The 139433-nt window shown below is 51.9% G+C and overlaps 6 protein-coding genes and 1 non-coding gene across 15 annotated transcripts; 3 read left to right on the top strand and 4 right to left on the bottom strand.

Annotated features, from left to right (window-relative positions):
- Positions 1-7435: 7435 nt before the first annotated feature.
- Positions 7436-14641, bottom strand: LOC140902673 (coxsackievirus and adenovirus receptor homolog). The gene is made up of 4 exons (XM_073323005.1): positions 14456-14641; positions 11961-12052; positions 10047-10409; positions 7436-8927 (listed from the first exon to the last, which is right to left on the bottom strand). The coding sequence occupies exons 2-4, from the start codon at positions 12013-12015 to the stop codon at positions 8824-8826; spliced, it is 522 nt and encodes a 173-aa protein (XP_073179106.1). The 5' UTR covers positions 12016-12052; positions 14456-14641; the 3' UTR covers positions 7436-8823.
- A 20540-nt stretch (positions 14642-35181) lies between these two features.
- LOC140902720 (V-type proton ATPase catalytic subunit A-like) lies at positions 35182-57234 on the bottom strand. 2 transcript variants are annotated; one of them, XM_073323096.1, is made up of 15 exons: positions 57105-57234; positions 53993-54117; positions 51128-51256; positions 50543-50757; positions 47452-47526; positions 46382-46533; positions 45042-45204; positions 43407-43515; positions 42914-43036; positions 41991-42105; positions 40958-41021; positions 40658-40861; positions 40444-40538; positions 38773-38944; positions 35182-35369 (listed from the first exon to the last, which is right to left on the bottom strand). In XM_073323096.1, exons 2-15 carry the CDS (start codon positions 54072-54074, stop codon positions 35277-35279), a joined length of 1791 nt encoding a protein of 596 aa, XP_073179197.1. In that variant the 5' UTR covers positions 54075-54117; positions 57105-57234; the 3' UTR covers positions 35182-35276. The 2 variants fall into 2 exon arrangements, with proteins under 2 accessions (XP_073179197.1, XP_073179196.1); XM_073323095.1 differs by having other exon boundaries at positions 47389-47526; positions 57105-57233.
- A 6297-nt stretch (positions 57235-63531) lies between these two features.
- Positions 63532-74928, top strand: KLHDC9 (kelch domain containing 9). 4 transcript variants are annotated; one of them, XM_073322640.1, is made up of 5 exons: positions 63532-63658; positions 65044-65607; positions 66114-66264; positions 66491-66689; positions 73779-74927. In XM_073322640.1, exons 2-5 carry the CDS (start codon positions 65102-65104, stop codon positions 73940-73942), a joined length of 1020 nt encoding a protein of 339 aa, XP_073178741.1. In that variant the 5' UTR covers positions 63532-63658; positions 65044-65101; the 3' UTR covers positions 73943-74927. The 4 variants fall into 4 exon arrangements, with proteins under 4 accessions (XP_073178741.1, XP_073178740.1, XP_073178743.1 ...); XM_073322639.1 differs by lacking the exon at positions 63532-63658 and adding an exon at positions 63743-63813 and having other exon boundaries at positions 73779-74928; XM_073322642.1 differs by lacking the exon at positions 63532-63658 and adding an exon at positions 63774-63790.
- Positions 74929-81790: 6862 nt separating this feature from the next.
- Positions 81791-87055, bottom strand: PFDN2 (prefoldin subunit 2). The gene is made up of 4 exons (XM_073323245.1): positions 86680-87055; positions 84670-84758; positions 83824-83947; positions 81791-82114 (listed from the first exon to the last, which is right to left on the bottom strand). The coding sequence occupies exons 1-4, from the start codon at positions 87034-87036 to the stop codon at positions 81935-81937; spliced, it is 750 nt and encodes a 249-aa protein (XP_073179346.1). The 5' UTR covers positions 87037-87055; the 3' UTR covers positions 81791-81934.
- On the top strand, positions 86949-97507 carry NIT1 (nitrilase 1). 3 transcript variants are annotated; one of them, XM_073323239.1, is made up of 7 exons: positions 86949-87036; positions 88597-88701; positions 88959-89234; positions 90203-90306; positions 91831-91964; positions 93373-93498; positions 94591-97507. In XM_073323239.1, coding segments are annotated over exons 1-7 (1026 nt in total). In that variant the 5' UTR covers positions 86949-87034; the 3' UTR covers positions 94870-97507. The 3 variants fall into 3 exon arrangements, with proteins under 3 accessions (XP_073179340.1, XP_073179342.1, XP_073179341.1); XM_073323241.1 differs by lacking the exon at positions 86949-87036 and adding an exon at positions 87156-87507; XM_073323240.1 differs by lacking the exon at positions 86949-87036 and adding an exon at positions 87156-87668.
- Positions 97409-137078, bottom strand: DEDD (death effector domain containing). 3 transcript variants are annotated; one of them, XM_073323243.1, is made up of 5 exons: positions 136890-137078; positions 120083-120481; positions 107447-107554; positions 104294-104440; positions 97409-100641 (listed from the first exon to the last, which is right to left on the bottom strand). In XM_073323243.1, the coding sequence occupies exons 2-5, from the start codon at positions 120405-120407 to the stop codon at positions 100265-100267; spliced, it is 957 nt and encodes a 318-aa protein (XP_073179344.1). In that variant the 5' UTR covers positions 120408-120481; positions 136890-137078; the 3' UTR covers positions 97409-100264. The 3 variants fall into 3 exon arrangements, with proteins under 3 accessions (XP_073179344.1, XP_073179343.1, XP_073179345.1); XM_073323242.1 differs by having other exon boundaries at positions 135108-137077; XM_073323244.1 differs by lacking the exon at positions 107447-107554 and having other exon boundaries at positions 135108-137078.
- LOC140903014 (5S ribosomal RNA) lies at positions 110870-110988 on the top strand. Its single transcript, XR_012156141.1, has one exon. It is a non-coding gene; the product is annotated as a 5S ribosomal RNA (ribosomal RNA).
- Positions 137079-139433: the final 2355 nt, after the last annotated feature.

Below are 139433 nucleotides of genomic sequence, written 5' to 3'. Positions count from 1 at the left end.
GAGAATTGGAGGTCCTGGCACAGTCAGGGAATTATGATGTGATCGGAATAACAGAGACTTGGTGGGATAACTCACATGACTGGAGTACTGTCATGGATGGGTATAAACTGTTCAGGAAGGACAGGGAGACCAGAAAAGGTGGGGAAGTTGCACTGTATGTAAGGGAGCAGTATCACTGCTCAAGTATGAAACTGCAGAAAAACCTGAGAGTCTCTGGATTAAGTTTAGAAGTGTGAGCAGTAAGGGTGATGTCGTGGTGGGAGGCTGCTATAGACCACCGGACCAGGGGGATGAGGTGGATAAGGCTTTCTTCTGGCAACTCACGGAAGCTACTAGATCGCAGGCCCTGGTTCTCATGGGCGACTTCAATCATCCTGATATGTGCTGGGAGAGCAATACAGCGGTGCACAGACAATCCAGGAAGTTTTTGGAAAGTGTAGGGGACAATTTCCTGGAGCAAGTGCTGGAGGAACCAACTCAGGGCAGAGCTCTTCTTGACCTGCTGCTCACAAACCGGGAAGAATTAGTAGGGGAAGCAAAAGTGGATGGGAACCTGGGAGGCAGTGACCATGAGATGGTCGAGTTCAGAATCCTGACACAAGGAAGAAAGGAAAGCAGCAGAATATGGACCCTGGACTTCAGAAAAGCAGACTTTGACTCCCTCAGGAACTGTTGGGCAGGATCCCCTAGGAGAATAACATGAGGGGGAAAGGAGTCCAGGAGAGCTGGCTGTATTTTAAAGAATCCTTATTGAGGTTACAGGGACGACCCATCCCGATGTGTAGAAAGAATAGTAAATATGGCAGGTGACCAGCTTGGCTTAACAGTGAAATCCTTGCTGATCTTAAACACAAAAAAGAGGCTTACAAGAAGTGGAAGATTGGACAAATGACCAGGAATGAATATATAAATATTGCTCGGGCACGTAAGAATGAAATCAGGAAGGCTAAATCACACCTGGAGTTGCAGCTAGTGAGGGATGTTAAGAGTAACAAGAAGGGTTTCTTCAGGTATGTTGGCAATAAGAAGAAAGCCAAGGAAAGTGTGGGCCCCTTACTGAATGAGGGAGGCAACCTAGTGACAGAGGATGTGGAAAAAGCTAATGTACTCAATGCTTTTTTTGCCTCTGTCTTCACGAACAAGGTCAGCTCCCAGACTACTGCACTGGGCAGCACAGCATGGGGAGGAGGTGGCCAGCCCTCTGTGGAGGAAGAAGTGGTTCGGGACTATTTAGAAAAACTGGACGTGCACAAGTCTATGGGGCCGGATGCGTTGCATCCGAGAGTGCTAAAGGAGTTGGCGATGTGATTGCAGAGCCATTGGCCATTATCTTTGAAAACTCATGGCAATCAGGGGAAGACCCGGATGACTGGAAAAAGGCTAATGTAGTGCCCATCTTTCAAAAAGGGAAGAAGGAGGATCCTGGGAACTATAGGCCAGTCAGCCTCACCTCCGTCCCTGGAAAAATCATGGAGCATGTCCTCAAGGACTCACTAAGTCTCACTTAGACGAGAGGAAAGTGATCAGGAACAATCAGCATGGATTCACCAAGGGAAAGTCATGCCTAACTAATCTAATTGCCTTCTATGATGAGATAACTGGTTCTGTGGATGAAGGGAAAGCAGTGGACGTGTTATTCCTCGACTTTAGCAAAGCTTTTGACACGGTCTCCCACAGTATTCTTGTCAGCAAGTTAAAGAAGTATGGGCGGGATGGATGCACTACAAGATGGGTAGAAAGTTGGCTAGATTGTCGGGCTCAACAGGTAGTGATCAAAGGCTCCAAGTCTAGTTGGCAGCTGGTATCTAGTGGAGTGCCCCAAGGGTCGGTCCTGGGGCCGGTTTTGTTCAATATCTTCATTAATGATCTGGAGGATGGTGTGGATTGCACCCTCAGCAAGTTTGCAGATGACACTAAACTGGGAGGAGTGGTAGATATGCTGGAGGGTAGGGATAGGATACAGAGGGACCTAGACAGATTGGAGGATTGGGCCAAAAGAAATCTGATGAGGTTCAACAAGGACAAGTGCAGAGTCCTGCACTTAGGATGGAAGAATCCAATGCACCGCTACAGACTAGGGACCGAATGGCTCGGCAGCAGTTCTGCAGAGAAGGACCATGGGGTGACAGTGGACAAGAAGCTGGATATGAGTCAACAGTGTGCCCTTGTTGCCAAGAAGGCCAATGGCATTTTGGGATGTATAAGTAGGGGCATTGCCAGCAGATCGAGGGACGTGATCGTTCCCCTCTATTCAACGCTGGTGAGGCCTCATCTGGAGTACTGTGTCCAGTTTTGGGCCCCACTCTACAAGAAGGATGTGGAGAAATTGGAGAGAGTCCAGCGAAGGGCAACAAAAATGATTAGGGGTCTGGAACACATGACTTATGAGGAGAGGCTGAGGGAACTGGGATTGTTTAGTCTACGGAAGAGAAGAATGAGGGGGGATTTGATAGCTGCTTTTAACTACCTGAAAGGTGGATCCAAAGAGGATGGATCTAGACTATTCTCAGTGATAGCAGATGACAGGACAAGGAGTAATGGTCTCAAGTTGCAGTGGGGGAGATTTAGGTTGGATATTAGGAAAAACTTTTTCACTAGGAGGGTGGTGAAGCACTGGAATGCGTTACCTAGAGAGGTGGTGGAATCCCCTTCCTTAGAAGTTTTTAAGGTCAGGCTTGACGAAGCCCTGGCTGGGATGATTTAGTTGGGGATTGGTCCTGCTCTGGGCAGGGGGTTGGACTAGATGCCTCCAGAGGTCCCTTCCAACTCTGTTATTCTATGATTCTATGATTGCCTGCTCTGTCCATTCCTTCTGGGGCACCTGGCATTGGTCACTGTCGGAAGACAGGATACTGGGCTAGATGGACCTTTGGTCTAACCCAGGATGGCCGTTCTTATGCATCCCTTTCCTAATGGTTCCTAACATTTGCATGGGGATAGATAGATAGCTCAATCTGAATTCTACCAACACAAACACATATACGCATGCACATACATTCACGTGTGTGTGCACACATCCACACACACAACTACACCCACCCACCTAACAACACATGCGTGTACACACACCCACACACATGTGCACACATAGACCTACACACCCACACAAGAACACACGTATACACATGCATATACACTCACAGACACACATACGCACACACATCCACACGTGTGCACACATGCAAACACACATACGTGTGTCAGAGGGCTTTCCCTCAACCCTACCACTTCCCCGCTTCTTGTCACACAGACAGCAAGCAGCAAAAGACCAGAAGTCCGAAGTGCAGACAATGTGATGTTTATTGGGGTTAGTTTCCCAGCAAGCATATTCACACCAGTCGGGCTTATCTCTATACGGGGATAGAGCCTGTTCCCCAGTGTTCCCTTCCCAGCTCCAACGCCGCAAAGAATTTACCTATTTCCCTTCTTCTTCCTGTTTGACCCCAGTTTGTACAGTAATATTCTCAGCTATACCTTAACCAATTATTTCACTGAAATTCAACTAACTAATCCTATTATATTGTAACATAATTCTCTAACCAATTATATCCCACTATCCTAAATAACTTACACCTAGCCAAATTAATTATATGGCAGACAGAAACAATTAGAGAACCAGACAGATTGACAATAGAAATGTGGGGGCCATAAGGATAAAACATGCAGAAATGAGGGTTTCACAACCACAACTATTGAGAAGTGATTTCTTGCCAGACAGGATGCTATCAAACTAAGTTTTCTTTAACCATCTTAAGACCTGTTTCTTTATCTGGTGGTGATGGGCACTATCAGGACAGGATCGTCTTCCTAACAGCCCAGTACCACCTTATTTCAGTGTGACTGGTTTGGGATGTGAGGACGTGACCGTTCGCTTCCCAGCTCATGGCTGCCTCTGCTGCTTAGCCAAAGGCCAAAGGCCTTAGCCTAAGAACAAGGCCTCAGACTAGCCTAGTGAGAGAAGGCCCGTACGCAAGCGGACTGTGATTTTGATTCTTTGTTTTATATAAGTGATAAAAACATACAAGTTCTTAAAGTATAGGCTTTACAGGCAGCCCTGAATATCTATATTCTAACAATGTGCACACGTCTACACACAGAACTACACACACCCACATAACAACACACACATACACCTGCATATACACTCACACACATCCATACGCACACACATCCACATGTATATGCTGTGATGAAGTGGGACTGTTCTTAACGTTTCCTCTGAATAGTGTGGGGGTGCCTCAGTTTCCCCTATACAGTTCTTAAGTATCTAGGTGGTGGGGTAAGGGTGTATGATCATTGCAGAGCCCTAGAGGGCAGGTGTGTGCAGGGGTCTGGACACAGAGAATGGCCAGCACCCTGTTTCCTGGCAACTGATGGCCTGGGCCCTTCCGCCCTGCAAGGTGAGAGCTAAAGTGTTGGAGAACAAGGGGATCAGGTGACCTCCTGGCCTGGGAAAGGAACAAAGCCCAGAGGAGGAGGGGCTGGAGGGCGTTTCAGTTTGGGGCTGGCTGGCTCATGGAGTGAAGTGCAGACGTGGTTGTCTGGCTCGCTGCCCCCCAAAATGGACCCAGCTGAGGGGTCCTGTTCTCTGCACCTGCAAACTCTGTTTTAGACCATGTCCCTGTCATCTAATAAACTTTCTGTTTTACTGGCTGTCTGAGAGTCACGTCTCACTGCGAAGTCGGGGTGCAGGACCCTCTGGCTTCCCCAGGAGCCCTCCTGGGCGGACTCGCTGGGGGAAGTGCACAGAGGGGCAGAGGATGCTGAATGCTCCGAGGTCAGACCCAGGAAGGTGGAAGCTGTGTGAGCTGTGTGTCCTGAAGACAGTCTGCTCTGTCAAAGTCAGATTCAGGACTCACATAATTTGTCATACCACTCTGTTTATTAGCAAAGCGCTTTGCTAATGCACCCAGATGTGAGCCCCCCTCTGAGGCTCAAGATAACTTATTTATACAGCTAAGCCAAAGCCAATTTAACATAAGAGACAAAAGAAAGCAGAAACTGACAAACATACATACATATCTTATTTGCATACTAACGTTTACCAATCTCCTAGCTCAGTAGGAGCTCTAAGTTAATTAGTTTCAGGACCCATTGTCTCACACTCCTTAACGTTTCTCTTCCTGACAACTATATTTCAACAAACCCTTCAAATAGCATTTCTTTAATGAATTATAATTTCAATATAATTCATTCTACTTTCACAGCTCACAGAAAGGAGACTTCCCCAGAGTCCTGACTGGCTATGTAGGGAGCAGTTCCAGAGCATCGCCCAGAGACTCGGTGACATATGCATATACATATATAGAATCATAGGACTGGAAGGGACCTCGAGAGGTCATCTAGTCCAGTGCCCTGCACTCATGGCAGGACTAAGTATGATCTAGACTATTCCTCACAGGTGATTGTCCAACCCGCTCTTAAAAATCTCCAATGATGGAGATTCCACAACCTGCCTGGGCAATTTATTCCAGTGCTTAACCCGCCTGACAGATAGGAAGTTTTTCCTAATGTCCAACCTAAACCTCCCTTGCAGCAATTTAAGCCCATTGCTTTTTGTCCTAGCCTCAGAGGTTAAGAAAAACAATTTTCCTCCCTCCTCCCTGTAACGAGCCTTTATGCTTTTGAAAACTCCTCTCATGTCCCCTCTCAGTCTTCTCTTTTCCAGACTAAACAAATCCAGTTTTTTTCATTCTTCCCTCCTAGGTCATGTTTTCTAGACCTTTCATCATTGTTGGCGCTTTTCTCTGGACTCTTTCCAATTTGTCCACATCCTTCCAGACATGTGGCGCCCAGAACTGGACACAATACTCCGGTTGAGGCCTAAGCAGCGCGGAGTAGAGCGGAAGAATTGCTCCTTGTGTCTGGCTTACAACGCTCCTGCTAATACAGCCCAGAATGATGTTCGCTTTTTTTGCAACATGCATTTACATGCACATACACCAATGCACATGCACACACATCTACACGCAAACGCCAGGCGTGACATAGAACTAGTTGGGAAATTGATTTATTTCCCGCCCCCACCCCCAAAGGAATTCTATTAAAACAAGACATTTTTTCCACTTTTGTCCCCCCAAAAATCCTTTTTTTATTTTTGACAATATTTTTGACAAAAGTGGAAATCTGGGGGTGACATTTCCATTTTGTAAACACAAAGAAACTTTCAGCCTGCCTGGGCACCACACCATGGTGAGGGCCTCTGCCCACCCAGGGAGCGCACATGGCAGGGGGTGGGGTGGAGCTGGCATGTGTCCCCCTCACCCTGACGCTGTTGCCAAGAGGCTGAACCATTCCTGGTTTGGCCGGTTCTTTCATGAGGTTTCCTGCTCCGACTGTCTCAGTTTGTCTGTCTGGTGTCGTTCTCAACTACAGACCGCAGGGGGTGACACTCCGATCTCAGCACATGGCTCCTCACTCCTGGGGTGTTATGGCAGTGGGACCAAGTCAATCATTTCAACCCTGCCGTCCATCCCCTCGTGGGACCGAGCAGACAGGCTGAGCTGGTCCCTTTAGATCCCAGGATATAGGAGACAGCCAGAATGAGTGGGTTCTTGGGATCCCGCTGGTAGATAGAGCAAAAGCCAGGGAGACTGAGTTTCCCCCATTACATCTCCCCCTCAGTAGCAGAGTGGGGGGCAGTGGAGAGCTAGTGAATCCTTTTAGATCCCTCTATCTCACCCCCCTGGCATGGAGCAGAGAGGAAGCGGACGGTCCCCCGCTGTACGGATCCACAGCACAGAAAGCAGAGGAATTCGCAGGTTAGTGTTCCCGTGGCACGGACAGCAGCTCCCAAGAGCAGCAAAGAGACAACCCGGCCTGCTTCATCATGCAACGTCCCGCTGTCCCAAGAACGTCTCTGGGGACAGCTGGAATATCCCAGGTTTCCCCCTCGCCCATCGGAACGCCTGGTAACTACAGACGAGCTGCTGCCTTGGCACAAACCCCCATCCCTGGCACACTCTCAGCACGCAACGTGCAGACAGCACATTTCCAAACTCCAGAAGGTCCTGCGGGGGGTGAGCTGGATGGAGGGTGTCAAGGCTGATTCCCCACTCTGGCACTGCGAGTGCAGAAGGTGGGGGCTGCAAGGACTCTAAAAATTAATACTGGCCACTCCAAGCGTTAAACTCCCAAGGTTACATCTTCTCTCTGACCTTGGATGGGTAGATGCTGCTGCTCCCCAAGTGCAGAACCCCTTTGAGAGCCCAGGAAGATTCACTTGGGTGTTCCTTCCTGTGGGATACCCTCAAGCCCTTTCACGCCCCCTCCGGGGAAAAGCTGAGAAAGAAAAAAAAAGGGGGGGAAATCAGCTGTTGCCACCTGCTAATTTAAACAACATGGGCACAAACCTCTTAGGACACAAAAAATTCAATTCTGTTCTTAAAAAAGGTAAATTTTATTAATAAAAAAAAAGAAACAAAATACATCTGGGAACTCAGGCATTTGCTAGATTAAAAAACAACAACCCTAGAAGGATTAACCTCAAGAATAGCTCTCTTGAGGTCCAGCTGAAAGGTTACAAGCAAAACAAAAAGCACCTGGGGTTAGCACAGAGGAATCCACAAGCCATAACAAAATAAAAGGGATAAACCTAATCGCGTCTTCCTGGACATTTCCTGGTCTACTTACATACCTGAGGTTTTTAAATGAGTAATTTCTAGGTATGATACTGATGGTTTTTTTCATACCTGGCCCAAGCTCTTACAGCACAGCTCTGCCCTGTCCACCTCTCCCCAGGGAACAACCCCAGACAGACAAAAGGGGAGCCTTGTTTCAATTTTCAAACGTTCTAGCCTTCCCATTGGCTCTTTTGGACAGGTGCCCACTCACTTCCTTTTACCTACTCATAACACTGAGACTTTTTAACCCTTTAGAGGTAGAGCAATTAGAGAACAGCTCCTAAGAGGAATTTTATATCTACTGGCTGGCTGAGTGTCCATAAAAGGGAGCTTCATTTATCACAGAAGGGCACTCTCTGATAAAGCCAGCTGAGTGAAGTCTGTCTGAGAGAGAATAAATGAGTGACAAGGGACCAGTAAATCTCGGGGCATGCCCTTTAACAGCTTGGATTTGGAGACGGGGCTTGTGGGAATACTGTGGGATTCGAGTTCGCTCTGTGTTTACAAGGAAGAAATGGTCCTGTGGGACAAGCACTCAGTTTCTGGCTGGAAGAGAAGCTGGAAGAGAACCGCCACCCTCCGAGTTCTTCGGGGCAACGTGACCCTCAATGCCGCTTGTCCAGTTTTGCATTATAATAAACTCATTGAGGCACAGAGTCATCTGCAAAAAAATCCTTCATGCCGGGAAATACTGGACACTGGTAAGCTGGCTTCCTCTGTGCCTTGCTAGGAGCAATGCAGGACCCTAAGGCCTGGTCTAAAAAAGAAATTTAGGTTGTCATAATTACGTTGCCCAGCTATGTGAAAAATCCACAGCCCTGAGCGGCACAGTTAAGCCAACCTAACTCCCCGTGTAGACAGCACTAGGCCAACAGGAGACTTCTTCCATCAACCTGGCTACCATCACTCGGGAAGGTGGATTATCCGCAGCGATGGGACAACCCCTCCCGTCGGCACAGGTGGTGCCTACACTGAAGCATAGCGGCACCAGGGTAGAGTTTCAGTGTAGACAAGCGTTCAGTGTCCCAGCTGTGTATGTTTCATGTACCAGCCTGTCTTGGAGGGCCCCATGCCATCTGCAGCGCTGAGATGTGAGAGAGGCTGGCGTGTTCAAGGAGGTGGCTGTCCCCTTTGATCACACGGAGGCTTCCGAGTGTTTCACAGCCATGCCCCAGTTGGGGCCTAGCCCCCGTCCCTGCGCTCACACGCACAGGGTAACTGCTGCAGCAAGGGAAAGCAACAGGCCAGAGAAGCAGATGGCAGCGAGCCCGCAGTTTAGTTCCAACCTAGACTCTTGATGATGTTCTGCAAAGAAGAAGGAAAAGGTTTGATCCACTCGAGGCTTCCCAGATTGGTGGGGAGCAAACTGGTCTGCTGGCTCATGGGGAGTCCCCGAACCCAGAATCTACGCCAGCAAAGCTCCTGTTTAGCAGACGTCTTATGCCAGCCAGCTTGCTCTTCAGCCGCTGGGGCTTCACTGCCAGAGCCCCTGGCAGACGTTCTGCAGGCACATGCAGAGGGCTGTTTGCACAGGGTGGTGGCCTCTGGGACTTTGCCTCCTCCCCAAGTCATTGCATCTGGGGGCTCTGTGTCTGCACTGCCATGCCATGTTGCGCTGGCATCGCACAGAGCTGCCCCTCGCCAGGCCCTGGGGATTTGTCTGATGGGATGTCACACTATTGGCATGTCATCAGCCCGCACGTCAACCGGGCATCATGGTGCGTCGGTGCCATGTCATAGCATGGGGCCCGTGCGGCCACGGACCCACCACGAGCAGGACGAGAGGCAGGGTGCCCCACTGTTCGGACACTAGCCAGAGACTTGGGAGATCAAGGTTCAATTCCCTGTTCTGCCACAGACCCCCTAGGGTAGGGCTGTCCTGCCATCAGGGGGCAGAACTGCAGCACATGTTGACAAACCCAAGGGAGCTGACTCTAGCTAGTTCACATCCTGGCAGCATGGGCTCACCACCCAAGTTGACCTGCAGGGTCCCAGCTTATACAGCCCTGGCTGCCATTGCTTCCCCACTAGTGCGGGGATGTCTCCAGGGGCTGCAATTCCGCATGCTGCGTGCAATGCAGACATCCCTTGCGTAGCTCTGTGCCTCAGTTTCCCAGCTGTGCAATGGGGGAGACAGCCCGGCCCACCCTCACAAGGGGGCTGGGATTAAGGATGGGGAGCAACTCAGATACTCTGGGAAGCAGGGGCCGTGTTTGTACATAGAAAGGGCCTGGCTCCCTGCTACACACATGCTGCCAGGTTCAGTCAGGCCGTATGACGCCCACTGGGGGTGGGGATGAGCCCAAATGGACACTCAGCTCTCAGATTCTCATTCTCTTCTCCCCAAGGCTGAATCCAAAAGCCGAGGTGGCCCAGAGGCCTCTCCGCCCAACACGTGCCTCCTCGCCCCTCCCTCCTACTTACCGCTGACCCAGAGCTGCACCTCCACAGACACGCAGTCGTAGCCCAGGCCCACATAGCAGGAGAAGTTCCCTTGGTCGGACGCTGTGACTCCGGCAAGGTGCAGGGTGGCGTCGCCATGGGCCAGCCCTGTGGCGTTAACCCACGTCCTGCCCTCGAAGCGTGGCCTGTAGTGTGAGCAATTCTCGCTCCCATTGCTGCTCATGTAGAGGTTGGTTTCATTGGTCTGGCTCCGATAGTTCCACATGACCGTTGAGACCTTTCTGGGATCGTAGACTGAGAAGGGGCAACTCATGGAGATGTTCTCCCCGACCTGGGCCTGCAGCTGGGTGTGGGAGGTGTTCCCACATGGCTCAGCCGGGCAGGCTAGGGAATAGCAGAGCAAAGTCACAACCCTGGTGAGCAGGAGCCATGTCTAATGCTGTCGGTACCCACCTGAAGCTGATCCTGACCCGGGCCTCTGGCTACTACTGAGCCTGTCCTACGGCCTTGTCACCACCACCACCATGGCACCAGAACTGCAACATCCCAGTAAGCCAGTCAGCCCAGGGCTGTGCCCCTCTCCCCTCATCAAATAACTCCATGGAGAAGACACACATGAAGGGATTGAATTAACGGCCAGAGGATTTAATGGAACAATGCAAGCAGAACAGAGCTTACTGAAGCACTCCCGTTTCACCCGAAGGAGCCCTCCGTGCTTTACCAACCATGCACTCAGCCTGAGAGTCACTCCAACCACCCCAGACAGGCAGCCACCCCTGGGTGGGAGATGATCGCTGCTCATCTGTGCACAACACCACCGAGCAAAACGAAGTGTAGAAGAAACCTGGGTCCAAATGGAGATGGGGGTGGGGGAAGGAGGCTGAGCTGGGAATCAGGGCACTGACGTGAAGAGCCTGGCCTGGAGGAAAGGCACAAGGGGATCTGCAATGACCAGGGCCCACGTTCCTTGTCTCAAACCAGATAAAAAACGCTAAGAGAGCTTAGGAACACGTATACAACAGACCTCGCTCAGTTAGAGAACTGCCAGGTCTAGAACCTGGTGACCATATTCATGCCAAATCGGATGGAGAAAAAGGATGCACAACGCCAGCTGTCCTAAAGAAAAAGAATTCTGTGCCTAGATCATATGTGATCAAGACAGACGGTGGAGAGTTCAGCAGAAACCATCAACACCCACACTTTGTTCCTCAGCAGGAACAATCAACAGAGTAAACTCTACAGGTGGCAGATGCAGAACACGAAGAAGGCTCAAGGATTCCAAACCGACCAGAGCCAGTCGTAACTAACGGACAGCCAGATGACCCAGTTGTTCCATGTTCAGGTTCTGTAATTAGGAAACCAGCACGATTCAGAGACACTCAACGGCCTGATCCGTACTGAACTTCAAAGAGAGCGTGGCCGGGAAACTATGGTAAATGATGGGAATGTAGAACTTAGAAGGGGGAGACGTAATGGAACGTTAAACCGTATTGTAGTGTTCAGCCATTAGGTGGCGCAGTGTATAAAACACCTTATTTCAACTAGCCCCAGCCATACCTGGCAGAGAATTAAAAGATCTTATGCTGACGAGCACAGCTGGGGTGGGTAAGTGAGCTCTGTGACTAGGCCAGGTCTGGTAGAGAAGAACGTGACCAGGCTGGTTTTGGACAACAGCAGAAAAATTCTGTTTCAAAATGTCAACCAACTCTAATATTAAGCTGCCTCCCAGGGAGGTTGTGAGTTGATCAGGTACCATGGTGATGGGCACGAACCTGAATAGAATAGAATAGAATAGAGGCGTTGTTAACTACTGTCTGCAGAGCACTCTGAGGTCCCTGCGTGCTGGGCTCTAGAGAAGGACCCCAACCCATTTGAGACCCCCATCCCAATCCCACACAGACAGAACAGCCGTGCGGTGACACTCCCAGTATTTACCTAGCTGCTGGACAACTGTGATGAGGAAACCCAGGTGCAACAGATCACGCCCCATCTCCACCGGCTGTTATGGCAGCTCTGCTCCCCCTGACCTGAGAGAGGGAAAAGAAAGGCAGAAGGGGTCACTACATGCAAACAGGAGGGGAACCTGGCTGAGCCAGCAAAACCCCAAGCAAACTACACCAGGGAGTAGTCCTGGTCTCGATGGGTGAGCCCCTCCCTCCAAGATCAGAGACCAGGGACAGCTGCAAAGCTCAGATGCAGCCCGGGGAAGGACATATCTGGATCCTAAGAAGAATCTGGAAATAGCAGTGGGAGTTTTTTCCATACCGCCCACCATCATTCACTCCCTCCCACCACACTCTCCAATAGGGCAGTGATTCCTCTCCGGCCCCTACCAACTTCCCTCCCCTCTCAACGCAGCAGAGGCTGACTGGGGGCAAATTCTTCTTGCTTCCTTCCTACCTGGCAAAGCGAGATAAGCCAGTTTCCAGCATGGCTACATAGAGAAATTCCATCCAGCTGGCATCTGTCTCAATAGCTTATCAGTGATTTTCATCCTCTCTGAATAGGTTACAGATCATATGAGTAGGCTTGGAAAGTTTTTACTGTTATCAGTAAATGTCAGCAAATGCTGATTTCACTAGATACTCACAAACCACTGCAAAAACATTTTCACCGATATTAACAGAGAAGCAAAATAAGAAAAATACTGCTTGAGAATGTATTGGCCACGTTCATGTAAATCACGATGTTTGCTGGCATTACCAGAGTTGGAGCAGGGCCTGTTTAGATGGGGGGGGGGGAGCTGGCCTCCGCCCATGCTCCCTATAACGTGTTCATTTTGGGAGCACGGAGGTGCTGAGGCGAGGACCCTGCGACTTCAAATCACTGCAGTTTCCTGCAACTGTGACCATCTAAATCAATAAACCTAAAAATTGCTTTAAAATAACCATCAATATTATCCACAGAAATGGCCAAAAAATGAAAATCGAATAGTGCCAAGCCTCCATAGCAAATATTCAATTACGCTAATCCATGGCGAACACCTGGTTCAAATCCAGCAACAGGTAAACCAATGCAAAAAAGGTTCTCCCCTCCATGAAAAGGCAGATACCAACCTGGAGCTGCCCCCGTGACCCAGCCTGAAAATGCCGCTAGGAACAAGCTAAACTCAGTGTCAACATTTAAAGAAAGCAAAGGGAAGCTGAGAGCATGAAGCCACAGGCTAATCTGTTTGCATTTCTGGAGAACCAACAAGGCTACAACTACTGGCTGCGTTCCTGTGGGACAGCTGGTCTTGCCCACTGGGCAGGGGGACAGGGGAGGACGAGTTGGTTTGAGGATTTCTCTCGAAAAATAAGTCAAGAATGCTTTTGTATTTTTTAAATAAAAATCATGCCAGAATAAAGCAAGCAGCACAGAAAATGCATTGGGATTCCTGATGGATATCGACTTCCTGGGGACGCACTGAGATACTGCAGTGACGATAGATAGATTTAAGAATATAAGAACATAAGAACAGCCATACTGGGTCAGACCAATGGTCCATCAAGCCCAGTATCGTGTCTTCTGACAATGGCAATGCCAGGTGCTTCAGAAGGAATGAACAGATCAGGCAATCATTGAGTGAACCATCCCCCCTTGTCCACTCCCAGCTTCTGGCAAACAGAGGCTAGGGAGGATGGGGTTGCATCCCTGTCCATCCTGGACCTATCATCCAGAAACGTATCGAGTTCTTTTTTGAACGCTGTTATAGTTTTGGCCTTCACAACGTCCCGGGGCAAGGAGTTCCACAGGTTGACTGTGCATTGTGTGAAAAATGCCTTTCTTTTGTTTGTTTTAAACCTGCTGCCTGTTAATTTCATTGAGTGACCCCTGTTCTTGTGCTATGAGAAGGAGTAAATAACCCTTCCTTATTCACTTTCTCCACACCAGTCAAGATTATATAAACCTCTATCATATCGCCCCTTAGTCGTCACTTTTCCAAGCTGAAAAGTCCCCATACTTTTAACCTCTTCTCATACAGAAGCTGTTCTATACCCCTAATAATTTTTTTTTTTACCTTTTCTGTACGTATTCCAATTCCAATATATCTTTTTTGAGATGGGACAACCAGATCACCACACAGTATTCAAGATGTGGGTGTACGATGGATTTATATAAAGGTAATATGATATTTTCTGTCTTATTATCTAGCTTTTGTTTGCCAGAAGCTGGGAATGGGCAACAGGGGATGGATTACTTGTTCTGTCCATTCCCTCTGGGGCACCTGGCACTGGCCACTGTTGGAAGACAGGATACTGGGCTGGATGGATCTTTGCTCTGACCCAGTGTGGCCGTTCTTATGTATCCCTTTCCTAATGGTTCCTAACATTTGCATGGGGATAGATAGATAGATAGATAGATAGATAGATAGATAGATAGATAGATAGATAGATAGATAGAGTGTATGGGGATAGATAGATAGATAGATTAGATTAGATCTATCTCACCTGCAGGATGTTGTTCTCCGTTTCTCACAGATCAGCAATCTCCACTGTGCAATGTAAGTTTCTCTTCTTTCTCTCCATATCACACAGCCCATTCACCTCCTTGCCTCTCCTGGCATGCAAGTTGGCAAGTGAGTCCAGCTTGGCATGATTATACTGGGCGGGCATCCTGAGTCACACCACCCATAGCCCCTCCTCACATCCCAAGTGTCAAATCCATCATATGGGTTATCTGAAGTGCCGACAGTTGTGTCCCACAGCCCAGCTGCTGGAGCAAATGCAGCTCAGGCTGTTAGGAACAGAGAGCTGTTCCCACCCGATGGCAGCTGACCAGATCACTTGAAATGAGCTGCTGGTTCTCAGCCCAGTGCCTTGTGAACCCAGGGACCTCCTGCCCCTGCACAGAAAAGGGTCATGAGTCAGACACATCATGGGTACGGCTCAGCTTGGCCTCATCTGATTTCAGCAGAGTGGAAGTTGCCCCTTTGTGCGCCTGGTTAAGCAGACGTGGAATTTATCATAGTCAGTAACTGGCTGTTTTGCAGTAGAGGCTCCTGCCTGAGACCAGGGCCCAATTGTTCTGGCCCTGCACAGACCCCCAACCAAGATCAGGCACTCATTGTGCCAGGTGAGACCAGACCCTGGCTGAGATCAGGGCCCCATTGTGCCAGGTGCTGCACAGACCTTGTGCAAGATCAGGGCCCCCATTGTGCCAGGTGCAGGACAGACCATGACCAAGATTGGGGTCCCCCATTTTGCACAGACCCTGAGTGAGATCAGGGCCCTGTTGTGCTGCATGTTGCACACAAACCATGGAAATCCAGGCTGCAAGGTGCTTCCAGTCTATAAGAGGAGACAGCAATCTGCTGGGGCAGACCACATGGAGGCAGTGTAGCTAGAACATACTCAGGATGAACTTTACCCGATGTAGATCCAGACGGACCCCTAAGGGTGTCAGGAGAGAGGGTGGGTTTTTTTGAGGGAACGGGGCTTGGAGATCAACGTCCCCGTAAACAGCAAAATGACGCAGGGAGCCTTGAACAGCTGCGAAGGCAGCCCCCAAGCATGTGACTCCCAGGTGTTTGGGATCACAACCCAGTGGAGAACCCAAGAACAATTCCATGGCTGACGGATCAAGCAGAGATCAAGGCTGTCCACCTGCCCGCCCACCCACCGGCCTCGTGTCACTTTCGTGCTAAGGTTGGCTTGTGGGAGGAAGGAATCTGAGCCGAATCCACTTTCCTTTCATCTGGTTCCGCAGCAGGACTCTGGAGTTGATTAGCCGATTTCACAGTGAAACCACTCTGCTCGCTCAGTGGACAGCCTGGGATCAGAACTCTCCGGACTGCAGCAGGCTCTTGCAAGTGACGCTGAGCAGGCGAGGGCCTAGAGGCCGTGGAAGAGTGTCCTCTGAACCACAGAACTTGGACAATGTGACCTCTAAGCTGTCGCCCGAGGCGAGGGCTAGAGGGAACGGATGATCGCAAGGGAAGTCGAGGTGCCCAGACAAAAGGGAGACGTGTGTCCATCTGCGATCCAGAAGGCAGGTTCTCTAAACCAGTGCTACTCAAAGTGGCGGTCCGCGGACCAGTGCCGATCCGCGAGCCATCGGCTGCTGGTCTGAGTGCACATTGGGAAAACAAATTGCTGACCCCTCACATCAGAGAGCTCGAGAAGCACAATGAGCGTTCACAACCACCACAGCAGCGTTAGAGCTCCGCCGGGTGCCTCTGGGGTAGCTCAGGTAGGATTTCCACCTGGGGCGGCCGGCACCATTCCAGCAGGCCAAGAAGCCCAATCCAAAGCAGCTGTGCTGTGCCAGCTAGTGCCACACCACGGCTAGGCTGGGATTTGTGAAGGGGCTGGTGGAAATTTGGGCACCTAAAGTTCTTGGGCCCCTTTGAATGCCAGTGTCAAGGTTCCTTCCCCACTCTGAACTCTAGGGTACAGATGTGGGGACCTGCATGAAAACCCCCTAAGCTTATTCTTACCAGCTTAGGTTAAAACTTCCCCAAAGTACAAACTATTTTACCTTTTGCCCTTGGACTTTATTGCTGCCACCACCAAATGTCTAACAGATATATAACTGGGAAAGAGCCCGCTTGGCAACATCTTTCCCCCCAAACTCCTCCCAAACCTTACACCCCCTTTCTTGGGGAAGGCTTGATAAAAATCCTCACCAATTTGCATAGGTGACCACAGACCCAAACCCTTGGATCTTAAGAACAATGAAAAAGCAATCAGGTTCTTAAAAGAAGAATTTTAATTGAAGAAAAAATAAAAGAATCACCTCTGTAAAATCAGGATGGTAAATACCTTACAGGGTAATTAGATTCAAAACATAGAGAATCCCACTAGGCAAAAGCTTAAGTTACAAAAAGACTCAAAAACAGGAATATCCATTCCATTCAGCACAGCTTATTTTATCAGCCGTTTAAACAAAACAGAATCTAATGCATATCTCGCTAGATGACTTACTAAGTTCTAAGACTCCATTCCTTTCTGTTCCCAGCAAAAGCATCACACAGACAGAGAGAACCTTTGTTTCTCTCCCCCCTCCCCCCGCAGCTTTGAAAGTATCTTGTCTCCTTATTGGTCATTTTGGTCCGGTGCCAGCGAGGTCATCCTAGCTTCTTAACCCTTTACAGGTGAAAGGGTTTTTCCTCTGGCCAGGAGGGATTTTAAAGGTGTTTACCCTTCCCTTTATATTTATGACAGCCAGCCTGAAGAACTGGGGCATAGCAGAGTCAGAGCTGCTCCCGCCCGACTGGAGCCAGGGCCTGGGGCTCAGTGGAGACAAGGGGCACAATCCATTGCAGGTGGGGAGAGAGGCAAGGGCAAAAGCATGACGGAGTTAAGGGGCGAGAGCCAAGGGGCAGGAAGGAAGCCTGTGGATGCAAACATCTTTCAGCCTGGTGCACTGAGCCCATGTCTCCCTGCCCCTTGCACCATTCACTCACCCAGCGCAGCGTGCGGCCGCCTACACCCACGAACGATATGGCGCATGCAAGTGTCCCCCGCACCTTACAATCCAAAGCATAGGCTGCTTCCACCCGTGCGCCCTACGACATGTGGTGTCGTCCCTTTTTTCACAAGAGCCAGGCAGATTCCCGGCTGCTCTGCCTGTCTTATCCCCTCCCATCTGGCCCCCAGGCTCCCCTAATGCCACGTTGCTGTATTTTACTAGATGGGCCAGGTCCAGCGCGGAGCCCTCCCTCCCTCCCCCACCCCTTCCCTCCCCACCCCGTGTCTCTGTGCGGATCTCTGGCTCTGGCGAGAAAGCGGCTGCCCAACCCCGGCTGTGTCTGGGTGTTCTCTTGGCTCACTGCCTGCTCCTGAGGCCCAGCTGCTCACATTAATGCAGCCAGGGGACCCATGCAGCCCAGATAAACCTTAGCTAGTGCCCTCCGGGGACACAGCCCAAACCACGCAGCCCCTTCAGAGCCCTGCCCCATGGCCAGGCACCAGGGTGAGACAGGCACAGGGCAGTCGCAGCTCCGAGTGCCGACGTTTCTTGGGGAGACTGGTCACTGGTGTGAACCCAGCCTCGGCTGGTGCCATGGGGCTGCTTGGCAGCTGTCTGTGTGATGAGTTTGGTGGGTCTCAGTCTGCGTCTCAATGGATGAATGCCCCTCTTGCTAGAAGTATACCCTGCCCCCCCCCAGTGGGCACTAGCTGGCAGAGAGCCCAAGGCCTGAGCAGGCTTCGGAGCCCGAGCCCCATTCTCTACTCCAGGGACTGTGTCCAGGGCACATCCAGGCTGGCCCGGCCCCTTTCCATAGAGCTATTCAACCCCCCCGCACCACCACGTAAGGCCTGCCCCGGGGGGTGGCTGGGCCAGAGCAGACGGGGCCGGGGGGCAGGGCCTGTCCTGCGGCGGGGCCTGGCTGGAACATTCATGGGGGCCAGTGCCTGTCCTGGGGGAGCTGGACCGGAGCAGACTGAGGGGGGGCAGTGCCTATCCTGGGGGGGCAATGCCTGTGCTGGTGGGGGGCAGTGCCGGAGCAGGCTGATGGGGCAGTCCCTGTCCTGTGGGCTGGAGCAGGCTGGGGGAGCAGGGCCTGTCCTGCAGAGGGGCCTGGCTGGAACATTCAGGGGGGGCAGGTGCCTGTGCTGGGGGGGCTAGGCTGCAGTGGGGGGGGGGAAGTGGCTGTCTAGAAGGGGGCAGTGCTGGAGCAGACTGGGGGGTAGTGCCTGTCCCAGGGGGGCAAGGACAGAGGAGGCCTGGGGGGGAATGCCTGGATTGGGCGGGCTGAGCTGGAACAGGAGGGAGCAGTTCCTGCCTGGGAGGGGGCTGGACTGAAGCAGGCTGGGTGCGGGGAGTGCCAGAACCTCCCCTTCCCCCTGAGCCCCTGCCCCACCTTGTCCCCCCACCGCCCAGGCTCCACCCTGTCCCAGCCCTTCCTCCAGGCCTCACCCCTGCCCTGCCTCTTCCTCCTGAGGCCCCCCCCCAGTTCGCTCCTCTTTCACCTTCCCCCGTCACTCGCTGCTCTTCCCCTCTTTCCCACTCCTAGGGTTGCCAGGTGCCCAGTTTCCGGCCAGAATGCCCGGTCAAAAAGGGACCCGCTGATCATTAAAAAATCTGGTCTGCGGCGCAGCAGGGCTAAAAAGGGCTCCCTGCCTCTTGTGGCTCCACGCAGCTCCTGGAAGCAGCAGCATGTCCCCCCTCCAGCTCCTAGATGTAGGGGCAGGTAGGGGGCTCCGCACGCTGCCCCCGCTCCAAGCACTGGTTCCGCAGCTCCTATTGGCCGGGGTTCCCGACCAATGGGAGCTGGGGGGTGGCACCTGCAGACGGGGCAGCGCACGGAGCCGCCTGACTGTGTCTCCACGTATAGAGGATTTCCTGAGATAGGGCTGCAATGCATTGGTGGGAAAAAGTGGGAAAACTTGCCTTGCTTCCGATCATGCCACAGCTTTTGTAACTAAACAGAGAACTTCAGTTTCTAGGACCGTCAGTCTAGCACTTTAAGCAGCACTTCACTTACTTAGTGGTTAAGAAAAGTTATACCCATTTGTTCTGAAAAATGGAAACAGCAAACCCATTTACTATGAGTAAAATACACTTGAAAAGTGAATTGCAGTTGAGATTTGAGCTTATTGTTCTTTCTGAAGTGGCATGTGTGAGACTGGACATATGGACAGACAGTATCAGAATAGATAATCTGTTTTAAAGCAGGACAAATTTAATATCAATGTTTAAATTTATACATTAAGGGTCCAATCATAGCCCTGGTCTACACTAGGACTTTAGGTCAAATTTAGCAGCGTTAAATCGATGTTAACCTGCACCCGTCCACACGATGAAGCCCTGTATTTCGACTTAAAGGGCTCTTAAAATCGATTTCCTTACTCCACCCCGACAAGTGGATTAGCGCTTAAATTGGCCTTGCTGGCTCGAATTTGGGGTATTGTGGACACAATTCGACGGTATTGGCCTCCGGGAGCTATCCCAGAGTGCTCCATTGTGACCGCTCTGGACAGCACTCTCAATTCAGATGCACTGGCCAGGTAGACAGGAAAAGAACCGCGAACTTTTGAATCTCATTTCCTGTTTGGCCAGCGTGGCAAGCTGCAGGTGACCATGCAGAGCTCATCAGCAGAGGTGACCATGACGGAGTCCCAGAATCGCAAAAGAGCTCCAGCATGGACCGAACGGGAGGTACGGGATCTGATCGCTGTATGGGGAGAGGAATCCGTGCTATCAGAACTCCATTCCAGTTTTCGAAATGCCAAAACCTCTGTCAAAATCTCCCAGGGCATGAAGGACAGAGGCCATAACAGGGACCCGAAGCAGTGCCGTGTGAAACTGAAGGAGCTGAGGCAAGCCTACCAGAAAACCAGAGAGGCGAACGGCCGCTCCGGGTCAGAGCCCCAAACATGCCGCTTCTATGATGAGCTGCATGCCATTTTAGGGGGTTCAGCCACCACTACCCCAGCCGTGTTGTTTGACTCCTTCAATGGAGATGGAGGCAACACGGAAGCAGGTTTTGGGGACGAAGAAGGTGATGATGATGATGAGCTTGTAGATAGCTCACAGCAAGCAAGCGGAGAAACTGGTTTTCCCGACAGCCAGGAACGGTTTCTCACCCTGGACCTGGAGCCAGTACCCCCGAACCCACCCAAGGCTGCCTCCTGGACCCAGCAGGCAGAGAAGGGACCTCTGGTGAGTGTACCTTTTAAAATACTATACATGGTTTAAAAGCAAGCATGTGAAAGGATTACTTTGCCCTGGCATTCGCGGCTCTCCTGGATGTACTCCCAAAGCCTTTGCAAAAGGTTTCTGGGGAGGGCAGCCTTATTGCGTCCTCCATTGTAGGACACTTTACCACTCCAGGCCAGTAACACGTACTCAGGAATCATTGTACAACAAAGCATTGCAGTGTATGTTTGCTGGCATTCAAACAACATCCATTCTTTATCTCTCTGTGTTATCCTCAGGAGAGTGAGATATAATTCATGGTCACCTGGTTGAAATAGAGTGCTTTTCTTCAGGGGACACTCAGAGGAGCCCATTCCTGCTGGGCTGTTTGCCTGTGGCTAAACAGAAATGTTCCCCGCTGTTAGCCACGGGGAGGGGGGAGGGTTCAGGGGGTAGCCACGCGATGGGGGGAGGCAAAATGCGACCTTGTAACGAAAGCACATGTGCTATATATGTAATGTTAACAGCAAGGTTTACCCTGAAAGAGTGTAGCCACTGTTTTATAAAATGTGTCTTTTTAAATACCGCTGTCCCTTTTTTTTTCTCCACCAGCTGCATGTGTTTCAATGATCACAGGATCTTCTCCTTCCCAGAGGCTAGTGAAGATGAGAAAGAAAAAACGCACTCGAGATGAAATGTTCTCTGAGCTCATGCTGTCCTCCCACACTGACAGAGCACAGACGAATGTGTGGAGGCAAATAATGTCAGAGTGCAGAAAAGCACAAAATGTCCGGGAGGAGAGGTGGCGGGCTGAAGAGAGTAAGTGGCGGGCTGAAGACAGGGCTGAAGCTCAAATGTGGCAGCAGGGTGATGAGAGGAGGCAGGATTCAATGCTGAGGCTGCTGGAGGATCAAACCAATATGCTCCAATGTATGGTTGAGCTGCAGCAAAGGCAGCTGGAGCACAGACTGCCACTACAGCCCCTGTGTAACCAACCGCCCTCCTCCCCAAGTTCCATAGCCTCCACACCCAGACGCCCAAGAACGCGGTGGGGGGGCCACCGGCCAACCAGCCACTCCGCCACAGAGGATTGCCCAAAAAAAAAAAGATGGCTGGCATTCAATAAATTTTAAAGTTGTAAACTTTTAAAGTGCTGTGTGGCATTTTCCTTCCCTCCTCCACCACCCCTCCTGGGCTACCTTGGTAGTCATCCCCCTATTTGTGTGATGAACGAATAAAGAATGCATGAATGTGAAGCAACAATGACTTTATTGCCTCTACAAGCGGTGATCGAAGGGAGGAGAGGAGGGTGGTTAGCTTACAGGGAAGTAGAGTGAACCAAGAGGCGGGGGGTTTTATCAAGGAGAAACAAACTGAACTTTCACACCGTAGCCTGGCCAGTCATGAAACTGGTTTTCAAAGCTTCTCTGATGCGTACCACACCCTCCTGAGCTCTTCTAACCGCCCTGGTGTCTGGCTGCACGTAACCAGCAGCCAGGCGATTTGCCTCAACCTCCCACCCCGCCATAAACGTCTCCCCCTTACTCTCACAGATATTGTGGAGCACACAGCAAGCAGTAATAACAGTGGGAATATTGGTTTTGCTGAGGTCTAAGCGAGTCAGTAAACTGTGCCAGCGCGCCTTTAACGTCCAAAAGCACATTCTACCACCATTCTGCACTTGCTCAGCCTGTAGTTGAACAGCTCCTGACTACTGTCCAGGCTGCCTGTGTACGGCTTCATGAGCCATGGCATTAAGGGGTAGGGTGGGTCCCCAAGGATACATATAGGCATTTCAACATCCCCAACAGTTATTTTCTGGTCTGGGAATAAAGTCCCTTCCTGCAGCTTTTGAAACAGACCAGAGTTCCTGAAGATGCGAGCGTCATGTACCTTTCCCTGCTATCCCACGTTGATGTTGGTGAAACGTCCCTTGTGATCCACCAGAGCTTGCAGCACTATTGAAAAGTACCCCTTGCGGTTTATGTACTCGGCGGCTTGGTGCTCCGGTGCCACGATAGGGATATGGGTTCCGTCTATGGCCCCACCACAGTTAGGGAATCCCATTGCAGCAAAGCCATCCACTATGACCTGCACATTTCCCGGGGTCACTACCCTTGATATCAGCAGATCTTTGATTGCGTTGGCTACTTGCATCACAGCAGCCCCAACAGTAGATTTGCCCACTCCAAATTGATTCCCAACTGACCGGTAGCTGTCTGGCGTTGCAAGCTTCCACAGGGCTATCGCCACTCGCTTCTCAACTGTGAGGGCTGCTCTCATCTTGGTATTCATGCACCTCAAGGCAGGGGAAAGCAAGTCACAAAGTTCCATGAAAGTGCCCTTACGCATGTGAAAGTTTTGCAGCCACTGGGAATCGTCCCAGACCTGCAACACTATGCGATCCCACCAGTCTGTGCTTGTTTCCTGAGCCCAGAATCGGCGTTCCACAGCATGAACCTGCCCCATTAGCACCATGATGCATGCATTGGCAGGGCCCATGCTTTCAGAGAAATCTGTGTCCATGTCCTGATCACTCACGTGATCGTGCTGACGTCGCCTGCTTGCCTGGTATCGCTCTGCCAGGTTCTGGTGCTGCATATACTGCTGGATAATGCGTGTGGTGTTGAATGTGCTCCTAATTGCCAAAGTGAGCTGAGCGGCCTCCATGCTTGCCTTGGTATGGCATCCACACAGAAAAAAGGCGCGGAACGATTGTCTGCTGTTTCTCTGACGGAGGGAGGGGCGACTGACGACACGGCTTACAGGGTTGGCTTCAGGGAGCTAAAATCAACAAAGGGGGTAGCTTTACATCAACGAGTATTTCAGGCAGGACTTCACGGAGGGTTCCAATAAGAAATGGTGCACCTAAGTTATTGTTCTTATTGGAACAAGGAGGTTAGTCTGGCCTCTGATTGATACATGGCTAGATTTACCTAGCTGCACCTTCTCTGTGAGTGACTGCAGTGTGACCTAGAGGAATGAGTCCCCTAGACAGGGGAGGAGGCAAATGAGTACAAAACAAATCTGGTCTATTTCTTGTTTTGATCCTCTCCATCTATCTTTTACATCTTTGGCTGGTAGCAGACGGTGCAGAAGGACTGCACGCCATCCACATCTCATGACTGCTCGGCAGAAGATGGTACAGTACGACTGCTAGCCATCCTCATCTCTTGCCTGCCCGGCAGAAGATGGTACAATACGACTGCTAGCAATCCGTACCGCCTGCCTGCTCACCATAAGACGGTTCAATAGGACTGACTGCAGGACTAAAGAGAATGACCTGGTCAAGTCACTCCAAATTTAGTCCCTGCGCCCATGTCTGCCCAGGCGCTCCCAGTTGACGTGGCCAGGAGCACCTCGGACACGACGAGGACGGCTACCAGTCGTATTGCACCGTCTGTTGCCAGAAGGCAATGGGTTGCTGCTACTGTGTAGCAATGCCGTACCGCGTCTGCCAGCACCCAGGAGACATACGGTGATGGTTACCTGAGCGGGCTCCATGCTTGCCGTGATATGGCATCTGCACAGGTAACTCAGGAAAAAAGGCGCGAAACGATTGTCTGCCCTTGCTTTCACGGAGGGAGGGAGGGAACGGGGGCCTGACAATATGTACCCAGAACCACCCGCGACAATGTTTTAGTCCCATCAGGCATTGGGATCTCAACCCAGAATTCCAATGGGCAGCAGAGACTGTGGGAACTGTGGGATAGCTACCCACAGTGCAACGCTCCGGAAGTCGACTCTAGCCTCGGTACTGTGGAAGCGCTCTGCCGAGTTAATGCACTTAATGCACGTAGAGCATTTTCTGTGGGGACACACACACTCGAATATATAAAACCGATTTCTAAAAAAATGACTTCTATAAATTCAACCTTATTCTGTAGTGTAGACATACAATTGCTTCCTTACTTTAAGTAGCCCCCTTGGCTAATCATGTGAGCAAGAATTGTGAAGTTCCCATCCTAAATACTGTCTCACCATAAAACACTGATTTTAAAAAGAAATCTACTAGAGAAGTATGAAACCTGCTTTCATAAAGTTTAATATAGTTACTACCAATTCCAAAGTGTGACTTTTCACCAGGATGATTTAGGCATCAGGCAATCAGGCATCACAGAAATGCTACCTTTAAACATAGTTCAAAAAAGTTTTATAGCGAAAAGTACTTCTGACTTTTTGAACTTTTAGACTGCTGAGCCAAGGAAAATGTAAGTGTTCCTTTTAATAAATGGTTTGTATATATTGTAAAGTTTCTGATTGCAGTGTTTCATCTTCTCAAGAATGTAGGTAAATCTAGTCTCAAATATATCATATCGGAATTACATTCTCAAATGAAATCTCATCTGATATTCTGCTTCTGACAGAGGCCAATACAAATGCTTCAGAGGAAGGTACAAGAAACTCCATAATGGACAGATATTGAACTGCCCATGAGGCTACTTTCCCCTTAAACACTTGCAGAAAGTGACTGCCTGAAGAATGAGGAGTTATAGCCTTCATTTTTTATTCTAACGAATGTAACCAAGAATATTTTCATTATCCATTTTTAATCCTTTTTATTCTGCAAAGCTCTTGGACTCTGACATATTGTGACAATGAGTTCCTGTGATAAATGAAGGGGGGCAAAGGGATAGCTCCCTTTTATGGACACCCAGCCAGTAGCTATAAAAATCCCTCTTAGGAGCTGTTCTCTAATTGCTCTACCTCTAAAGGGTTAAAAAGTCTCAGTGCTATGGGTAGGTAAAAGAAAGTGAGTGGACACCTGGCCAAAAGAGCCAATGGGAAAGCTAGAACTTTTGAAAATTGAACAAAGACTCCCCTTTTGTCTGTCTGTGGTTGTTCCCTGGGGAGAGGTGGACAGGGCAAAGCTGTGCTGTAAGAGCTTGGGCCAGGTATGAAGAAATCATCAGTAGCATACCTAGAAACTACTCATCTAAAACCCCAGATATGTAAGTAGATCAGGAAATGTCTAGAAAGATGCAATTAGGTTTATCCCTTTTATTTCTTTATGGCTTGTGCATTCCTCTGTGCTAACCCCAGGTGCTTTTGTTTTGCTTGTAACCTTTAAGATGGACCTCAAGAGAGCTATTCTTACTCTGCATTCCAAACTTCCATCTTGCTTGGATTGAGAACTTTGTGGCTCAGAGATAGGGTGACCAGACAGCAAGTGTGAAAAATCGAGACAGGGGACGGAGGGTAATAGGAGCCTATATAACGGAGGGTAATAGGAGCCTATATAAGAGAAGACCCAAAAACTGGGACTGTCCCTATAAAATTGGGACATCTGGTCACCCTACTCAGAGAGCCATCGGCAGAATTCGCTGCATCAGAAGATCTGTTTGAGTCCTGCAGTGGCTGTCTTCATTGTATATGGTTTAGTGTAAAACCTTCCTCTTCAGATCAGTTTATCCTTGAATTATTTTAAGCTTCCTCTCCTGATCTGCCTGAGCAAATTTTATTCGACAGATATTTTTGTTCATGGCAAGAACAGCTGCATCACCACAATGGGAGTATTTTTATTGTCTGTGTAATAACCCTGATGTTTTTGTGATTTAAAAAAAAAATGTATTAGCTTCTATAATGACCCATAAGCTATTTTCCAGTAGGCATGACCCAACCCCAAAGGATTTACTGTATCACACCTACAAGTTTTTAAAGGAAGAATTTGCATTTGGGTCTAACTTCCATACTAAATATAAAGAAAACCTGAGCGCGTCACCGAGTCCTGCTTCGCCCTGCTTCCTCCCAGCGCTTGCACCGCGAAACAGCTGTTTCGCACGGCAAGTGCTGGGAGGGAGGGGGGAGGAGGAGCAACATGGAGCACTCGGGAAAGAGGCGGGGCCGGGGGGGATTTGGGGAGAGGTCCAATAGGGGCAGGGAGGGGGTGGAGTTGGGGTGGGGGCGGGGGGGTGCGAGCAGCCACCGGCGCCAAGGAAAGTTGCGCCTGTGATCCCACTAAAGCTACCACCAGGACAGTCCCACTGATGATGATAGACATGTTAATGTACACAAGGATCTAGACCGGGGTGGTCAACCTGTGGCTTCGGAGCCACATGCGGCTCTTCCGAAGTTAATATATCTAGGCACCGACGCCGGAGCTGGAGTCCAGGCTCCAACTTTCCAGTGTGCTGGGGGGTGCTCACTGCCCGACCCCTGGCTCTGCCACAGGCCCTGCTCCCACTCCACCCCTGCCCACCCCCTCCTGTGATGTTATTGACTTGAACTGGGACCGTATAGAACATTGTTGCAACCAAGGTCCTGTAGTGGCACCAAATCTTGTATAAAGGGGGTCAAATAAGGTATCTAAGACAAGGTTATGGTTTGCTGGTTAGGATTGTACTATCTGTTTGCATGTATCATTTTTGCATTTAAAGATATAAGTATTGGCTCTATACTGTCTGTATTGCAAACTTATGCTCTGCTTCTGGGTGACACCCCAGCCAAGTTGGGGTCAGCTCTGCCTAGCCTGCTTGATGGCCCATTAAGGACCATCAGCCATACAAGTGACCCACTGAGAGAAGGCACACATCTCGTGACTCAGCAAGGTATGCAGGGACCTGCCTGTGGACAGAACTCTGAGGTTTTTCCAGGCCACGTGAGGGACAGCTTGTCCTTGGGATAAAGAAAGACCACATGGCAAGAGAGTATAAAGAGCTGCTGAAGCTCCTCCATCTGGTCTTCAATCCTGCTTCTTACCTCTGGAGGAACTTTGCTACACTGAAGCTTTGAACCAAGGACTGAATGACCCATCCCAGCTGGGGATGTTTTCAAGAGACTTGATTTGAACATGCAGTCTATTCCATCACTGCTGCAAGCCTGAACCAAGAACTTTGCCATCACTGTATGTCATTGACTCCATTGAACCAATTCCAGCTCTCATCTCTATCATTTTCCTTTTATGAATAAACCTTTAGATTTTAGATTCTAAAGGATTGACAAGAGCGTGATTTGTTGTTAAGATCTGATTTGTATCTTGACCTGGGTCTGGGGCTTGGTCCTTTGGGATCGAGAGAACCGTTTTTCTTTTACTGGGGCATTGGTTTTCATAAACATTTGTCCCCATAACGAGTGGCACTGGTGGGGATACTGGGAAACTGGGGCGTCGAAGGGAATTGCTTGTGTGACTTGTGGTTAGCCAGTGGGGTAAAACCAAAGTCTTCGCTGTTTGGCTGGTTTGGTTTGCCTTGGTGGGCACAGAAACCCCAGCCTTGGGCTGTAACTGCCCTGGTTTAAGCAATTTGTCCTGAATTGGCACTCGCAGTTGGGTCCCGCCAGAACCAGCCTCGTTACACCTCCCCTGAGCCTGCCATGCCCTCGCTCCTCCCAGAGCCTCCTGCACACCACGAAACAGCTGATCGGGAGGTGCGGGGAGGCGCTGATTGGCAGGACTGCCAGTGGGCGGGAGGCTCTGGGAGCAGGGGCGGGGGAGGGAGCCGCTGGGGGGCTGCTGACGTGTTACTGGGGCTCTTTGACAATGTACATTGGTAAATTCTGGCTCCTTCTCAGGCTTAGGTTGGTCACCCCTGCTCTAGGCTGCTGCCGCATTTAAAGCACCATATTGGCTAACCTGCTCAGAACAGATACCCTTTAAGTCTGTTGTGTGTATGTCTACAGTGCAATTAAAAAACAGTGTCTGGCCTGTGCCAGCTGACTTAGACTCATGGGGCTTGGGCTAAGGCGTTGTTTAATTGTGGTGTAGATGTTCGGGCTCAGGCTGGAGCCCCGGCTGTAGAACCCTGCAAGGTGGGAAGGTTTCAGAGCTCGGGCTGCAGTCCAAGCCCGAACTTCTCCACCGCAATTAAAGAGCCCCTTACCCTGAGCCCAAGTCAGCTGGCACAGGCCAGCTGCGGGTTTTTAACTGTAGCATAAGCATATCATATAAGGCCAACACAGCATTCCCATCAAGTCTGGTGGCCGCATTGGGCAGTTCAATTAGTGCCTGCTGTACGGGCTAGCTGGTCAGAGCCAGTGCACCGCCCAGACAGAACAAACACGCAGCCAACGACTAACTACACAGGTCCCCCCCCCAAGGGGCTGGGTAGCCACAGCCCTGGGCCAGTAGCTCTGACACCAACAGCCTGTCAGCACACACCAGCCACTCTCTGGTCGCTCCTTTTGGGGTGACCCCAGCACACTCCCGCTCCTGTTCGTTCCCGTGTGTTCTGTGCTGCACAGCTGTCTCCTGGACAGTTCAGAGTTATCAGGTCTGTTGCCCCTCTCAGGGGACCAACATACAACAAACAGTCTGATGCCTTAAACGGAGTCACCCAAACAATTCACAATTTATTTGAAGAATAAAACACGTTTATTTCACGACAAAGAGCGCGGTTGGAATTGCCTGAAGGTAGAAGGCCTTGAAGGCCAAACTGGTTAGGAGAGAAATGACGATAAAACACTTCATCCCTCACCACACATTTCTAGCATGTGGCTGACCAAACCCTCAGGCCAGGATCTGCTTCCAACGGCGGTTACTTTTGTCTTAGGTGAAAAGAGCGAGAGAGGGCTGGAAAGAACGAACGCGGGGTGTCTTTGTCCCTCACTTTTATAGTCCAGTCCCCCTTTGAAATGCATTTGCCTGATGGTTACCCCTAGATAAAGTTCATTCCCGCTGTGAGGTTGGAGTCAAGGAGTTTCATAGTGAAAGATGTTCTGTACTCTTGTTTGCAAAGCCAAAGAATGGCCACTCAGTGGGTGATGGCCCATCAGCTTTGATGACACCTGGCCAGAGACATCAGCTTTGTCCTTGAGAAACAGGTTGAGCTCCTCCCCAGATGTGTCTGGTAAACACACTTCAGCCAGGATTTCAGCTGATGTTCATAACTTTCCAGTGATGTTGCTACCCACATTTCACAGTGGTATCACTGACCAGCAAGTTATTCGCTTTCAAATGATGCCTCAAAAGGCAGATTTTGTACAAAGATTATTACAATGGGGTGGAGGGTGTGAATGCAGGGGTGCATTCCGTCACAGGCACCCAGACATGAATTGCAACTGGCTTGCCCTGCTCCAGCGTACCCCAATTCGTTCGTGTCACAAACCATATCTGAGCAGTGTCGGGCGCGATGCCAGGGACAGCTCCTGGTGTTCTGGTGATTAATATCATCCCAAGTGGCAGGCGCGTGCAGCCGCTGCAGAGTTATAGCCATAAATCGCCAGGAAAATCTTCAGCTGTGTGCGTCAGCTGATCAGGACTGACCCTGCCTGAGGAACGGGAAGGGGTTTCGCCACCCGGGAGTGACTGCCCATGAACCTGGAAAAACAACGAGAATGGATTTCTGTATCATGGCAACAGACCCCTTGAGCTAACAAGGGGGGAGGCAAAAACCTCTCAGGACCAGAGCGGAGGAGGAGATGGATGGTCAGATGTCTAATGTATTCAGCTTCACCCGCATTGTAGCAGCCACAAATCCAGCATCCTTGGAGACAGACCCCACCTTGCCTGGGCTCTGAGCTGGGAATAGGCTTGTCTCTGGAGGTCTCCTTCAGACAAATCCCTATCAAAGACTCGATGCCTTAGAAAAGACAGAGCCAAGAAACCCCAGGGGATCACCTAAGACAACTAAAGTACCAGCTCTTTGACTTTGGGAGACCGATCCTGGCCCAGGGGTACAAGGTCACCCATCTGGGTGAGGATTTTCCCTTGACCCAAGTCCAGCTTGTGAACTTGGAGTGACTAGACAGCGTTTTCTCTCTGCTATTCTTGCAACCGTTTCTGACTCGAATCCTTGCACTTGTACTCACCTGCAATCTCCCTCTTTGCAGTTAAGCGGTGTTGTATTTTCAATCTAGCTCAGCCCAGTGCTGCGAACTGTTGGGTGACTCCAGTGACACTGCTGGATAGTTCCATGGGCCCACGTGGCTTCCACATGGCCTCTTTGCTGCCACAGAGGCAGCCCTGGCATCTCCGTCAGATGCCACAATCAGCAGCCTGCGCTTGCGGGATGAGGCCCCAGACCTGGCTTGAAGGGCAGTGCAGAAGGTTGAGGAGTGCAGGGCAGGACTGGCAGACCCTGCAGAGATGGCCGGGGCAACCACCAGGGCCTCTGACCCAGGGGGCACCAGCAGCGAGCAAGTTGGGGGTCCCAACACCAGTGATGGGGCCAGGGAGAGGATCTGACCCCAGGGAGAGGACCCCTCAGTGGGGTCAGGCTCCGTGGGGGAGGGAAGGGAGATGGCAGAGGGAGGGGAAGGAGCCAGTGCCATGGGGAGGGGCCCAAAGGGAGCTGAGCTTCCTCCAGTTGCCCTGTGCGGGGCCATTTCCCCCCCCCCCAGGAGAAATGGGCAAGGAGGGTGCTGGCCAGAGGGGTCACCTGGGCCAAGGGCACCCCAGGGATCAAAGCAGCTTTGGGGTCAGCGCTCACCACCGCCTGCAACAGGATGAGCTGTTCCCAGTCCCAGTGGAGACGGCTTCTGCCAGCACCAGCAAGCCCTGTTGGGGACAGGTCTAGCCAAGGGTGGTGCTGAGGCCAGCTGGAGGGCGGAGCGGGTTCCCTGCCCAGGGCTATGGCTGGGGCAGGTGAGCTGGGACTTGCCCGCCAAAAGGGGGAGTTTTCTGCTAACAGAGCCTCGTGTAGACTGGGCCTGGGAATTTTGCCACTGAACAAGGGCAGGAGCAGGCTCTGCGTCTGCATGCCTCTGTGTGCACATGTGCACGCCTGTTTGTGTGTGTACGTGTGTATGTTTGTGCGTGTGTGTCAGCCCCACAGGGTCCCTGCAAGGAGCAGGCCACACTCCTTCAGCAGGGCCTGGACAAGCAGCTCAGACACGAAACTGCTGGCTCCTCCCACGACAGCCGGGTCTCCAGCCTGGTTTCCATGACAGAAGAGCCATCTGGGCCCTTTTGCCATTACTTCCCTTCCCCTCCCCTCCCTGTCCCCCTCCTCCCCGCTACGTGGGAATTTCTGCCCTGCACTAGTGTGTGTGGGGGGGGGAATCATCTCTGATTGGCTGCCTTCCCCATCTCTCCGGTCTCCTGGGGAAGAGCAGCCAATCAGCCCTGCTGCCAGTCAGCAGGCAGCACTCCCCCTCCCCTGGCCACGCAGGAGCCGGAGGAGTTTTGGGGAGAGAGTGGGGACAGAAAGAGCCGGGCAGCTCTGCTCCCCCCACCCCTCCTCTGAGCAATGGGTCACTCTGCTCCCCTCAACCCGCAGCGTCAGGCTGGGGAGGGGTGGGGTTAAAGAATCCCTGGAGCTGCAGGAGGAGCAGGGGTGGGGGGCACTGAAGGAACAAGTCGAAGTGTAAGGGAGAAACTGGAAACTCGGCACCATCAGGGTCAGAATCCCACCACTCAGTGCATGGGCGGGAGCCAGCCCAGTTCAACCATCAAAGCAGAGACACAGACTCAGACACTTCTTTTTTGAAGCAAATGTCTCATGGTTTGGGGCCAAGCTCGAGCGGTTTGGGGCTGACTCACGATTCCTGACCATGCCAGAGACGGGTGCGCCTCAGGGGCCTGCCTGTGCGGCTGATGAACCAGCAGAGACCCTGGGCCACACTCCTTCTGCTCATCTCCCTGCATCCTCCTCTTCTAGGGAGGTTGGGTCAATCCCAGGAGCAACCTTGTCCAGATGGGGAAACTGAGGCACAGAACAGCACGGGGACTTGCCCACAGTCACACAGTTAGTGGAAGAAACAGCACAGAACTCAGGAGTCTTGGCTCCCAGTCCCCTGTGCTCACCATAAGGGGATGCTACCCCACCAGAGCTGAGAACAGGAGTCCTGGCTCCCAGTCACCTGCTCTAATTATTAGGGATGTGTCTACCCAAGAGCCCTACCTCTGCTGAACCTATCCCAAGTGACCCTGCTCAATGCAAGCTGCCCTGTGACAGTTTCTGGGCCGGTTTCTGGGCGGTTTCTGGGCCGCCCCCGCCCCCAGAGCTGCACCAGTGCCAGATGCAGCGATTTATGGGTTGTGACACACTGTGTCCAAGTTCACACGGCATTCAGATCAAATTCGCCTGCCCCTTGGCCCGTCTCCAAGATTCCCAGGGCACTAGTCCAGAATCCCGCACTGCTTCTGGGAATGACCTTCCTGGAGCCTAGGCTGTTAACAGTGGCAACTGTTTGCACAGCCCAGATACAGCCAGGGCCGGCAGCTTCCCTTCACACATGGGGCACTTGCCTTTGCAAAGAAAACTGAGACCCTCTGATAGCGAGTCCCAGCCATAAGGGCGATCCAGACCAGAAAATGCACCACTGGGTTTATACTGCCCACCACTGTTACCAGCTTTGCCCGTTACTTTGGGATACGGTCATTTATTAGGGTGACTCTTCCGGGGCAGGGCGGGGTCTGTAATTCTATCCGCGTACTGCTTGTATCACTTGTGTTCTCATAGGGAGCTCTACTTCTCCCTGCTGCAAGTTCCCTCCCCGTGGAGCCTGCGGGACCTCGGTTTCCCAGGGCTGGGTGCTTCCCACCCCAGAATCAGCCGAATACACACATTAACAGAGCGCGTCTGAGAGGACCGGGTCAATCAGCACTCCCAAGCTGACCCCTTATATGTCCCTGGATCCAGCAGGCTGAGTCGAACAGCACCTCCAATCTGCCACCCTCATATGCCATGGGCACTGCACCAGTCGCCTTCCTCTGTAGCATGGGGCACGGGTCACTTGCTGGAGGATTCTCTGCTCCTTGAGGTCTTCAAACTACAATTTGAGGACTTCAATAGCACAGATATAGGTGTGAGGTCTTTTTTAGGAGTGGTGGGTGAAATTCTGTGGCCTGCATTGTGCAGGAGGTCAGACTAGATGATCATAATGGTCCCTTCTGACCTAAATATCTATGAATCTATGAATAAAGCCCGCCGGAGCAGGCTGGGTCGAGCAGCATTTCCAAGCTGCCACCCTCATATGCCCCAGGTTCAGCTCGTCCCTATCCCCACTTTCACGTTCCAATTGTTCTGGGCGTAACCCCCTTGCTAAGCAAACCCCACAGGATTTTTGGCCGCTGCAGGGATCTTTAGCTCAGGTACGAGGAGCGTTGCTGCAGAGCGAATGGGGAAGCCAAAAAACACCCACGAGGGGGAGAGAGAGAGAGAAGCAATCAGCTTAACCATGAAAGTTATTTATTGCCAGGTAATAACCATCCAAGGGGAGCCAAACAAACGAAACAGTTATAATATTAAATCTAACTTACAGTTGATTATACAAGTCAGGTTTAGAAAACTATAACTGATCACACACGTCAGGGTCAGAAGGCTACACCTAAGAGAGAGCGAGAGAGAGAGAGCTGGGTTCTCACCACTCCGTGAAGCTTGAATCAATCGGGGGTCCCAGGTGGTGGGGGTAGCTGAGGGTCCAGAGTGCTGGAGACAGGCAGAGCCCCCAGCACGATCAGTCAGGAGCAGGGGCAGCATGTTTGTAGAAATTTTGGTGGTGCCCAGAACACCCAGAGCCCGCCCCCCGAAACTCTGCCTTCCACCTGCCTAAGGCTCTGGGAGGGAGTTTAGGTTGGGGGAGGAGGTCTGGAGTGCAGGCTCTGGGATGGAGTTTGGGTGCTGGGTGCAGGCTCTAGGCTGGGGGTGCAGGAGGGGATGAGGGGTACAGGCTCTGGGACAGAGTTTGGGTGCAGGATCTGGGCTGGGGGTGGGGGTGCAGGCTCTGGGAGGGAGTATGGGGGAGGAGGGGGTGTGTGGGAAAGGGGTGGGGGTGCAGACTCTGGGAGGGGGTGGGAGGAATGCAGCGCTTACCTAGGGCTCCTAGGCAGGGCGGGCCAGGGGGCCTCCGTGCGCTGCTACCCCCAGGCACTGCCCCTGCATTTCCTATTGGCCACAGGGGCGCTTGAGCTGAGACATAGACCCACCCTGCCCAGGGGCCGCAGGGATGGGCCGGCAGCCACGTGGAGCGAGCAGGCAGGAAGCCGCCCAGGCACCACGGGCCCATATAACTCGCCACCCATGGTCAGGAGAAGATGAAGTCCCAGTGGAACTGACACAGATTTTGGACGCAGGTGTCAGAACGCTTACCTGAGCGTGGGTCGCGGGTTTTTATACGGAAACAACAATGGTTCAAGGGAGACCACTCGATTTGTTTATGGGTAAACTGATGGCTCAAGGGAGGATACCAAAGTTGTTTTGTTCAGGCTAGACAATAGGAACTGCTCCTTACTGGCTATGGGCGGTGTTTCTTCGCGGGACCTCACAATACAATTATGTAGCTTCAGTATTTTGGATACCAATAAAGGATTTATTACTAGAATTGGTCTGATAACTGCTGAGCTGGGTGTGTGCGGGCGTGGGTTCGTTAACACCTGGAGCAGAGATCCCCCAGAGTTCAGTGCGGTTCTTGCCTTGGAATCTCTGTATGCTAATGCGGATGCCTCCCTGTCCCATCCTTGATGCAAATGAGATTAGGGGAGTAGCCTTAATCCTGTCACCCTTTTCCAGAGGGGTTTAGGGGTGTCTCCCACGGCCTTTTCATTGCTCTTTGTAAGTCTTTCTTCTGATCGGTTTTGGTTCAGGCAGAGGCTGGGGTGGGGAAGGGCTTTCGTGAGTCAGACAGGCTGGGTACTGCGCCCTGGTTCCCCAAAGCACAGAGCTGACAGGTAACACCACAGCGGACACATAACGAGGGAATTTGGGAGTAAACAGACCATTTAAAAAAAATTTTATAAATAGAGACATTCCTGATAAAGACCCAGGTCACCAGCCAGCCAGTCCCGAGCGAGGCCCTGGTTGCTGACTCTCAGTCCTCCAGGCCGCGGAAAGAGTTCTGCATTTCCTCATTCAGCTGGGCGTAATCAGCCTTAATCTTTGCTTCGCCGTCTTTTACCGGATCCTTGGAAAGGAGAGAGGTGGAGAGACGAGCATAGTTTGTTAGAAAACCCCTTCGACTCAGGCCAGGCCGGAAAGGCCAGAGAAGGAGCAAAGGGGACTTGGGGCCCAGCTGCTGGGTCTCCATTTACTGTTAGGTTTCAGAGTAACAGCCGTGTTAGTCTGTATTCGCAAAAAGAAAAGGAGGACTTGTGGCACCCTAGAGACTAACCAATTTATTTGAGCATAAGCTTTCGTGAGCTACAGCTCACTTTACTGTTAGTATTATAGATGATATGTATTACCGAAGAGAGCAGGACCTCGTTGTGTTAGGTGCGGTACAAATTTAAGGCCAACTTTTGCCAAACTGTCCTCTGATTTAGGGAGCCCGACGTGAGACTCTCAGGACAGAAATGGCTCTGCCGGGTGCTGGCTCTGGGCAGGAGTCTAGTGGGAGTGAAGCATCTGCTCCCCATGCCACCCGCCAACACAGAGCGGCTGGTCAATGCCCCCATGGCACCGAGGCTTTGAGTGTCACGGTGAGAGCTGCTGCTGACAGGCCAGCCCTGCTTGTGGCGCCCTAAGGAATCCAGCCCTGAGCAATCAGGGACCTGTCCCCACATGATGGGAGTGGGATTGGCCCCTCTGGGAGCCCAGCCCCATCAGGAAGCATCTTGAGTCGGGCTCCCGAAAAACCCAGGCAGACGAATCAGCAGCTATGTCTTGGGGGAGGGATAGCTCAGTGGTTTAAGCATTGGCCTGCTAAACCCAGGGTTGTGAGTTCAATCTTTGAGGGGGCCATTTAGGGATCTGGGGCAAAAATTGGGGATCGGCCCTGCATTGAGCAGGGGGTTGGACTAGATGACCTCCTGAGGTCCCTTCCAACCCTGATGTTCTATGATTATATGATGCAGCTGAGTTGCCTGGGGGGGGGTGGCACACAGTGACACTAAGGCTGGTGCCAATGAGCCCAACCCCTGGAGCCAGCAAGGGGCGCCCACCCAGGAGAGGGCCTAGTGCAAACCCAGCAGGGTCCCCAGAGTTTGGCTGAGTGACGATCCCCCCTGTTCCAGCCATGCTCCCCAGCCAGTGCTCCCCAGCCAGTGCAGCTCTAGGGGAGCGATCCAGCAAGGCTCAGGACCAAGGGCCTGGCCCCATGGAGTCAGGGACCAAACTCCCATGGGGAGCAGGCTCAGACCCTGAGCATTGCAGCAGCAGATGTGCTTAGCGTGACTGCGACCGAAGGCCCCATGCCTGTCCAGGATATCACCGCTGCAACCACCACCAGGGAATTGGGTGCTGGATGTGACAGTGAGCCTGTCCGGCCAGGACAATGGGCCTTGGTCTTCAACAGAAGCAGGATCAAGCCCTGAAATTGCCGCACAAAGCAACCTAAGCCTTGTAGAGGGAGGACAGTGAGTTCCTCCACAGTGCAAGGACAGCCCCCAGCCCTTGGTCTGAGGCCTAGTGAGTGGAGCATTGCCTGGGCTTCAGGGCACCTGGCTTCTATTTCCAGCTCTGCCACGGGCCTGCTGGGTGACCTTGGCCAAGTCTCTTCCCCTCCCTGCACCTCAGTTTCCCCCTCTGTACAATGGGGATAATAATACGTCTCCTTTGCAAAGCGCTTTGAGATGAACTAGATGGTTGGTATCATTGCAGGGCCCTGCAGACTGCAGGGCTGGACGAAGGCACAGGTGTGACCGACCCCTTGCTACATGTTGGTGACGGGCTCTCAGCCCTCATGGATGACCTGAGTGTAACCACAGCAGCGACATCTGCCTGAGTCTGCAGAGAGCCTGAGACAACCATCCGCTGTGCCCCACAGTGCTCCAGCAGAGGGATCGGGGAAAAGGGGGACTCCCAGACACTCTTTCATCATGGTTCTGCTGGGGAGGTGCTGACAGGCCCCCTCCCTGCACTCTGCTCAGGTGGGTGCAGGGTGGGGTCCTCCCTTCTCTGGGACAGACCCAGCCTTGGCTTCCCAAACAGGTGAAGGGAGGAAACCCCGAGTCCAGCATGTGGCTCTTGTACATGTGCTGCCCCTCCCCAAACTTCTTAAAGCAGGGCCAGGCCGTGGCTGGGTGGGGGCCATAGCAAAGGGGCGGGGCCAAAGGGAACCCCCCCACATGGGGGCGTGACCAAGGCCTTGGATGGCATCTCTGTCCTGGGAGGTGACGGTCTGGTCACGCAGCAGTGGACTCAGTGACCCCAGCATGTCAGCAGGGAAGCGAGTCTCCTGGTAGCGAGTGATCTGGAGTCGCAGCCAGACCTCACAGCGCTCAGACAGCAAGGGGACAGCTAAGTACAGAAACTGCAGGTGGAAGGAGGTGGGGTGCATGCAAGGGGAGCGGGGGGTGGAAGGGTTGGTAGGTGGAGAGCTGGATGGACGGATGGGTGGGTAGATGGTTGAATGGATGGGTGGAAGAATGGATGGACAGGTCAGTGGCTGGATAGGATGGTGGATAGCTGGATGGATTGATGGAGTGTAGGTGGATGGACGGATTGATGGAGGATGGATGAATGGAGGGTGGGTGGATGGTTGGATGGATGGGTGGAAGAATGGATGGACAGGTCAGTGGCTGGATAGGATGGTGGATAGCTGGATGGATTGATGGAGTGTAGGTGGATGGACGGATTGATGGAGGATGGATGAATGGAGGGTGGGTGGATGGTTGGATGGATGGGTGGAAGAATGGATGGACAGGTCAGTGGCTGGATAGGATGGTGGATAGCTGGATGGATTGATGGAGTGTAGGTGGATGGACGGATTGATGGAGGATGGATGAATGGAGGGTGGGTGGATGGTTGGATGGATGGGTGGAAGAATGGATGGACAGGTCAGTGGCTGGATAGGATGGTGGATAGCTGGATGGATTGATGGAGTGTAGGTGGATGGACGGATTGATGGAGGATGGATGAATGGAGGGTGGGTGGATGGTTGGATGGATGGGTGGAAGAATGGATGGACAGGTCAGTGGCTGGATAGGATGGTGGATAGCTGGATGGATTGATGGAGTGTAGGTGGATGGACGGATTGATGGAGGATGGATGAATGGAGGGTGGGTGGATGGTTGGATGGATGGGTGGAAGAATGGATGGACAGGTCAGTGGCTGGATAGGATGGTGGATAGCTGGATGGATTGATGGAGTGTGGGTGGATGGATGGATTGATGAAGGATGGATGAATGGAGGGTGGGTGGATGGAAGGATGAGCTAGTCGGTGAATGGATGAATCGATGAAGTGTGGGTGGATGGGTGGATGGGAGGATGGATGGATGGAGCGTGGCGGGATGGATCTGAAAGCCATGCAGCACCAGCCGCTCTGGAGCAGTTTAATTAGCTAACACACTGTTAACCGCTTCAGTCCCAGAGCCAACTGCCCATGCAATACCATGCCCGCACAGAGCTAGGGCTGCCCAGCGCCTCACCTTGAACTTCATGGAGCTCAGCTTGTACATGATGTCCCCGAGGCTCTCGCGGATTATGGCCCAGGTGATCTTGTTCTCAGACTGGGCCGTGGACTCCACCGTGTGCCGGGCCATGTCATAGAAGGCAATCATGTTCTGCAGCATCCCCACCGTCTTGTAGAAGGGGCAGAACCTGCCACGGCAGAGACAGGAAAGGCCTTGGGGTGTCACGGAGCCTCTGGAGCAGCCCCCATGGACACAGCACCAGAGCTGCTCCCTGACGTCAGCCTTGTCCCAGAGCACGGCCGGCCTGGAGCTGCGAGCAGCTCGTGCGGTGGGCAGAGGTCAATCAACAACAGAGAGTGCTCAGGGTGGGAAAGGAACTAGAGAAGGAGGCTCCCATCTGCAGTGATGGACCCCATGGGGATCTTGGGGGGCACCTCTGCCAGCCTGGGCTCCAGGGCTACCACAGCTGGGCCATACTCAACCCCCAGTTCCTCCCCCAGGTCAGAGCTCTCCCCGGTCAACATGAGCCCATCACGGCCTCTTTCATCACCCCAGTGGGTCCCTTGGCCCCAGTCCCTGCTTCACCCCAAACACACATTTCCACCCCATCTGCACCAGCGGAAGTGAGAGGAAAGTTTCTCCCCCTCTGCTAAATCCAGGGTGTGGCATGTCAACACCCGGCAGTCATTTAGGACAGGAAGTGAAGAATGACTTCTTCAGTTGGAACTGCTGGGCCACCTGAGGTAGGGCGAAGGGAGTGAGCTCTAGAGATAACCCAGTGGGCCAGTGCCCAGGTGCTACTGCGACAGATGGAGGGAGGGTATGGGAGGAGAGCAAGAGATGGGGGGATACAAGGACGGAGAGCAATGGAGGTGTATGGGGATGGACGGAGCGCGATGGGGATGGACGGGACGGACAAAGCGCGATGGGATTGGATGGGAAGGGACGGAGCGCAATGGGGTGGATGGGAATGGACAGAGCACGATGCGGGTGGACGGGAACGGACGGAGCACAAAGGGGGTGGACAGGGATGGACGGAACATGATGGGGACGGACGGAGCGCGATGGGGGTGGACGGGGATGGACAGAGCGCGAAGGGGGTGGACGGGGATGGACGGAGCGCGATGGGGGTGGACAGGGATGGACGGAGCACGATGGGGATGGACGGGGACAGGCGGAGCAGGATGCGGGTGGACGGGGAGGGACGGAGCGTGAAGGGGGTGGATGGGGGATGGACAGAGAGCGATGGGATTGGACGGGGGACGGACGGAGAGCGATGGGATTGGACGGGGATGGACAGAGCACGATGGGGATGGATGGGGACGGGCATATCACGATGCAGGTGGACAGGGACGGACGGAGCATGAAGGGGGTGGACGGGGGATGGACAGAGAGCAATGGGGGTGGACGGGGAGGGACAAAGCGCAATGCTGGCGGATGGGGAGGGACAGAGTGTGTTGGGGGTGGATGGGGATGGACAGAGCGCGATGGAGGTGGATGGGGAGGGACGGAGCATGTTGGGGGTGGACTGGACGGACGGAGCGCGAAGGGGATGGACAGGGGATGGACAGAGAGCGATGGGGGTGGACGGGGCCAGGCGGAGCACGATGGGGGTAAACGGGGAGGGATGTAGAGTGGCCAGGGGCTGTGGCTGTGGGGCTGGCCGGCGGCCGAGGTGGCTGGTACCTGTCGTAGGAGGAGTAGCCGTTCTGCTGCAGGAAGTCATCCTTAATCAGCTTGGCCACCTCCAGCGTGATCTTGTCAGCCTCAGCCAGGGAGGCCTGTGGGGAGAGCACGGGGACATGAGGGGCACAGCTTGGCCCTCCCACCATTTCCCTCCCCCATCCCTTCCCCTCTCCTCCCGCCTTTGCTTCCCTTCCCCTAGCCCGTGGCCCCTCACCTTGCCCACCAGCTGCACGATCTCGGCCAGGTCCTCCTCCTCCTGCAGGATCTCCTTGGCCTTGGTGCGCAGGGCGGTGAACTCGGGGTGGTGGAGCTCGTAGTGCTCGTCCAGCGCCCGCATGTACTTGCTGTAGCTGATGAGCCAGTTCACCGAGGGGAAGTGCTTCCGCTGGGCCAGCTTCTTGTCCAGCCCCCAGAAGACCTGGGTGGGGCAGGAGAAATGCCGCAGGGGGTGAGAAGGGGACAGGACCGGGGGGGCGGGATTCCCAAGGGGGTCGAAGGCCCCAGGGAGACTCACCTGGACAATCCCCAGGGTCGCAGAGGTCACAGGGTCGGAAAAGTCACCTCCCGGCGGGGACACCCTGGGATGACATAGAGAGGGGCTTAGTCTGAGCAACTGGCCGGTATGGACTCTAATCCACAGCCGGATCATGCTGGCGTTAAGAGTGGGGCTAATGTACCACAGCAATGAGTGGGGGACAGACACGGGGATGGATGGATGGGTGGACGGATGCTCGGGTGGGGGGATGCAGGGATAGATGGACAGATAGACATATGGAGGGATGGGTGGATAGATGCAGGGGTGGGTGGATGGAGGGATCGGTGGATAGGCGGATGGACAGATGCAGGGATAGGCAGACAGATGGATGTAGGCATGGATGGAGAGATGCAGAGTGGATGGATGGATGTGGGTGTTGGGGCTCAGGGGACTTGGGGGTGTTGGGCAGCATTGGGGTGTTGCGGGGTTGTTGGGGGTTATGGGTATGTCATGGGTCATAGGCTGGCATGCGGGTGTCGAAGGTTGTGGGGGTGTTGGGATGTTGGGGATGTCAGGGGGTTGTGGGGGTGTCAGGAGTGGTGGGGGTTGTCAACTGGAGTGGGGGTGTTGGGGGTTGTGGGGGTGTCAGGGTGTCAGGGGGTTGTGGGAGTGTCAGGAGTGATGGGGGATGTCAGCTGGTGTGGTGGTGTCGGGAGTCCTGGGAAGAGTCGGCTGGTGTGAGGGTGTTGGGGTTTGTGGGTGGTGTCAGGATCTTGGGGGTATCGGGGGGTTGTGGGGGTGTCGGGAGTCCTGGGGGGGTGTCAGCTGGTGTGGGGCTGTTGGGGTTTGTGGGCGGTGTCAGGATCTTGGGGGTATCGGGGGGTTGTGGGGGTGTCGGGAGTCCTGGGGGGGTGTCGGCTGGTGTGGGGGTGTCAGGGGTTGTGGGGGTGTCAGGATGTTTGTGGTGTCAGGAGTTCTGGGGGGTGTCAGGGGCCTTTCCCCGTATCAGCTCCGACTCCCCCACCTCGTTGGCATCAAGGCTGGATGCTCGGGGAAGGCAGGAAGAACTCACGCGCCAACGATGCTCACGCTCCCCTCCCGCTCCGGGCTGCCCAGGCACTTGACCCGTCCTGCACGCTCGTAGAAGGACGCCAGGCGGGCGCCGAGGTAGGCCGGGTACCCGCTGTCTGGAAAGCAAAGCCACCGTGTGCCTGGGGGTGCTCGGAGCAGGGCGGGTCCCAGCGGCACCAGCAGGGGGAGCCCTCTGGTCTTGCCTGAGTCAGGGGGCAGGAGATGGGGGATCCCAAGCCAATGGGCAGACGGCATGGGGGGCTGCACAGCACCCTGGCCAGCGATGTGCCTGGGGTCCCTCTCACGAGGGGAAGGGGGGCTCCATCTCGGCACAGCCTCGCCCCTCGCAGTGCACTCGGCCCCCCACAGCCCAGGGCTATAAACTCACTGGTCCACACACCAGAGCTGGGAGCCTCTTTGCCCACCACAGCCTGAGCACACTGGGATCAGGGGGCACCCCGGGGACAGAATGACACCGATCGGGGGCTGCCTGGGGATGCCCCTAAGGATGGCACCAATCGGGGCAGCAGGGGGTGGGTATGTGTGACCATTGAAAAGGGTCAGAGCCAATCACAGGCAGTGAAGGGGGGAAGCCACATCAGAACACCCATCAAGGCAGCACCCTTGGGGGCAGGGTGGCACCAGCTATGGTCAGTGAAGGGGGCAGAGGAGACAGTGTCACAAGCCCTGGCAATGGAGCGGGAACATGCCCGGCCCCATGCCCCAGTGACCAGCCCCATGCCCCAGTGCTGGGAACCAGCTGCCCCAGGGAACATGGCTGGATTCGGGGGGACACAGACTCGCCAGGCCCCGTTCTGCTTTCCAAGAGGGGTTCAGAGTTGGGGTTAATCCTGCCCTGCCCCCCTGCGGGCCCCCAGCCACCCTCGGTGCAAGGCCTCAGCTGTACAGCGGGCAGAGCATCACCTGCAGGCATCTCTGCCAGCCGGCCGGAGATCTCACGCAGCGCCTCAGCCCAGCGGGAGGTGGAGTCGGCCATCATGCTGACGTGGTAGCCCATGTCGCGGAAATACTCCGAGAGTGTGATCCCTGCGGGGATGCGAGCATCGGAAATATGAATCCCACAGATCCCTTCCAGCTCCCCGCAGCTCTGCCGGTGACCCAACCCGCAGCCCCCTGCTATGCCAGTTCTGGGCTTCCCCTTCCACAGCTCTGCCGGTGCCCCTCAATCCCGACCCGCAGCCCTCTGCTAGCCCAGCCATGGGCAAACTGTGAGTCAGACTGAATTTTGTGATGCTTGTCCCATAGGGGTGATTGGCTGGAGACTGGGAGGCTGAGCCCTTCCCACTCTGTCCACTCATCATGGAGTCCCTCCTGCGAGCACCATGCTGGGGGATGCATGGCAGAAAGCAGGAGCAGAGCAATGCCCGCCAGCCCCAAGGGCAGGGCAGGTGCTCACCTGTGTAGATGGAGGCCTCCCGGGCAGCCACGGGCATGTTGGACGTGTTGGCCACCAGCGCAGTGCGCTTCATGATGGTCTCTGTCTTCCCATCCACCTCCATGGTGAGCTGGGGACAGAACGCAGCAGGGTCAGTCCCAGGGAGGGGCTCTTGGCACAGATGCAACCCGGGCCCAGGAGACTTGGAGAAGCCCTGGGAGATGTTCCCATCCAGGGATGAGTGGGATAGGCAGAAACGGACGCTTGGCTCAGCCCGGCCCTGACTCCCCCAGCCAGGGGGCTCCCAGCTGGGATAGGCCCAGTACACCCCTACCGAACCGACCAGGGGGCTCCCAGCAAGGACCGGCCCAGTAAACCCCTACTGAACCGGCCAGGGGGCTCCCAGCTGAGACAGGTCCAGTACACCCGTACCGAACCGGCCAGGGGGCTCCCATCCGGGACTGGCCCAGTACACCCCTACTGAACCGGCCAGGGGGCTCCCAGCTGAGACAGGTCCAGTACACCCTACTGAACAAGCCAGGGGGCTCCCAGCAACGACTGGCCCAGTACACCTGTACTGAACCAGCCAGGGGCTCCCAGCAAGGACCAGCCCAGTACACCTGTATTGAACCAGCCAGGGGGCTCCCAGCTGGGATAGGCCCAGTACACCCATACTGAACCAGCCAGGGGGCTCCCAGCTAAGACAGGTCCAGTACACTCCTACCAAATTGGCCAGGAGCTCCCATCTGGGACTGGCCCGGTACACCCCTACTGAATCGTCCAGGGGCTCCCAGCTGGGACTGGCCCAGGATGGCTCTTGTAGGAATGTAGGCCTGCCTGATGTACATAATTAAACATGGGGAGACCTCATCTCTTGGAAGACAGGAGCAGGGAGGGAAATTGCTCAGCAAATTGGAAACAGAATGTTTGTGCTAACTAGGATACAGTGCGTGGGTGCGGGAATGGAGAGAAAGAATGTCTGAGCCAGCCAAGATAAGAGGAAGAACACCCAGAGACTCATTTACTGGCAACAAGATAACAATAGACAAGATACGTGGGGGATGTAGAGGTGAGGTGACGAGCAGGTCGAGCGTAGACGGAGCCTGGTGCACAGGGAATGGCTCTTACATGGTGACCAAGCCAGGCCCCAAACATCCAGTAAAGGCACCGGACGGGAGAGGTCTAGTGTGTGACTCTGGCTGTGTGGGGCGCCCTGTGCCCACTCCCGGCGCTTTGCCTGAGTGACAAGATGAGTCAGACTGAGCTCTGGGGACCCAAGTGGAAGAGGTCTCTGGGGACCTCACAGCTGAGATCAGCCCAGATCCAGGAGAGTCATGACTTCGCCCCGAGGGAGCCGCAGGTGCTGGTGACAGGAGGGAAACGGCTCCTGAGCCCCAAGCTTCATTGGAGAAGCCCAGACAACCCATGATCCCCTCCAAACCCACAGCACCCCCCGGCTCATGAGCTGCCCCCTGCATAAGAAGAGGCCTCCCCTATGGCCCAGAGCTCCCACCCCACTCCCACATCGTCCATGGCTCACAACCCCATCAGTGAAATATCTCCCATGTTCCTTTGCTCTCGCTCCCCCAACTGGGTTCAACCCCATGGCTCCCGCCACCCCAGCTGGGTTCACCCCCCACGGCCTCCCCAGCTCACCTCAGGGAAGTCCCGCAGCACCTCCGACATCTCGTTGCCGCGCTCACCACAGCCCACGTAGATGATGACGTCGCTGTTGGAGTACTTGGACAGCGACTGCGAGATGACAGTCTTGCCGCAGCCAAAGGCCCCCGGGATGGCCGTGGTCCCGCCCTGAACGCACCTGGGGGGCAAAGGGGCCCTGAGTCAGCAGCACAGGAGGTGCCTTGGGGCACAGCCCCCGCCCCGCCCGGGGAGCTCAGGGCTTCAGCAGCTTGCCCGCAGGCAAGCTCCCTGTGGTCAGCGGGAGCGCAGCGGGAGCGCAGCCCCACGCTGGCTCGGGGGGAGGTGACCAGGGTGCCCACTGGTGGCCAGTGATTATAACAGCCTCCTCTTTACCCCCCATGGCTGGTCTTGTAGCTCAAACGGCCCAGAGCTGCGCCCTGGGTGCCCGCAGGTCCAGGCTCAATCCCTGCTGACAGCCACTGTGGGTTCAGGCTGTTACGCTGATTCTGGGCTGGGGGACGTGAGAAGAGGCTGCAAATACCCTAAGTACCAAAGTGGGTGGGGGGCTATAGATGCCAAGGCAGCCCTCTTAGCAACCTAGCTTCTAGTTGCATCTCGATTGCTACCCTAGCCGGGACTCCTCTGATGCTGGCCGGGGGCACATCAGGCTCACAGCTGTCTGCTTGGCCCCATGAGCTCTCCAGCTGCAGCAGGGTCACTGGCCCCGGGGGCAAAGGGCGTGTGAAACGCTGTGTGAAGGCCAAGAGCGGGGCAGGAGGAGTCAGGCCTGTGGGGCGGGGCATGGGGCTAGAAGCGGGAGCAACGAGGGGGGAGTGAAGGAAGGGAAAGGTTTGCCATGCTGGCAAGAAGATTAATTGGCATCGCCCCAAAATACTGAAGAGTGGGTGGCAAGTGATCGGTATTCTCCCAGACTCCCTGTGGCATGGGGAGGAGGGAGCTGCCGGCCCTGGGGCGGGGGTGTCAAGGCATCAGAGAAAACCAAAGCTGGGTAAAGACATCCCGCGCTTTTATCAGTTATTGAGATTCCAACTCTCCGGCTGACCGAGGCAGGGCCAGGAGCTCCCCCCACAGCCAGCGCTCCTGCCCCACTCCCTAGAAAGGCTGGGCCAGGAGCTGGGAGCTCCCCACATAACCAGCACTCCTGCCCCACTCCCCACAGCGCCCCCTGCTGCTGGACACTGGCAGACACCCACTTCCCATTGTTCTCCCTTGTCTTTGCCTTCGGTGCCAGGGGAGGTGGTGGAAGAGCCCCAACCCCACCATCTGCCTGAGGTCTCCCCCCCACTCCCACCCCCACCTCAGGGCTGAGAGTGGGGCCAGGGGGCGTCACTCACGGGAAGAGGGCATCCAGGACCCTCTGGCCGGTCAGTAGCGGGTAGTTGGCGGGGAGCTTCTCCGTCACAGGCCGGATCTGCCGCACAGGCCACACCTGTAGCATGGTGAGCCGCTCTGCCACGCCCTCGAAGTCCAGCTCCAGCACCACGTCCTGGGGGCAGGCAGACACTGCTAAGCGGGGCCCAGAGCCAGCCACCACAGGGGGGTGGGAGACCCCAGGGCTGATTCTCAGCTACCCCATCCCTGCACTGGGGGGAGGGGGCTAAGGGGTTTTAATCATCTTTGTGCTCCCCATATTCTGAGCCCTGCCCAGCCGCTGGTGTCTCACTGTGCCTGCTCTATGCCTCAGTTTCTCTATCTGTAAGTGGGGGAAAATACTGCCCATGAGCTGCCAGTGGGATTGTGTGGGCAAGGCGGGCACAGGCCATGAGCTGCCTGCAGAAGGTTCCCTTTGAGAGAGGGACCTTAGACCGTCGGGTGAGAGAATCAAGGGCTACAACTGATTGGAAGAGCCAATTGCTGGGAGAGGAATGCAAATGGCTCATTAAATATAGGGCTCATTAATAAGCAAACGGGAAGTGACCATCTGATGACGTCGTTTGAGACACAGGAAGGAACTCTGGACTAACGAAAAAAATCTAAAAATAAAACCAAAATACAACTGGCTGGAGATGAGCCCGAGCCAGACTCCTGGGTCCTCCAAACCCCCTCAAAACTTGACCCAGAGCCAAACTTCACAGCTCAGGACAACTGGATCAGAACTCACATCCCCCTTGAGCTCTGGGGCAGCTCAGGTCCAGAAGCCCCATTTGTATGGTGCTGGCCAGTCAGGCTGCCCTTTGGACCAGTGCTAAAGCCACAGTTCTGGCCTCAGCAGCACCCAGCGCAATGGGAGAGCGCTCACGGCCCCGGTGCCCGGCAGCTGCTGTATAAATAATGGGGAATACTCATTGCTCTTGACCAGTCGCTGTCCACACCGGCCCCTGCCCACCCCCAATGGCACTACCGAGATGTCATAGAGCCCCGGCGGGGCGACGTAGGTCACGGTGCCCCGGCTCCGGGGTGGTACCATGATCTTGTGCTTGATGAGAGAGTTCTCGGCCACCAGGGCATAGATGTCCCCGCCGGTCACATGACTCCCAACCTGGAAAGGGGGAAGAGAAGTGTCAGATACAGGACAGTGCCTACTGGTGAAGCTGCAGGGCCAAGACAGCCCAGTCACCATAGAATCATAGGACTGGAGGGGACCTCGAGAGGTTATCTAGTCCAGTCCCCTGCACTCATGGCAGGACTAAGTATTATCTAGACCATCCCTGACAAGGGTTTGTCCAACCTGCTCTTAAAAATCTCCAATGATGGAGATTCCACAACCTCCCTAGGCAATTTATTCCAGGGCCTAACCACCCTGACAGGAAGTTTTTCCAGATGTCCAACCTAAACCGCCCTTGCTGCAATTTAAGCCTGTTGCTTCTTGTCTTATCCTCAGAGGTTAAGGAGAACAATGTTTCTCCCTCCTCCTTGTAACAACCCTTTATGCATTTGAAAACTCTTCTCATGTCGCCTCTCAATCTTCTCTTCTCCAGACTAAACGTACCCAGTTTTCTCAATCATCCCTCACGGGTCATGTTTTGTGGCCCTTTCATCATTTTTGTTGCTCTTCTCTGGACTTTCTCTAATTTGTCCGCATCTTTCCTGAAACATGGAGCCCAGAACTGGACACAATACTCCAGTTGAGGCCTAATCAGCGCGGAGTAGAGTGGAAGAATTGCTCCTCATGTCTGGCTTACAACACTCCTGCTAATGCAGCCCAGAATGATGTCTGCTTTTTTTTTTTTTTTGCAAGTGTTAACTCATTTAGCTTGTGATCCACTATGACCCCCAGATCCCTTTCCGCAGTACTCCTTCCTAGGCAGTCGTTTCCCTTTCTGTATGTGTGCAACTGATTGTTCCTTCCTAAATGGAGTACTTTGCATTTGTCTTTATTGAATTTCATCCTATTTACTTCAGACCATTTCTCCAGTTTGTTCAGATCATTTGAATTTTAATCCTATCCTCCAAAGCACTTGCAACCCCTGCCAGCTTGGTATTGTCCGCAGACTTTATAAGTGTACTCTCTATGCCATTATCTAAACCATTGATGAAGATACTGAACAGAACCGGACCCAGAACTGATCCCTGAGGGACCCCACTCGTTATGCCCTTCCAGCTTGACTGTGAACCACTGATAACTACTTTCTGGGAACGGTTTTCCAATCAGTTATGCATCTACCTTATAGTAGCTCCATCTAGGTTGTATTTCCCTCGTTTGTGTATGAGACGTTCATGCAAGACAGTATCAAAAGCCTTACTAAAGTCAAGATATAGCACATCTACCGCCTCCCCCGTCTCCACAAGGCTTGTTACCCTGTCAAAGAAAGCTATCAGGTTGGTTTGACGTGATTTGTACTTGCACACGTATGGCCTGCAGGGGGTGCTGCTTGGCACAGACCCTCACAAGATTCCCCAAGAGCTGCCTGCCTCCTAAGGGGAGCATCCTCAACCACAAGCAGTTCTGCTGCCAAGGCCGGACTCCCTGTGTCTCTCCTTGCCGCTCTTCGCTCCTTTCCATCCCCCGGTCCTGGCTTATCCTCAGGGATTCGTCTGCCCCTGCAGCCCCTTCCCCCCAGGTGGTCTCTGGTTGGGGTGTCACAGTGACAAACCCCAGTCGTGATGAGCTGGGGGGTGGGAAGGAGCAGTAGGAGCAGACGAATAATTCCAGGAACAAAAGTGCTGGTTTCCTTGTGTCCCAGAGGCAGAGGAGTTTAGGAAACGCCGGAGCCAAATTTCAAGTTTTTCAAAGTTTTCACTAGTAGGCGCTGGCCTCAGGCAGTCGGGGCTGAGCCCAACATCCCAGAGCAGCATTGGACATGCTGTGCTACTGGGAGTGAGGGGGTCACTAGGGGGCACTCTCCCCTTGCAGTCAGGGTTGGCCCCAATGCCCCAGTGCAGCACTAGGGGGCGCTGTGCTGCTGGGAAAGAGGTGGGAGCTCAGTAGGGGGCGCTGTGCTGCAGGGGGCGGGGTGAGGGCTCAGTAGGGGCGCTGTGCTGCAGGGAGAAAGGTGGGGGTGTAGTAGGGGGCGCTGTGCTGCAGAGGGCAGGGTGAGGGCTCAGTAGGGGGCGCTGTGCTGCAGAGGGCAGGGTGAGGGCTCAGTAGGGGGCACTGTGCTGCGGGGGGGGTGAGGGCTCAGTAGGGGGCGCTGTGCTGCAGGGAGAAAGGTGGGGGTGTAGTAGGGGGCGCTGTGCTGCAGGGAACGGGGCAGGGGCTCAGTAGGGGGCGCTGTGCTGCAGGGGGGGTGAGGGCTCAGTAAGGGGCGCTGTGCTGCAGGGAGAAAGGTGGGGGTGTAGTAGGGGGCACTGTGCTGCAGGGGGCGGGGTGAGGGCTCAGTAGGGGCGCTGTGCTGCGGGGGGGTGAGGGCTCAGTAAGGGGCGCAGTGCTGCAGGGAGAAAGGTGGGGGTGTAGTAGGGGGGCACTGTGCTGCAGAGGGCAGGGTGAGGGCTCAGTAGGGGGCGCTGTGCTGCAGAGAGAAAGGTGGGGGTGTAGTAGGGGACACTGTGCTGCAGGGGGCGGGGTGAGGGCTCAGTAGGGGGTGCTGTGCTGCGGGGGGGGTGAGGGCTCAGTAGGGGGCGCTGTGCTGAAGGAAGAAACGTGGGGGCTCAGTAGGGGGCACTGTGCTGCGGGGGGGTGAGGGCTCAGTAGGGGGCGCTGTGCTGCAGGGAGTGAGGGTGTCACTAAGGGTTGCTCTCCCTAGCAGGCAGGGGTGACCCTGATGGCCCCACACAGCATCAGGGGGCGCTGTGCAGCTGGAGGTGCCAGCCTGTGCCTGAGTCCCCAGGGCACGGTCCCCGGGAGCTGGTGCATGAGTCCCGTTGCCCTGCCTGTTGCCATGCCCTGCATGAGTCCTGTTGCATCTGCTGCCTCTGCACGTCTACACAAGGCCAGACCCTCCTGATCTCCTGGGTTCTCTCCTCCACCGGGGGTGCCGGCCGCAGCCCGTGCCTGGAGCTGCAGAGACCCCTGCGGGAGGCTCCGGCCAGGTGCCTGGGAACCGGCTCGGGGAGGGCGAGACTCCTGCTGGCAAAGCCTCCCCCACACCAGGCGCTGCCCCACGCCAGGCCCCTACCCGGATGCTCTGGCTCGGGGCAAAGTCCCACTTGACGTCCTGAGACAGGGCGGGGATGTTGATGCCGCGGGGGATGTAGATGCTCTGGGTCAGCTCGGTGATGTCCTTCAAGGGGCGCTGGATGCCGTCAAAGATGGAGCCCATGATGCCCGGGCCCAGCTCCACCGAGAGCGGCTTCCCCGTCCGCAGCACTGGGTCCCCCACGCAGACCCCCGCTGCCACCAGTGTTCAGGAGAGGGCTCCGGGCCCAGAGACATGCATAGGGGCAGGTGGGGTGGGTGGGAACGGGCTCAAACATATTCAGGGTCCCCCCATGATAGATAGATAGAGGGGGTGCAGATAGGTAGGCATGGCCAGGTGATGAGGGAGATCAGGGGGCATGAGGTGCAGGCCTGGCAGCGGGCACAGCCTGGGGGGGGGGAATTCAGGGGCCACGGCCCGGGGTGGGGTTCAGGGGGCACGGCCTGGCGGGGGGAAATTCAGGGTACATGGCCTGGGCGGGAGGGCAGGGAACGTGGCCTGGTGGGTGGGTTCAGAGGACAGGGCCTGGGGGGCTCAGGGGGCACAGCCTGGCAGGAAGGATACAGGTCTCTTCGTACACCTGGATGGTGGCCAGGTCTCCCTCGAGACGGATGATTTCGCCCACCAGCTCGGCATGCCCCACGCGCACCAGCTCATACATGGCGGCCCCGGCCATGCTGCTGGCGGTGACCACTGGGGGGAGAGACGGGAGGTTAGACCCCGGGATGGTGCCCAGGGCTGGGCTAGGGGAGGGGCGACGCCTCTGACCCGGGAGCCTGCATGGCCCCTAGCACCCAGTCTTCACAGCGGAGCTCCCCTCGCCCACCCCTCTCCCCCGCCCCCACTATCCCATGCACCCCCCCATATCTACCCACTCTCTGTATCTCCCTACCCCACCCCTCTCCCCCACCCCCTGTAACCCCTGCACCTAACCCCTGTATCTACCCACCCTCTGTATCCCCCTCCCCCTCCCCCCTGCCCCCTCCCCTGTATCCCCTCCCACACCCCCTGTATCTCCCTACCCCCACCCCTCTCCCCCACCCCCAGTATCCCCTGCACCCCCCCGTATCTACCCACCCCTGTATCTCCCTACCCCTACCCCTCTCCCCCGCCCCCTGTAACCCCTGCACCCAACCCCTGTATCTACCCACCCTCTGTATCCCCCTCCCCCTCCCCCGCCCCCTCCCCCATCCCCTGTATCCCCTCCCACACCCCCTGTATCTCCCTACCCCCACCCCTCTCCCCCACCCCCAGTATCCCCTGCACCCCCCCCGTATCTACCCCCCCGTATTGCCCTACCCCTACCCCTCTCCCCCGCCCCCTGTAACCCCTGCACCCAACCCCCATGTAAGCAGTGTCAGGACGAGCTCCACCCTGACATCTGGTGGTGAGGTGTGGCAAGTTGTGGAAAAGAACTTCAGGGGCCGATCTCATTTGCATAGGCACACCCACCCCGCCTAGAATGAGGCCATAGCTGCCCAAATGGTCACTTTGGCTGCTGTGGGATCCCCAGTGTCTCTGTTATTGGGGCAGGAAGAATAAACTGTTATTACCCTGATTATGAGAACTGTGCTTGGAACTGTACTTGGCCTTTTGTTATGATGGAGGGACTCACCATCAACTAAGTGGCACTCGCTAGGCAAGAGTCATGGGTTCCAAAAGTCTGTGAATGGAGAGAGGGTGGGGATAGGTATTAATACTTGGTGGTGTGGGTCCCTTGGTGAGGGCCTTATGTGTTAATTGCACTTTCGCCACTTCATTAGAAGTCTAGTTGCAAGCTGCTGAGCTCACTTTGGGCTAATGGTGCACCAGCAATGAGGCTTCCCTACTACAAGATGAATTCACCAATGAGCGTTGTGTTAAGTAGTGGGGGAGCCTGAAGATCTATTGTGGAGCAGTTTGTGGGATGGCTGGAGTGCCTTGTGGACAGGCTGGTAGAGCAGTTCGTAGGATGGCAGGAGCTGCTGGTGGGACGCGGAGCGAAGGAGTTCGTGGGGCGGCTGGCGGAGCGGAGCGAAGGCCTATGGAGCTGTGGAGTGCTCAGCTTCAGGTCATGTAAGGTGCCTCTTACCCCCGTCCCATCCCCACCCAGGTTGGGAGGTAAAGCTCCGCAGATAAACTTTTGAACTCTGGGGCTGCCCTGACCAGGGACAGAGACTTTTGGGTCATTGGACTTTTGGGACTTTGGGTGATTTGGGGTTCCTGGACTCAAGAACCAAAGGGAAAGGGGCATGCCCCAATTTGCTTGGGGTGGGTTTTTTTTTTGATCATGGGCTGTGTTCTGAATCCTGTTGGTGGTGTTTCCCCAACATAATGCCACATTGTTTCTCTGTTATTAAAAGGCTTTTTGCTACACTCAGACTATGTGCTTGCGAGAGGGGGAGTATTGCCTCTTGGAGGCGCCCAGCGGGGGTGGTATATATTTGTCCCAAGTCACTGGGTGGGGGCTCGAGCCGGTTTGCATTGTGTTATTGGAATGGATCCCCTAGATATTGAACCCGGCCCTTGTTGCTGCCAACTCTGATGGGCAGAAGGGTTACACCTGTATCTACCCACCCTCTGTATCCCCCTCCCCCTCTCCCCCAGCCCCTGCACCCACCCCCTGTATCCCCTGCACCCACCCCTTGTATCCCCCTCCCTTCACCCCCCCACTCTCTGTATCCCCTGCACCAACCCCCTGTATCTACCCACCCCCTGTATCTCCCTATCCCACCCCTCTCCCCTGCCCCTTATATCCCCTACTCCCACTCATCTCCCTTCCCCCACCCCCTGTATCGTCTGCACCCACCCCCTGTATCCCCCACCCCCACTCCTCTCCCCTGCCCCCACCCCTCTCACCTGCCCACTGTAGTCCCTACAGGGACAGGTATGTGTAGCTTGTGGTGTGGGCCTTGTTTAAGGAGGGTCTTAGACACCATTTGACTTTTCCTCTTTCCACTGTGTAATAACAGAGCTAATTTAGACTCCGTTGAGAGGCTGGTTAGATACTGCAGAGCTGAAATCACTGCTATCTAGGTTTTAAGTATCAGACCCACTTCGGGACAGTGTCAATTGCTGTGCACCAGCCGTGAGGCTCCCCCATAAACAGCTGACTTCACTGAGTGCTGTGTTAAATAGGGGGCCCTGAAGACATCTTGGTGAGCCGCTGGCTGGTGGAGAGGTGGGGTGAGGGGCTAGCAGGGTGGCTGGTGGAAAGGGCCAGCGCAGAGCCCCACAGAGGCCTCTTGTTTTGTGGCCAGACATGCTTCTTCCCCAGTGAGCCCAGGGAATGAGTTAGCAGCCAGGCCTCGTGGCTGGCATCCCAAACTGTCAGGTTGATTGTCCCCAGATTGTCCCAGCTGGGCCTGCCAGGCCTGGATTGCTAGCACCGCACGGGCCGTGGCTGCACCCTGCCAACATCTACCTTGGAGCTGCATCCCCATCACCTACCTGGCCCGGAGACGCCGTGGACAAACCCCAGCACGCTCTCCTTCTCCACATCCTCTATCCTGGGCAGCTTGGAGAACTCCATGGCTCTGGTGAGGCAGGGAACCAGCTCTGGGTTTTGGTGGCGGCTGAGTTTCCAAAGAGAAACACATTTAAACTAAACCAGTCGCTAGCTCTGCTGGTGCCCTGCAGACCTAACCAGCTGCCCACACGGGCACCAGGACCTATGTCCATATCAAGACTTGTTGCCACAAAACACAGCATGGGTGGTTTAGAACTCAAGTGCTTTTGGGCAAGAGGACAGAGCAGGCCCCATAATGCAGAGAGGAAGGCTGGGCAGCCAGGGCTTGAACAGGTTTTAAATCCCTGCTCCTGAGCTGGGCAACCCAGAGGCAAACAGCCAAGGATTCTGGGTATGTAGCGCCCAAAGGGATGGGCACCCCCCTAACATCAGTACTGCCAATCCAGACCGGCTGCCCCTTTGGCTGATTCAAACCCCTTGAGAAACGTGCTGAGCCCTCAACTCCTGTCCAGGAAGAAAGAATGGTGGGGGGGCGGGGCGGCTGAAAAAGTGCTCCATTTTAGTGGGACCCACTAGAGACAGACATGTGAGTGCCCCCTGCTGGTTCGGCAGCAGATTACTGAATCCTGCTCAAGGCCAAACGGAACCATGATGATCATCCATTCCCAGGGCTCAGCTCTTCATTCTTGTTCTCCAGGGAATTCACCTCTCTGGGGAGGGAGGGGGAAATCTCACGGAGAGGGGATTCTCCAGCCCCAACTGCCAGAGCCGCCTAACAACGAGGAGACAGCACTTAGGTGACTATGCTGGCAAGTCTCTTTGCTCCAACCACTAGACCCCACTCCCCTCTTGGAGCTGGGGACAGAACCCAGGAGCCCTGACTCCCAGGATAGGAAAGGGGGGTGGCAATGGGGGCATGTCACTGAATGAAGTCAGTGTCTGGGGACTGTAAAGGAACCCAAAGGAAAGGCCGTTTCTGCCCGTGCATCCTGGGGAGCTCCCTGCTGCGGGTGCCTGAGTCACACTCCGTGACCAGGACTGGGAAATTGGGTGATGTTTACAGCTGTGCTAATGCAGACAGGGCCAGAGATGCTGGAACTAGGGGTGCTGGGGATGCTTCCGCACCCTCGGCTTGAAGTGGTTTCCATCATATACAGGGTTTACAGTTTGGTTCAATGGCTCTCAGCACCCACACTGTACACACTGCTCCAGCATGCCTGGACGAGGCTGATCAACCCTCAGGCTTCAGGGCACGATTACACCAGTCAGGTCAGGAAGGGGACACGGAGTATTGCACAACTGATCCGTGATGTGCTGTAGAACCAGGGTCACCTTCCCCTGAAGCACCAGCTGTGGCCCGCTGCCAGGGGCACCAGTCTGGGGTTGACAGGCTAGCTGCCTGGTTTTCACAAACTTTGCCTGCCTTCACACTGCCCTGCATGGACCCCCTAGGTGTGAGGAGCTCAGTCTCCATGGCCCATCCACTCCTTGGCCATCCAGGGCAGGACCAACAATGCCAAGGTGCTTCGGGACCCAAGGACACCCTGTTGCTGCACTGAGAACCCACCAGCTCGTTTCACACAAACCCCATTGCCCCCTGCACTATGCAGCAGGGGCGGGGGGGGGGGGGCGGCTCAGGGCACTTTGCTGGCAGCCCAGGCAGGCAGGGCCATGCCCTGAGCGGATTGTGTTGAACCTGCACTGTGGCTGGGGCACACACACAGAGGGTGGGGAGAGCCTGGGCTAACAGAAGGGAGTGTTTTTAGCCTCAGGTGTTTCACATCAATGGGCCCCGGTTCTGCTCTCATTGTCAGCGATGCACAGGCAGCCCCAGCTGGCAGGGACCTGTCAAGGGCAGACGCAGCAAAGGGCATGTTTGGGTTTCATTCACCTGCTGCAGGGGAGGGAGGAACCAACCTCTGTGCCAGCCCCTCTGGGGAGCCCTGCCCTGCAGGGAGGGGAGCGGCAGCTGCCAAAACCCCTGTAAAGCGCAAACCTTGCTAATTAGAGAATGTGCAGAGCTAGGAGCCAGCCCAGGCAGCTGGTGAGAAGGAGGCTGACCGGCTGTGCCGGAAATCTGCTAGCCAAGCTCTGGGGTGGCTCAGTGGGCTTGCACCGCCCCTGCTTCCCAATAGTGCAGCTTCAGGTCCCATGCCCTGATGCCAGCCTGAGCCGGTGGCGTTATCCAGGACCCCAGAGACAGCGAACGAGCAGTCAGAGCACCTGGGTTCTACCCCGAAGAGGAAGAGCAGAGGTCAGGCAATCGGGATGCCCGGGCTCTATTCCTGGCTGGGTAAGGGCAGGTGTTTGAGCAGACTTAGGCCAGCCGCTCCCAGTCAAAGACCTATCACCCAGAGGAGAAGTGCAGGGAGGGCGGGAAATGACCGGCCCTTTCCCACAGGGCAGACAGAGGAGACTGGCCAAGTGCCATCACTGAGTGGGTGACTCCCAGGCGTGGGGGAGGAGAGCCTGAAGTGCCCCTTGAATCCACAGCCTGCGGTGGGTTCAGAGGAAAGGACCCGGCATTCCAGGGCTGCTGCAGAGCCTCCAGCTCTGGGCCCGCCCTGGGCTAAATCAGCAGCGCCCATGGACACCAGTTAGCCAGGCTGGAAAACTCCAGGGTAATAAATGAGTCTCAGTGCTAGGGAGGGGGCAAACATGGGGCTCAGAGAGATGAAAAATGGGACCACAAAACTGTGCTTCAGGGAAACAACCTCTCTGGGTGGGAGGGGGAAATCTCCCTGAGAGGGGATTTTCTGTGTCCTCCTGCCAGAGTCTGAGTAACAGCAAGGGACTGGCATGTAAGTATGTTTGCAAGTCCTCTGTGCCCTAAATCACACTCCCCTCCCAGAGCTGGGGATAGAACCCAGGAGTCCTGACTCCCAGCACCCCCATCCCCAGCTCTAACCACTAGCCCCACTCCCCTCCCAGAGCTGGGGATAGAATCCAGGAATCTTGACGCCCATCCCTCTCTGCTCCAACTACTAGACACCACTCCCCTCCCAGAGATAGAAGCCAGGAGTCTTGATTCCGACTCCCCTGCTCTTAAAGAGCCGGATAGTGAGTGGTGTTACAGATGAGAGTTCTTCCTACCTGCTGTTCTCCAGCTCTGTCTGTCCCTCTGCCCCGTGGCTGGCAGGCTGTGAGCAGCCACCCGGACTGTGCCTTGCCTTCTCCTGGGTTTATACAGCAGGGAGGCAGAGAGGACAGGGCCAGGTCTGGCTCCCTCCTGCCTTGAAACCAGTTCCAGCCCGAGCAGGTTCTAGGGAGCTGGGGACGGGCGTGGAGGTCACTGGAAGGGGAGTCAGGAAACGGAGAACTCAGCTCCAGCAACAGTAAACAGTCCCCACAGCTCCATGTCCTGCTGCCCTCCCTGTCTGTCCCTGTCCAGCTGCTCCCTCCTGCCACCATCCCACTGAAGCTTACCCACCCACTGTCAGTCCCCTAAGCTCACCCCAGGCCGGGCGGCCTGAACAGCCCTCGACGTCCTTTCCCATCTGTTGGCACAATCACTGCAGCCTGCTCTGGGGTGGGACGCAGCATCTGTTAATACTTCTGGGGGCTCAAGACACTTACACACCAGGCTGGCCCCAGGGCTCATTTTCCCGGTCGGGATTCCCCTGGGACTGTCCTTCCTCCACTATCCCCCAAGCAAGGGGCTCCCCTTGTGCCACTTCCTCCTAACTCCTGGCACACCACGGCCCGGGATCACTGCCCTCCCTGAAATGTGTTCACCCCAGGACAGTCCCCAAAGGAATTCCTCAGTCCCAGGTCCATTCATCTCAGGAGCCCCATCACTTGAGCTATTGACAACTAGGCTAGACCAAGCCCTGGAGCCTGGACCGCAGGGATCAATCTCGCATCAGACAAGAGGACGGGCTGTGAGAACACTAACCATTTCTCTGGCCCTTTGTGAAATCCTCCTCTATGTGGGGATGCAGCTGCTTCTGGGGTGGAGTGCAACGGGGGCACAAAGGATGCTGCACAGTGGAGGGGAAGGGGCAGTGTCAGCAAGGAGACCAAGGCAAATTCTTCCTCTCCCAAAAATGGTCTTTAATGGTCTGCCAGGGCATCTATTGAGACAGGAACTCACCTCTATGCATTTAGAGGCCAGGGTGATGGTGACTTGCGAAATGGCACCGACAGGCAGTAAAGTATTTCATAAACCTCCAGGGATAGATCCTCACAAACCCCCTGAGACGTGGGTTTGTTACACCCATTGTACAGCTGGGGAAACTGAGGCACGGGGCAAGGAAAAAACTCACACAAAGTCATGGAGCCAGAGGAAGCCAGGAGTCCTGACTACTATACCCCACAACTCAAAGCTGAGAGCAGAACCCAGGAGTCCTGGCTCCCAGCCCCCTGCTCTAACCACTAGCCTCCCACAGATGGGCATAGAATCCAGCAGCCCCGACTCGCAGCTCTAACCACTCATCCCCCACGCCACCGCCTGTGGATGGGGACTGAACTCAAGAGCCCTGGTTCCCCAGCTACCTGCTTTAACCACTAGATCCCTACTCCCCAGGGAACCTTCCCATTGAAAGGGGTAGAACCCAGGAGTCCTGGCTCCCAGCCCCCCTGCTGTAAGCACTTGCCACTTCCCATGAATGGTGACAGAACCCAGGAGTCCTGGCTCCCAGCCCCCCTGCTGTAAGAGCTAGACACTTCCCTTGAATGGTGACGGAACCCAGGAGTCCTGGCTCCCAGCCCCCCTGCTGTAAGCGCTAGACACTTCCCTTGAATGGTGACGGAACCCAGGAGTCCTGGCTCCCAGCTCTGTATCCCCCCTCCTCCACCCAGCCATTCCCCCACAGTTGCTAGGCAGCCGCCCCACATGCCCGGCACTGCCCCTCTCCTGGGTCCTCTAGGACACATGGGTGCAAACGGGTCTCGGGCTCGCAACCTGCGTCGCCCTCCCCCCGCCAGGCCTCTGGGCGGCTTGTTCCCAGGCACCAGGCAGGGCTGGTTTCGTGTCAGAACCTGCTGCCAGCCCGGTGTGTTACTCCAGCACGTACCAACATCTAGGGGTCCTCTTTGGCTGACCTGTCCGGACTGCTAGTCCGGGGGATCAAATTCTGATGGATGGGGACAATTCCCATCGCAACGTGTTACCTCTCCTCGTTCCCCATCCTCTACCTTTCCCCCTCTCCCTGTCCAGGGGTAGCACGTTGTGACAGATGGGGGCACTCCCATCACAATTTGGTACCCCTGTGAAATCTCTAGTTTCAAGCTGGACACAAGTAAGGAAAAGCATCCCACAGCATTACACCGCAGGGCGATTGTATGTAAAACCTGGAAGGAAGGTCTTGCTCTTGCTTATTAGTCTCGTTCTGTTGTAGGCCCCAGAGTTTCTACAGTAAACACACCGTCCATGCGCACAAAACACTGGCGATGTGGAAAGCCGTGTAAACAGTGTTACCTCACCCACTTTGTCTCGCTACTATCCTGGGATCGACAGGGCTACAGCTACACTGCGGAAAAAGAAAAGGAGGACGTGTGGCACCTTAGCGACTAACCAACTTATTTGAGCATGAGCTTTCGTGAGCTACAACTCACTTCATCGGATGCATGCCGTGGAAACTGCAGCAGACTTTATATATACACAGAGAATATGAAACAATACCTCCTCCCGCCCCACTGTCCTGCTGGTAATAGCTTATCTAAAGTGATCATCAGGTTGGGCCATTTCCAGCACAAATCCAGGTTTTCTCACCCTCCACCCCCCCCCCCCCAATTCACTCTCCTGCTGGTGATAGCCCATCCAAAGTGACAACTCTTTACACAATGTGCATGATAATCTAGTTGGGCTATTTCCTGCACAAATCCAGGTTTTCTCACATCCCCCCCACCCCCACACACACACAAACTCACTCTCCTGCTGGTAATAGCTCATCCAAACTGACCACTCTTCAAGTTTAAATCCAAGTTAAACCAGAACATCTGGGGGGGGGGAGGAAAAAACAAGAGGAAACAGGCTACCTTGCACTTGAAATCGTTATGAATGCCTTTGAAACACAAGCGATTCGGCAGGACATCTGCCATTCTTCCTTACAGTGGCGGATTAGCCACTGGGCCAACAGGGCCCGTGCCCAGGGACCCCGGCCAATTGGGGGTCTCTGGAAAGGGCCCTGACCTGCTCTACCTGCCCAGCGCTGCTGCCGGGGAGCGGGACAAGCCTCCCCGCCCTGACCCCATTTCCCCAGCAGGAGCGCCGCGCCGGGCAGGGTAGGGGGACTGCAGGCGGAAGGCGTGGGAAGGGACCCCCATGTGCTCTGGCTCAGGGCCCCACAAACCCCTAATCCGCCTCCGGTTCCGTGTACAGACTCCCCCTGCCCCATCACTGTTACACATATTGTACAAGTTTTCAACACAACCTTTGCACTCCTGCCCGTAATCGTCTCCTCTGCGGGGATCGTCTGTGGAAACATTTGCTCAGGCTCCTGCGAAACCCCTAGCGGGTCTGAACCCCAAAATGTGACAGAGGGGTGTGTCCAAAGCCCTGCCCCTCTCACAGAGCTTGGCACTTAAGTCTAGCCTGCAAGTAGCTTTGCCTAGCGATCCACAGATGGGAACCCCTCTACTGGAGTTTTTTTCCCGTGGGAGTTTCTTGTGGGAAAGAGCTAGGCAAATGCCTAACCCCAGGCAGAACTGCCAACATCTATTGATTTAAATCAAATCCTGACAAACCTAGTTATTATATTTCCCCCCTTGAGCTCTGACGGGCTCAGCTATCAGGTGAGTAAACAGAAAGTTCCCGGCCAGGTGCTTTGCCTACAATGAAAACACCCTATACAGCTTCAGAAATAAATACAGAGCCGGTCTAGTTAAACGCCACACCGTTTCTGGATGTTTCAGGGCCAGATGATCGGCCCTGCGCTCTGCACGGGTGCTGAGGCAGAACGTCACAATGTCTTAGGTGAGCTGAAAATATTTTTCTGGCTCCGATCAGACTGTGTCTTCACACCTTTGTGGCTACGGCAGTGGTGGACTCCTTAATATTGCCATCAGAATGGAAGAGAGGCGTAACAGACAATGCTGTGTTTGTTGTAACTTACATTCTCCTGGGAGCACCTACTTAGGAAAAGACAGTTTATATCAGGAGTGTTTAGTGGGCAGGTAGAGGCTGAGATCGAAGAGGAAACTTTACAGTTAAAGCACCAAAAATGTGGATCAATGGGTTAATTCTAATGGGACAAGAATGCCCCCACTTTGTATGGCTTATAGAGAGGATTCCTGTACAGCTAGACCAACATCCACTGAGTGCACAGCAAAATCTATCAGGACCCTCTCAGGCCTTCATTCTCCTGCTCATCAAAGATGCCTTGGCCTGCACCAGGCAGAGAGAAGGAGCGAGATGACTTTCAATTTTAACCTTACCGCATTTATTGACATTTTGTCAGGCCAAAATTGATACCTGTGAAATATTGTCAAGACTTTTCTAACAGGGCCACACTCCGGGAAGTTCAATCAAGCTTCAATCAAGCAGGTGGGTGCATGGCAAGGAAGCAAGCACGGTAGTGCATATTACATATTTTGCATATGCAAAACTGGTATTTGCATATTTTAGGCATATACAACCATTTTAGTTACTCTGGGAGAAGTAACAACAGAAGTATGGAGCTCTTGTACCCTAAGACTCAGAAATAAAAAGGCAAATTAAAAGAACCCCACGCGTATTTATTTATTTATTTATTTTCATGACTTTTGGGTGCATTGCTCAAGACTTTTTAATCCTTATGGTTAAGAACATAAGAATGGCTGTCCTGGGTCAGACCAAAGGTCCATCTAGCCCAGTATCCTGTCTTCTGACAATGGTCAATGCCAGGTGCCCCAGAGGGAATGAACAGAACAGGTAATCATCCAGTGATCCATCTCCAGCTGTAACCCATTCCCAGCTTCCAGCAAACAGAGGCTAGGGACATATATCTTGGGGTTGTATATGTATATGAAGTAAACATTGCACTAGAAATTTGAAGATTGTCATACAAGTATAGTGACCTCTGGTCCAGATTTTTTAAAGGTATTTGGGCAACTAGCTGGATTTTCAAAAGTATCTAAGTGCTTTCAACCTTTAAAAATCTAGCCTTTAATGCCTATTTGGGCAACAAGTTCTACAGAACAGTGGTAACATGGGAAAGAGCATGTAGGTACCAGATAGGGAGGCTAAATAACAGTTGATAAAGGCCATCCCTGTTGGCGGATTAAAGGAAATTGAGGACATTTTCACACCAACCCAGGAAATCAATCAGCCTCAAAGCCATATGATCCCAAAGAATAAACTTTTGAATATAAAAAAAAGAAAAAAGTTGGAATTTAAAACTAATCTTGCACTAGAAACAGGCAACATAATGCCACAGCGAGATGCAACTGCCGAAGCTTCTCGCAACTTCATATTTTCAATAAATAGTTGCCCTTAAAAACCTGCACAATGGTGCGCGGTGACAGCCATCTGCACAATGCGAATGAAGGCAAATGATAATGTGCTAAGAGTAATAAAAATAACATTTTAAGAAGTAAATGACTTAAAAGGGTGAAACTCCATTGGAGTGGATGAGGAGGAAGAGGCCATCCAGTCAGGCAACCAGATGGCACAGTGACACTCAGACCTCAGTGTTCAGGAACCAAATTAGCACTCAGCATTATATACATATAATTCTCCCAGCAGAATGATTGACCAATTGGTTAATAACATAGCAAACGCATCCTGATTGGCTAATAACTTAGGCTGGTTAATAATTAAATCAGGCCGTGTTAAATCATGTGCTGCAAAGAGCCAGGGGGAGCAACATTAACGGGCCACTCCCCAGGCTCAGTCGCAGTTAAGACCAATTGTTTGGACCGCAATGAGGTTTTCTGCACACCGATAAAGTCGCATCAGGGTAACAGCCATGTTAGTCTGTATTCGCAGAAAGAAAAGGAGGACTCGTGCCACCTTAGAGACTAACCAATTTATCTGAGCACAAGCTTTCGTGAGCGAGAGCTCACGCCACCAGATGCATTCAGTAAACTCGTAGGGATTCTTTTAAACACCAGCAACATTTCGAACCGTTACGATGTTTGGAGGCTGGGGTCGGTAAAAGGGGTCACGGACCCCGGTTGCCTTGGGCAGCTCAGTGTGTGGGATCAGCCAGGAAGAGGTGCCTTGTCTGGCACGGGGACGCCCTGAGCCCGGGAAGTGGGCGCGAGACTCGCCTCTCTGCCCCCCCCCCCATTTTTGCATTCACTGCAGGGGGGCTCCCCTCAGCTGGGTCAGGGTCCCTTCCCCCGCACTCTGCGGACAGCGAGTGGCCCAACCGCAGGGTCTCCCCTGGGTGCAGGAGGATTTTGTCCAAGGCCTTAGGCCGGATTTTGAAAGCTAGATAGGCCACGTGTGGGATTTTCAAAGGCTTCTCGGGGCCCCCGCCCCGTTTGCGCCCCGGGGGATCCCTCCTGCGCTCGGCGCTGTCCCCACGGCCTGGAGCGCCGGCCCCCGCCCCCGGCAGCTGCAGCAGCCGCGGGGCGGGCGGAGGCGCAGCCTGAGCTGGCCCTGGCCGTTGCCAAGCCGCGCGGCGGGTTGCGAGGGGCGCGCCCCGGGTTCCCGCAGCGGGGGCGGCCTGGGAAAGCGACAGCGGTTCGGTCCCGAGCTGCCGCTGAGCCCTCCACTGCGCGTGCGTATGGGGGTGTGTTTGGGGTGGGAGTGTGCATGGTGGGGGGTGCGTGTGGGGGTGCATGGGGGGCGGCGCGGGTCCCTGGCTCATCCGATGCACTGAGCTGCCCAAGGCAACTGCAGTCCGTGAACCGTGGGTGCAGGGGGGATGGGCAGGTGTGCAAGCGGGGCAATGGCGGTGAGGGGCGGGGGCGGTGCGGGGGGATGGGGAGGTGTGCAAGCGGGTGCATGGCGGTGGGGAGCTGGGGGGGTGGGTGCATGGGGGATGGGCAGGTGTGCAAGCGGGGAAATGGCGGTGAGGGGCGGGGGCGGTGCGGGGGGATGGGGAGGTGTGCAAGCGGGTGCATGGTGGTGGGGGGCTGGGGGGGGTGCATGGGGGATGGGGAGGTGTGCAAGCGGGGAAATGGCGGTGAGGGGCGGGGGCGGTGCGGGGGGATGGGGAGGTGTGCAAGCGGGTGCATGGTGGTGGGGGGCTGGGGGGGGTGCATGGGGGATGGGGAGGTGTGCATTTGGGGGTAGGGGGTGTGGGGGTGGGGAGCTGTGCAGTGGTGAAGGGAGGTGTGTAGGTGGGTGCATGGGGGACGTGTGCATACAGGTGCAGGGAGGTTGGGTGGGGAGATGGGTACATGTGGGTGGGGTGCAATTAGGGTGACCAGATGTCCCAGTTTTATAGGGACAGTCCCGATATTTGGGGCTTTGTCTTATGTAGGCACCTATTACCCCCCACCCCCATCCCGATTTTTCACACTTGCTGTCTGGTCGCCCTAGGTGAGATGGTGAAGGGAGGTGTGTATGTAGGTGCAGGGTGGGGAGATGTGCGTGTTTGGGAGGGACCTGTGTGTGTAGGTGCATGGGGTTGGGTGGGGAGGTGTGCGTGTGGGTGCATGGAGGGTGGGGTGATGCACAAGTGTGTCTGGTAGGGTGGAGCTGTGACTGCAGGGGCAGGTGCAATCTGGGTCAGGACAGTTCTCCAGAATTGTCCTTCCAAGCGGCAACCATTGCAACAAGCGCGATTTTAGGTGTCTCATAGGGACTCACAGGGCAAAACCCATCCACACCAGAGGGAGAGTTTAAAACCTGCCTCCAAATTCCTATAGTGTGAGGAAGCCTTTATCTGAGATACTGCAGGGATGGGCGAGAGAGAATCGCCATGAGCTCTTAGCAACATAGTGCCTATGACACACAGTTGACCCATTGTGATTCCATCCAGCAGAGGGTGATGCTGAACACATACAATAGACAACACAGTACAGTACTGATAGCCCCTCTGTAGAGATGGGAGGTGACTTGCCTGACATTACCCAGCAGGCAAGGGCAGAGCTGGGAACAGGACTCAGGAGTCCTGACTGTCAGGCCCACTCACTAACCCCATTGCTTCCCTTACAGGCGGGTGGTGCGTCCTTTGGCTGGTGGCACTTTGCCCCTGCAGGTGGGAGCCGGCACGATGGCTACGGGCAGCAGCTGGGCATGGAAGCCCATCGCACGGGACGCCCTGCTTGCACGTGGCTACCACTCGTGCGATGTGGTGCAAGGGAAGCTGCTGCTCTTCGGGGGGCTGAAGTCGGGTGAACTCAAGGAGCCCCCACTGGGGGACGTGGTGGCCTTCGACCCCACCCTGCTGACGGCTGCCACAGTGGCCCCCAACAGCGGGTACCAGCGCAGCCGCCATGACACGGCGGTGCTGGCCGACCGCTGGCTGTGCGTGGTGGGGGGCTGGGACGGCGCCCACAGGGTCTCGGCCGTGTGCTGCTGGGACACCGAGCAGGGACAGTGGGAGCGCTGGGCCGAGGGGCCCTCCAACGACCCCCCAGTGGGGCTCAGCAGCCATACCTGCACAAAGGTGTCGGAGCATGAGCTGCGGGTGGTGGGCAGGGAGGGTGGGCTTCGCACCCAGCGGCGCTTCGCCAGCATCTACACCCTCCGTGTCAACCCTGCCACCAAGACCTACTGGTAGGTCCCTGTGTCCCCGAGGGGGCTCTGGGGCTGGGTCCCCTCCCCCCCCAAACTGAGAGAGGTGCACATTGACATGGGGACAGCTGGGCCGAGTTGCCCACCCCCTGCAGGGTGGGATCTGATTAAAACTGGGCAGCAGGTTCGAATTTGGATGCACCCCTTAGAGAGATTCACCTATGGTCATGTGGTCCCCCGGAGATCCAGGCTGTGGGAGGAGGGGCCGTCAGGTCTGTTCCCAGCACTGGGGAGGCCTGTGCCCTAGAAATGGCCATTGCAGTGCCCACTGGGCATGAGATCTGGATTATCAGCTCCCCGATGCCCAGGAGAGTTGGGATCCAGGATTTTGGTTTCCGCCCATGTGGATTCCACACCCCCAAAGTTTAAGGGTGCTCAGGTCCTAGGGCCCCATATATTGGGATGCTCCCCTAAATTAACATCCCTGGGCATTGTGGGTGGGCCTGGTGGCCCATGCCAAGCACCCGCAACGCCTCCCTGTTGTCTAGGTACAAGGAGGAGGAATCGCGGACAGCCTCTCGGGCTGGACATTCGGCCATGCTGCTCCGCAATGCAGGTGGCTACCAGCTGATGGTGTTTGGGGGCCGTGACTCCTCCGACTGCGAGGTGGCCGGGCGCTGGGGCAAGGGAAAAATCCACGTGAGTGTCTAATGGCTCTGGACTGTCACTGCCCCAGAATGAGCCCTTTGCTCCTGCCCCACTCCCCACAGCGCCCCCTGGTGGGAGAGACTGGGACTGGAGTAGCTGGGATCTCCCACAGCCAGTGCTTCTGCCCCACTCTCCACAGCGCCCACTGGTGGGAGAGGCCAGGGCTGGAGTAGAGTAGCAGGCAAATCCACAAACTGACCCTCCTCCTTCCTCCTAGGTAGAGTCCATCCACGCTCCCAAGCTAACAGAGCAGCTCTCCCGTCTGGTTGGCTCCGAGAATGGCTCACGGCAGGCTCCAAAAGGCCTGAGGCACCAATCCTGCACGGTGGTGGGTCCCTTCGTGGTGGCTTTTGGTGGGGAGACCCTAACGAAGGGGCGAGACACCGTCTGTAACGATCTCTATGTCTACGATACAAGTAAGAGAGGAGACAACGGGCGCACATGTGTTTATGTATTACTGCCCTCCACTGGGTGGAATCAGAACTGCTGAGTCCATGCATCACAGCCCCCGTACTGCACAGACCTAATGGGGAGTCTCCTTTAGCTCAGGTGTCAGGTGTTCATACTGGAGACAGGAATCCTAGAGTCACATCCCTACACCCATGGGGGCAACCTTTACGTCCCCGCAGAGCTCCCCGCCCATGCAGCCTCCCTCTAGCCACTTTCCTCTTGATCCTGAAGTGCAACCGCTACAAACTACAGTTTCCAACATGCGTCACTCCATCCTGCTCGCCATTGTGCATTGTCTCTTGGGAGCTGTAGTTTCCACTGGTTGCCCCTGGGGAGTGAAGATGAATGTGACCTCTCAGGCTTTCCTCGCCTGTCAGTCAGGTGGATCTTGCAATCCAGTCGAGCTGGCAATCCAGACCTGGGCTGGGTATAGTTTGCAGCCCTCTTCTCCGCCGGCCTTTCCCAGGCAGGGTACAACAAGAGGGGAGGATTTCAGAGCTGGGCATTCAGAGATTCGGGTCTGGATTCCAGTGTTGCCATCTCTCACGATGTTCCTGCACGTCTTGCAAGATCTGGTGCTTTTCTCAAAGCCCCGGCTCCTGGAATCATGCAGTTAGAGGCAAAACACAGCTCTTATCTCGTAAAAAACTCAGGCTCTAGCCCTCCCATCCCAGCTGCAGAGACAAGCATGCAAACGTGTGAGCCCCGAAGCCTGACGGTGAATAGGAGGAACCCAAATTGTATTAGTTTGTTTTTTATTTTTTTAATGTCCTGATTTTGGAGGCCTGGCTTGTGATTTTTGAATGGTTAGGGCTGGCGATATTATGACTCTCCTTTAGGCTAACACCCTTTGCACCACCCACTACCAGGGCCCGAGTGGGACTGAGAATTGTGGTCTTCCTGTGTGAACCACAAACTCCAAGCTGGTTATCCGGCTAGCTGGGCTCCATCACCTCAGATGTCACAAACCCAGCAAAGAGAGGAAGAATAGCCTGGAAGGAAGGATGGCCCAATGGCTAGTGGGCTAGCCGGGGCACTAGGAAACCTTGAATCAACCCCCACTTCTGCCACAGATGCCCTGGGGGACCTTGAGCAAGTCACGGGAGCCTAGTTTCACAGAGGCACTTTTAGGCACGTAGAGAAGCCCACTGGTACACGCTGCGATTCCCAAAGCCACCGCTTGCCCCCAGGCTCCCTACGTGCCCATGGGGAGAGGCATCTTGGACTGTCATCTGCAAAAGCCAGCCAGCTAGGAGTTAGGCAACGGGAGATCCTGACAAGAGGACTGTGTCTTAACCCCCACACCGCGATCCACAACCAGGATTCCTCTTTGGAAGTCAGTACCTCCGGCTCCTTGTGGCAAGGGGATGTGGGAGACCCCTCCCTTATACCTTTCAGCCCTGCAGTCAGGTGATGTGTGAGACCCCAGTTCTCGTCCCCCTCTGCCCGATATGGGAAGGGACTGGAAGAGCAGTCTTGCACCTCTCAGATTTGCACCCCAAACCGTTGGGTTATGAGTTATTCTGATGGGGGGACTCCCTCCACCTCTCTTGTTGGACCTGTTCATTGTGAGTTGGTGTAGTGATTCTGGCTTTGGTGAGACACTTCTGAGAGTGTCAATTCAGGACAAATAGCTCAAAGCAGGGCAGTCACAGCCCAAGGCTGGGGTTCCTTTGCACACCAAGGCAAACCAAACCAGCCAGACAGAGAAGACTTTGGTTTTACCCCACTGGCTAACCATAAGTCATACAAACAATTTCCTTAGATGCTCCAGTTTCCTAGTATCCCCACCAGTGCCATTCGTTATGGGGAGAAATGGTTATGAAAACCAATAACCCAGTAAAAGAAAAAAAGTTCTCCTGGTTCCAAAGGACCAAGCCCCAGATCAAGATACAAATCAGATCTTACCCACAAATCACGCTGTTGCCAATCCTTTAGAATCTAAAATCTAAAGGTTTATTCATAAAAGGAAAAAGATAGAGATGAGAGCTAGAATCGGTTCAATGGAAACAATGACATACAGTAATGGCAAAGTTCTTGGTTCAGGCTTGTAGCAGTGATGGAATAAACTGCAGGTTCAAATCATGTCTCTGGAGAACATTTCCAGCTGGGATGGGTCATTGGAAAGCGTAAGGGACAATTTCCTGGTGCAAGTGCTGGAGGAACCAACTCAGGGCAGAGCTCTTCTTGACCTGCTGCTCACAAACCGGGAAGAATTAGTAGGGGAAGCAAAAGTGGATGGGAACCTGGGAGGCAGTGACCATGAGATGGTCGAGTTGAGGATCCTGACACAGGGAAGAAAGGAGAGCAGCAGAATACGGACCCTGAACTTCAGAAAAGCAGACTTTGACTCCCTCAGGGAACTGATGGGCAGGATCCCCTGGGAGAATAACATGAGGGGGAAAGGAGTCCAGGAGAGCTGGCTGTATTTTAAAGAATCCTTATTGAGGGCGCAGGAACAAACCATCCCAATGTGTAGAAAGAATAGTAAATATGGCAGGCGACCAGCTTGGCTTAACAGTGAAATCCTTGCTGATCTTCAACACAAAAAAGAAGCTTACAAGAAGTGGAAGATTGGACAAATGACCAGGGAAGAGTATAAAAATATTGCTCAGCCATGCAGGAGTGAAATCAGGAAGGCCAAATCACACTTGGAGTTGCAGCTGGCAAGGGATGTTAAGAGTAACAAGAAGGATTTTTTCAGGTATGTTAACAACAAGAAGAAAGTAAAGGAAAGTGTGGGCCCCTCACTGAATGAGGGAGGCAACCTAGTGACAGAGGATGTGGAAAAAGCTAATGTACTCATTACTCTTTTTGCCTCTGTCTTCACGAACAAAGGTCAGCTCCCAGATTCCTGCACTGGGCAGCACAGCATAGGGAGGAGGTGACCAGCCCTCTGTGGAGAAAAAAGTGGTCCGGGACTATTTAGAAAAGCTGGACGAGCACAAGTCCATGGGGCTGGATGCGCTGTATCCGAGAGTGCTAAAGGAGTTGGGGGATGTGATTGCAGAGCCATTGGCCATTATCTCTGAAAACTCATGGCGATCAGGGGAAGTGCCGGACGACTGGAAAAAGGCTAATGTAGTGCCCATCTTTAAAAAAGGGAAGGAGGATAATCCTGGGGACTGCAGGCCAGTCAGCCTCACCTCAGTCCCTGGAAAAATCATGGAGCAGGTCCTCAAGGAATCAATTTTGAAGCACTTTGAGGAGAGGAAAGTGATCAGGAACAGTCAGCATGGATTCACCAAGGGCAAGTCATGCCTGACTAATCTAATTGCCTTTTATGACGAGATAACTGGCTCTGTGGATGAGGGGAAAGCAGTGGACGTGTTATTCCTTAACTTTAGCAAAGCTTTTGATACCGTCTCCCACATTACTCTTGCCATCAAGTTAAAGAAGTATGAGCTGGATGAATGGACTATAAGGTGGATAGAAAGCCGGCTAGATCATCGGGCTCAAAGGGTAGTGATCAATGGCTCCATGTCTAGTTGGCAGCTGGTATCAAACGGAGTGCCCCAAGGGTCGGTCCTGGGGCCGGTTTTGTTCAATATCTTCATTAACGATCCGGAGGATGGAGTGGACTGCACCCTCAGCAAGTCTGCGGATGACACTAAACTGGGAGGAGAGGTGGATACGCTGGAGGGCAGGGATAGGATACAGAGGGACCTAGACAAATTGGAGGATTGGGCCAAAAGAAATCTGATGTGGTTCAACAAGGACAAGTGCAGAGTCCTGCACTTAGGACGGAAGAACCCCATGCACCACTACAGACTAGGGACCGAATGGCTCGGCAGCAGTTCTGCAGAGAAGGACCTAGGGGTGACAGTGGACGAGAAGCTGGATATGAATCAGCAGTGTGCCCTTGTTGCCAAGAAGGCCAGGGGCATTTTGGGTTGTATAAGTAGGGGCATTGCCAGCAGATCAAGGGATGTGATCATTCCCCTCTATTCGACATTGGTGAGGCCTCATCTGGAGTACTGTGTCCAGTTTTGGGCCCCACACTACAAGAAGGATGTGGAAAAATTGGAAAGCATCCAGCGAAGGACAACAAAAAGGTTACGGGACTGGAACACATGACTTATGAGGAGAGGCTGAGGGAACTGGGATTATTTAGTCTGCAGAAGAGAAGAGTGAGGGGGGATTTGATAGCTGCTTTTAACTACCTGAAAGGGGGTTCCAAAGAGGATGGATCTAGACTGTTCTCCTTGGTAGCAGATGACAGAACAAGGAGTAATGGTCTCAAGTTGCAGTGGGGGAGGTTTAGGTTGGATATTAGAAAAAACTTTTCACTAGGAGGGTGGTGAAGCACTGGAATGCGTTACATAGGGAGGTGGTGGAATCCCCTTCCTTTGAAGTTTTTAAGGTCAGGCTTGACAAAGCCCTGGCTGGGATGATTTAGTTGGGGTTGGTCCTGCTTTGAGCAGGTGGTTGGACTAGATGACCTCCTGAGGTCCCTTCCAACCCTGATATTCTATGATTCAGTCCATTGTTCAGAGCTTCAGTTTGTAGCAAAGTCCCTCCAGAGGTCAGAAGCAGGATTGAAGACTAGATGGAGATAAGGCAGCTGCCTTTTATAGTGTCTTCCAGGTGTAAGGACACCTCTTTGTTCTTACTGTGGAAAATTACAGCAAAATGGAGTTTGGAGTCATATGGGCAAGTCACATGTCCATGTGTGACTCAATTCTTTACAGGCGGCAGCCACTGCTCACATGCTATCTTGAACATGCTATCTCAGGAAGACTTCTTATGTGGATTGGAGTCTCCCAAGGTTCATTGTCCGTTAAGTGTTTCTTGATTGGGCACTTAATTTGCAAATTCCTTTCTCAAGAAGCTGACCAAATGCTTTACTAAGGCTACTTCATAGACTAGACTATCTGGGTTGGAAGGGACCTCAGGAGGTCATCTAGTCCAACCCCCTGCTCAAAGCAGGACCAATCCCCAATTTTTGGCCCAGATCCCTGAATGGCCCCCTCAAGGATTGAACTCACAACCCTGGGTTTAGCAGGCAAATGCTCAAACCACTGAGCTATCCTTCCCCCCAAATCAAAACACATTGATATACAAGTACATAGCCAATATTCATAACTTCAAATACAAAAATGATACACACATACAGACAGCATAATCATAATTAGCAAATCATAACCTTTCCACAGACACCTTACACGACAACCTTTGTACAATATTTGCTGCAAATATATAACAGTGGTTGCACCAATGATCTATACGGTCACAGGTTATATTAATAACGTCTCAGTTGGACTACAGAGAGAAAGCAGAAGCATGAGAATGGCTTTGTAGCCTGGTGGTTCAAGCACTCACCCAGGACGTGGGGGATCCAGTCCCCTGCTCCACTGACAATTTAGTTATCTGAAGTGCACCAGCCACACCAGGAGAGATTGATGAGCCCCATCTCAGAATGTCCCATAGCTAAATGGTTAAGGTACTTTCCTGAGAGGTGGCAGATCCCTGTTCAAATCCTTTACTGGGGGAGGAGGGACTTGAACCAGGGGTCACTCACGCTCCAGGTGAACATCCTAACCACTGGGCTAAGTGGCGGGGAGGGGTGTCTCACTCTTCCAACCCCCCCTCAGCTGCTGTGTGTGAACTCACTTCCAGGGCCCCCTCTGGTAGGCAGCCTCTGAGCACGCCTGCCGGCTCAGATCCTGGCTGCAAGGTAGGTGGCTCGATGTCTGTCTTCCCTGGTTCATGAATTCCTGCGGGGCTCAGGTGGGAGACGGGCTTCCAGGCACCTACTGGGGGCAGCAATGTATGTGCCCAGAGGCAGGAACGTAGGCGCCGAGTGAAATTTTGCCTGCAAACATGTTGGTGCCAAGTGTAGTCACCTTTGGGGCCAGTGGGAATTTGGTGATTTGCAGTGGAGCCTTAAACTGGGATTTAGGTGCCTAAATACAGATTTAGGTGCCTAAGCCTGGGATTTAGGCACTTTTGTGAATCTCAAGGCCATAGTCTCTCCATTCCTCTCCTGTACAATGGGAGTAAATGCCCTGCCCTATCTCCTGGGGCTGTTGTGACAATAAATACATCAAACGTTGGGGGGTGCTTAGACATCCCTGGCCCAGGGCCAGATAAGGACTTCAGAGTTCTAGAGCAGAGCCAAACGTGCCCTCAAAACGTATACAGTTAAATAAAATGTTAATATTTCATGTAGGGTTTCAATAAGAGCCAATTTCTCTAATGACCAATGACAGTTTCCCCTGCCCTCCTTGGAAGCTGCTGCTGATCATTTTCATAAGGCAGCGTCTTTAAAAGGGAGTGGGGAAACATCTTTAAAAGAGAAAAAAAATTTCCATTGCAATGTTATCATTCCCCTGTGGAACTCACTGCTGCAGGATACAGTGGAGGCAAGTTGTTTAATGAGGATTACAAAGAAGGGATTGTAACACTGATACAGCTGAAGACAGCCCCTGCGGTCACAGTAGCCAGGAGAAACTTCTAAGGGTTTTCAGTCCTCATGCTTCAGGGCATGAGCTGGTCGGAGGTCAGGAAGGAATGTATTGCATGGCACAGGTGTGGTACATTTGGCAAGGGGAGGGTCCTGGTCATTAATATCTGCCTCTGTAGCTTTTGACACTGGTTGCTGTCTGCGACAGGAAGCGGGACAAGATGGGCTATCTGGAGGAAGCAGGGTACCAATCCCTGCAGCATGGTGCCTCTGATCGTTTGAATTGTAACAGATCTCCTGTGAAAAGAGATATTATCCCCATTTCACTGATGGAGAAACTGAGGCACAGTAAGGGTTTGTGATTGCCCAAGGTCACCCAGGGACAGGGCTGGGGTTAGAAGCCAGGAGTCCTGGTTTCCAGTGCTCCCTAAATCCCATTCTCCCCCTGTTTTTTTTTTTTATTTAAATCCTGGAGGAGTCCCAAGCCCATATCTGTTTGGTATCAGCTGTCATCTTTGATGTGCAATAGCTCTGACCTGGAGAGCGGCCTGGGAACTGACACAGCAAGAGGGGCGGAGGGCACTGAGCATCAATTTTGGCCCAGCTGTCTGAGAGCCTCAAGCTGCTCCTTTCCTATTGTGTTTTCCAGGATGCTCGCCACCGAGCTGGTTCCGCTTCCCCTGCTCAGATCGGGGCCAGAAGAGAGTCGGGCACCGCACATGCCTTTGGAACGACAAGCTCTATCTTGTGGGGGGCTTTGGCCCAGATGGGAAGACCCCCTGCCCTGAGATCTGCGTCTTAGAGATCCCCTAGTGAGGAAGAGGAGAGAGAGGAGGACGTCCCCCTCCTCTCCGGCACCCTCCCCACTCATTCCCTGGCAATCGTGCGGCTCCTGCAAGCGACCCTGAGAGCCAGCTCTGTTTATGTGTAATAAAAGTGCCCCTTGTTGGCCCAGCTCCCCCTCCTCTCCACAGGGAGCTGCACGCTGGCACCAGGGATTTAACTCAAACAAGAGAGAGAATGGGGAGAAAAAGTTTCTTTGCTAAAGAGTCAGTCCCCCCCGCCGGTCTCTAGGAACACACAGTCGGCTCTCTGCGGCCTCCCGCACAGCCAGGAGAGGCCAGGTGTGGTGGTGCTGACATGTCTCGGGGGAAAAGAAACCAAACATGGCGGAATGGGGCAGGTCTGTGTGGTCTGCTGAGAGCAGGGGAAGGGCAGGGAGCTGTTCTCTTCCTCCACGGATCACCGTTAAAATAAAGCCTTCCACCCTCTCGAGAATTCATCAGCGGAAACGACTGGCTGGCCCGTCCCTTGTCCTGAGGCAGGGCCGGGAAGCAGCCTGGTGCTAGTGTTCCCAGCCGTTCCCTAGTTTGCGTGTGAAATGACTTGAGGGGGCGAACGGGGGGGTGCCTGCACCACCAGCCCCCAGGAAGGAGGCTGTGCCCCCCAGCACACAGACTGGTTTCCCCGAAGTTCCAAGCCGCGCTGTCGGCGGATCGCTTAGTACGGCCAGCCTGGCCCTCAGCTCATGCCAGGAGAAGGGACCTTGGCTTCCGTACAGCTCTCACGACATCACAGCCAGAAACTTTCCCACATTCGTATGCCAACTGAGCGCTTGTAAATGAAAGAGGCCTCAGCTGGGACAAGTCCCCAGCCAAAGGACTTGGCGTTAATCACCTCCTAAAAATAACTTGGGCCCGTGCTTGCTTCCCCATTCAGAGCATGATATGGTGGGACATCACGCCCTCTCACACTCTTCTGCCAGCCACGTGGTCCTGCAGATGTACCCCACCCTACAGTGGGACCATATGTGCCCACCACTTCCCTTGGGGGGCACACTCAGCAAAGGGCCAGGGACGGATCCCAGGACGAGGGCTGGTCTCCTTTCTGCCCCCCAGCCCTGAAGGTCACAGCTGAGGCACGGGGGTTGCGGAGCGAAGGGTGGCTTGCATGCTCTGGACGCTGTAGAGGAGCAAAGACAACCACCCTTGCTGGGGAGGGGAGGGGGAAGAGGGTGGGGAAGGCCTGCTCCAACATGTGCATGCCCACGCCTAGCTGTGCTCACCCTCCGTATGTTCCAGCCCTTTCCACCAGGCTTGTCTAGTTAGGCTGTAAACTCTTTGATATGAGGACTGGTCCCCCAGTGTGTTGTGCGTGCAGCATCCAGCACAGGGGCCCCGATCTCAGTTGGGGGTCCCCTTAGCACTACTGGACTACATGCACTGACTGTTTCAGACTCTCTGCAAACTCAGGCGGGCATCTCTGCAGCCAAGGTGGGTTTTCTTTGCACTCATAACACCTAGAGATTGAGTTATTAAAAATGTCTTCTGCTGAGACGGTGGAGAACAAGGTCTGTGCATGCCCCAGCCCCTCCCTCGGGTTCTGGAATTAAGCCCCAAAACACTGGGCTGAACTGCCAGTTATCTCCCAGCAACCACTGGGGTCACAGCTCCAAAGTCCTGGCCTGGAATCCAGAGGGATTAGCGCAGATTGGGTCCAGGTTGCTTCTACCCAGCAGGTCACAGAGAGTTTGTCTCCGACTCCTGGTTTAGCTCCAGCCAGCCATTCCCCACCGCTGGTGCAGGAGAGTTTTATTTCAGGCCCAGGGTTGCAGTTTCAGCAGGGAGCGGGGATGGACAGTGAACCTCAACCACCACGCGCAAGCTGGGTTTTGCCCTGGAAAAGCCAAGCCCTCTGACAGCCAGCACCTGAATGGGCTGGGAGGGTAGGAACAGAAGGATGGATCCTCTGCTGATTTAAAGGGTGCAGCACCATGCATCCATCAGCTAAGGGGCAGGACTTAGAATATGTAGCGCCCCTGGTTTTGTTTCACCAAAAACTGTACCACAATTAACTTTGTTCTGAGGCGGAGCTGGATGGACTGTCAAGCAGTGGCTTTCAAGCTTTTTTTTTCTGGCCACCGAGTTGAAGAAAATTGTTGATGTCCGTGACCCAACGGAGCTGGGGATGAGGGGTTTGGGGAGTGGGAGGGGCTCAGGGCTGGGGCAGAGGGTTGGGATGCGGGGGTGAAGGCTGCGGGATTTGGGGTGCAGGAGAGTGCTCTGGGTTTGGGGGGGTTCAGGGCTGGGGCAGGGGTGCAGGAAGGGGCAGGGGTCGGCTGGGAGTGCAGGCTCTGGGGTGGGGCCACGATGAGGGGTTTGGGGTTCAGGAAGGGGCTCTGGGTTTGGGGGGGCTCCGGGCTGGGGCAGGGGGTTGGGGTGTGGGAAGGGGGCAGGGCTCGGCTGGGAGTGCAGCCTCTGGGGTGGGGCCACAATGAGGGGTTTGGGGTGCGGGAAGGGGCTCGGTTTGGGGGGGTTCAGGGCAGGGGATTGGGGCATAGGTTTAACTCAGGCAGCTCCCCGGCAGCAGTGGGGATGCTAAGGCAGGATTCCTGCCTGTCCTGGTATCGTGGACCACGCTGCACCCCAGAAGTGGCCAGCAGCAGGTCCAGCTCCTAGGCAGAAGCGTGCAAGCAGATCTGCATGGCTCTTGCCTGTGGGCACACACCCCCCCCAGCTCCCATTGGCCAGTTTCCGTGCTCAGGGTGGGGGCAGCACGCGGAGCCCTGTGCGCCCCCCCCCTTCCCCCCCCGCTTAGGAGCCGGACCTGCTGCTGGCTGCTTCCAGGGCTCAGCGCGATGTCAGAACAGGTAGGGACTAGCCTGCCTCAGCTGGGCAGCACCGCTGACAGGACTTGTAACGGCCCGGTCAGTGGTGCTGACCAGAGCCGCCGCGGCCCAGCACCTTCCATTCTGCAACCCAGTGCTAGGTCGCAACCCGCAGTTTGGAAACCACTGTTGTAGAGCAGCTGCAGTGATTCAGCCTAGAGCAAACCAGCTACAAATTCTCCAACCTAGGATGCAGCCCAGCCTCCCGCATCCTTGTGCTAACACTAACGGAGCCACCAGTTGCAGGGTCCCTGCTGCTGGAGGCCAAGCGGTTGAAGTTCAAGTCCTCTCTCCAAAAGCCTCTCAAAGCCAATGGCCGAGCGTGTTTGATGCCCTGCAAGGAGCCGAGGAATCCATGGAGAAGCAGAGGGACTGGTTCCGCAGGCAGAGTGCCCCACACGTGGTTACCGGCTTTGGCTCTAAAATTAGGCCAGGACTAAAAAGCAGGAGGTTTAGTGGCATCCCAGCAAACAGGGAAAGAAAAACGAATAAGAGGGATAGGGATACGAGGGAAGGTGCTCGCATGAATTGGTAACAGGTTAAAAGATAGGTTTCAGAGTAGCAGCCGTGTTAGTCTGTATCTGCAAAAAGAAAAGGAGGACTTGTGGCACCTTAGAGACTAACCAATTTATTTGAGCATGAGCTTTCGTGAGCTACAGCTCACTTCATCGGATCGGTTCCGATGAAGTGAGCTGTAGCTCATGAAAGCTTATGCTCAAATAAATTGGTTAGTCTCTAAGGTGCCACAAGTCCTCCTTTTCTTTTTGATAGAGATCTTGTAGGTGTTTGTCTCTGTCTGAGGGGTTGGAGCAAAATGCGGTTGTATTGTGGAGCTTGGCTGTAGACAATGGATCATGTGGTTTGGTCTGGATGAAAGCTGGAGGCATGTAGGTAGGAATAGCGGTCAGTAGGTTTCCGGTATAGGGTGGTGTTTATGAAACCATCGCTCATTAGCACCGTAGTGTCCAGGAAGTGGATCTCTTGTGTGCACTGGTCCAGGCCGAGGTTGATGGTGGGATGGAAATTGTTGAAATCATGCTGGAATTCCTCAAGGGTTTCTTTTCCATGGGTCCTGATGATGAAGATGTCATCAATGTAGCACAAGTAGAGTAGGGGCATTGGCGGACGAGAGCTGAGGAAGCGTTGTTCTAAGTCAGCCATAAAAATGTTGGCATACTGTGGGGCCATGCGGGTACCCATAGCAGTGCCGCTGATCTGAAGGTATACATTGTCCCCAAATGTGAAATAGTTATGGGTGAGGACAAAGTCACAAAGTTCAGCCACCAGGTTAGCCGTGACATTATCGGGGATAGTGTTCTTGACGGCTTGTAGTCCATCTTTGTGTGGAATGTTGGTGTAGAGGGCTTCTACATCCATCGTGGCCAGGATGGTGTTATCAGGAAGATCACCGACGGATTGAAGTTTCCTCAGGAAGTCAGTGGTGTCTCGTAGATAGCTGGGAGTGCTGGTAGCGTAGGGCCTGAGGAGGGAGTCTACATAGCCAGACAATCCTGCTGTCAGGGTGTTTAAAAGATAGGAAACAAAGGGTAGGTATAAATGGTCAATTTTCAGAGTGGAGAGAGGTAAATAGTGGTGTCCCCCAGGGGTCTGTTCTGGGACTGGTCCTATTCAACATATTCATAAATGATCTGGAAAAAGGGGTAAACAGTGAGATGGCAAAATTCGCAGATGATACAAAATTACTAAAGATAGTTAAGACCCAGGCAGACTGTGAAGAGCTACAAAAGGATCTCTCAAAACTGTGTGACTGGGCAACAAAATCGCAGATGAAATTTAATGTTGATAAATGCGAAGTAATGCACATTGGAAAGCATAATCCCAACTCGACATATACAATGATGGGATCTAAATTAGCTGTTACTGCTCAAGAAAGAGATCTTGGAGTCATTGTGGATAGTTCTCTGAAAACATCTACTCAGTGTGCAGCGGCAGCCAAAAAAGTGATCAGAATGCTGGGAATCATTAAGAAAGGGATAGATAATAGGACAGAAAATATCATGTTGCCTCTCTATAAATCCATGGTACGCCCACATCTTGAATACTGTGTGCAGATGTGGTTGCTGCATCTCAAAAAAGATATGTTGGAATTGGAAAAGGTTCAGAAGAGGGCAACAAAAATGATGAGGGGTATGGAACGGCTTCCATTTGAGGAGAGATTAATAAGACTGGGATTTTTCAGCTTGGAAAAGAGACGGCTAAGGGAAGATATGATTGAGGTCTATAAAATCATGACTTGTGTTGAGAAAGTAGATAAGGAAGTATTGTTTACTATTTCTCATAACACAGGAACCAGGGGGCACCAAATGAAATAGGCAGCAGGTTTAAAACAAATAAAAGGAAGTATTTCTTCACACAATGCACAGTCAACTTGTGGAACTCCTTGCCAGAGGATGTTGTGAAGGCCAAGACCATAACAGGGTTCAAAAAAGAACTAGATAAGTTCATGGAGGATAGGTCCATCAGTGGCTATTAGCCAGTATGGGCAGGGATGGTGTCCCTAGCCTCTGTTTGCCGGAAGCTGGGAATGGGTTACAGGGGATGGATCACTGGATGATTACCTGTGCTATTCATTCCCTCTGGGGCACCTGACATTGGCCACTGTTGGAAGACAGGATACTGGGCTAGATGGACCCTTGGTCTGACCCAGTAGGGCCTGTCTTATGTCAAAAAGCGAGCCAACACCAAATACAGTCAGTTTGCATTAAGCAAGAGCTAAGTGATGAATGCTTAAATTTTGTACAGTTCCCAGCTGTTGACTTGTTCGTCCCACCCTGTGTCCTATTTCTAGATGCATCCTAGGGGTTCAGGCTGTCAAACCCTTCAATCTCCTTCCCTGGTTGAGTCCAGGTTGATCCAATTAAATCATCATTGGGATGGGGGCCATGCTGCAGCTGCAAACTTTCTTGCTTAGCTCTGCGTTTTTTGGCTGTAAAAGATCAACATGCTCAAGTTTCTGGCTGGGGAGATCTTCCCAGTATCCCAGTGGAATTTTAGGGAACTTGACAGGTTTGCGTTAGGCCAGGGATTATGCTGAACTGTGATCTCCCTTCAGCAGCGGGGGCAGCAGAGCCGTGAAAGCAATATCCTTTCACAGTGTAATGGAAGTGGAACTGCTCTGTGCTAATTTATAACCCCTGAGTGCTGGCTTGGTGACTGAGATGTTATTGGAAGACTAGAGTGGTTTAGTTTAATGAGAGTGCAGCTGTAAGGAATAATAGCTCCAGCTAAGCAAACAAGTCAAGAGACAGGGCCAGGCTGGGAAAAGGGCTGGGAACCAGACAGTAGCAGTTTGAAAAGAGATCGGAGTCCTCGAATTCAAGGCCAGATCCAGCTAGACTGAGCTCCCCTCTAGCACAGGCCGTTAAACACAACAAGCGCACAAGCCGACACCCAGAATTAGACCACTGCACATGTGCGTTGTAGAGGAGCTGTTCAGGGAGGGCTTTGGGGGAACCGTGCTGCTTTACACAGACCCCACTGGCATGTGTCAAGTCAGGCCTGGCTTGGGGAGGGCAAGGCCTTACGTAAGACAGGCCTGGGTATAGACCATCTGTGATTTGAAATCCATTCCCTCCTAGTCACTTTGTTAAAATAAACAAGCCTGGGGTTTAAGAAGCTGCTTGATCGCTGTATTCACCACAGTGCCCAGCTGCCGAAGAAAAGAACCAAACCCAGTGGGACCTGGTGGGAAAGTGAGACTGAGATGCTGGGGGCTGTAGCCCAGGGCCCATGCAAAACGTGGGACAATCATAGAAGATCAGGGTTGGAAGGGACCTCAGGAGGTCATCTGCTCGAAGCAGGTCCAATCCCCAATTAAACCAATCACAGGATTCCATGGCAGGAGAGCTGAAGGCCCCAGGGTGGGGCAGTCAAAGCAGGTCCCAAGATGCCTCTAGACCCGTCCCTGTGACACAGAGCTCTGCTACAGCCAAGCAACCTCCACTGACGTCAACCCCGCAGCCAGACCCCATGAGAGAATGGCCACAGATGGGGAAATCAGCTTCGTCCATGAGCGTCAGATGCATCCAGCAGGGAGCCAAGGGCCTGGCCTCCACTCAGAACTTGGGAAAATGCTGCCAAGACCATTGGGTTTGGTGGGGTTTTAAAGTCATAGGGGGGTGCTGCTGGCAGGGCCAATGCTCTCATCCTTGGTTTGGTTTGTGTGTGTTTGGTTCCTGGGCCCGCAGGTGGCCAGGCCAGTGGGAGCAGGGCATGGACTTGCTCTCTCTCAGTTCTGTACGGCAAGAAGCAGCTGGCAGATGCGGGGCGTAGCAGCCTGGGAGCCCCAGCACGTGGCAGCGTCTGAGGCGAGAGTTTCTAGAAACAGCAGACATTGCGACCGAACACAATTTTTCACGAACCACCTGATTTTTCCATAAAACCGTGGAGGGAAAATTCTCCACCAGCCCTAACTGGAAGGCTCCCAGTGACCTTCCCTCTTGGCAGCAGGGAGGGGATTCCCATGGGACAAAATAGGTGTAATGCAGCCACTGACTCCCATCCCTCCATGCCCAATGCTGCGGCCAGGCAGCACATCTGGCTCCACTTGTTTCCAAGGCGGCTGATTAGACTCATTTGTCACTCGCCGCCAGCCGGGGCTCCGGAAAAGGAGCCTCTCCCCGAGACAGGAGCCTCCAAGCGGGAGAGTCGGCCAGCTGGAGGTTCTGGTGGTGGGCCGCAGATCCTTGTTCTTTCTACACAGCAGCACAAATCCAGCTACGGCATGGTCGCGAGGGACACCTGCTTGCTGGCGTACGAGAGCCACGCCTCAGAGCAGCTACTGGGAGCAGGCATCTGCATAAAAACCCCAGGTGGTGTCTGGCTCCCGCACTGGCAATATCGTGAGAACTCAAGGACCGACCTATAGAGTGGCCATCCCTTCCCGGTAGCCGGTGCCCCTGCTCGGTGGGCAGAAGACACTAACCTCTAGGGGGCCAGTCCAGCCCCTCCCCCAGCCCCACATTCACCTAAGCTCATGACAGAAAAATGTTTATTTAACAAAAAAAAAAAATATTACAAGAGCGACACCAAATAATAAAGTTAAGCCTCAGGGGTCAGGGAGGGGGAGGGAGGCAGAAAGTCCTTTGGGAAGGGGCCTGGACACAGTGGTCTCCCCACTAGGAGACCAGGACCCCGGCAGAGCTGGTCTTGGCTCCTGCCCCGTCGGAGCTCTCCTTGGGCGGCGGTTTCTGGTCGTCCTCCCCCATCACACGGATGTTGTGCTTCTCCCGGAACTCATTCAGCTCCTGGCCCTTCGCCTGCAGCTGTTGGGTCAGGGTCTCGATGATTTTGTTGATCTGCAGGGTTGGAAGCAGGGAGGGAGGGAGTCAGGGCTGGGGTGCAGGGCGGGCACCAGCATGCGCCTCCCTCCACCCCCCTAGGGTGGGTCTATTGCAGGGATGGGCAAACTTTTTGCCCTGAGGGCCACATCTGGGAATAGAAATTGTATAGCGGGCCATGAATGCTCACAAAATTGGAGGTGGGGTGCGGGAGGGGGTGAGGGCTCTGGCTGGGGGTGCAGGCTCTGGGGTGGGGCTTGGGATAAGGAGTTTGGGGTATAGGAGGGTGCTCTTGGGCTGGGACTGAGGGGTTCGGAGAGTAGGAGGGGCATCAGGGCTGGGGTGCAGGTTCCGGCTGGGGGTGCAGGCTCTGGGGTGGGGCTGGGGATGAGAGGTTTGGGGTGCAGGAGGGTGCTCCAGGCTGGGATTGAGGGGTTTGGAGAGAGGGAGGGGGATCAGGGCTAGGGCAGGGGTTTGGGGAGAACTCAGGGGTGCAAGCTCCGAGCAGCACTTACCGCAAGTGGCTCTCGGAAGCAGTGGCATGTCCCCTCTCCAGGTCCTATGCGGACGCACGGCCAGGCGGCTCTGCAAGCTGCCCCATCCGCAGGCACCGCCCCTGCAGCTCCCATTGGAGCACCAGAGGGGGCCATTGGAGCGCACAGGAGCTAGAGCGGGACCATGCCGTGGCTTCCGGGATCCACGTGGGGCAGCCCCCCACCCAGCCCTCCGGCTGGAGCGCCAGAGCAGGGCCGAGCTGTGTGGTGTGGCCCCCGACCCAGTGCCCCGGAGTGGGGCAAGCCCCAGACTCTGCTCCACAGTGAAAGCTCTTGGGCTGGCTTAAAACGGCTCTGGCCCACGGGCCATAGTTTGCCCATCTCCGGTCTATTGCAATCCCAGGCTGAACAGTGCCATCCTCTCCTCTCCATGTATGATGGCAGGGTCACTTAGCCCCAGGCCAATGTGTATGGCCAGAAACCCCTGCACCACCACCCAAGGGAGGAGATCAGGGCCACACTGGCCAGGAGTGGGACACAGCTTGGGAGCATATTGCAGCGGTTTGGTCAGTTAACGAGGGGACAGCAGCTGTGCTCACTGTGATGCCAGCAGTGCCCCCTCCCAGCTCCCTGAAGGGGAAAGGGAAGCAATCAGCACAGCCCTGCCGGAGACTAAAGATTCAAATTAGGGACTGAGAAGAGCCCAAGCACAGGAGCCCGGATGCCTGGGTTCTATTCCTGTCTCGATTACTGACTCGCTGCGACAGCCCGTCCTGGGAAAACGTGGGAACTGTAATATTTTAATGAAAAACAGACGCGACTCAGTGTCCCCACTCACACTCTGTGCTACCCCCTGGATGTGAAGGGGTTAACTGCTCCTTTGGGACAAGGGATGGCTTGGCAGGGTTTCTCTGGGACCCAGGACTGGGAGTTCCACAGGTGCTCAGCTCCCCGTGAAATCCAGGAGACACTGATCCTTTCCAGCTCCCACACAGAGCCCCATGGAGAGGGGTCCAGCACCTCCCCACTCCCAGACACGACGCCCCATCCACCCTGCACTAATCACATCATGGCACCTCCAGCAAGATGGAGAAGACACTCCATCACCAAGAGAAACAGGGTGCAGCCAGCACCCGTGACCACCCTATACCAGTGGGGCTCAGAGCACAGCAGCATTCCACAGTGGGCACAGTGCCCTCCCCAGATCCTGCCGGTGTCCGGCACCTGCATTACCTGCTCTTTGTTGCTCTCCAAGGCAGGGAGGACCTCCTTGACGGTGCGCTCCACCAGCACCCCGCCCACCATGCGGTAACACTTGCGGGTGGGGTCCACCTCGCGCAACGTGTCGATGACCAGGCTGTGGGAAAGGCAGATGCTGCTGAGGTCCCTCCAGACACCACAGAGAGCGTACAGCCAGGGCTGCAGATCCACAGGGCCTGGCTACGTGGGATAGTCTCAGGCCCAGCCTACCCTATACCCAGGGCCCTGTGTTCAGAGTCACGATGGGATGGGGAGGAAGAAGGACGACTCAACTCTTTGGCTGCTGTGCAGTTCTCCAGGCTCCCTAGCTCACCAGCCTACAGCTCCCAACAACCCAAACTCCAGCTCTGCCCCCCTCGCTCCCCCGTCTGGCCCCACTGAACAGTCCAGGGAGCACACACTGGAATCCAATTAAGGATCCCCTTCAGGGAGAGCTGGCGGGCAAGAGGCAGCAGCAGGCAGGTCCCCACGGGGAGCTGAAAAGGACAGCGGCCCACTCAGGGTGCCAGCTAGGACTTGGGAGACCAGAGTTCAATGCCCAACTCCACCAGAGTCCCTATGTGACCCTGGGCCTGGGCCTCAGAGATTGGGGTTCTCTGCAGGAGCAGGGGTGGGGCCCAGATGCAGAGCCACCAAGATCAGGGCCACGCCGTGTCTGGCTCGGCCCCTGTGCTGAACTGTGGGGGGCTTGGGAGAAGGGCCACGTGCTGCAGTAGCGGGGAGCCTCCAGGCCCTGAGGGGCTCGGAGCACAGGGCTCCAGGCTGGCTGGTCAGAGGGCAGCTCAGCGTGGGGGAGGGGGGGCCCGATCCTGCCCCCACCTGTGCTCGTTCAGCTCCAGCTCCAGCTCCGCCGCCTTTGAGGCCAGGCCCCGCTGTTCCTGCCGCAGCCGGTTGAACCCGGCCACCACCTGCAGGGAGAGAGGAAGGTCAGGCGTGGGGGACAGGACCTCACTCAATATACCCCCCCTTCAGGTGGGGGGCCCGCCCGGCACACACACACGTCCCCCCCATCGGGTGCGATGGGCCCGCCCGGCACACACACACACACGTCCCCCCCATCGGGTGCGATGGGCCCGCCCGGCACACACACACACACACACGTCCCCCCCATCGGGTGCGATGGGCCCGCCCGGCACACACACACACACACACGTCCCCCCCATCGGGTGCGATGGGCCCGCCCGGCACACACACACACACACGTCCCACCCATCGGGTGCGATGGGCTCGCCCGGCACACACACACACACACGTCCCACCCATCGGGTGCGATGGGCCCGCCCGGCACACACACACACTCACACACGTCCCCCCCATCGGGTGCGATAGGCCCGCCCGGCACACACACACACACGTCCCCCCCTTCGGGTGCGATGGGCCCGCCCGGCACACACACACACGTCCCCCCCATCGGGTGCGATGGGCCCGCCCGGCACACACACACACGTCCCACCCATCGGGTGCGATGGGCCCGCCCGGCACACACACACACGTCCCCCCCATCGGGTGCGATGGGCTCGCCCGGCACACACCCACACACACACACGTCCCCCCCATCGGGTGCGATGGGCTCGCCCGGCGCACACCCACACGTCCCCCCCATCGGGTGCGATGGGCCCGCCCGGCACACACACACACACACACACACGTCCCCCCCATCGGGTGCGATGGGCCCGCCCGGCACACACACACACTCACACACGTCCCCCCCATCGGGTGCGATGGGCCCGCCCGGCACACACCCACACACACACACGTCCCCCCCATCGGGTGCGATGGGCCCGCCCGGCACACACACACACTCACACACGTCCCCCCCATCGGGTGCGATGGGCCCGCCCGGCACACACCCACACACACACACGTCCCCCCCATCGGGTGCGATGGGCCCGCCCGGCACACACACACACACACACGTCCCCCCCATCGGGTGCGATGGGCCCGCCCGGCACACACACCCACACACGTCCCCCCCATTGAGTGCGATGGGCCCGCCCGGCACACACACGTCCCCCCCATCGGGTGCGATGGGCCCGCCCGGCACACACACACACACGTCCCCCCCATCGGGTGCGATGGGCCCGCCCGGCACACACACCCACACACGTCCCCCCCATCGGGTGCGATGGGCTCGCCCGGCACACACACCCACACACGTCCCCCCCATCGGGTGCGATGGGCTCGCCCGGCACACACACCCACACACGTCCCCCCCATCGGGTGTGATGGGCTCGCCCGGCACACACACCCACACACACGTCCCCCCCATCGGGTGCGATGGGCTCGCCCGGCACACACACACACACACACGTCCCCCCCATCGGGTGCGATGGGCTCGCCCGGCACACACACACACGTCCCCCCCATCGGGTGCGATGGGCCCGCCCGGCAGACACACACACACGTCCCCCCCCATCGGGTGCGATGGGCTCGCCCGGCACACACACACACGTCCCCCCCCATCGGGTGCGATGGGCTCGCCCGGCACACACACACACGTCCCCCCCCATCGGGTGCGATGGGCTCGCCCGGCACACACACACACGTCCCCCCCCATCGGGTGCGATGGGCTCACCCGGCACACACCCCCACACACACGTCCCCCCCAATCAGGTGCAATGGGCCCGCCCGACACACACACGTCGTCCCCCCCCATGGGGTGCGATGGGCCCGCCCGGCACACACACACACGTCCCCCCCATCGGGTGCGATGGGCTCGCCCGACACACCCCCCCACACACACGTCCCCCCCCAATCAGGTGCAATGGGCCCGCCCGACACACACACACGTCGTCCCCCCCCATGGGGTGCGATGGGCCCGCCCGGTACCTGCTCCGCCGTCAGGCCTTTGCCGGCGGATGGAGCTGTCGGCGCGGTCTTGCTCTTCCCACTGTCCGCCATCTTCCCGCCAGTTCTGCGCATGGTCCGTTCCCCCCCACTTCCGGGGTCACGACCTCCACCGGCCGGGAAAAAGGGCCCTTCGGGCGCCATATTTGTTTGGGGCACGTCCCCTAGCGACGCTCCTGGGCCGCCGTCGCCTTCCGGCTTCGCGGGCCCTTGCTCCGCTCTCCACCCCCCGCAGGCGTCCGGCGGGGCCGGTCCCTGGGAGCCAGGAGCTGCCTCGCCCGCCTCGCCCGCCCCGGGCCGGAGGAGCTGAGTCGCCCCGTCCCCCGCGGCCTGCTCCATGTAACGGGCCCTGCTCGCGGCGGGGGCGGGGCGGGGCGTTACCGGCTCTGGCTCGCCCCGCGGGGCTGGTGACTGGCCAGTGGGGGCGCCGCCCTGGGAAGCGGGCTACCAGGCGATAGGGCCCCCCCCCCCCCTTGGCGGGCCGGGGCGCATCTGATCGCGCCCTTGAGTTTCTGTCCGCCCAGAGCCTGAGAGTTCGGCTCCTGGGCCTGGGTTTCCCCCTTAAAAACTCGGCCCCGGCCTCGGCTTGGCGGCCCCTGGGCGAACTGCCGAGCTAGCGTAAATCCCCAGAGCCCAGCAAGTCCGAGCTGAAAGGGGAAGGGAGTCACAGTGCTCAAAGCTCTGACTTGTGTGGACTCCAACAGCAAAGGCACGTCTTGGCTGACGGAAGCCTTCGTGCCTGAGACGGCAGCCCTGCCCTTGGATCGAGGACTGGTGAGGGCGGCAGCCCTGCCCTTGGATCGAGGACCGGTGAGGGCGGCAGCCCTGCCCTTGGATCCAGGACTTTCTGCTCCCCGTGGAGTCTCACGCCCCCAAGCTCGTCTCTGGCGTAGGAGCCCTTCGGTCATGCATTAAGCAAGTGCCTGGCATCTGGCATGTGTGGTTCTCGCTCCCTCTCCCTAGGAGAATAAGTGTGTTCAGGGGATTGGTTTTGCTTTGGTGGGGTTTGTTCTTGTGGGTGGGGGCCGGTTGTGGGGGGCTATTTTCACACGCACGTTGCTCTGTGTTTGTGTTGGAGGAGACAAGCTCAAAGAGCACTGAGCAAATATCGCCGAGCCCTCCCATAGCTCCTCCAAGCAACCCCGGGGAGGCCAGACTTGACCTTCCTGCTGTTGCTGAGATAAGCCACTGAGAGCAAGAGACTGGTTTCTTGTCTCTGGCTGCCTGAGCCCCCTTCTTGGGGCCACGTTTCTAGGATGGTCAGTCCAGGAAGCCTCTGGGGTCAGATGTTCGGGGAAAATGACTGCAAAAGGGACATGAATCTGGATGAAGAAATATTGGTGTTTGTTGGCACAGGTATTTTGGAAAGCTTTTCAAGGAGTGTGCTAAGCTGTGCTACCGAGCACCAGGTTGGTGTGTTGTGCTAGGTCTGTTGACGAGTGCTGGGCTGGCCGGGATAGTGTGTTGTGGCAGGGTTGTTGACGAGCGCTGGGCCGGTTTGTGTTGTGGCAGGGTTGTTGACGAGCGCTGGGCCGGTTTGTGTTGTGGCAGGGTTGTTGACGAGCGCTGGGCCGGCCGGGCAGGTTTGTGTTGTGGCAGGGTTGTTCTTGAAAACCGGGCTGGTTTGTTATGGTAGGATTGTTCACAAGTCCTGGGCTGGCCAGCTGGTGTGTGGTGATCGGGTTGTTTGTGAGCACTGGTCTATTCCCATTTCCCATTATGATTATATTCTGTTGAAAAGGGAGACACTGATCTTGTTTTAAAGCCCCCCTGCTCTCACCTCCACCCATCACCCCGGGCTGCCAGCATCAGGCCTCTGAGGAGGGGGGTTGGTCTGGGCCTCTCGCTGCAGGGGTTGAACTGAATCATTAACCCCCCTTTCTCTGCACATCCCCCCAGGCTGAGAGCAGTGATCCAGACTGCCCTATGCCCGCTGCACTGTGCCTTTCGCCGGGTTCCTGGGAGACAGCTGCAAAGGATCCCATCCCGCACAGCCAGCCGCAGGTACAATGGGCAGGGTTGTGGGGAGTTGGGCTCCTGGGGAGGGTTGGAGGAAGCTGATGCCGGATTCTCTGAGGCCTTTGCATAGGCTTCCTGTCCAAGGCCTTCTTTGGGAGGACGCTTTACGCTCCCGTCCAGCAACATGGCCTCCCCACTGGGACCTGGGCTGGGCTGGAGCTGGGCTGAGAGCCCAGAAACTGCAGCCGTCTGCCCCTCCCCATATCAGTCTGTTCCACTCTCCTCTTGTTCCTGGCCCCCAGCTCTTCCCTGCTGTCCTGTGCCCCTTGGCAGCCTGGCATAATGGCTGCCACTGCGCTGAAGCCCCTCATCGCTGTGTGCCAGCTCACCTCCACGCCTGACAAGGAGCAGAACTTCGCCAGTTGCTCGCGGCTCATCCGGGAGGCAGCACAGCGAGGTGCCTGCGTCGTCTTCCTTCCCGAGGCCTTCGACTTCATCGGCAGCAACACGCAAGAGACCCTGAGCCTGGCCGAGAGCCTGGAGGGGGCCCAGATTCAGCGCTACGCTGGCCTGGCCAGGTACAGCTCTGCTCGACAGAAGGCGGCGGCTGGGAAATCCCTTTCCGGGCCAGGGCAGGATTGGGCCCACTCGCGCAGCCCGCCTTTGTTCAAATGGTCTGCGTGATGGGGCTCCTGCCCCATCCCTGGGGAGCTGGCCCCCGGCAGTGCTCTGCTTTCCAGCCAAACTGTGATCCCCTGTTTCGTTTCGCCCTCTTCCCACTATTCCGCCCCCATGTCCCACCCTGTCTGTCCCTCGTCTGTCTAGAGCTTGCTCCCCTGCCCGTGTTGCTTTGAATCTTTCCCCATTGTCACCCCCGATTGTTCCTGAACTCCCTTCGCTCTGTCATTATCCCTCTAGAAGCAAGGGACTCGGCGTGGGAGCCGGGTGATGAGAGGGGGCAGGAATGAGCTACCCTAGGTGGTGTCACATTTCTGAAGGGTCAGGCCCTCAAGGGGGAGAGGTCGGACGTGACCAGAACCCTGTTTAGAAGAGCCCCAGTGGAGCCGATGGGGCTTGTGGTCCCTTCCCAGGCTGGGTGGGCAAGGGATGAGGAGAGGCAGCAAAGCAGAGCTGGTTAGGGTTCACTACAGGCCTCCCAGCCTTGACAGCGTCTCTCTAAATGGCAGTGTGTACAACAGCCGCTCTCGTTGGGACAAGCAGTGGAGCCCGTCCGCTCTGGGCTGCCGGTTGGGGCATTGTCCCCATCGGGTCCCTGTTCCTATTGGACAGATGTGGCTGGCACTAGCCGGCAGAAGGGCCAAGTGCTGAGTGAGCCATGGAACCAGCGCTATCCTCTGACGGGGCCTTGGGTTTGGGTTTTGGGGAACACGCACACAAGCAGGGAAGTGCGGGAGGGAAGCTTGCCTTGGGCTGCAGCCGCTCTGGGGATTGAGGCTGTCAGGCTCCAGAGCCATTCCTCAGGCACGCAGGGGCAGCGAGGGTCTCCGCGCTCCCTGTGTAATGTGGGTGCATCTCTGCCTGACAGGGAGTGCCAAGTGTGGCTGTCTCTGGGTGGCTTCCATGAGAGAGGTGAGGACTGGGCCAGCACCCGGAGGATTTATAACTGTCACCTGCTCCTGGACCCCACAGGTGAGAGCATCGGGTACCGCCAGCCACTCCCTGCAGGGAAATCTCCAGGCACTGCCCCTTGTGCCCACTGACCTGGCTCCAAGCCCCTGCCATTGTGGGGTAACTGATGGATGTGAAGGGGTCACTGCTCTCTGCCTGTTGTCACCGTGCCTGGTATGGGTCACAGCTGAGAGGGCCATTCTCAGGTCAGACTGTCAAAAACTAGGCGGGCACTCCCACACTCGGGGTATAGTCTAGAATTAGATTTAATCAGAGCTGCAACAATTGTGTGTTCCTGGATCGCCATACTAGCTTAACCCGGAGCCGCAGACAGTCCCCATAGACATTCCAGTCTATATCATCACCCAGGCAGACTAGACTTCTGTGAGCAAAGGTTATTAAAACAGATCAGTGGATGCTCAGGACCTTAAACCAAAGACTACGCTGTAGCCAATCCTTTAGTAAACTAACTAAAGATTTATGAACTAAGAAAAAGGAATGAGAGTTACTAAAAGGCCAAAGCAAATAAAAGTTGGATCAAACTATGTTGTCCAAAATGATAGCAGGATGTTAAATCTGCTGGTTGTCTATAAGTCTCCCTGTGTTGGGCCAAATAGTTTTGGGGACCTCAGTCCATTTATTTAGAATTCACCAGTCCTGAGATGAGGTAGGAAAGAGGTGGTGAGGGGCCTTTGGTCTCCCTCTTTATATCTTAACGGGAAAAATCCTGGCTGTGTCATGGGTCAGGCAGTTCCATGGTGTACGTGCTTTGCCATCAGTCCTGGATGTGAACTACAAATTTTGCTAGCACCTCCTGTGCACATACAGTCTGAGGGTCTTCGGGGCAACATGCAGAGGCCCCTATTTACAGTTCTTTTGTTATACCTGAAGAGCCAGCCTGTAGGCATTTCTCAGACATATAACATGTTTGAGTTACAAATATATATCAGAATTTCGTAACTCCCCATACAGTGTTAATTCATACATTATAACAGGATAATAATACTCAGCAGCTTACAACTTTTCCAATGATACCTCACAATACATATTTTCAACAAGGTTTATCTCGCTTTTGTAAAAGTGGTGACCATATTAGTGTAGACTTCCACCTTCCCCTTTAGACAGTATCACACCCATTCTGGCAGTTCGGGCCAGGGCATGAACCAGACCCCCAATTCATCCAAGCTGGCAAGGAGGAGGCAGTGTGGGAGTCAGGACTCCTGGGTTCTATCCCCAGCTCTGCAGGAGGAGTGGGGTCCAATGGGTTAGAGCAGTGGTGGGGCTGGGAGTCAGGACTTCTGGGTTCTGTCCCCAACTCTGTTCTTTGCTATGGTCGTCCCTTCCCCCTGCCTCCAATGGGGACAATGCTGCCGACCCACCTCCTAGAGGCTGTGGAGAGGTGGGGTTGCAAAGTGCTTGGAGTGTTGGCCCTTTGAGTGTCCATGGAGTGTTGGCCCTTTCCCCTAACCCCCTTCTCCTAGTGATTCCCCAGAGGCAGCGGGATGCCCATGCTGCCTGCAGTCTCCTCTCCCCACTCGTCCCCAGGGCACGTCGTGGCCACATACAGGAAGACGCACCTCTGCGATGTAGACCTGGAAGGGCGAGTGTCTATGAAGGAGAGCAACTTCACCAACCCCGGGCCTGAGATTGTGTTGCCTGTCAGCACCCCTGCTGGGAAGGTAGGAGCCCGGTGTGGTGGGGAGGAGGGTATGGACAGGGCAGGGTGCTCCGAGATTCTCAGGCCAAGCCTTGCACTGTCGCTCCGGAGCGACGGCACCAACAGTGGGGGTGACTCTGGACTTACCCTGGAGTAGCTGAGGGCAGAGCTGGGCCCTTGCAGTGCTCCTGCACCCATGGAGCCTGAGCCTTATGGCAGCAGTTCCCATGGCTGCCGAGACAGACCCCGCAGAGTCGGCATCTCCCAGACACGTAGGCAACTCTGGCTAGGGCTGGGCTGGAGACGGGTTTCCCGTCTGGCGAGTATTTTTGAGAATTCAGAAATGTTTCCGTTGGGAGTTGAGGTCTGGCTGGGTCATTGCTCGGGGCCCCTGACCACTGCCTGCCCCAGGTCGGATTGTTCCATGGCAAATGAGAGTTCAAAGCACGGGGCGGGGGGAGAAGTACTATTGCAAACTGGGGCTGGGGGAGCCCTGGGCCCAACCAGGAGCCCCAGGAATCTGTGCTGGCTTCTGTGTTTCCCTGCCGGAGCGGGAGGGGAGGCATCTCACAGGGCTGAATATTTGGCTGTCATCACCATATTTGGTACCGGTAACCGCTTCCAGATACAGTGGTGTGTCAGGACCAGTTCCCTTATTTCACTAACGCATGACAGACCCAACCCCTCCCCCAACAGTGACCATGATGCACTCTGGTGTGCAGTGTGGCTTTATGCCTGGCCCCCGGGAACCCCTGGAGCATGTGGACCGGTGGTCCACGTCATTCTGATTCCTGCTAATATCAGTGCAGGTGCCATCCTGGCTCCAGCCCCCTGACTGATCCCTGCCAATGTCTGCTGCAGTGAAATCCTGCAGTAGTGAGTTCTGTGGGTCATCTAGAAGGTAGATTCTTGCAGCTTTCCATGGGTGGCCTGTACAATGCATCTAGCGCCCCTGGGTGTTTGGGCACAGGGTAAATGGGAGCCCAGTTGGCCTTCTCTCCAGTGAAATAGCCCTAGTCACTTGGCTTTTTCTTCCCATGGCTCCCTGCCCTTCTTGTGCCAGGCCTTCCTTGCAATGAGGTGGCCCAAGCTGAATGTGCGAATGCTGTTACACACTGAGCTGATGCACATCATGGAGCTGCCCCAAATCCCTCTCCCAAGAGGGCCAAACCAGTGATCCTAGGGGTGGAGGAGGATGGGGTCTGGGGAGCAGCAGGCACAATCAGGTCCTTGGATCCCTGCCCCCCCCCCCCCCCACACACACACTTTGGTGGCAGCTGTTGTGCAGACAAGACTGGAACTGCCCTGGGGGTGAGTTCTGGGGCCCAGGGCAGATGCGGCCCTTGCTTGGTTGAGGCCCATCACTGGCAGCACCCATGGCGATCTCTGTGTCATTCGCCGGCTCAAAGAACCCCTCTTCTTCCCCCCAGATCGGCCTCGCCATCTGCTATGACCTGCGTTTCCCAGAAATCTCTCTGGCACTAACCCAGGAGGGGGCGGAGATTCTCACCTACCCATCAGCCTTCACCGTGACCACAGGCTCCGCCCACTGGGAGGTGAGTCCAGCTGTGATTGCCTGTTGCATAGTGACATGGACAATGCAGAGCCTGTGTATATGAGACCATGGCTCACTCTGGCGGGTGTAACACACAGATCTGTTAGAATAGCTCCTGACCATTATAAGAAGGGGGGGATTCCTTTAGAGGTCTCTGTGTTTGTTTGGTACTGGCAGCCCTGAGTTCAATCCCTACCAATGCCCAAGCCTTCCCCTCCCCAGCCATGGCTGCCCCTGCCCCCCCATTCCTCTCCCTCCCTGTCCTGGATCCTGCCCCTTTCCCGCTTTTTGTTCTTATTCATCTCTCCATCTTCTGCCCTGCTCAGCCCCCATCCTCACCACTCCAAATTCCAATCCCTCCTCCTCTTGAGTGCCCCTGCTCTAAGTTCTGATGCCAGATGAGCCCCCAGTACCTGGAGAAACAAGCAGTGAAAGTCCCGGTCAGCTCTGGCATCCCTAGGCTGGAGCATGTAGGAGCTGGGGTGGGGGAGGCTGGAGCATGCTCGGGGGGAGAACTTAGCTGCCAACTCTAAGAAGTCTCTACTGAGCATGTGCAAACTGAGATTTTTCAGAGGCTCATAACTTGGCCAAATTTGGGCCAGTTTTCCGGGTGATGGCAAAAGGCACCTCAGTGGCCCCAAGGCCATTTACCCAGTCCCTGCTCCAAAGCCTCTGGGCACTAGAACCGCTCAATGAGAGCATGGTGAGAATGTGTTTAACTCGGGCAAAGCCATGTATCCCCTAATCCCGTTCTCAGAAACGGCAGAGCCGTTTTAGCCGCAACTTTCCAAAAGCGTTCACCCCGAGGCTGACACCTGGCGTGGGGAATCAGCCCGAACAGTTCAAGTTTGACAAAGTTGGAAGCCACTGAAAACAGGGTCTCAGAATGGGAAGTGTCAGGCAACCTTAATTATAGGCAGCACTTCCAGCCGAGACTGAGCTGAGACCCACTGGTTGGATGATACGTGGGGAGCCTCCTGCCTTTTTCAGCAGCACAAAACTAGCCCAGGAGCTAGCTGGGAGGGTTGGCTGGTGTGGCGCTTGGAGAGCGTCCGTGGTGAGCTGCCTTGCCCCTTTGTCCGACCTGCTGCAGGCGCTGCTGCGGGCCCGCGCCATCGAGACCCAGTGCTACGTGGTGGCAGCAGCTCAGACCGGGAAGAACCACGAGCGCCGCACCTCCTACGGCCACACCATGGTGGTGGACCCCTGGGGCTGTGTGATCGCCCAGTGCCAGGAGGGGCCAGGCCTGTGCTACGCGGAGATTGACCTGGGCTACCTGCGCCGTATCCGCCAGGAGATGCCGGTCTGCACCCACCGGCGGGCCGATCTCTACGGCAGGGTCACTGTGCTGAAGAAACCCCCGCCTCCCTGAGGGGCTGCCCCCCCCCCCCCCCCCCCGGAAAATCAGCCACTGCCAGCCAAGCCCTGCAACCCTCCATAATCAGGAGGCAGAGCAGGGAGCAGAGACCCCTCCCGGTATCACCTCCTCCCCCCACCGAGACCCACTGAGCAGGGCTGAGGGCTCTCCTGGTGTGTGCTGGGCAGAGGCGCCCTCTGGGAGACAGCATGGAACTGCAGCATCCCCCAACAATTCCTGCTCGGGCTGGTGCTGCCTTGTCAGGCCCAAGCGAAGATGGAGCATTTCCCAAGGGTGAAGGGAGAAGCTCCAGCCGGGCCCCTGGCTTCTCCAGGCAGCAGCTGATGCGGCAGCTGCCCCGTGGAAGGACCATTCGCAGTGGGCTCCAGAGCTGAGCAGATAGAGGGGAGGAAGCGGAAGTGAGGCGGCTGCTGGTAAAACCCTGGCTCAGAGACAGAGCAGTGGAGAGGTTCCTGGGGAGGCTGGGGCTAGCTGGTGTGTCGGACCCGTTCCCCTCTCAGCAAGCGCTCGAGCTGTACCAGTTCCTGAGGCGTCCTGCCTGCTGCCCTTGTCACTACGTCCCTGCCATAGGAACGGCCACGCTGGGTCAGACCAAAGGGCTATCCAGCCCAGGATCCTGTCTTCCAACAGTGGCCAATGCCAGGTGCTCCCAAGGTACTGGTACTGATCTAGTGACCTCTCTCCTGCCATCCATCTCCACTCTCTGACAAACAGAGGCTAGGGACACTATTCCTTACCCATCCTGGCTAATAGCCATTAATGGCCTTAACCTCTGTGAATTTATCCAATTCTCTTTTAACCCTGTTAGTCGTAGCCTTCACGATCTCCTCAGGCAAGGAGTTCCCCAGGTTGACTGTGTGCTGAGTGAAGAACAACTTCCTTTTAAACCTGCTACCCATTAATTTCATTGGGTGGCCCCTAGTTCTTATATTATGGGAACAAGTAAATAACTTTTTTCCTTATTCATTTTCTCTACACCACTCATGATTTTATAGACCTCTATCATATCCCCCCTTAGTCTCCCCTTTTAGTGCCCTAAAACTGTCCCATGGTCTGCCTGAGGTGGGGTGGGGCTCAATTTCCCAGCAGAGGGAGAGGGGCTCTCCACCCTGGGCAGTTCCCCTGTGATTTATAACTAGTTAGGAAATTCTAAGAGGGTGAGAAGTCTGTTACTTCTGAGCGTATAGAGTGTGCCTGATTCCCCCCTTTGGCCTCAGCAAGGGATGGATGGGCCTGGGCTACTTCACCTTTAAAGCTCATGGGTCTTGGAGCACGGAACTGCACCCTAGTTATAGCCCCTACAATGCTGCTCTGAGCCCTTGGGCAGGTCCCTTCCCTCTGCCTCAGTTTCCCCATCTGTCTGACGACACATGCTCCACAATCTTTAGGTGAAAAGCTCCATGTTAGCACGAGACCCAAGTGGCTGGGGAAAGGAGAAGTGACACTTAGTAATTGAGGTAATGGGCAACCCAGAGGGCTGGATGCTGGCCACAACCCTAGGGTGAAGCAGGAGAACTGGATCATCTTCCCACTGTACCTCTCTCCCACAGCTCAGGACCCCCTCCCTGCCATTGTCTCCCCTCTGCAGGCAGCCAGTGCCTCCCCAGCCCTGCCCCAGCAAGGTCTCCCATCCTAGCGCTTGATGGTGGCTCTGCCTTGTATCTAAGCTACTGGCCCTCTTGTGTATCACTTTCTCCTCCGATCCCAATGGAGAGCAAGGCCCAAAGACCCACAGTTTAGCAGGAAACACATTCCCTACCCCAGTAAAGGGACTGTCACTCTAGTGGTTGGTGCACTCAGAGTGAGACTGACTGTTGGGACAGTACTTTTGCGGTGGCCCTTTGGTTTGCATCTATAAACCAGGGCCAAGGCTGGATTTCCTCCCAGGAAGAGCATGAGGGTTCAGTCCATAATAGAGAATTGTGAGCTGACTAGGGGGCAGTGAGCACACTGTATGGGGGAGAGGGGCTCCAGCCCTAACCTAGCTGGGTGCATTGGCTGAGCCAGTGCAATTAATCAAGGCCGCACTTACATCATCTGCAGGCTGATCTAAATACAGTGGGGCAGTTCCTGCCAGTTGGAGCTGTCGGTTCAGGCTGGCTGCAGACTCAGGCAGACATCGCAAAATGGTTCTGAAGCTGAACTCAGCAGTGAAGAAGGGCAGTCTTTAGCCATGCAACCGCCAGGGCCCCTGCTACTCGTGGCTTCTTTTCCCAGCACAGCACCTTTACTTGAAGTGCAGATGTGACACAACGAGGACCCACCTTTACAAAACCCAAGGGGGGGACCAGCGGCCCAGCCACGGCACTGCTGGTTAACGGCGCTCTGGGGTTTAGCTGAGGTAGGCCAGCTGGGATCTTAAGAACAAGATGAACGTTGCATGTCCTAGGCACATGTGCTTCTGCAGAGCTCAAGGTCACCCTGGTAGGAAATGGAAAACCCCAGGCCAGATGCAACACTTCAAAACAAACCACCCCAAACAGCTGGAAGGGAACGGAACTGACCCAGCATCTGTGCAGTAAGGAAGCAGACGAGATGCAGTAGATGTTTATTTCAAGAAAACGGAAAGCTACATGGGGATTATGACTGTTATATTGGAAGTTTAAAAAATACAGAAGAGTCACAGAAATTACACAGTTTGTGCCAGAATTGTCCTTAAACAGGGAGGTGTGTGCGGGGAGGGAGGGGTCTACACGCTCTCAACTGAGACAGCCTGTGGATAGAAAATGCATCAACACACACACACACACACACACACACACCAAACAACCCCATCAAGGCATGAGGGTTGCAGCCTGCAGGGCTATCACATGCCAGCTTCGTTGGATGGGGACTCGGTAAGCACAACACCCTCTTTCTTATCCCTCTGCCCATGCCCGGGTAGGGAGGCAACAATCTGTAACAAACATTCCTCCACCCCACGTGCACTGATCTGGCTTTCAACAGTCTTTCAAGGCACAGCTCCTCAGAAGTACGGAGGTGCGTATCTCCTCATGGGAGTTGGGCACCTGCATACCTTTGAGCATCTGAACCGATAGGGAAAACGTCCTGCAGCTCAGCAGAGATTTGGGAGGATGGGAAGAAGAAAATCAAATGCAGCAAAAATAACCCTCAGACCCACTTGTTCTCCCTCAACTCAGTGTGGAGTTCTGTGGAGCTGCTTTAGATTTGCAGCTCCTAAATCCTGGGGTGTTTACTTGAGTTACCAGGAAAAGAACTGGGGAGGAAGAGAATTTTCCAATTAAAATGCACTCGTGGCTCCTGGAAGATTGGTACTGAGAATGACCATTTCACTGACAAGCCCACACAGCCCCAGGCCCACTGTATCCCTGACATGATGTTACCAAGTGGGCACGTAACTGGCTAGGTCTGCCCTCGCACCAAGTTCTGGGCTCAGCAGGAGGGAACAAGCCCAGAGGCCTGTTACCAAAAAGTAACAAAAGTCAGCCCAAAATTAAAAATATGCAGCTAAGCCAGCCACTGGCCCAGGCCACCTGTGGCATCTTGCGTGCAGTGGCAGGAGGTGCTCGGACCGCAGCCTCTAGCGTGTTACTGCTTTAGCCAGCCCCACTCCCCATGCTGGGCGAGGGCTCTCTCTCAGCCATGGGGATTGTAAGGGAGAGGCAGGCAGAGGGCCAGCCCTGAGACTGTTTGTATTACAGCAGCCCCGAGGTGACAGGTGCTTTCCAAACAGCCAGCTTGCTGGCCCCAGAGCCATCGCTGTAACTAGACAGGGCCTAATGCAGGACAGCACCTCCTAGTCCTGCCTGTTGGGAGCAGCTCCTTCCTCCTGGGATGGACGTCCAGTGCCAGCGACAGACAGACAAGACCCAGCGCCAAGGAGCTGACCGGGAGCAAACCAGGCAGCACCACCCTGATTGGCCCCTCCTCGGATTTTTCCCCACCTCTAGGTTCCCAGCTGGAGTCTGTACATCTGGGCAGGGGGAACAAATTTAACTCTCAAACCTTCTGTTATGGGGTAGGATCAAACAGGAGCCATCTTCTTCCCAGTTGGGAATGGGCCCTGTGCCAAAGTCTTACTCTACCATCTGCCCCACTGCATCCCTCCCTGCTGCACAGCCCACGGGACACAGCCAACCCCACCACCAGAGGAATCTGCACCGCTGCTGGGCCCAGCCTTGTAGCAGCAAGAGGGAGACATTGGGGCATCATCTGTGACATAGGCCAGGGTTGGGCGCTCACCACCCCCAGGCCCTGCTGCTGTGACACTGTCCCTGAACATCCCAAAAGCCTGGCCTTGCCCCCATGCGTTCCCGCCCTGCAGGCCAAGGGAGCGAGGGTGCACATCTCCATGCGCAGAACTCTCCTGCTGGGCCTGCAAGCATCTCTCAGCTCTGGGGGGAGCAGCTGTGGCTGGGTCCGACCAGCTCTATGCATCAGATGGGCAGGGCAGGGAGCCTCTTGCTCAGGTTTCCTCTCTGGGGTCAGAGGCAGATGCTGGCCTGGCAGCGATGGGGGGAGGATTGCAGGGAAGGGGGTAACAAAGGCACAGGCTGGGAGAAGGGAACACTGACCCAACAATTAGCTCTTGCCTCTGGAGGCAGATTAACAGCATGGGCTCCATTCGTGCAGATGTTACTCCTGAAACAAGCCTGCCCAGCCTAGAGCAGATGATGCCACAGGACCCCGCCAGGGGTTGGGACAGCAATCGCCTTAGCTCAGCCTCCCTCCCCACCATCCCACCCTGGAAAGATACCCAAACTGGCTAAAGGGCACCCCTGCTGGATCGCCAGCTGAGTGCGAAGTGGACTGGTGGAAACAGGCTCCCAGCAATAGAAGGCCAATGGCCCAGGCCCCCCCGCACGCTGTTCATTCCACACGCACACAGCTCCCGCTGCACTCGTTCATTTTTATTAAAGTGAATAATCAAGAGTCCCACCTCCCCAGCCCATCTCTGCCCCGCATCCCCCACACGCACAGGGCCCCGGTGCCACATGACAGTTCTGCCTTTTTTAAGAAGAAGACCGTATAAAAGAAAAACCAGCACAAGAGAACCGGGGGGGAGGGGAGGACATGTGAGCACCCAGCGCTCCTGCCGGCAGCTCTCCCTTCCTCCTACCGCTGGGCAGTTCGGCATCCTCCGGCCAGGCTCCTAGAGCAGAGCGGGGAGTTGCTCTCTGGGTTGCCCCAGGTATCGTGGACTCTCGGCTGGGCTGGGGCCACCAGAGAGCTGGCTAAGTGGCAGCATAGCCCTCCTCCTGCTCAGGCGGGTCCTACAGTTACACAGCACTTGGCAGGAGTTTGCTGGGGGGCGGTGGTGCTGGGTGGGGACCGGGGGGGGCGGTGGGTATTTAAATGATTTTTCCTTTTAAAAAAAAATGAAACGATTGGCTCCCAAAGAGCCGCCAAGGCCAAGCCTGGGGGAGGGTCAAGGGGCCGTGTGCAGCATCAAGTTCCGCAGGAGTTTCTGGCGCCCAACCTCGTAATCCTCCTCGTCCACGTTGACCAGCAGCTTGATGGCCTCGTGGCCCACGGCTTGCTTGAGCGAGTCCGTGATGAAGACGCCCTTGAGGGCCTCCAGCAAAGAGCCGTTTATGTAGTCGCGCCAGAAGGCGTCGAGGTAGGTGAGCTCTGAGAATTTTATGTCACAGATGATCGAACCCAGGTCCCGGGATTTTAAGATGGTGTTGGCCTGGTTGAAGCGCTCGAATTGCCGCTCCAGGGGATCCTGCTTGTTGGAGAAGACGTTGCCCTGGAGCGCCGTCTCGTGCTGGCAGTACTCGGCTCGCACTCGCAGGCGGATGTCTGGGGGCGGAAGGCAGGGCAGGAGTTAGCGAGTTCACTGCAACCCCCCTCTGCCTGAGGATCCCAGCGCTCTGCCCTGGGGACAGGAGGCTCCGTGCCCTGGGAAGGGGTAGCTGCCCTGTCCAGATGGCACAGAGGGGAGGGATGTAACCAAGGCCAGAGCCAGCAGCGGAGCTCAGACTGGAACCCCAAGAGTGGCCAGTAGCTCACCACTCCTTCCCCACACCTCTGTCACCAAGCATCAGCTGTGGAGAGGTGGCTCTGGTGTTGGGTGGGGAGGTGGGGCCACAGGGTCTGGCTGTTGGACCCAGTCTTGCCTCTCCCGTATGCTGTATGCCCAGATGTCAGGGCAACCAGCACAAAAACCAAGAGACAAAGAACAGTCACAAATATCAATGACAGCTGGTCTGTTTCCAGCTGACAGGGCAGTGCCTTGTGCCCAGCCCTACGCTTGTTGCCAGCAGCACCCCTGCAGCATCCCCCTGAGCAGGAGCTGCTGGACAAGCCCTTCGCTATAGGCGCCTAACCGGGAGCGGAGCTCTTCCGAAAACCCGGCCCAGAGTGCTCAGATTCCCAGCTCAGTATCACCACCCAGCGCACTGCAGAGACGACAGCCTGTCTCCTCCAAAGCCCCAACCCCTTCTGCCGATTTACATCAGCTGTGCGATCCAAACCTGTGCCCTGACATCCGCATGCCCATGCGGATTCCCACGGACAAACCAGGTCAGCGTGACTGCCAGCTCTGAGCTCGGGGTGCTGTCTAACTGAGCACAAGTGCACCGAGCGGGCCCTGCTGTCGTCGAGCACCAGGAGCTTTCCCACCACGGCAGCACCATGATCAGTTTTTTCTTGTGAATTAAAACATGGGCCAAGCTCTGACAGTGGCTGCTGCCCCCCACTCCCAAGTCCTGTTTGACATATGGAGGAGGAGGATGGGGAAAGCAAGGGGGCAGGGCCAGCTGTAACAGCTCTCAGAGTCATGCAGCGCAGTCTCCAGGCTCGGGTGAGACAGGCACGAATGAGCTGCCTCAGTCTGGCTAATGGAGCCATGTGGCTGGTGGGGGGGCAGCGAGAAGAGGGATGGGGTCTCTGCCTGCTCCATGTGCTGCAGACATGGTCACCCCTTGCCAGAGGCCAGGACTCCGGGCTGCTCTTGGCTTTGCAGGTAGTAGTGGTGGCTCGAACAGGTTTATCTGTGGGTGGCTAAGAGGCCACACACTCTCCTCCCCTGTCAATACCTCCAGGTGGGACTATCCCAACAAGCTCCCATCTAGAGGCACCCGCTGGCCACACAGTCTCCTGTGCTCCAGGAATTCTGCCACCTTCTCCCTTGATTCAGAGTGTGATGGAAGGTGTACATTTAACCTACCTAGTCCCAGGTGGTGTGGGACCCACCTGGCCTAGGGATCACTTCTCCTCCAGGCAGTACTAATGGCTGCAAACAGCAGAGGTCACTCTGCTGACAGTCCCTAGATGGTGATCATGCTTGAAGAGTGGAGATAGCAGAGGGTCCCCGGCTGGGGAACCAGCTCCTTTTGGCAATCTGCCCACCAGTGCCTTCAGAGCCCCAGGCTGGACTCACTGCTGGGAGGTGGGGGTGATATTAATGCTGTCTCATGAGGGCCGTTTAAAAATCATGTGCCCAGAGGCCACAGCACCAGTGAACTGGAAGTCAGACCAATCAGTCAATCTCACTCATCGCAGAAGATCGCTCTCCGCGCAGGCAATAGAGGAGAAGGCCATTCAGGGTCATCTGGAGGAGATCAAAGGAGCTGACTGGTTTTTGCACCTCACTTTCAATGGGAAAGTTTGGAATTAAGTCCTGCCGTCACAACCAAAGGCAGCCTTTCCAAGCCCCTCGAGAAGAGCTGAAGCGACAGAGCTCATGGCCAGGAGCCCCTCCCAACTGACTGATCTCCAAGGAGACTGTGTCATCCCCACGACGAAGCAGAGTAAAGAACGGGGTCTACTGATGCCAAGTCTTCCAAACTTGACCATGCTGTAAGTACCCAACTCCCATCACACAACGTTTAGCATCTCAATGAAGACCTCAACTGCTTCTCAACCCCTTGGAAAGATTCCTCATTCACACCGGGACTAAAAAACCCTTTTGCGGGGGCCGGGATTATACAAACGTTGATTTCTTGCACAGGCAGAGATTCACCACCTGAAACTGGAGGTTCACCATCTCTATTGTATTCCAGTAGTTTCTACAGGCTCCAAGCCAGACCAGGACCCCATTGTGGGTACGCTGGGTAAAAGGGATATAACAACAAGCAGAATTAAGAGTGACAGTTGGCAAGTGTCATGTTAGTCCCAATGTATTATTTAAAAAATAATCTAGCCCTTGTGACAGCTAGAGACTCCTAGAAAGGGGGGGCTGGAGGGGAACTCCAAAGGTCATTTGGGCCCTCCCCGCACAATGCGGCAGGGTCAAGTAAAGGAGACCAGCCCTGTCAGGTGTTTGTGTAACCGGTTTTTAAAAACCTCCAAGGACAGAAGGTTTAAAAACCTCAAGCTGCTGATCAACGTAACTGCTCCTCCTATTATGTCCAATACCCTTAAGGTGCCTGTGACCTCTAGGGTTTGAATTGTGAGCATCTGCACAACAGATTCTTTCTGGTCTAGGAATTGCATTGAAATATTTAGTTTTACTAAACTCACTCTTTGGATTTTCTCTTTCTCCTCCTAAACTGGCGTGCGCAGGGGGCAATAGTCAGAGGTTTCATTCCCCCCTTGCCCTCCCGCCAAACTAGGCTGAGGATCCAGCTGCACACACAAAATGGGCTTGGGTTGTTTAAATCAGACTATTGATATTTTCCTTAATTTCTTCTAATGCAGCCTTTGGAAGACAGGTGCCAAACTATCAAGCTCAGGTACAAGATCAACCAGCCCCACCCTTCACACAAGGAGGGGAATAAAATTTAACTCCCTAGTCCGAGAAAAGACCCCAACCCTCTCTCCCGCCCCCAAGCTACTCCCCTCTGCCCCATCAACAAAATCAGAATACAAAGCTTTTGACCAGTTCCAGGCTGGGCTAGATCCCAATTTGTGGCTAACCTTGTAACAGGCTGAGCCAGAACACCAGATCTGAGGCAAAGCAGAATTTTGTCAGGCTGTTCTGATGCTGGTGGATGAAAATACAGGCATCAAAATGCTCCAAAAATGTTTAGAGACCTCAGCACGGTGTTCAATTTGGCCACCAACCCCACCCCCATCCCCCCGGAACTTAGTATTAATTTATATTATCTGCAAAGTAAAAATAATAGAACTCTGCTTCCAAACCTGCCCCACCATTAAGCCTTGCTGGGAGAGTTGTGTAAAGTGGGGATGCAGATCTTTCTACCAGCCAGGCAAGATGACCATATAAAATAAAACCTGTCCCTGGAAGGAGGAAGAATAAGCTTCTCCCAGCACCCCAGTGCGTAACCCACAAACCCACCACAGCCACAGACAGGCATAAGAACAGAAAGATGGCCACAGTGGGTTCCATCTAGCCCAGTGTCCTGTCTTGGACAGTGGCCAGCGTTAGATGCTTCTGACAGTTGGAGGTTAGGGACACCTGGATATGGTGTTGTGTCCCTGACCATCTGGGGTATTAGCCATTGATGGACCTATCCTCCAGGAACTTAGGCTCCTCACAAGTTCTTACCACAAGTCTGTTTCTCTTTAGGATCCGGTGTCATTGACTTCCTCCTCTTATGCTGGCTACTGAGGAGGGCTCTCCCACGGCCAGGCCTCTTGGTACAGATTGGAGGTCCAGTGGAGGAGCGGCAGACCACAGGGTGATGGGGAGGCACTAATGCAGAGAAAGAGGAGCCAGGGGTTAGAAAGGGAAGCGTAGATAGAGCCCAGGATCACATCACTTCTCCAAGGGAGAACAATATCACACCAAGTAAAGACAGATGAAGCCTCTCGGCTCCCATGTATTCCTTCCCCAGCCATGGCAGAGCACTTGCTGTGGGAAGTTTTGTAGGTCTCCAGTGATGGGGACTGCAGCCTCTCCTTTGGGAAGGTGGTCAACATCCCATCAGTCTGGAAGTTCCTTACAGTAGGGAGGCTGTTCAGTTAGCCCTGACCCCTGCAGCAGTCTAGAGAATTCCTCACCCTCCTTGCTGTGTACAGCCTCTAAAGATCAGCAGACGAAAGCCCCAGCCTTGCCCAGTGCTTTCACTCCATCTCCTCCTCGTCGCCCCCATCCAGCCAAACCCTCCACCTCCCAGATGATTTTGCTGCTCTTCTCTTAACTCTCCCCAGTCTCTCTCCGTCTTTCTGGAAACACGGCACCAATACCCAAAGACAGAGAGAACTGAGCCAGAGAGATGGATGGTCACTTTCTTGCTTAGTGATACCTGTGCTCATGCTGCCCAAAGTTGCACTCATCTTTTTTGGTCAAATATTACAATGCAAACACTAGTCTAATTTACTGTCCACGATCACTTTTAACCACAACTTAAATGCAGCTGCCTCTTGGGTGGGGCATGGTAGCGGTTTAACAGCTCACAACACTGCTCACCAGAGCTTTCTTCACTTCTGCTCCCATGTTATCCCCAATTCAAACTACAGGGAGGAATTTAATGAAGCAGAACATATGGCATTTGGCCAGGTTAACACTCCAGCTCTTACCAACAGTGCTAGAACATATTTAATGGCCCCATATGGTCAGGACTGCAGTTTGGCACCTCATGCAAAAGAAACTCCTCCAGCAGCACAGTGCTTCTCAGAGCATGTTGGGGCGCATGACCCACTGAGGGAAAAGCACCCCTTCTGAACATTTAACATCACTCTCCCAAGCCTGCAGAGTCTGCAAGCTCCCACAAGATCACAGCACAGGCTGGGATGGCTGCAGAGGCAGACATTAGCAAGCACAATGGGACAAGAAAAATAATTCTGGCTCATCGAGGGCGGCGGCACATACCACAGCAACCTGCTGCTCTGGAACAAAATGACACAGGATTTCAGAGACAGGCCTGGGTGTCTGAGGCTAAGACTTTGCTCACTGAATTCAATGCATGGCTGTTATTGCAGTTAACCCCCCACTGAGGTGTTTGGGTGGAGCATGCTCGGAGAGTTACCTTTGAAAATTTCAGCCCCAGAGCTTAAAGTTAGACACCTGCCAAGCAACATTTGATAATTTTGACATAAGCCTCCAGAAGGAAATGACGCTCCTTAAATTCAGTTTTACGCCTGCTGGGATTTCATTCATCACCGAGAGCCTTTTAATCTGTTTCAATATCATTTCTGCACTGATTCAATGAATGAGAGCCTTTAGTTGTGTTCGCAAAAAGAAAAGGAGGACTAGTGGCACCTTAGAGACTAACCAATTTATTTGAGCATGAGCTTTCGTGAGCTACAGCTCACTTACTGGCTTGAAGTGTCACAAGCACCCTCTAGTGGCAGGCTCCAGTACATCAGCAAGCAAGTGCATTTTGGATGCAGCCTATCTACAAGGAGTTGCTTTATTGTTCCTATGCAGGGTTAGAGCATATTTTGGCCTAAAATCTATAGTCAGAGGAATAACACGCTCCGGAACCCAAGGAGCGCTTGTATGTGTGTTCTTTTTGAAAATGTCTATGTAAAAACACTGCTACCTCATTCCCTGTGTGTGTCAGAGTTATATTGCTAATTTTAAGCAACTATAGCAAAGTACAATAGTAAGGATGGTTTTGCCCTTAATGTTCATTTAATCAAAACCCAAAGAATTAGAATTCATACTCTGGCTCATCCTTTGGGATTGCTGAGCACGGCCAAATGCAGAATCATAATTGCTGGACAAGGTCAGAAGCAGCAGCAGCTTGATTTTCAGATTCCAAGAGGAGTTTGGAATACCAGCAGTTAGAAGTTTTTCCCCCCTCCCTAACTTAATAGGGCACATTTAGTCTGGAATCACAGAGGAGCGACATGGAGTCACACTGGGTCCTCTTCGGAGGGTAACAATATATTTTGATTTTAGAAGTAGAGATTTGGTCATAATATTTTTCCACCCTAAACTGTGTTGGGATACACAGGGCTATGTCTGAGCAGAAGTCTTTCACAGTGTAGTGGGTGCCTCCAACAGCCCGCTGAAGAAAACACTCCGTTTGCCATGGAAAGAACCTCACTTTAAAAGTTCGTGAACCTTTTCCATTGAGCGTGTTCTACAAACTGAAAAGTTAACTCTCACCCTGAACAACGCTTGAAATCACAGCTGTGAGCTGGACTTGTTACAAGTGACATTTCTGAGCCAGAAATTACAGACTTGAACTTTTCCAGGAAAAAAATGAGCATTTGGGACAACCTGGGACCACAGTTTGGGAGCCCAGGACTCCAGCTTGAGCTGTAGCTCACGAAAGCTCATGCTCAAATAAATTGGTTAGTCTCTAAGGTGCCACAAGTCCTCCTGTTCTTTTTGCTGCTAAGTAGTACTTTCCCTTTCTAGGGCCTTCATTGGAAGGTCTCAGTTGGCTTTACAAACATTTATAAATTCATAGATTTTAAACCCAAAAGGGACAGTTACGATCGCCTAATCCAACCTCTGCATAACACAGGCCAGAGAATTTCCCTCAGCAATTCCTGCCCAAAACTTCTGGTTCAACTAGAGCACCCCTAAACAGGGTGTAATATGCATCAGTTTCAATATGTTAAGAGTTTAGTGCCATGGAAGTAAAGGGTTGCAGACAAGGAGATCAAAGGGGAAAAAGGACAGTTCCAATAATCCACATTTAACCTGCAACACAATGATGCATAAGTCTCAGGAGATCCCAGCTGCTTACGACCAAGGATTCCAGTGAAACCCTGGTATGAGGCAGCAGTACCAAACTCTGACCTGATTTGTGGGGGGGGGCGAGACCATGCTCTGCGTCGCTGTGAGCTCGGGGCATCACGTAACGAATGGACGTCTCTTCTAGGTACTTGTCCACAAGGTCTGGGCACACTGGAAAAGAGGAAAATGTATTTTTTTAAAAGGAGGGCAGAGGAGACCATTGCTGATCTAGCAGACACTAACATGAAGGCAGAGGGAACTGTTCAAAATCAGGGTGTGAAAAATTTGACATCTACCTGCCAGAGGCCAACATGAAAGATTTTTCAGGGTGAAGGAAGGGTTCACACAAAGGAGGTCCAGGGGCAAGAGCTCCAATGCAGAGACTGCCTTGACGAGAATGAAATTTAACATCATTCTCGTCACTTTCACTGTTGCCCACTGGGTTCTGAAGAGCAGCAAGGGAACTGTTGTCAGTTTCACTTTGCTGCTTGAGAAATCTATAAGCAGCAGTCTCAGGAACATGGCTCTGCGCTCATTCACATTTTGAATGGTTTTCTTCCCAACCGTAAAGGCTAGATTTTTTTTTTTTAATTAAACCTTAGATTCTAAAAAAGTTGATTGCTTGGATCCCAGGGACAAGAAGATTTTTCTAGCCCTAACAGTGATGATCTAATATTTATTCCCAAACTTAATTAAGTTTGCAAAATGATAGACATAACCTAACAAAAAGCGGCACGACCCATTTTCAAATTAAACAGCACATCAAGAACTGCAGCGTGTAGAACTATTAATTGTTCTTTAAGATCCCTTTGGCTGGACATATTTTAAAACAAAATACTCAAAACGTGAGAGCATACCAATGACTTTATAAAACAGAACTTACAGAAACACTTCTATTTGGATTTACTACCACTATTACTTACATCATCTCAACTCATTAGAAGCTGGAGGGCCTAATGATTGGTCAGACTTAACTGGGCGTTACAGGTCACACACGCATACACACAACCCTTTGTTAGAAAGTTAACAACCGTAACCAGGCAATGCAGTGTCTGAGTAAAAGCAGGATCGTAAGGTATGCAGATGACCTAGCCCTGTGCAAGGCTTCAACCAGTGACGCACTCAAACTCAGACTTTAAGGTCAGAAGGGACCAATCGTGATCATCTAGTCTGTTCTCCTGCACATCGCAGACCACAAACCTCACCCACTCATGAAATAGACCCCTAACCTCTGACTGAGTGACTGAAGTCCTCAAATCATGGTTTAAGACTTCAAGTTACACAGAATCCACCATTTACATTAGTTTAAACCCACAAGTGACCTGTGCCCCATGCTGCAGAGGAAGGCAACCCCCCACACCCCACCCCCGGGTCTTGGCAAATCTGACCTGGGGGAAAATTCCTCCCTGATCCCAAACATGGCGATCAGTTAGACCCTGAGCATGTGGGCAAGACCTCCAAGGCAGATACCTGGGAAAGAATTCTCTGTAGTAACTCAGAGTGTCCCATTTCTGGCCATTGGGGATTTTTGCAACTGGCAGTCACTGATGAGCCGCGTGTCATCATAGGCAGTTCCATTACACCATCCCCTCCATAAACTTATCAAGTTCAATCTTGAAGCCAGTTAGGTTTTTTGTCCCCCACTGCTCCCCTTGGAAGGCTGTTTCAGAACTTCACTCCTTGGATCCTAATTTTGAGCTAAACTTGTTGATGATCAATTTATAGTCACTTGTTCTTGTGTCCACACTGGTGCTTACCTTACATAACTCCCTCTTCCTCCCTGGTATTCATCCTGCTGATGCATTTAGAGAGAGCAATCACATCTCCCCTCAGCCTTCTTTTGGTTAGGCTAAACAAGTCAAGCTCTTTGAGTCTCCTCTCATAAGGTAGGTTTTCCATTCCTTGCATCATCCTAGCAGCCCTTCTCTGCCCCGTTCCAGTTTCAATTCATCCTTCTTAAACACAGGAGACTAGAATTGCACAGAGTATTCCAGATGAGGTCTCGCCAGCGCCTTGTATAACATTAACATTCCCTGTCTCTATTGGAAATACCTCACCCGATGCATCCTAGGACTGCATTAACCTTTTTTCACAGCTGCATCACACTGATGGCTCATAATCATCCTGTGATCAACCAATACACCCAGGTCCTTCTCCTCCTCTGTTGCTTCCAACTGATAAATCCCCAGCTTATAGCAAAAATTCTTGTTGTTAGTCCCTAAGTGCATGACCTCACACTTGGCACTATTAAATTTCATCCCATTTCTATTACTCCAGTTTACAAGGTCACCCAGATCTTCTTGTACAATAATCCAGTCCTCCTCCACATTGGCCATACCTCCCAACTTTGTGTGTCATCCACAAATTTTATTAGCACACACCCACTTTTTGTGCCAAGGTCAGTAATAAAAATGTTAAATAAGATAGGTCCCAAGACCGATCCCTGAGGAACTCCACTAGTAACCTTCCACCAGCCTGACAGTTCACTTTTCAGTATGACACACTATAGTCATCCCTTTAACAAGTTCCTTATCCACCTTTCCATGCTCATACTAATCACCATCTTCTCCAAATTAAACTAATAATTTCCCACATGGAACTGTATGAAATGCCTCACTGAAATCCAAATAGATTAGATCTACTACATTTCCTTTGTCTTAAAAAAAAAAAAAAAAAAAAACACACTTAACTTCTCAAAGGAAGAGATCAGGTTGTTCTAGCACAATCTACCTTCTGTAAAACCATGTTGTATTTTATCCCAATTACTGTTCACATCCATGTCCTTAACTACTTTCTCTTTCAAAATTTGTTCCAAGACCCTCCATACAATTGAGGTCAAACTGACAGGCCTGTAGTTTCTGGTCCTGCTTTGAGCAGGGAGTTGGACTAGATGACCTCCTGAGGTCCCTTCCAACCCTGATATTCTATGATCACTTTCCCCCCCTTTCTTGAAAATAGGGAATATATTAGCAATTCTCCAGTCATAGGGTATGCCCCCTGAGTTTACAGATTCATTAAAAATCCTTGCTATTGGGCTTGCAGTTTCATGTGCCAGTTCCTTTAATATTCTTGGGTGGAGATTATCCAGGCCCCCCGATTTAGTCCCATTAAGATGTTTGAGTTTGACTTCCACCTCGGATATGGTAATTTCTAGCTCCATATCCTTGTTGCCATTAGCCACCCTGCCACTACCCCTAAGCTCTTAATTAGCCTCATTAAAAACAGAGGCAACATATTTGTTTAGATGTTGGGTCATGCCTAGATTATCTTTAATCTCCACCCCATCATCAGTGCTTAGTGGTCCCACTTCTTCCTGTGTTTTCTTATTTATATGGCTACAAAACCTTTAACTATTGGTTTTTATTCAAGGTCCAGCTCTGCTTGGCTTTTGGCAGTTCTCCCTTTATCTCTATACTTTCTGACTCCAAGAGACAGCCTACAAGAAATGGAAGATGGGAGGAACCAGCGAGGAAAGCTTTCTGTTTTCTCTATGGCCATACCATCCTGAACATGCACGATCTCATCTGATCTCGGAAGCTAAGCAGGGTCGGGCCTGGTTAGTACTTGGATGGGAGACCTCCTGGGAATACTGGGTGCTGTAGGCTTTTCTTGAGGGGGAGGGATAGCTCAGTGGTTTGAGCATTGGCTTGCTAAACCCACAGTTGTGAGTTCAATCCTTGAGGGGGCCATTTAGGGATCTGGCGCAAAAGTTGGGGATTGGTCCTGCTTTGAGCAGGGGGTTGGACTAGATGATCTCCTGAGGTCCCTTCCAACCCTGATACTCTATGATTAATAACCTGTCAGATTCTTGCTCATCCAACTTGGTCTGCAACCCTTCCCTATGAATTTTTTCCCCTTGCCTGGGATCCAGACTTTAGATAGCTTCTGCAACTTTGACAAAGTAACGCCAAGCCTCCTCCACATTGAGATCCCCGAGTTCTTCAATCCAGTCCACTTCCCCACTAATTAATTTAAATTAGCTCTTTTGAAATCAAGGACCCTTGTTTTAGATTTATTTTTGTGTACCCTTCCCTTTAGTTTAAGCTGAATTAACTCATGATCACTCTAACCAAGGTCGTCCTCTACAATCAGTTCTTCTAGGAGGTCCTCACTACTCACCAATACCAAATCTAAAATGGCATCACCTCTCGTTTGTTCAACAAATATTTGGTGAACAAATCTGTCAGCTATCATGTCCAGGAAAATCTGGGCCCTACTATTATTAGTAACATTTGTCCTCCAATCTATAGCTGGGAAGTTAGTCTCACATAATCACACAATTCCCCATAGTATTTATTTCAGTATCAACATTAAAGAGGTCTCTATCCAGATCCAAATTGGATCCTGGTGGTCTGTAACACACCCCAACCACTATATCAGGGGAACTTCTAGACGTTTTCTTCCCCAAAGTGGTTTTGGCCCAAACAGACTGTCTTATCCATTCCATCACTTCTCATTTCTTTACAGTCTACCTCAACATTAACATACAGTGCTACTCCACCATCTTTGCCTTTATTTCTGTCTTTCCGGAACATCATACACTCTTCAATACCTGTGTCCCAGTCATGACGACTATTCTACCATGTCTCTCTTATCCCTATAAATCTGGTTTCACTTCCTGCACCAGTAGTTCTAATTTCTCCATTTTGTTACCAGGCTCCTTGCATTGGTTTACAAACATCTTAGTGGTTGCTGCTTGGTTTCGCCCAAATTCCTCGCCTAACTGGGTACAGTCATTCCACTGCCAGTATCGCCTATCTATCCTTCCTCTTAATGTCCATTCTCCTACCCACGGCTGTTCCTTTCTTCATTAATATAGCTTCTCTTACTTGATTTTCCTCCCTCTCAATGTTAAAATCAGGCGTGGAGATTACATGAGCATCTCCCAGCAGTCTTCTCTGAGTTCCTAGTTTAAAGCTCTTTTAATGAGTTGTGCCCACCTCATCCCAGAAGTATATTTCCCTCCCTGTTCAGGTGGAGTCCATCCCTTAAGAACTGTCCTCTGTCCATGAATGCCTCCCAGTGGTCAAACATCCCAAAGGCCTCCTTATAGCCTAATTGCCTGAGCAATCTGTTGATAACTTTAACTCTCACCCAGGTTCCAGTCTTACATTCGCAAGGAATCACTAATCCAAGTTTTCCTTGCTTCAGGGCATGATACAGTTATCCTTCACTTGCAGGTGCGTATTGCCCAGAAAGCAATATGTATAGAACAGTGCAGTCTATTCTCACAGGTGTCCAGCTGAATGAACCTTTCATCCTTGACTTACGCTCCCTACATTTGCTGACCAAATTTTGTATTAATTTCTAAATCTATTACTTGCTTTTAAAGATACTTAGTAGTTGTGTTCCCTCTGTCTCTTGACCCAGTATATTCCAGGCTACCCACAGAGTTCAGACTTGGCCACCCATCTGGCTTATCCACATTACAACCTGAAATCTCAGATGAAAGACTTAAGTATGCTCAACAATCGCAGAACTCTTTCTTATTTCTCTTCAGATCACTGAATAAATGGGCACAAAGGGTATGCATTTTAATATGCTATATGTATGCGTATACGTCTAGGAACAAAGAATGTATTGGCCGTATTTACAGGGTCGGGGACTCTCCCTGAGAAGCAGTGACTGAAAGATTTGGGGTCATGGTGGATAATGAGCTGAACATGAGCTACTAGTGAGAGACTGGCCAAAAGACTTAATGAGACCCTGGGAGACAAACGATGGAATCTCAAGTAGAAGCAGAAAGGCTATGTTCCCTCTGTATTTGGCACTAGAATAGTGTGCCTAGTTCTGGTGCCTACAACTCAAGAAGAATGTTGAATAACCGGAGACGGTTCAGAGAAGAGCCATGAGAATGATTAAAGGACTAGAAAGCCTATCATATATAGTGACAGACTCCAGGAACTCAACCTATTTAGTTTACCAAAGAGAAGGTTACAGGGTGACTTGATTATAGTTTATAAGTACCTACATGGGGAACAAATATTTAATAATGGCTCTTCAGTCTAGCAGAAGAAGGTATAATACAATCCAGTGTGTGGGAACTGAAGCTAGACAAATTCAGACTAGAAATAAGGTATACATTTTTAATGGTAAGAGTAATTAACAACTGGAACAACTTACCAAGACTGTAGTGGGATTCTCCATCACTGACAATTTTTAAATCAAGACTGGATGTATTTTCTAACATATCTGCTCTAGAAATTATTTTGGGGAAGTTGTCTGACCTGTGTTAGGTAGGAGGTCAGATTAGATCATCATAATGGTGCCTTCTGGCCTTGGAATCTATGAATCATGCAGCAGTGGACTGAAACATAGTAAGATCACATGAGTATGGGGTCAGTGGTACATAAACTTTCCAGTTGCGCACCGCCCCCCCCCTTACTATTAATGGAATCTATTGCCTCCTTCCTTCACACATTAATGCACAGCCAAGGCTTCCTCAGCAGCGAAGCTTGGGCTGAAGGTGGAGCTGGGGGCAGAACAGGTCTGGGGACAGAGCTAGACTGGGGGTGGAACTGGGCCTGTGGGCACAGCAGGGCTGGAAGTATGGCACTCCCTTTCCTGCTCCCCATGGGGGCACTGGCCTGGGCCCCACTGCATTCCCCCATGAACATTCCTCCATGCCCCACAGTTTGAGAACCACTGGTCTAGGCATTTGATTCCAGCCAGTTTCAAAATTGTATTAAAGGAGTCTGGCAGGAAACTGCTATTACGCAAGATCAGAGTGCAATCATTGAGCATAGTTACTATCCTCTTATGCCAGTGAAAACAACCTGGAGACTCAATAAAAATTGATGAAAAATTCTGATTTTTAAAATTCAGATTAAATAAATTTAAATTATGACATCCTTTGTTAAGACCTAAACTTATTTTAATCTACTAAATCATTTAAATTAAATAAAAATAATATTCAAGCAGTACACATATGCTGCCAAAGAAAGTCAAACCCCTGAACTGGTGGAAATCACAGGCTCAAGATCTGGAAATCATGGGCTGAGTATCTGGAAATAGAGTTCGCTGAAGTGCTAAAGCAGCTTTTGTCAACAGCAGCAGCCTCTTCTATTTCCTTCATTCCAGTTTATTCAACCAGTTCAGTTCAATAGTTAGTTCTTTCAAAGTAAGAAACTGATTGTAAGTTTTAATAAAAAAGCATGTTGCCCTCTTCCAACCTATAAATAAAAATGAGGTGTGAGAGGATACGGTCTACTAGTTCTAAAACATTGCAGGATATGTCGACCAAAAACAATCAATCAGTTCGATTCACTAAATATAAAAATTTCCTTTGTTTAATAAATCAATTTTAAATGGTAAATGCTTGATAAGTTCTTATGTATACAGCACATTTAAGATAATTTAATTCAACCAATAATTTTAAAATGCTAGTTTTGTGTGTTTTTAATTCTGTTCCAATTTCCCTCCAAATGCAGCTCAACAATCAGTAAAAAAAAAGTTAATCTAGTAAACAAGAAATGCTTCACTGTTTTCTAACAATAAAACAAAAATTATGAATCTGAATAAGTTTATGTTAAGCTATATAACTGCTTAAATAAATGTGCATAGATACAGTGTTGTGCTGGTGAACAAAAATGTAATTAATTATACCAAGCTTTGAGAATCTTTAGGAAAAAAGAGTTTAAAAAGTACAAATGCAAAATTAGATTGAAATGGATTATTTAAATCAATCCGCCATGCAACAGGACATAGAGATGAAGATTAAAATAGAAGTGCTGTTTGTACAAATGCAAAATGTTGCGAACTTATGTGCAAATTCAAAAGAGAGGCCTTCAGTTTAGATTTTTTTTAAAATAAATCATGCTTCACTGAATTTTTACCTACTATTGTTCCAATATCAGAGACCCCTGTACACCTCAAACACAAAAAAACAAAAACAAAAAAAATCAAGAAAAAAATCTTTTTTGTTCTCAGCATTTTTTTTTTTTTTTTACACACTCAATTTCTCAGTTACTGCTTATTTGTTTGGATTTGTAACACAAGAGGGAAGAGAAAAGCATTTAATGAAAATATGAAAATTATTGTAATGCTCAGAAAACTGGCAGGGGGAGTTCTGGGACACATGAATTACCTGAAATTAACGAAATCATTATTTAGCTAACTTTTTTTTTTTTAAATCTAGGTGTCTTCAGGGAATCTCAAAGCAATATTAATTCAGTCACAATGTGCGTAAGTGTTTGTACTGTGAATTTATGTACCATATATATCTAATATGGTTAACACTGCTGTGGGGAACTAACTCTGGATTTCAGTCTGCTTCAATTCTCAAACTTTCCTTTTTTCCCTTTAATTTTGTTGGTTAAAACCCAAACAAGGGAAGGAGAAATTAAATATAATTGAGTGGGGCTGCACATTCAAGTCACTGGAGCCTTTATGTTAGGGCTTAAAAGTTTGCCAGTCACTCACTAGCCAGAGGATGATGCATGAGCAAAAAAGAGGAGGGCCCCATCCCCAAGGAAGTTCAGGGATGATGCATGGATGAAAAGCCCAGCCCTACTCCAACTGCTTACCGAGATTCCTACAAGGTTGCTGACTATGGACCCAGCTTGTGGGTTCTATCATGAGCCTCTGGCTAATAGGTCTTAACATTTGAAGGCCACCCCCAAGGTGGAGGAAAGATGCTTGCCCTCCTATTGAAGCTCCTCCTGACTTAAAGGAAAGGTAGATCCCAGACACCATAATGAAGGAAGCCTTAAAACACACTATTGATAAAAAGCTGAATTATCTTACTTTCTTTAGAGGCTTTCTATGGTTCTGTCCCTCAGCACAGCAATCTCTGAGCACCTCACAAACACAAAGGAGTTTATCACCACAACACCACGACCAGGACAAAAAACCTTATCCCCACTTTCCAGATGGAGAACTGAGGCACAGATTAAGTGACCTGCCCAATGTCAATGTCTGTGGCCAACAGGAGGAGAACTCAAATGTCATCCCTTCCTCCCAAAGGTGCAGTAAACTTAGCTCTTCTATTCATTTTCCAGGTAAATGCAAATCTACTTTCATCTGTATAACAATTATGTTGTTGGACACTATATGGCAAAATACCAATTTAAAAAAATAGTGTTGACAGTTTGCTCATCTGTTTAGACAGCTCTTTGATTCACTTCCAGGTTTACCATACGTTATTGAGGAAATGAAACTGTCTATTACACTGACGACTACTTCCAACACTTTATTGTCGAGAAAAATCAAGAGTTGGCATATATGTTCCTCCCAATCTCCTCTTCTATTAGGGTTTGTCTTCACTGCAACTGTTAGCTTGAATTACTAATACCCTCCAGTCACACCTTTCAAACTAGCTTAGCTCAAGTGAGGGCAGCCACACTGTGAAACACTCACTACACAGATTTCAGAGTAGCAGCCGTGTTAGTTTGTATCCACAAAAAGAACAGGAGTACTTGTGGCACCTTAGAGACTAACAAATTTGTTAGTCTCTAAGGTGCCACAAGTACTCCTGTTCTTTTCACTACACAGAATGATTGGATTAGCAGCTGAGGAGCTGTAACTCAAGTCCCTGCATCCCCCAGCTCTAGATTCAGCAGCACTCCAGCTCCAACTCTCATCCACAACAGGACACCTAGCGTGAGCTTAAAGGACCACTTAACTCAAGCAAAACATTTGTGGGTGTGGGCAGGAGTTGGGTGAGAGGCAACACTTAAGTTATAACTTGAGCTACCAATGCTGTGAAGACAAGTCAATGAACAGAGAGCAAATGGGTGTCCTTCTCAGAGAAAGGTAATATACACTGATTTACAGTGGATACCTTTAAATTGTCAACATTTACCTATAGTCACCATATAGGCAAGACACCACCATAATATGATAACAGGAATGCCATCAATTTTTAATGTTAACCCTTGCCTAAACACTAAAGGAGGAGGATTCTTCAGGGTGCTACAAGGTGACACAGCTAAAAGTAACCAGATTAAATTAAGAGACTAATATAGACAGCAGCAAGAGCTATTCAACAGCTATGGAGAACCTAGGTGTCACATTCTAGGAGTTTTCATGGGAATGAATAGCTATTCTGATTCACCCTAGTAGACCAGGTGGGTCTCCTTAGCTCCAAATCAAGAGTATCAAAGTTTACAGTCTCTAAGGCAAATGAGATGGAGAGCATGATATGTCCTGCTAGGAGAAAGCCTGGGAACAGCCAGCTCAGGAGGAAGTTTGGGGCTGTAGTTACTAACTTGACACCTCCCCCAGCCTGTTTTTGGTCCCCTTTTCCCTCCACCTGTGTATCATTTCTATGCCTGCCTATATAGCTGCTCACAGCTTTCCTAAGCAGTAGCATGAAATGCCACTGCTGTCCATAATCCTATGAACAACAACAGTGAAAACTGATCAAATATTTGTCAATTTCACTCTGCAAACTGACCAGAAACTTGGCAGCCTGAAATTGACAAGTCTAAGGTCAGTTTTCATTTTCACTCTGAAAACTGATCAGACATGTCAATTTCATGGTGGTTTAGGAAGGCCAGAAGCAGCTGACTCAGCCAGAATTAGCTTGATTTACATTTGCAACTATAAGGGCTAGTTGTGTTTTGGTTTTTATGAAAAATGAAAGTTTAAATTCTGCAAAAAATTGATGACAATCTTTCCTTGTTATAAGTGAAAGTTTCTATCTGACTTCTGGCAGGTGGATCTCTCAGGTTCTGTTTAATTTGGGTCAAAGTTTCTTAGGCCAAGCATTGGAATCCTGGCATGCTCTAAGGCAGTACACAGCCAGTAGATGCATGGCATTGATCCAGGAAGGTTCAGAAGCTGGTACAGAGTTGTGGTGTGGCTGAGACCCTACAGGTTAATTTGCTCAGATCTGGAAGGGAGAATCACTGTACCTGGGTGGTTACTGAAATGTTCACTACATCCCACATTCAAATACATCTCTCAGACCAGTGCTTTGCAGAATGCTGAGTGTGCAGAGCTCACAATGTATGAAAGCAGTTATGGGACAGGGCAGGGGAGAAAGCAGAAGGGTCATTAACCCCTTCTGAACAGATATTTTGTGGGATGAAGGAAAGAAGGAGGGATTGAGAAACTGTTCTAGCCCCCCCACACACACACACACACACTATCTTTGACACTGGAAGACGACAAATGTGTTTTTGAAGCCTCACTCCCAGAGAGTTAACCCCTGCACCCTCGTCTATTTCAAAGTTCACCCTGATTTACTTACAATGTGCACATCCCCAGGGGCTTAGCAAGGGGAGGGTATAACCAGGACATTATTAACATTTCAAAATGTTTCCCTCCCACAGTGTAGTGAATATCAAGTCATCATCAAAGACAGCAGGTACACAGTGCCCTGGAGTTTGTAACACCCAATTCTGAATTGAGTGCAAGAGAAGTGAAAACAATTTGTATCAAGAAAGCTCCCAAGCATATGCTTGCCATTCCTATCCTCACCTTACACATACAAGCATCAAAACCAACTGAACTTATTCCATTTTTTCCAAAAGACTCTCACAGCTGGGACAGCACCAAGTGAGAGACTTCAGTCTAAAAAGGAATATTTTCCGCAAAACTTCTGTAAATAAATGAATATGGTAGCTTCATTTTGCTTTGTTTTAAAAAAGATTATTCATGACTACATGGCAAATATGCAGCCCTATCTCTATCCAAGTACTAACAGATATTTAATGGTTTGTTTTGTAGGAGTAACAAAGCATTAGCAACAGGAGACCACACTACAGCTCTCAGCTATTAGAGAAAATGGAAAACCCTGCTGCATGTGGGAACTATAACTAGACTCTACCATACTTCAGGATTTCTTTGCTTCTCAAGTGTGTGAATTTGTACCTTCTCAGGGTGGCAGGACCAGTCACTGAAATCCTGCATGGTATTGCTATTGGTAAGCAAAGAAACGGAGGAAAGAGGCAGGCATCTCCATCTCAGCTCCCCCACATTCCTTGTCTGAGCATCTCACACCAGTACACTAATCCCCTCCACCATCCCCATTATGCTTCTAGGCTCAGGGGGACCAGTAGGGATTCCTTTCAGGACACTTCTCTGCTGCTGCTCATCTTCATAATATAGTAGAACCTCAGAGTTATGAGCACCTCGGGAATGAACATTGTTTGTAACTCCGGTATATTCATAACAAAACATTATGGTAGTGCTTTCAAAAGTTGACAACTGAACATTGACTTGATATAGTTTTGAAACTTTACTATACAGAAGAAAAATGCTGCTTTTAAACATCTTAATTTAAATGAAACAAACACAGAAAGTTCTATCTTGTCAAATTTTTTTTTTTAAACTTTCCCTTTATTTTTTTAGTACCTTATGTTTAACAAAATACTGTACTGTATTTGCTTTTTTTTTTTTTTTGGGGGGGGGGGGGGGTGTCTCTGCTGCTGCCTGATTGCATACTTGCGGTTCCAAATGAAAGGTGTGTGGTTGACTGGTCATAACTCTGGTGTTAGTAACTCTGAGATTCTACTGTATGGTCTACCCCGCTTCTGATGGGACAAGTTATCTTAACAGCCCTCAGAACTCAACTAGGTTGACCCTCACGGCAGCACAGACCATTGCCCACATGGTCACTGGACAGCCGCAGACAGGCTTATCTCACTTCTCAGCAACACAAAGCAGCAGCAGCTTGACTTAAACTGCCAACAGAGTTCTAAAGTTCTCAATAGAGCATTAAGAGCAGCCTAGGACACAGATCAGATGACTTACCGGCCCTTCTCCTCTTCAGCGTGACATAGGGCAATAGGTCATGGCGCGTGATAATCCTCAGCAGCTGCAGCACCTGGCGGAAGTTGGTCTCATCACAGCGGCCCTGCCTTTCTAGTGCCAGCAGGAAGTCCCGGCCGCTGCGGATCATCCCCCTCTCGTAGTCATCAATCACATCCACAAAAAGAAAGGACAACACACGTACGTCCCGGTGGGTCAGGTGAGTGCCCACAATGTCAAACATGCGGTGCAAACTATAGAGTCCATGCTCCCTGTCCCCAGTCTCCTCTGGCCAGGCTTGTGCTCGACTCCGTTTCAAGGTGTCCATCCTGCACGACGGCTGATCCTGCCACGTGCCACCCAATTCCAAAGGATTGGGGGGCTGTTCGCAGCACTGCAACCCTGGAAGATAAAGAGGTCCCACAGGCTTTAATCAAGAATTTTGCTGGGTTTGTTCCCTAATTACTCTTCACAAGATACTTAAATGAAAATCGTTGTCTGAATTCCTGCATCCGGAGCAGTCTGTGCTCAGATCCTCCTTATGCAGAGTCATAATATTCATGCTAATACTTCCCACCTCTCTATATATAGTGCTTTTCACCTAAGTCCCTACGGTGATCAGGCAGGATTATATTTCCCCCATCTGGAAAGTGGGGTTACTTAGGCTCAGAGTGTGTTCAAGGGCCAAACAACAAGTCTGTGTCAGAGCTGGAAATAGAAACAAGGAGTCCTGATCACCAGCTCTATATCTGATCTCCTCTACCAACTCCTCCTCCTATAAAGATGCTGGAAATCACTCCATCTTGCTGTTCACTAGAGACCAGTCTACTGGCCTTCAAGACATAATGCAAAAAACATACTTCGGCTTTTTACGAAGGAGGGGGGGAGAGAAGCTTTCCATGGAGTATCTAGCCAGGTACTGACGCTACTCCCATGGCTGAATGGCCAGCATGAACATATCTATAGACCAATATAAAGTGTTATATCATTTTTCATCTAAGCATCTCAAAGTATTTTAAACATTAAGTTTCACAGTTTCCCTTCTGAGAAAGGTGCAGTCTCTCTTTTACAGAGGAATACTCTGGCACATAGAGGGAGTAAGCGATTTGCCCAAGGCCATCCAATGGACGAGTGGCAAATCTAGGAAGAGAACCCAGGAGCCCTGACACCTAGTTCCCCACTCTAAATACTAGCACAACTGAAGCATTTCATTCATGGAGGTTAAGGTAGTTTAACTTTTCCTCCTCCCACTCACACCATATGGCTCAATTCTCACCCTGCTTGGTAATTTGTCATCCTGCCACCTGCACATGTGTAAGACTTAGATTAAGAGCGAGAGAGAGAGAGACTTGGTGCAAAATGTATGGCACAGACTCTATCCAACCCTTCAAGGGGTGGAATATAAATTAATTGTATTGCAGGTCTTTCATCAGTCATCAGGCTGCCCAACCTTGAGTGACAGGCTGTGGCATAACAGGCACACCTGCCTCGGCTTCCCTCCTTCAGAGTCGCCAGAAACAGTGCAAAGACTTAGTTCCCATAGCCCTTTTACATTTAATTTATTACAAGAGAAACACACACACCCTTGGGCACATAAATCACAACACCACAGTCCAGACAAAGCATCAAATACAGCTTCAGCAGCCCTCAGCACACCCCAGCTCCCTAGCACTGCCCTGGCATCTCTCACCATACCCTGGCTCTTCTGTCAGTTCTCTCCTGTCCTTGTACCAGAATAGCCACCCTAACCCTTCCAACTGGAGAGCACCCTTGTTCTTCCCAGTGGGAACACCCACAACTTCATTGCTGGGGAGCCTTCTTGCCAGGGAAGCATCCCTCACTTCCCCAGTTCTCTCATGGCTCTGCTAGGTCCAGCTCTCTGGCCCTGTGAGTAAGCCCCTCCACTTCAGCCCCCATCCCCATTCCCCTACCCCTCCAGCTTAGAGCCAGCAAGCAACTCTCTATGGTGCTCCTTCAGTTCTGCTCTCTGGCTTGGGGATGCCAGCCAGCAAACCCCTCTTGCTGCTCTCCCTGCCTTCAGCCTTTCCCCAGGAAATACCTCCTGCTTCCTATCAGGATTCCTACAGTCCCCTGGCAGCTCTCATCTACCCTCCTGACTGAACCAGTCTGCTCTGACTCATGGGGACTCCCCTTCCTAATACCGAACAGCCCCAGGCTGAACAGCTTAATACTGCCCAGCACTCTTAATTAGCCAAATGGAAGCACCCGTCCTGGCACAGGGGGCACTGAACCTACTTCATTTACAGGGACCAGCCTTTCTGTGACACCATCTTTAACTATTATGATCCCAAATACCTTCTAGCAAGCATATATACAAGTTACAATGCCTGAAGTGGTTAGTGTATTCTAAAGGAATCCAAGCAAGTAATCAAGTGAACAGTTAGCTTTTTCCATTCCAGCAACGACCCCTGCATCTAACAGTAGTGCCTCCAACTACGGAGATAAAGCAGAATCTGCTTAATGGCCCCATCCAAGGCCTATGAGCAGGTTTTTACGATAAAGGCCATCAAATATATAAAATCATTGAGAGCAGCCATTGGTATCACAATGAAACAGCAAGCCCAATATGTCAAGTATTGGCAAGAACCTGTTTCACTTTTAAAATCAGATGGGAACAGACTTTTGTGACCCCTTCTTGCTTCAGAGTAACAGCTGTGTTAGTCTGTATTCGCAAAAAGAAAGGAGTACTTGTGGCACCTTAGAGACTAACCAATTTATTTGAGCATAAGTTTTCGTGAGCTACAGCTCACTTCATTGGATGCATCCAATGAAGTGAGCTGTAGCTCACGAAAACTTATGCTCAAATAAATTGGTTAGACTCTAAGGTGCCAAAAGTACTCCTTTTCTTCTTGCTTCAGTGAATCTCTAGACTAGTCTATGTCACCTGTCTACCATTCAGTTATGCACACTCACCTGCTATAAAACTGCCCCAAAAGGCTGGGAAAACCCTGCCATGCCAGACACCTAAGTCTGATGCCCAGACATTACTCCCATGGTGACAGGGGCTGTCAGTGTAGAGCAGCTGATTTGGTAGGTGTCTGCATCTTAATGTTCTCATACCCATAACTGATTAAAAGTAGCATTGACCTGTTCCAACAAGGGAGTTCTATCAAGTCCCCAATCTGGGGGCAGGTGGGGAGAGAAGAGGGAATTCTCAGAGCTTTGAGAACATAAACCCTATCCACCTACACATGCTCTGAAAGTGATCAAAGGAGAGGATACCTGGACACTAACATAGCTAAGGAAAGTTGCCCATGGTAGGTTGTTCAGCGTTGAGACCTTGTAAAGACAGGCCCTTTCAATATTTAAGTACATTAATGGGACTGAATTTAATCATATTTTAAATAGGTTCCCTGTCGATATTAAAACTCCACCTTAAATTATTAAAACAGATAATCTTTTAAAAACCCAGTTTCCTGGTCCTTCTTTCTGCAGTGTTATTTTTTGCATTTCTCTCATCTTGACATATGCCCCATTTAGCCAGTTATGGTTTTGTTTAGAATCAGCTTGACTTCCAGGTTCTCACTACAAGGGAAGGTTTGGGGGGGAGCGGGAGAGGAGGAGAAGAGAAGCAACAGGTTGTTGTTGTTTTTTTTTTAAAGCAAAATTTAAGTTTTAGGACAATTTTGAGTTGAAAAGTTCTCACAGACCAAGACAGCGATAGCTGTGAATTTCAGAACTTGTCCTTTAAAAAAATAAACTTACGATTACTTTTACATAGCTTTTACACCTAATATGAAGTTTGCATATCATCAGCATGGATATTTGTAGGCAAGGTAGGCTGCTTAGGATAGGCAGAGAATGCTTTGCATGCCCTATTTTGGGTCACACACAGTGCGATCTCTGCCCCCTGCTGCACCGGGGCTCTGATGGGAGGCATCTATATGATTTATTTTTGCCTACCCCTTTCAGAGAAGGTTGTCCTCCATAGTTGCTAAGCTACATGGGAAAAAAAACTGCATATGTCTGAATTGTTTTAACAGACTGCACTAGATTGGAAGCAGGCACTGCAGAGCACAAAGCACACTGCGGGAACAAATAATGCCGTAAGAAACTGACAAGGGAACATTTTAAAGACATTAAAAAGGCTTGTATTGAAGGCTTCTGGTTTTTGGAGTTTATTAATTTAATTTGGTTGGGGGGGGGGAATATATATATTTTTTTAACTAATTTTTGAGTTCCATGTAGCCGTCCAAAAATCAGCAGGTTTCAGGGATCTCTTTGTATATACAGGTAGTCCTGTTTCAAACAGCACTATGTTACGAGCGTGAACCTGTAGGGTCCATACAGACCAATTCATGTGGAACATCTTTATGCACTTTAGAAATCAATCCCCATAGCCCGCATTACTGCTCTGTGTAGACAAGCCCTTAGATATGAGCCAAGGAGCAGGAACATCACATTTATAAACAAACTGCACTAGGAAAGAGGTGAGGTCAGTATGAATTGAGTAACCATTTCTGGTGTTTATTGAATAAATACTGGGGGAGGGATGTTTTATTGGTTAAAATCTAAAATCAGAAGCCCTGCTTATCTCTTTTGAGATGCAGCTTCTCCTGAAGGAGCTGTACTTTTACAAGGTACACACTGGACTTAGATGTAGCAACTGTTAAAAGTAAAGATCAAACAATGGAGAAAAGGTTGTTTCAAAGTCTCCACCAAGGGAGTGTATATATGTTGCCAATTAAAATCTTAGAAAAGAGACCTCCTAATTCCACCTCCTGCTCCTGTCTCTCAGCAAGAAAATGACCATGCTGAAGCACAGTTGCCTAACAGTTGGGGACTGATAGCATTATATCCTTTAACTGTCAAAAACCTGTACCACAGAGGAGCTCCTCTCACTTTTCATGCTGTCTGGGAATTAATCTCTTCCAGGGCTGCTATGGAATCCTCACGCTCCAATTAAAAGTGCACGTGTGTGCACAGGCATGCGCGGGTGTGCACACCCACCCACCCACCCGCACTCTTTTCAAATAAAGTTAGTGTAAGTTAACTCATGTCTACACTTCAACTGTAGGGTCTTCCATCAAGGTCAATGACACCCCTACCATCAGAAACGTCTACAGGGATGTCCTCACTGCACTATTAACTCCAGTGATCAGCACCCAGGCCTAGCATGGGTGTGAGCAACCAAAGAAAGCCCTGCTCAAATCACTGCACCCTCACTGGTACTGAACACACTCAAGTGCGTCACTAGAACTTTGAGGGGCATATCCTATGGTTCTTTGTGCTGCAATAAGCTGAGCCACTCTGTGATTCTTTCCCAGTGAACTTGTCTGTCCTTCTGGGTGCACAGAGGGAAACTGTGGAAAAGCATTGGAGGAGCATTGAAACACTCAAGTGGTTTAGCTTGCATCCTCACTGCAAAGCGGGCAGATCAGCCCAGTTGAAAGCAGCACACAATTCTAACCTACACTTCCAGCCAGCCCAAGCTGTGAAAGCACCAAGCACAGATGAGAGGGATGTGATTGTGGGCAAGAGGGGAGTTAGGGGAAACAGCCAAATAAGAGCCTGAATTAGCTCTGCAGGGAAGACACAGCCTAAGTCAAGAGATGTGTGTCTGAGGTTGTAACAGAATGTAAAAGCAAGCAGTAAAAAAGCCACGGGAAAGAGACCCCTCTCAAATGAGTGGTGGGCTGAAGAGAGCCAGCATTTTAAAAGAGAACCAAAAGTAGTGAAACATCAAGAGATGTTCAATTTGCCAGCTTGGGGAGATCCAGCAGCTTCATTTAATCAAACCGCTTTTGTTTCCTTCAAAGAATGCAGGCCCTTTACAGTCTGTGTCCAAGATTTCCTCCTGTTCTTTCCTGTGACATGTCAAACCAAGGTCCTGAGCAGTCCTTTCACAAGAGTCAGGACATTAACTACGGAGTCTCCCTAACTTGGCCTTATGGTTTCAACCCACAGACACAGCAACATTTTCTTGCCTGGGAGAGCAGGCCCAGGGATATCAAACCAGTTTGGAGATTGGGAAAGGGAAAGAGCAGTGGAGGCCGAGAAAACTGCAGAACCCTGGATCATCTCCTCCATCCACTGCAACCTGCTCCCCTGACTGTAGGTGGTGGCTCCTAGAAAACCACCAGTCTTTTCCCCCACTGCAGCTGGCCATTGAAGCAGCTCACACACAGGGCTGCAGGCAGCAGCTGACCTGATCAAGTTTCCCTTCCATCCCCCAATCTCTAGCCCTGTGGCACTTGACTCGGGTGCAAGAAAACAAGGTCCAAACCCAGAGAGTCAGTGGACGATCACCCTGAGTAGCACATAGCCTTTTAGAGAAGGGAGGCAATGGAGACAACTAGAAAAAAAGGAGGGAAAGAAAACGGACAGAACGAGAAGTTGGTCACGGCATGGTACAAAAAGGGGATATAGAAAGAGGGCACCCCTCTACCAACTCACAGAATGCGGGGACTTCAACAAAATGAGGGTGGGCACTGCCAAGGTGCGTTATTCTGAGAGGGAACATGGCCTGATGGAGTAAGCATGAATGGAGAGACAGGAATCTTTTAAGTTCTATTTCTGGCTCCATCAATGACTCACGACTGAGGATGACAATACTGACCTACTTCACAGGCTGTTGTGAGGCTTAATGAATGTTTGTGCACCACTTTGAAGATATAAGAGCTGTAAGGGCTAACCTCATTCACTTTCTGCTCTGACGTGCTGTGTGCTGTTGATACAGGATGCTAAGGTGCACTCACGTTCCACCCCAGAAAGGAGTGCATTTCAGCAGTAAGCAAACCAATCTCTAAATACTTCTTCCACAACTCACAGGACACCATGAAGTTTTACTGGTTAAGGCAAAGTGCTTTGAGATCCTTGGGTAGAAGATGCTATAACAGTGTGAAATATTAAGACTGCAATGGATAGTGATTTTTTTTTAATTCCTGTAACAAAAGTGGCCAAAAACATATTTCAAAATGAGCAATCAATGTTATATGTAGAGGCCAACAATATATTCCAGCTTTTAGGCCTGGACTACACAGGTTTTATATTTGTATAACCATTTTGGTCAGGGGTCTGATTATTTTTAACCAAAATAGTTATAGCACTGCACCCCCAAGTGTGGACACAGTTATATCAATATAAAGGTACTTTACACCAGTACTGCTTATTCCCCTTTTCACACAGGGATTGCTATACTGGAATAAGCACCTTTGTATCAATACAACCACATCCACTGAGGAAGGTCATACTGCTTTAACTACAGCAGTTTAAGAACCACGTCATTAACGTACATACCCCTTCCACATGCTGGATGTAGTATAAAGTTTTCTTTCTGCTGCATTTGGGCAAGCCAACCCTTTGCTTGTTGTGTGACTACTTCTCTTCATGACCAAGTGGATTAACTATAGTAGTTCCCTCTCTGCTGCCTGCAGCTAGTGCAGAAGGCAGAAGTGCCTAGCTTGCAGATAGCAAGCAGCAGGGATCCACACACACTCGCTTAATGACCTTGTGTGTGTCACTGAGGATCTGATCCCAACCCAACTGAAGCTGATGGACTTGCTCCACTGACTTCACTGGGTGTAGGCTCATAATCTGTGACTCAGTTTCCTCCAGCTACAAAAAGGGGAGAATGACGCTTGCCTTCCTCAATCATAAGTCTTAGTGTTTGTGCGATGCTTTGAGATCTCTATAGAGATGACACCAAAGTAGTGCCAAGTATCATTCAGCCGAATTCATTAGCTAGACTGTACCTAGCAGCTTACACAGTAACATTTTCCTCCTCCTTCCCACACTCCACCAAGAGCAGCAACACCACAAAAGACTAGAGTGGCAACACTAATCATTTTAGATATGGGGACAGCCCATACAACCAAATTTCTATCCTGAAGCACCTGTTGTACATAATTTGCACTCTCAGCCTCCGCACACTCAGGTCAGTTTAAGGGGCACTATCAAGAAAATAACTTACCTTCCATGTTTTACAAACATATTTTAAAAAACCAACTCTAAAAGTCTAGCTCGCTTTTCCCCATTTATGCCGTTTGTTTATTATGGGCACTTCTTCAGTTTCACTCTGTTTCTACTCAAGTTTCACTTCCTGGTTCCCATGCTCTAGGCCTGATGCTGAATCTGGGAATCCAAGACTGCAGGGCAAGGTTTGAATGCCAAATATACATATGCATACATACAATTTGTTTAAATAAGTATTTTTGTTCTCATGAGTCATTTCTAGGGACATTAGGATTTATAAAATCTACTTGAGGTATAAACTAAATTAACACAACCCCTTACTCTAGAATTCAAAGGCATGTATGTATATTTTATATATACATAAGTACCAAACACCTGGAAAATTAAGTGCAAAGTTTAAAAAAATTAATAAGCATAAGGAAATTCTATGCTGTACACTCTGGACAGAAATGAAAATTCAGCACAAAAACTCCAGTCTCTTGAAGTCCCAGCAGGCAGCTTCTCATTGCTGCAATACTCCAGAACGACATTTAAGTCTGTTGTATTCAGGCTACTTTAATCAGGGGTTTCCATTGTGTACAGGATAGAAGACACTCCACTTCCCCTCCAACTCTGCTCTCCTCCAATTTCGAAGTCACCCACCCAGGAGAACGCAACCTGTTTTGTTGTACAGTAGCATGTATATAAAGGACTAGAATCCTTTGATCTTTTACAGCTGCTCTGTGATTGAAGGTGTGGGTGTATGGATGGGAAACAGAATCTCTCACTGAAGACTAAAACCCTCTGTACAGGACAGTTCTTAATCCCAGTTTGCAACAAGCAAGTGGCATGATTTTTTTTTTTTTTGGAGGGGGGGGAGGAGGAGAGGAAGTGAGTCCAGCTCCTCAAACTGGAATAGCTTCCTGCCAAAACAAAGCAGGTGAAGATCTGCTCCAATTGTTTGTGTCCACACCCCACATGATTAAAGGGACCCAGTCAACTGGAGAGGCAGCCAGTTTCAAAAGTTTAATTACAAAGTAGTAGTTACGTGTCTTACACCTGTCCCAACTCTTCCAGCCAATTTTAGAGATTTTTTTTAAAACACGTTTCCCTGTTTGTGTGGGTCTTTCACACAACAGCAGGAGAGAGAAAGTGAACTATAAAAACTGCTGTAAAATACATGAAGCAAAACGGCAAAAACAGAGAAGAGTTCTTCTCTTTTACTCAGTGATCTTAGATGTTTTATTATTTGTAACAAAAATGGGTAAAAATTGCATGCAGAAGTGTGATTTTAAGTTGATGGTATCCCTTTAATATGCTGTTGGCATGTTGAGTTGTTTTCCTGTAAACACTTCATAGCACTTATTTTGCAGCATACGCAAGACCACTGGCAGTGAGCATGTACGACTGATTTGGCAGTTCCCCCTTCCTCCCAGTTCTTCATGCTCGAGGAGCACATTGTCCACAGGCTGCTGACACTATACGCGCACATATCCTCTGGGCACTCTGTCCCTCTGAGGCACTAGACAACTGCCCAGGTTCTCCCAGAATGCACTGACAAAAACACACACAGGTGCATGTACTTGCAAGCATCTATCTGAGCCACATGGCTATATTCTGTAGAAAGAGGATGTACAGGTACAACTCAACTGTATTCATTGTAACCGAGTAAGACAAGCCCGTTATGGCATGGCTACAAAAACACCACTGCACCAGCACACATGGTATAAAGTATCTGATCATTCTAGCATCACAGCCTGGCTAGCTATTACTGAGTTTAATAGCCAGTACATAAACATTTATTCCCCCCCCACACACACACCCCTATTCAAATGAAGGAGTTTGTTGTTGTTATTGTTTTTTTTCTCCTTCCACACTACTCAGAAAGACATAGGTACAATAAGTAACTTGAACAGCCAAAAAAACAAAAAAAACCCAAAAAAACCCCACAACCCTACTTAAGTCACATATGTTCTACAATAGATCAACTCAAATAATATTAGGAGACTAGATTATTACTACACACAGATTCCTGGGATGTTTTCTCAAAATACTCACTTTTTAAATTAAGACAATGGCCAAAAAATTATTCCATGGGACAACAGATCTATGGTACCCTTTATACATGAAAACTGCAAGCACGCAATATATTAAAAGCTATACAAGTGCAAACCTTAGGTTGAGATTTTGCATAAAACTCAGAAAATGGAAGGTTAATGTTCTAAAGTCAACCTTAATGCTCTACCTCTTGCAGAGTAAATTGTATTTTTTAAGTCTTGTTTTCATAATTCAGGAATTTACTAGTAACACACAAGGAATATTTTTAAAAGGGCCACCATCAACTTTGAAATCTAATCAAGGTTCAGATAGTTTCAGCTTCTCCACCAGTCCTGAGTCAGCCCTGCCTATTCTTTTAGTTTTACAATCACACTTTATTAGTTTTTTTGTTTTAAAACACGTTGCTTTCTCCATCTGTTGTACAGTGAAAGACTCACAAAACCAGAGGAAGCCCACTATACAGGGGAAATACTTCAACTGACACTAGACAAAGTACCGCTATATACACCCTCCCCAAACCCCCTCCCCCCGAATCCCTACCCCTATCAGTAATGGCAATCTTAGGTCTCAATCCATCAGACTTATGCACATGTTTAACTTTACACATCGCGAACAGTTCCACTAATCTTCAGTGAAACTACACCCAGTGCATGAGGTTAAGCATGTGGAAAAGTCTTTGCAGGATCAGGACCGTAAACCCTAATCCACATACTCTCATACTTAAGTTTTTGCAAAACTGTTTTGCCCTTACACATTACTTGAAACCAGAGTACATGAAAAAAGGCAAACCCCTGGTTTGAAAATTTGATTAAGTTGACAAGGTCTTTTTAAAAACAGATGCCTTTCCCTTTTAAATGCAATTAACTATATAAGTGCAAAATTCTGGAAGGACAGAAGCAATTATTTATTCTTATAATACTAAAAATGTCTCTTTCCTCGAGGATTCTCTTTTTCTTCAATTTCCCAAACCATCACAACCACCATAAACTCCCTAATTCTTTACTCAAAAGGACCAATACAGTATTTTTTGTCTGTATCTAAGTTCCATAAGCTCCAGCATCAAGAATCCTCCGTCTCTTGGTTCCATATTATGAATCAGCATGTCTTTCTAGTGCTCCGCCTGAAAGCTAATTTATGGTATGTGAATGACACTCCTTATTTGTCTGGGTTTGTGAGCTGTTGACCAGTGACCCAATTTGTGTGTCTCTGGCCCATTCCCATCCAGCATCACTGAGACCCAGTACAAATAAAGACACTGTACAGTTAGCATTCCCGATCTTTCTAAAGCAAAACTTTTTTTGGGGGGTGGGATGGAGGAGGTGCTAACTTAAGGCCTTCTATATCAAAAAGTAGGACAAAAAATAGCATAGCTTATTTTTAAAAATCACACTAGAGCCTTTGAGTGCCTATATACAACATATTTAGGCTTGACAAAATTTGATTATTTTTGTAATTTTGACAATATTGTTTTTTATTTGTAAGGCTTCACAATAATTATTTTTATTTGTAAGAATTTTTTCATTTTTAATCATTTTAATTTTTGCAGTTGCAGGAAATTAAGGGGGGGTTGGATTAGTGCAGCATGGACAGCGGGGCTGTAGGGAGCTCTTAGTGCTAACAGCAGGGCCTGAGACACCCGGGCACAGGAAAGGCTGTAGAGCAGTGACCCCAGGCCAGACTCATGAAGAGAAGGACAAGCTTCCAGCCACTGGAGAGACCATCCCACTGCTGAATAGGCCCCATACTCCCAGCCACGAGTGAGCAAGCAGGTGGGCGGGTAGAGCCACAGCCACGACAGGGGACTGCACAGGACTCCCTGCATAGCCCTGGGCCAGGGACACCGGATCTCTACAGGCCCTAGATGTTGTGGAGGCCATGCTTGCTAGCTGTTCTGTGTGTCAGGTGAAATTGACATTTACCAACAATTAATTATTTAAATTGAATCATGCCAAGCTTAAACATATTTAACACATGGCTCCCAACTGTGCATGTGGCATAATGTTTCAACCCTGCACATGAGACGAACAACGTGATCATCAGGCCTGCTGCAATCAGGTTCTTGGATGGTTCTTCTGCCGCGTAGACTAGAATACTTAAATGCGTGTATAACAAGGTTAGCAAGTCTTCTTAATTCTCCGGCTTCTAAGCACCGGATACCCCAATGTGGACTACATCACCTGAAAGACACCCACAATCCTCTACCTATGGCATCTGGGAAGGGAAGATAGGAGAACTGCCTGATTTTTGCCAGAATGCAAACAAATGTAACTGTGAAGCATGGTATGTATGGACAAGCAAACAACAATTCAATAAAGTTCAGGCACATTAGATAGGATTATTTTTAAATATCAGAGGTATAAACACTCTTGCTTCAGGGCATAAGCCAATCACTAACCTGTATTATTCCATAATTGTCTACTATGGAGTTTCTTGCACCTCCCTCTGCAACTGGTATTTGTCACTGCCAGAGACAGGATCCTGGACTGCAGGAACCATTGATCTGATACAGTATGGAGATTTCTGTACATTGGCAGAAATGCCACTGAATGGTTGCATTGAACTAGATTGAGCCCAATGTGTGTTACACAGCTAACAGCTGAAATTGAATTACTGGGGTTCTAAACTGTATTGCAGGCAGGACATGGGCATTCGACATCAGCTAGTCCTGCTCAGTGGCTAGTTATTAAAAAGCCTGTTGCACCTGTGCTATTCACCTTCCAAATACTGTTACAAGTTTTCTAGTACAGCTGGGAACTGTTTACCAGTAACCTGTTATAATCAACGTGGTTCAATCTGTAGCATAGACAGGGGTTAGAGAAGGGCTCTTAGAGAAGGAACTAGTGTAGCCAAAGTTTTTAAAACATGGTTTACACTGTTAGACAAAGTGATTGTAACCCTGTTGGGGTGACCCACTGTTTTAAAGTAGTCCTTTCAAAAGTTTCTTCTTCAGTCCAGAGATGGCTTTCAATATGACACGCCCATTCCATGGCAGACTCCAACGCCAAATAACTTAAAATACTGTCTACACTATAACGACAGCCATGGTTTTGTATCCTGGTCATGTTTCAGAGTAACAGCCGTGTTAGTCTGTATTCGCAAAAAGAAAAGGAGTACTTGTGGCACCTTAGAGACTAACCAATTTATTAGAGCATAAGCTTTCGTGAGCTACAGCTCACTTCCTGGTCATGACACCCTTATCTAACCAGGTTACAGCAAAAATGGTTGTGGCCATGCAACAGGCTTTTTTTCCCCACAGCACAACCACATATCCATCCTGTTTGCACATCCACACTACAAACATGGTTGGCAGCATGGGATCAGTGTATCATGGGAAAACTAGGCCGTTTTCTTTTCAGGTATTTATACCACTAACCAGCACAGTATCCAAGTGCTCTCCTATAATGCCTTAGCAATGGATGGAGTGCCAGTAGGACACACACTCAGAGGAGTAAGACATACAGAAATGCACTCAGATACTTCCTACCACGCAGAAAACTGGGAGGATAAGACCAGCCAACTGAGATGCACAGGCACAGTGAGAGAATCCATCTACAAAGCAAATTAAGTTTGTCAGAACAGTTAGAGAAAAACAGCCACGCAGTAGCCCAGGCTGCTGGCAAGGGCGTAACAGCTACCAGAGTTAACAACTGTAATATAACCATGTTGGGCATAGACACAAGCTATGTTTACAGCCAGAGGACTAGTTACAAACTCAGTTAAAAGTTATAGCGTAGGCAGGACCTAAGGAGCCACAGACAGCAGAACTAACCAAGCACGCTAGTTTAAATGAGTGGGCTTCAAAGCTGGATCTAGCCAAATGTTAGGCTCAAATCAGGAGCCCAAGTTTGGACCCCAAGTTTAAGGCTACATGAAAGTTCAACTAAGAATCCAGAGTTTCTTCTGAAAAATAAGTATTCTGAACAGCGCTTTGGCTATTTATATACTACTGAGCTCTAATACAGCATCGTCCCAATCCAGCAAACTCAAAGGAGGTCAGTATCATCTCCATTTTACAGAACTTCTTCTGTATTTTCCACAGTATGCATCCGATGAAGTGAGCTGTAGCTCACGAAAGCTTATGCTCAAATAAATTGGTTAGTCTCTAAGGTGCCACAAGTACTCCTTTTCTTTTTGCGAATACAGACTAACACGGCTGTTACTCTGAAACCTGTCATTTTACAGATCAGGAACCTAAGGCACAGAAAGGTGAAGCAGCTCGCTCACAGTCACACAGCAGATCAGTGTCAGAGCCAGGAATTGGACCCACATCTCCAGACTCCCAGCCCAGTACTCTATCACCTGGACCACACTGTGAAAACTTCTCAAGTCTAGCCAACCTTATCCAAAAACCTGTTTATATAAGCAAAGAGGTCAGAGATGTCTGATATATTAAGCCACTTCTCATCCACCCTCCCTTCCCATTCATCTCCAGGACAGAATTTTCTGCTATGTATTTGTCTAAGAGCAGCGTTTCTCAAACTTTTGGAAGCTGAATCCCACCATCAAGAAAATGAAACTAATCACAGAACTGTGCCATGTGTTGTTAAAGGCCTACCCACCTTAAGGTATATGTCTTCTTCACACATATGTGCACACAGCTTCAGACAACCCTAGGGAGGTGTAACACCACACTTTAGGAAATGCTCATTTAGGGCACTATCCAGTCTAGTTTTAAATGTTTCAAGTCATGGAATTTCTAGCATTCTCCTTTATTCTATGATTCTAGAAGGCTGGCAAGAAGCTAAACCAAGAGCAACTGGACTCAGTCCTAGCAATTAGTATCATGTCTTGGACTGAAAACCACACTCTCACCCCTCCCTCAAATCACATGTTCAGTTTTAAATGAATCAATGGTTTAAGGCTTACACAGTGTGAGAAACTTTTACACATCAGCTGGGCAGTTGGAGGCTAAGTCAGTTCACACAACAGAAGCCAGCACAAGGCACAATATCTCCACTTATGGAGTAATAGAACCTCCTATGAAGATAAACTGAAGCGGATGAATCACTAGCGTATTATAAAATGATATATAAATACAGACAAAATAGAGACCAACCTTAATTTGAAGCTCTTCTTGTCTTGTTTATATCCGCTCTACTGCACTGATTCGAACATGGGGCTGAACAAGAATTTTTAAGGAGTCTTCTATTCCTCCCTTTTATTTTACTTTTTAAATAAACAAAAAACCCAGCAGAACAGCTTAAGCTCTTTGTGAATGATTTTACAGTATGGCTCTCGTGTCAGGGAAGCCTAACTTCTACAGTTAGAGCATCAGAGTGTGGTATTAAAGCAGGTACACTTGCCTAAAGAATTTTCCTAATAACTCTGATGCCAAAATCTCCCCATCTATCTCACCCCACTGAGAAAAGGAAGGGGAGGAGGGGAAGATCCAAAATCTATCCTGCACCCTCTAGGTCATTTCTTTTAAAAACATTTTTCTAAAGCTTTGACGCGTCTCTGTTTCCTTATTACTAGTAGTTCCTTTGCCACTCTTGCAAAAACAGAGATGATCTCTTTTTTAAAAGGAGGGTTTGTCTACTTTCCTCTGCTCCCAAGTTATTTTGTTCTAGTTTTATTAGAACTAACTGAATTTCTGGGAAATTTAAGTAGAGACTCTACCACAATAACCAAGAAAAAGTCATTAGAATCTCCGAAATACTTGAAAATTCAACCTGTACTTTCCTTTTTATTTTTAATTGTGATTGTTACTTTTAGTGCTTGTCTTCCCCCACACACACTCTTCCCATAATACTACTTTACCCCAAAGAACAGACCCCTCTCCAAAAGCAGGAGATTTAGAAATTGGGGGTTAAATTTTCAGAAAACTGGCTTGCCAAGCAGCTGTTCAACTTTAAGGCTCTTCCCCACTTTTTACAGCTGTATCTTCCTACATTCTTTTTAAATATTAAAAAAAATTAAAACTCTGACTCCCCCAGAAATTAAAAATAAGCTCCCAAAATATAACTAACCCACCAAAATAGGGTTATCTGAAGATGCTTAATGTCATCACACAGCTTGCTTTTTACCTGTGATTGCTTCTTTCCTCCCTTTTTATTAACTAATATTTGCTATAACTACCTAGCAGTTCCCACATTTCAATATGCAGTTCTAGTCCTACTTTCCTGTCCCTGACCCCCTTTTCTCTCCCTTCCTAGGCCAGGGAAATTTGGTTTAATGTGAAGCTGAGAAAAGGTTTTTAAAGTGTCTTGTTTTAATTTCTGCAACTCTCCCCCACAGAGACGATCCCCTCCTCTCCCACACGTCAATATACACATTTAATCCTGCCTCCTCAGATAAAAAATAAATCAGGAAAACTGGGTTTATGAGAAGCTGGAAAATGTGGATGTTTTTAACTGGCTTATTTCTCCCCCTCCCCCCGAAAAAGCCACCCTGAGACTCTCCACCTGCCTGTCATGCGTCTCTCTCCAGCTCTATTGCCCCTTTCCCTCCCCCCAACAAAAATAAAGATCCCAGGGAAAGAGGGCTGATGGGAAGCTAGAAATGAATGGCTCGCTCCTCCCCAGCAACGATCAACCCAGGGACCCTCCTAGCTGCCTGCTCTCTACCCTCTCTTCCCCATCCCCCCCGTACCCCAGGAGGTGGGGCTCAGTGGGAGCTGGCAGAGGGGGGCTATGGCAAGTGCTCCCCTCCCCCCAGGATCAGCTAGAGGCTGCCCCTCCCCCCAGAGAACAGGACACCCAGGGCCCGGGGGGGTGGCAGGAGCTGGGGGGAGCTTGGACCTTTGCAGGGGCTGGTTCCCCCCGCTCCTCCTTTCCCCGCCCCCAGGGGCTGCTGCTGTCGGACTGGGGGGCTGCCCCGGGCTCCCTAGGCCTCTCACTCTCTCCTCAGGATCAGGGCGGCCATATTGGATCCGTCAGCTTCTCTCCCCGTCCGAGGGAGGCGGCCGCTGCCGCTAGAGCAGGAGCAACATCCGGGTAACCGGCACCTCCTCCCGAGTGGGCGGGGGAGGAGGAGGGGCTGCGTACATCCGGGGTCCCGCCGCCTTCCTTCACCGCCACAGGAAGGAATGGGGGCACGGCCGCCATCTTTGTGGAGGGAGGCTGGCGGCTCCATCCGGGGTATTCGTGGGTGGTTTCAAAACCATGGGAATGGGGAGGCGGCCGCCATGTTGGTAGAGGGCAGACGGGCCGGCACATCCGGGATCTGACTTCACACTACTGAAGAGAATGGGAGAGTGCTACCATCTTTGTTAAGGGCAAATGGGCACGTGGGAAAGTAGGGTCGGCTCCTGAGGCGGCTCGCGGAACGCCGCTGGTCAGCGTTCCCTTGTGTTTATTAGGATCTAAACAAAACAGGCGTAGTGCCCAACACCAGTGAACACCGGGCCATTGCCTCTCTTGCTATTGCCTGCCTTACCGTCAGGAATATTGTTATGAACTGCTGTTTAGAAAGAGGGCTGATGGGTGAGCTGGGAATGAGGAGACCTGGATTCTGTTCCTGGCCCAGCCACTGACCTTGGGCATGTCACTGCCCGTGCACCTCAGTTTCCCCATCTGTAATATGGGGATCATTGTTATTATTTATTTCTGTTCTGAGAGTGTCTGGCATCCCGAGCAGGGAGCAAGGTCCCAATGCGCTAAGATCATGGTCACAGCCATACAGACAAGATGATCCTTGCCTTAAAGAGCTCACAATCTAATTCTCGAATCCTGCAAAGACATGAGTTTAACTAAGTTAAACTATATAAGCACTAGCCATTATTGACATTAGGTACGGCGAGCAGTCCTCCCGAACAAGCTAAGCCTAAACCAGCCCTTACAGGTTGAACAAACCCCTGTCAGGGAAGGTCCTAGGTTTACTAGGTCCTGCCTAAGCACAGGGAGGTGGACTTGAGGACCCTTCCAACCCTACATTTCTAGGATTCTATGATCTACAGTTAAGTCTTTGGAGGATCAGGCCCTAGGTAGATGATAAATAGTATTTACATTAATTTTCTTTTGACAGCACTTTGAGATCTACAGTTGAGAAGTGCTAGAGAAGAACTAATGCATCCGATGAAGTGAGCTGTAGCTCACGAAAGCTCATGCTCAAATAAATTGGTTAGTCTCTAAGGTGCCACAAGTACTCCTTTTTGCGAATACAGATTAACATGGCTGTTACTCTGAAACCAAGAATTATTATGTAGATCCATATGCATTTCTTTTAAAATTTTTAAATATTTTAATATTATGGTCAAATATTCCTTGTTTATAACAGAGACCCAGCTTCATATGTGACTGCAGCCGGGTCTGTACTAGTCAGTTCTAGCAGGATCAGGGCCTTAAGGTCTGAATTGTCATTAATCTACTGTGAGAATGTATCAGCTCCTCAGAAATAAGAAGGGAAAAAGCAGAGGAAAACCAGGGTTAATACGTACCAATTGGAAAGGAAGAAGAAGAAGCAGCAGCCAGCAACCCAGTGCAGTGGCAAATCACCATTTTAGGGCTGCTGGTATTTGGCTCTGTCAAATTTAAAGGGCTAGCCCCCAGAAAAGCATGCTGGGAAAAAAGTTACTCTGGTTTATAGGGATGAGGCAGCTACAAAGAAAGGTGCTTAGGAGCTGTTTGTGTGCATTGTATTGTATAAATGGCAGTGTATGTCTGAAAAAGAGACATGCCTCTCTGGAAACCACTGGTATTTAGGCAAATAACTTCCCTGCTCTGTGACTCTGTTTCACCCTCCACTCTTTATCTGTCTTGTCTATTTAGCTAGTCAGCTCCTTGAGTCTGAGGTTGCGTCTCACCATACGATTGTACAGCACCTAACACAATGGGGCCCTGATTTGCTTGGACTCTCCAGATGCTCCTGTAATATATTAATAATCAGCTGTAGAAATTCTGCTTTTCACTAGCCCTATAACTCAGCAGGTCAGAAAAAAATTAAAAGTCTCATTCTGGCATTCTGGAAGAAGTAGCTATTGACCATGGCTTACTAGCTCCAAACTCCAAGTGTTGAGGCTACAGAATGACTTCAGACGTATTTCTTCCAGTCCCCACTACCCACAAAGGGTGGTGGAAAGATCAGAACAGTTTGATTCAATGACCAAAAGACTCCATGTTATCCCCAAAAAGAAAAGGAGTACTTGTGGCACCTTAGAGACTAACAAATAAATTGGTTAGTCTCTAAGGTGCCACAAGTCCTCCTTTTCTTTTTGCGAATACAGACTAACACGGCTGTTACTCTGAAACATGTTATCCCCGATGTCAATCCAGCACTAACTCCAGCTCAGCTACATATAGGTGGAGTGACAGCTCAAAACAAATATGCCAACTCTTACAGGTAGAGTTTTGCCCTATGTGCCTCTCCTTTATATGGCATGAGGTTGAGAAACACCAAATCAGGTCTTCTTTAACTACTAAAATGCAGCCCAAAGCTGTCTACC

The sequence above is a fragment of the Lepidochelys kempii genome, chromosome 24 (genome assembly GCF_965140265.1).
Source record: "Lepidochelys kempii isolate rLepKem1 chromosome 24, rLepKem1.hap2, whole genome shotgun sequence".
NCBI lineage: Eukaryota > Metazoa > Chordata > Testudines > Cheloniidae > Lepidochelys > Lepidochelys kempii.
Note: the sequence above shows the minus strand (reverse complement) of the source record. Positions and strands in the feature narration are given on the sequence as shown.

Excerpts from the sequence above, each read along its gene's own strand:
- LOC140902673 (XM_073323005.1), bottom strand. The coding sequence starts at position 12,015 with ATGGGGCGTGATCTGTTGCACCTGGGTTTCCTCATCACAGTTGTCCAG. Across the intron at positions 10,410-11,960 it reads CACAGTTGTCCAGCAGCTAG|CCTGCCCGGCTGAGCCATGT; the intron begins GTAAATACTGGG and ends GCTATTCCCTAG. Across the intron at positions 8,928-10,046 it reads GGTGCAGCTCTGGGTCAGCG|AACATCATCAAGAGTCTAGG; the intron begins GTAAGTAGGAGG and ends TCTTCTTTGCAG.
- LOC140902720 (XM_073323095.1), bottom strand. The coding sequence starts at position 54,074 with ATGGAGTTCTCCAAGCTGCCCAGGATAGAGGATGTGGAGAAGGAGAGC. Across the intron at positions 47,527-50,542 it reads CCCCGAGCCAGAGCATCCGG|GTTGGGAGTCATGTGACCGG; the intron begins GTAGGGGCCTGG and ends CCCCCTTTCCAG. Across the intron at positions 38,945-40,443 it reads GGCTACTCCTCCTACGACAG|GTTCTGCCCCTTCTACAAGA; the intron begins GTACCAGCCACC and ends CTGCCGTGGCAG.
- KLHDC9 (XM_073322639.1), top strand. Across the intron at positions 65,608-66,113 it reads CCTGCCACCAAGACCTACTG|GTACAAGGAGGAGGAATCGC; the intron begins GTAGGTCCCTGT and ends CCTGTTGTCTAG. Across the intron at positions 66,690-73,778 it reads TCTCTATGTCTACGATACAA|GATGCTCGCCACCGAGCTGG; the intron begins GTAAGAGAGGAG and ends TGTGTTTTCCAG.
- NIT1 (XM_073323239.1), top strand. Across the intron at positions 89,235-90,202 it reads CGCTACGCTGGCCTGGCCAG|GGAGTGCCAAGTGTGGCTGT; the intron begins GTACAGCTCTGC and ends TCTGCCTGACAG. Across the intron at positions 91,965-93,372 it reads TCAGCACCCCTGCTGGGAAG|ATCGGCCTCGCCATCTGCTA; the intron begins GTAGGAGCCCGG and ends TCTTCCCCCCAG.
- PFDN2 (XM_073323245.1), bottom strand. The coding sequence starts at position 87,036 with ATGGAGCAGGCCGCGGGGGACGGGGCGACTCAGCTCCTCCGGCCCGGG. Across the intron at positions 83,948-84,669 it reads CTGGAGCTGAACGAGCACAG|CCTGGTCATCGACACGTTGC; the intron begins GTGGGGGCAGGA and ends CCTTTCCCACAG. Across the intron at positions 82,115-83,823 it reads TGGAGAGCAACAAAGAGCAG|ATCAACAAAATCATCGAGAC; the intron begins GTAATGCAGGTG and ends CCAACCCTGCAG.
- DEDD (XM_073323243.1), bottom strand. The coding sequence starts at position 120,407 with ATGGACACCTTGAAACGGAGTCGAGCACAAGCCTGGCCAGAGGAGACT. Across the intron at positions 104,441-107,446 it reads CGCCCCCCCCCACAAATCAG|TGCCTCCCCATCACCCTGTG; the intron begins GTCAGAGTTTGG and ends TCTCTGCATTAG. Across the intron at positions 100,642-104,293 it reads TAAAGAGAAACAGACTTGTG|ACATCCGCCTGCGAGTGCGA; the intron begins GTAAGAACTTGT and ends TTCCGCCCCCAG.